The sequence below is a fragment of the Cibotium barometz genome, chromosome 20, assembly GCF_041138505.1.
Source record: "Cibotium barometz isolate CiBa-2024 chromosome 20, ASM4113850v1, whole genome shotgun sequence".
Classification (NCBI taxonomy): Eukaryota; Viridiplantae; Streptophyta; class Polypodiopsida; order Cyatheales; family Cibotiaceae; genus Cibotium; species Cibotium barometz.
In genome coordinates, this window is record NC_141065.1 from 25,117,463 (window position 1) to 25,230,069 (window position 112,607).

The 112,607-nt window shown below is 43.3% G+C and overlaps 1 protein-coding gene across 35 annotated transcripts; it reads left to right on the forward strand.

Annotated features, from left to right (window-relative positions):
* The first annotated feature begins 32,651 nt into the window (after positions 1-32,651).
* Positions 32,652-109,613, forward strand: LOC147627695 (pre-mRNA-processing protein 40A-like). 35 transcript variants are annotated; one of them, XR_015268303.1, is made up of 34 exons: positions 32,653-32,953; positions 33,857-33,939; positions 34,061-34,138; positions 34,233-34,568; positions 34,678-34,881; positions 35,021-35,097; positions 35,285-35,354; positions 41,235-41,287; positions 41,490-41,547; positions 41,651-41,934; positions 42,017-42,110; positions 44,684-44,791; positions 44,937-45,005; positions 45,079-45,156; positions 45,243-45,329; positions 45,428-45,462; positions 49,621-49,726; positions 49,817-49,897; positions 49,972-50,064; positions 50,153-50,206; positions 50,607-50,723; positions 57,969-58,067; positions 59,010-59,057; positions 59,146-59,238; positions 59,344-59,451; positions 59,569-59,633; positions 59,757-59,859; positions 98,319-98,645; positions 98,796-98,910; positions 99,260-99,290; positions 99,676-99,783; positions 107,507-107,549; positions 107,933-108,038; positions 108,192-108,417. XR_015268303.1 is itself a non-coding variant. In XM_086814637.1 (32 exons), the coding sequence occupies exons 1-31, from the start codon at positions 32,872-32,874 to the stop codon at positions 108,214-108,216; spliced, it is 3,261 nt and encodes a 1,086-aa protein (XP_086670763.1). In that variant the 5' UTR covers positions 32,652-32,871; the 3' UTR covers positions 108,217-108,256; positions 109,213-109,613. The 35 variants fall into 35 exon arrangements, 12 of the variants coding, with proteins under 12 accessions (XP_086670763.1, XP_086670757.1, XP_086670758.1 ...); XR_015268293.1 differs by lacking the exons at positions 99,676-99,783; positions 107,507-107,549 and adding an exon at positions 109,213-109,613 and having other exon boundaries at positions 32,652-32,953; positions 107,938-108,038; positions 108,192-108,271; XR_015268295.1 differs by lacking the exons at positions 99,676-99,783; positions 107,507-107,549 and adding an exon at positions 109,213-109,613 and having other exon boundaries at positions 32,652-32,953; positions 107,938-108,038; positions 108,192-108,256.
* Positions 109,614-112,607: the final 2,994 nt, after the last annotated feature.

Consider the following 112,607-nt stretch of genomic DNA (forward strand, 5'->3'; position numbering starts at 1 on the left):
AAGTTGATGTTGGACATTGAATTGGACTTTAAAACTTTACCTGTGTGTAAACATATCTTGTATATTTACACTACAGCACACTTATACACCTCATATTATGTACATATCTAGTATATTTAGATTAGAACACACGTAAGGACACCCCTCATGCACCTTATCTTATGTACATTAGTGTTAATTTCAATGCATACATTGGTGAAACTCCAACTAGATGTTCAGATGTACCGAATGGACGTCCGAGACCATAATAGACTAAAACAAGTCATACCATAGGTGTGTGTGTGTGTGTGTGTGTGTGTGTGTGTGTGTGTGTACACGTGTGTATTTGTTATTTGGTGCATTGTATTTTACTGAATGGCTTCCAATATCGGTCGCCTTTTCCAATAGTAAAAAGTGGAACTAGCCACGACATCCTTAACCGGTCCAGCCCACGAGTTTGTTGTACTAAACAAAAGAGTTGAAATCAAACAAGGCTTATGCCAAACTTCGCCTAGAAAGAATGAATGAGATGAAAAGAAGTAGACTCAAACTTTACTTCCCTTGCTCGTTCAAAGAGCTATTGTATGGGCCTTCCACTGAGTTCCTCTTTCTCCGTAGATGTCACTCTTGGAGAGAGAGTGGTATACTTAGAACTCTTGTATGTTGGTCCTGAAATGGAGAGAGTGGTGCTAGGCAGACAGATACATAGAGAGTGCTGGCTCTTGAAGTCCGACCTTCTTCTAGAGCACTTGTCATCAAAGTTTCTAATATGCTCTATCAACTCCCTTGTGCAGATGTATACACACTGGTTTTTTGATCTATGTAATGATTCCTGCCTAGCTAAGAGCTCAAAACTCTATGATTCCTGCCTAGCGAAGAGCTCAAAACTCTATGATTCCTGCCTAGCGAAGAGCTCAAAACTCTATGATGCATCTCCTTTGTTTTGCCCTACATTACCAATATAGATTTTGATGTTTCATGTCCTTGGACTTTGTATCCAGATTTTTGCTTCTGATCCTTGCAACCTAACCAATGCCCCCAAACATATCTCTTAGTTCCTCCATGAAATCTAATGGAAGCCCTCAAATGAACTGTTACATGTCTCCCACAATTCTCATCACATTGCTTGACTTTGGCTACCTCTGAACCACCACCATATTTATTAGGTTGTAGCTTGTGTGAGAAAGAAGAGATGAGAGAAGAGCCAATGTACTCAAGAACTCATCAATGAACCACTAGCCAACTTCATTAGAAATGAACTACAATGCCTCATATATATAGGAAAGTTCCTCCACCCTTTCCTCCACCCAAAAAGTGTGTAAATAGAAAAAAATGGAAATGAATGCTATAAATCCCAAAAATGCCTAGAGGCTAAAGAGTGTGCCACTAGTGTGACACCATCTGGAGATGACACCTATCCAACACCTCCTCTTCAGGTCCAGATGGGAGGACCAACGCCAACGCGCTGAAGAAGATAATTCAAGGTAGGTCGAGGAAGAGGCTCAGTAAACAAATCAGCAACATTATCTTTGGTAGGACAATACTCAAGCTGAATGCGACCTTTAGAAATCCAATCACGAACAAAATGAAAATGGACATCAATGTGTTTGGATCGTCCTCGAATAACTGGATTTTTGGCTAAAGCAATAGCACTCTATGAATCTGAGTAGATGAGTGTCGGAGTAGATGAACATCCAAGGTGATTCAGAATTTGCTGAAGCCAAAGTGCTTCAGAAGTGGCATCAAAATATGACTTGTACTCTGCTTCGGTCGATGAAGAAGAAGTAATTCCGCTGCTTTTGAGATTTCCAAGAAACAAGTCCTTTACCAAGCATAAAACAATAGCCTGACATGGAACGCCTAGTATCAATACACCCTGCCCAATAAGAATCTAAATAACCAATAAGTGTATCTCCACCTGCATAAGAAATGCCATACTCAAGAGTTCCATCATGAAGATATCGAAGAACCCTCAAAGCTGCTTGCCAATGAGATCGACGAGGCTGTGAAGAGAATTGGCTGAGAATACTCATAGCATAGGAGAGATCTGGCCAAGTGTTAACCAAATAAAGTAGAGAACCAATAAGTTGGCGATACTCTGTAGAATCAACCTCAGGGGAATCATCATCTTTGGATAATTTTGAATTAGGATCCATGGGACAAGTGAGTGATGCACAATCACGCATGCCATATTTCTCAAGCAACCTTAAAGTATACTTCTTTTGACAAAGAAAGATGCCAGAAGCAAATTGCCACACTTCTAAACCAAGAAAATAGTGGAGTAGTCTAAGATCAGTCATGGCAAATGATGTGAGTTGAGTTTGAACCCATTTGAGTAGGTCCAAATTTGAGCCAGTGAGTGTCAAATCATCCACATAAAGCACAAGAATGCATATATCATCATCCACAATAAGCACATAAAGATTAGGATCTGCATGAGTCCTCTCAAAATGTAGAGAAAGGAGAAAACTGTCAATCTTCTGATACCAAGCTCGAGGAGCTTGCTTAAGACCATAAAGAGCTTTCTGTAATAAATACACATCATGTTCATGACCCTGTGCAATAAAACCTTCAGATTGTTCCACATAAACTTCCTCCTCTAGATCTCCATTCAAGAAGGCAGATTTAACATCCATTTGATATATAAGCCAGGCATAGTGAGAAGCAAGAGCAAAAACAACACGAATAGTAGAGTATCTGCTGGCAGTAGGAGCAAAAGTTTCATCAAAGTCTTCACCTTCTTTTTGAGCATAACCTTTAGCAACAACAAGGCATGCCTTGTACTTATCAAGAGTACCATCAGAATGAAACTTGACTTTGAAAATCCACTTAACACCAATGACCTTTTTATGTGAAGATCGTGGAACTAACTGCCATGTGTTATTAGATTCAATAGAAGAAATTTGTGCTTGCATTGCTTCACACCAATGTGGTAAGGAAAGAGCTTCCTTAACCGTTTCAGGCTCAAACACATCACCAATATGAGACATCAAGGCAATATTTACTGAAGGGCGTGTACGTAAGACACGTGTAGTAGATTTTTGAGCATTTGAAAGTGATATACATGAATCCTGAAGTAGAGAGCGAACCCATTTTGGAGGACCAGAAGTCCGTGTAGAATCCAATGAAGTAGTAGGTGTCGCAATCGAAATGGATGAAGTAGGAACTGATGGTGTAGATGAGGATGAGACTGTAGGGAATGAGAGAGGCTCAAGCTCAAGAGATGAAAATGGATCTGAGAGAGATGTAGAAGGTGGTAGCTCATCAAGACCAAAAACATGCTCATCAAAGATGGCATCACGGGAAAGAACAATATCCTCACGAGGCGACGACGAGAAGGATCCCAAAAACGGAACCCTTTGGAGCGAGAAGCATATCCTGTGAATATCATAGGTTTGGACTTAGCATCAAGAGTCCTCCTCTTAGAAGAAGGCATATGCACATGAGCAACACAACCAAAGACATGAAAATGAGAAACAGGAGGCTTGTGGCCTGTGAAAGCCTCCTCTGGAGTCATGTCGTCCACTGCTTTCGTAAGAGAGCGATTGAGAAGATAAACTAAAGTAGCTATAGCCTCACCCCAAAAGGAGGAAGGTAGCTTCGCATGATGTAAGAGGGAGCGGGCCATTTCCTTCAACGTTCTATTCTTTCTTTCAACCACACCATTCTGCTGAGGAGTGTAGGGTATGGTGGTTTGTCGTTGTATGCCTTTTGAAGCTAGAAAATCCTCAAATGCTATAAACTCACCTCCATTGTCAGTCCTAAGAAAAGATACCTTTTGACTTGCTTGATTCTCCATTTGGGTAAGCCAAACCTTAAAATGAGAAAGAGCATTAGACTTCTTAGGTAAGAAATAAACCCATGATTTGCGAGAGGTCATCCACAAGAAGCATATAATACTTGGATCCACCAAGCGATTGTACTTCCATAGGTCCTGCAAGATCAGCATGAATAAGCTCAAGTATGCGTGTGGCCCTATGAGTAGCCTCCTCTGGAAAAGAAGCCCGATGTTGCTTTTCTTGAGCACAAGAAGAACAAATATGATGGCGAGGTTTCTGAAGCTTTGGTAGACCTGTAACCATGTCATGTGTGAGACAAGATGTTGCAAAGTAGCAAGAGGAACATGGCCAAAGTAGAAATGCCATAGATCACTATCTTCATTAGAAACAAGTGCTTTAGGAGAAGCAAGTAATTGATGAAGATGAGACTCATGTGGTGACAACTGTGCTGTAAAAGAGCTTATATGATAAAGCCCAGCATTTTGAGAACCATGTGCCACACAAGAAAGTGACTGTCTATCAATAATTTCAATCACTTCATCATCAAAGTAAACCCCAGGACCTTTAGAAGTAGCCTTAGAGATAGAAAATAAGTTGGCAGACATCTTAGGCACATGCAAAACATCATGTAAGATAGCATCTCCAAAAGAAACATCACCAATACCAATCACAGGGAGAGACGAAGCATCACCAATGTGTACTGATGAAGAGATAGACTTAGAGTTTTCCAATAAGGAAGAACTATTCGTCATGTGAGGCGTAGCACCACTATCGGCAATCCACTCATCCGTAGTATGCGTATCAAGATCTTTGATTACCACAAGTGATGTGTCACATGAAGAAGTAGAAGACATAGCAACATATGCAATCTTGGCGTTACCGTCTTCCTTCTTGTCTTTGTTTTTGTCGTGAGAAGATGTTGATGTAGAAGAACCCTTAGATTTGGATTCAAGTTCAGCTTTTACCTTCTTGGATGCCGCCTTCTTAGCAAAACAACGATCCTCCGTATGGCCACTACGACCACAGAAAGTGCACTTCTTGGAGGAATCCTTTGATTTGTCCTTGTCGCCTTTGGTTAAAGAATCTTTAGCATTAGAATTAGAGACTTTGCGTTGATCATTCCCCTTGCCTTTGCCTTTGCCCTTGCCTTGGCTTACAAAAACCGAGTCCTTTTTGTTTTGCTTGCGAGTAAGGCACTTATCATGAAGAAGACCCATAGTCTCTTCAAAGGAAGGGAAAGGAACTCGAAGAAAGATGTTATCTTTGAACGATTCAAAAGAAGAAGGCAATTTACCAAGTAGCTTGTGGACCGGATTGCTTTTACCAATGTACCAAACTCTTCAAGTTGCCGCTTGATTCGATTGAATTCTCCAAGCTTCTCCACTATGTTGTCGGATTCGGAGATAGAAAGCTTATCCAAATCTTCTTCCAACTTAGCCATCTTAACCGTTGAAAGTCTTCCATATTGCATTTGTATAGCGTGCCATAATTGTTGAGCCGTACTCCTTGTAGAGAGAAATTGAGACACAACCGATGTAGACATGCCATGCACAAGTAAAGCTTTGGCCCATGCATCCATATAGGTTTGATATTGAGAAGGCACTATATGAGAAGAAGTGATTATAGACCACACCTCGGCGCTTTCCAAAAGAAGTTGCATAAACAAGGAACAAGTGTGGTAGTTGTTTGGGGTAAGCTTTTGTGAATCGGAAAGACTTGGAAGGCTCAAAGATTGAGTGAATGGGTTAAAGGGCTGATATGATTGAGTGGGGAGAGGAGTAGTAGAAGTGAAAGTAGTAGAAGGAGGAATCATAGTAGATGAAGTAGCCATAAAAGGCATAGATGATGTAGGGGGATATACCATAGAGGGCATAGAGTGGTAGTTGTTTGGGGTAAGCTTTTGTGAATCGGAAAGACTTGGAAGGCTCAAAGATTGAGTGAATGGGTTAAAGGGCTGATATGATTGAGTGGGGAGAGGAGTAGTAGAAGTGAAAGTAGTAGAAGGAGGAATCATAGTAGATGAAGTAGCCATAAAAGGCATAGATGATGTAGGGGGATATACCATAGAGGGCATAGAAGTATGTGGATAGGAAGGCATAAAGGACAAAGAAGAAAGAGTGTATGGATCCGTAGAAGGTAATGGATACGACGGAAAAGAGAAAGTAGAAGCACCTACCGAAGAAGGAATTGCACCAACTTTCGTTGTAGTAGTTGCCGGTCCACCAACCGTCGTAGGAGATGTAGGATCCATAGTATCTTCAAGTTTGCCTTTGTCTTTTGGAGTAGAGGACTTCCGAGATCCCATAGGGAGTGGAGGGTGGGAAAACACAAGGGAAGAAGTGTCATACCTCCAAAAAACGCAGCCAATAGATGGGCTGTCCACCAAGGAAGTATCTCCAAAATATGCACAAAGTTAGTGCAAAAACGCAGCCACAAAATGCAGCCGATATATGAACCAATAGACTCCGTAGAAACCACCAAAAGAGGGCTGAGAATATAGCCTTAGGTAGAAGGAGTATGGAGGAGTTGATTGTCCACAAAAACGCAAACACAAAGTGTGTAGCAAAGTGGAATTTTCAGCCGGTAGAAAGGTGTAGAAAAGAGGATGAATATGTACCTCAAAACACCATGAAGAGGGCTGAAGTTGATGATGAAAATGCACCAAGAAATCTCTCCACAAGAAGCCCCCCCCCCAAAAAAACGCTACCGCATGTAGGGAAAACTAGTTGGCAATGTTTTCACCGCAAGTAGAGTTGTAGGAGTCAGATTGAAGTGCTTTAAAAACACACTTGTAGAGGATGGTAAGGGGCTGGTTTGAAGCCTCTTGCATCATTGAATGAGTGCAAGGATGATGAGTAAGGGCTTCTACAAAAAACGCAAGCAGAAATTCTGCATGCAGGCAGTCTGCGAAGAATAACTCAAAAATGGTGAGGAATTTACGAAAACTTTCTTCTGCAAAGTTGTAGACCATGATGATTCCAGTAGGTTACACGGGCACAATCCTAAAAAACGCATCCGTTTAGCAGATAATCAAGCATGTAAGGGCTTCTGCAAAAACGCAAGCAGAAATTCTGCATGCAGGCACTCTGCGAAGAGTAACTCAAAAACAGTGAGGAATTTGTGAAAACTTTCTTCTGCAAAGTTGTAGACCACGATGATTCCAGTAGGTTAGAAAGGCACAATCCTCAAAAACGCATCCGTTTAGCAAATAATCAAGAATAAAAAAAACGCAATTGAAAGCGAGGTTGTTGAAGAGGACTAGAGGTAGAGAGGAAGAAGGATAAGGAGGCTCTATGTGCGCCACCACCTTGCTCTGATACCATGTGAGAAAGAAGAGATGAGAGAAGAGACAATGTACTCAAGAACTCATCAATGAACCACTAGCCAACTTCATTAGAAATGAACTACAATGCCTCATATATATAGGAAAGTTCCTCCACCCTTTCCTCCACCCAAAAAGTGTGTAAATAGAAAAAAATGGAAATGAATGCTATAAATCCCAAAAATGCCTAGAGGCTAAAGAGTGTGCCACTAGTGTGACACCATCTAGAGATGACACCTATCCAACAGCTTGAACTACTGAGATGCTTTAGGTAATCCTTGATAGGCTTAGAACTAATCCCTTGAGATATGGTACTAAGCATTGCAATTCCTCACAATCACTACCTTGGTGGAGTAATAAAGGGATGCATTGATACACTCAATTTGATAATGCCCATCCCTACACAAGACACATTCTGAGATAAATGTAATATGAATTGAAGGCTTATAAATGGCAGGACTACCTTGCAATTGGGTATTAGTTATAATTTTCCCTTTTAATCCTTGGACATAGTGACATCAGCTTTTTGAATGAAATTTTAGTTCAAATTCAAAGGCTGAATTAAAAAGCACCGAAGCTAAGATTAATGAAGATTAAGCACTTCTCATAGTGATTAGCATTCATCTTTATTGTAATCACTTTTTGGTTAATAAACTATTTTTCATGTTGTTTTATGCTTTGCCTTTTTCTCTCTAAACTGTTACTGACTCTTGTATGATGCAAGTATGGAACCTTGAGACTAGGGTTGTGCACTAGTGCTTATACCACCAGAAAGGTTGGGTTCAACTCCTAACAAGGTTATCAATAGTTTTTGCACTAAAATCTGTCAATACTACACACTTGTATCAGAATGTCTTTGAAATACATTTTGCATAGCATTATTTACACAAATCTATCGAAACTGACTAAGGATACTAAAAAGCTAGGACCGGGCCACGATAATCCAAACAAAATATGCATGGGTGGGTCCAAAGCAAGACACCTTCTCTCAAATTACGAGGGGTACAATAGTCACACAAAATATGAATTATGGAAGGCCATTTGTGAATGCACCACTTATCGTGGGAATAATGCAGAGCTTGGTCTCAAGCGGGCAAGGCTGTGGGAGTCACTTGACAAAATGATTCAATTGCTAGAAAAGGCTCCACTTGTTGCTGAGGAGATTGCAAACTTAAAGACTGCAATACATACATTTACTCAGCAAATGGTTGATGCATGGGGAGAAACACATATCACCCACTATATGGTATTTACCTTTCTATCTATTTACTGATATTAATCGCCAAATAGTAAAATTCTGATATGATCTTTGTTGCAGCACATTATATTTGCCCACGCACAGTTTTTTCTCGACGAATATGGTCCAATGGCAATTTGGAGCACCCAAGGAATGGAGCGCTCTCATTATCAACCTAAGGCAGCATACTTTAAGAACACGCGACATGGTGGAGGTGGTAAGGAAAAAAGTAATGCCTTGCATGAGATGTTTAATTGGTTTTATCGCAGTTTGGGAGGTCGACGCCGACAGAAACCAAAAGGGCAGGTGTCATTACTACGAAGGGTTGTAAAAAATGTCAATCTGCAACAAGCAATTGCATGGCGAGCATCAAGTGCCGTGCATGGGATGCGTGAGTGGTTCGCTGCGCGGAGGCGTATGGGTCAAAAATGGGTTCCATATTAAAAAATTGTAGCCTTTTTTAAGTTAAAGCTTTTTTATTAATGTTTAGAGATTTTTTTTATTAATAAGTTTTTTTCAAAAACTATATAAACCTGTAAAAGTGAGTTTTAAAATTACATTTTCATTCACTCGTGTAAGTCAATGGATGGCTAGAACTAAGCACACTGCACGCAAAACTGAGAACCCAAATGTACCGTCGTCTAGTGCACACAACTTGATACACGCAGTCACCGCGGCACAGGCATTTCAACAAGTGCAAAAACGTATCAAAAAGAAGCATACAAGCATGGACACAGAGGTAGAGACCCGACAGGAAGATGTACAGCTGGATGTGTTTTCAGGATTGGACAATATTGAGGATGTCTCCAAGCAGCCTGGAGACACCGGCTCATTTAGAGCCACGCGTACACCATTCCCCTGACCTCTCTCAGAGGCTGAGCAGCAGGAGCGTGTGCTAGAAGAGCAACAACGCCAGATTGATGAGGAGGAGCATAGAAGAAGAGAGCAACAGCAAGCCCTATTCCCTCAGCAGCTAGAAGAGGAGCTAAGGGTCGCATTTGAGGAAGACCAGGAAGCACTTCTGTGTATTGAGTAAGAGCAGTATCAACAGGCTGCTGACTTCTATGAAGCAGAGGAAATAAGCCATCATGAAGAGCAAGATAGGCTCTTAGCACAAACACTACATGAGGAACTTGAGAGGCGTCAGCCCCCATCTCCACCTAAAAAACAAAGAATAAAGATTCGTGTCAAGAGAAAGAAGGAACGTGCAAACAGGCAGCAAGAGGTGGAGATGGAAGAGGAGGATCGACGACAAGTAGAGGAGCAAAGGGAGAGGGAAAGACTGGAGCAGGAGGAGCAAAGGGAGAGGGAAAGACTGGAGCAGGAGGTGCAAAGGGAGAGGGAAAGACGGGAACAAAGAATTCAAGAAGCACGCAGATTAAAACAAGAACAAGAAAAGAAGAAGGCAGAAGCAAGTAAAAGAAGACTAAATATAGATCCAGTCGAGCAAGAAAGGCGAAAAAATTTAGAAATGATAGACAACCATGGGAAGAGAGGTCGCCTCCACCACCACCCCCTGTAGCCAACAAGAAGAGAAGATGGAAACCAGGGACCGTGGCTCTGCGAGAAATCAGAAAGTACCAAAAGAGCACAGACCCCATCATGGCGAAGGCCCCTTTTGCAAGAGTTGTAAAAGAAGTCATCAACAAGTACAGTGACAGGGTCACTCGGGTACAGAGTACGGCACTGGAGGCCCTCCAAGAGGCATCAGAAACAATTTTGGTCTCTCTGTTTCAAGATTCGGTGCTGTGCCATGCTCACGCCAAAAGGGTGACCCTAAAGCCTGTTGACATGGCACTTGCACTATGTTTACGTCAGGATAAAGCGCTCCATAAGGAAGGCTTTATAGGATAGGATTAAGCTTTTAGGCGGTGGCCTTTGTGTCTTTTGTAATCTCGACATTGTAATACATTTTTTTGAATCTATAAGATATTGTCAATGACTCGTTAACCAACGTATTCATTTGTTTCAACTGTGTTATAAAAGCAGACATTTCATTTCTTGTAGTGTTGTTTGAATGGGTAAAACTGTTGATCATGTATTAAGAGCCTTAGTTAAACAGGAACAAAATTTATATTATTGATAAGGTGATTGTGAAACATTATCTTGTTATAAGTGGTATTGTTGTTGGCATTGAAGATCCTTACATAGTGCAGAAACAAAATTAAATTGAATTTATTTTAGGTCCAAAAAAAGTCTTGAAGCTCAATAAGGCCTTAGAAAAGCTCAGGGACAAAAAAAAAGTTATTTGGGGCTCAAAATCACCTAGTGAAGTCTGGCATTAGATAGAACATTTTTAAAAAAAAGCAACAGTTTTTTTTTTGATGTTTCTAGGCAGAGTAATCATCAAAAAAAGTGCACACAATGCATTAATGTGTGAAAAAATGATCAAAACAAAGCTGTGCGCTACGGCGCGAATTCAAGCCTGGCCTGCACTTTGAAAGGCATAAATTCGCGCCGTAGCGCACATAGCTTTTTTTTTTAAAAATTTGGACTCTTTCCAGCACTATGTGCACTTTTTTGATGAAAAATATGCTTACAAACATCAAAAAACATTAAAAAAATTTGTTTTTTTTTAATTGTTCAGATTTTGTACTACCAAATTTCAGCTGGATGTTAAGTGACATTTAAAGAACAAATATTTGATCATTATCAATGAAATTTCCTACACATTCACATGCCTGCCAAAAGTCTATAGGGCACAGTGCTGACACAACAAATAAACAAGAGAAATGGTTCAGACTTCTTAGAAACATTACAATTAAAAAAGTACACATTTTGTATTGATTTCGTAGAAAGAAAATTACAAGTTCCTGAGAAGATTTCTAAGAGCTTCTTTAGCTTCGTCACTCTGCGTGGCTTTCTCACCTAGGCTATTAGCTATAATAATAGGATTGGTTACACCTTTGGAGATTGATGTAGCACAATGGCTTAGCACATGGCCGGTGTAGTTGCCTGCAAATGTATACATAGCTGCCTCCCTGCTAATAAGTATACATTTGTTTGCATTATTTGCTAGCCCATCTTCGGTGAGAACCCCACTTAGAGCTTTACACTTGATGAGCTCTGCTTGTGCCTCCTCAGAGTACTCTAAATGGATTACTCGAATAAATGATGGAGAGAGGCTAGGAAGGTAATGAATCAGGGAGGTGTCTCGTCCATCGGATTGCACACGAACTCCACCTCCACGTGCAACAAACTTGTCAAAAATATAAGCTTTCTACAAGAGAAAAAAATCAGGTGTTAGTAAACTCACTTATAAATATGAAGGCACAACTTTGATTTAACCCCACCTCAATGTCATCATCACATTGGCTAATGCGTGGGTTGCATATGTCTATACTGCTTCCACGCTGCTCAACTGATGTATCTACATGCAAGCGCTTATGTGGTTGAAATGCTTCTTGAGGGACACTTTCATACTCTGCTGCTACATTTTCTATAGCAACAAGAGCATTGGAAACAGTTTCCTCAATTGTACGTTCTGTATCATAACCTTGGAATGCTAGGGCTTTGGTAAGATCATGGTCATCAAAATCAATCTGTACACCTGCAGTCTGTTGCTCAAGTGTGTCTTCTTTGCAGAAACCAGACCCAATTGCTAATATGGTTAGGGCCTCATCCTCCCTTAACCCCAAGGATTTACAAATGTCATCAAGGAAAAGAAATTCCTTGTTATCCATGATGATGGGATTCAAAGTGGTTACATCCAACTTAGGGATCTCTTCCACAATTTCATCCCCTTCGAGGTCATGATGAGGCTCTTCATCCTCAGTTGACCCTTGTTGGAGAAGCACCAAGGCCATGGACGCTTCAGCTTCTTCTGAGAAAACCTCTTCCACCTTGCCTTTGGATTCCTTCACAAGAGCTACTTCTTTACTCACTGCCTTTCCCTTCTTTTTTTCTGTATCCCTGGCTTCTTGCAGAAACAGTGCTAACGTCATATCCCATGAAAGGAAGGTGGTGCCTACATTACCAACCTGCAATTCATAAACGGTGTCATCATCTTCGACCCTATAATTGCTAGATGTAAGCCCTTTCAAAAATCGGTTGAGCCTGAATCGGAACGACTTGTCACCATGGTACAGATGCCTGATTAAGTCCACTGGAACCCATTTAGTGGTGGATTCAGGCAATTGCACGACATATTGTGCCACTACATCATTCATGTACTGGACCTGCTCTTGAAAAGCCCCTGCATGAAGGTCTATAGTTTTCTGCATATCAATCACCCCCTCAAAAATGGCGATGTTCTCACCTGCACCTGCTGAGAGCCCAATTTTCTCAAGCTTTGCGCGTAGCGAGTTAGAGCTTGAAGCCATGGCGGGATATTGAAGGGAAATAGAAACTGCAAGATCTTAAGAATGAAATGAGCTTTATAGAGCAAAACCTATTCTTATAAAGCATTCCACTATAACATTTAATAAATTTATTTAAAAATTTTAAAATTAACAAAATTAAAATCCAAATTGCAGTGAAATACAGAGGACATTGGGACTATGGTGCAATCAATAATTTTATATTCAAAAGTACACCACTACAAATTATCGCCCAAAATCACTCAAAATGTTACCTAAGTCTGCAACTTAACAGTCTTTCAAGCTAAGGACCCTAGGGGGCTCCAATGACACACAGAGTGTATGTTTCTCTGACCTGTGACGCATGGGTCGATTAGAAACAACAAACTTGAATTGGTTCCTTACATTAAAGGACATGACAATACGATCTCTCAACTGAGCAAAATTTCAATCATCATTAACTACCACTGTATGCTCCTCTCCTGGGTGAACTTCAATATGAAGTTCTACCTCCTCCCTAGCATAGAGATCAGAGTCCAAAGCCTCCCATTCACCATGCGAGCATTTCCACCTTCTAATAGGGTACACCATAGTTAGATTTTGCTTACCTATCTGATACCTGCATCTTACCATTGACATTACCGCTGAGCACTTTATTACATCGCCCTGATGTTCTGCCACCTTGGTGGTCCAATCGCCTTTTAGAAATGTATCTAGAGCTTCAAAGGCCCCATCTTTGCTTATCCACATTGTTGGGGTGCAATGGAACTTGCCTGCTTTGAAAATAGCAATAAACACATGTAAAGGCATGAAAAGAGATACACTTAACCTGTGGGATCCATATGCAGCCTTTAGGCTTGACTGAATGTCATGGAAAATCCTGTGCTAAAAGCTCTCCATTGTGGTGGGGTCTGGAATGGGCCATTCCAGGCTATTTAGTGCAGGAGGAGAAATTGGCTCAAGTGCTCCAAACCTTCCCCTCTGTGGCACAACATATGTTGCAGCAATGAAAAATACTCCTCTATTTGCAAGTTTGGAACTTGTTTCCCCAGCATACATAAGCCTACCTAGATCAATATGACATGCTTCGAAGGTCCCTGTAAAACATTCTAGAGGCTGCCATTCCACACATGTTGAAGGGAAAACATCTGCATACAATAGAATACATTGGAGTTCTTGATATTCACATAGTCTTCATGCAAGCATTTCTCTAAAGCAAAGAAACATTAAACAAGTTCTGAAACTTACAGTTAGTTGGGAACCATGGTGAGTTCTCATCTTCAAGATGTATTTGGCTTGAGGTGTAAACATGTTGCACCTTTGCAAGCCGCTTTCCATCCTTGTTGCAAACTTTGAATTCTACGATCCTTCCTTTCCAGTGATGGCTTGTGGAAGCCATGTGCCTTCGAGGAACCTTGTGTGCACCCCTCAAACTGGGCTGCATTGTTATCCACATGAACCGCTTAAAAATGGTAGGAATCCAATAACCTTCATCATCTTGTACTTTGGAAATAGCCATGGACTCGATAGTGGATGATGGCCTGCGTACACACTGAAGAGCCATAGATGGCCCAAATGAAAAGAAAGTGAATGTTAAGAATATGGCAAAAAAGCAAATACCTACTCAGAGAGAGAGAGAGAGAGAGCTAGCTAAAGCTTCAAAGAAGTTTGCTGCAAATCCATACACACACACACACACACACACACACACACATGCACACACACACAGAAAGCTAAACCTTCAAAAGAAAGCAAATGAGAGATTGCATTAGGTGCCTGCATGCAGAGAGAGAGAGAGAGAGAGAGAGAGAGAGAGAGAGAGAGTCTGATAACAGAGCTTCCTCTAGAGAGAGAGAGAAGGGCTGATAATAGAGCTTCCTCTGAGTAGCTGGTAGCAAAGAGCTTTCCTCAAAAGAAAGCTAATGAGAGATTGCATTAGGTGCCTGCTTGCACACACACACAGAGAGAGAGAGAGAGAGAGAGAGAGAGAGAGAGAGAGACAGTCTGATAACAGAGCTTCCTCTAGAGAGAGAAAGAGGCTGATAACAGAGCTTTCTCTGAGTAGGTGGTAGCAAAGAGCTTTCCTCAAGTTGGAGATGAAGATAGGGCTGTAAGTGAGGGTGTAGTGAGTGGTAGATGGGAAAAGTGGGTTAGTCTAAAAGGGAGGAGAGAGAAACACGCCCCTACTTTTGGAGGGAAGAGGGAAGTGAGGGGGGGTAACTTTTTGAAACTTTTCCTTTAAAAAAATATTTTAAAAAAAGATATTGAAGATTTTCTTTGCTGTCTGGCAGATTTGAAAAAGGTAAGATTCTACCTTTGACCACAAGATTTAGGGTCTTAATCAACCCAACGTTTTTGTACACATGTATTTTTCCTATTGGCCTTCACACTAATCATCTCCTTAATCTCATGGCAGCTTAAAGGGCCCCCATAGACCTCAACCTTCCCCTAATGCAACTTTATAACTTAGGTCTCCACGACTTCATTCACAAGATAGTTAAAATGCTTCCCCAGCATTCTTGACATAAAACAGTCATTTAAAAACAGGTTTCATAAATACAGTTTCTAACGAACTCTCATCTTTCCACATTGTTCCACACCATTTCTCGTTATTCCACATTCTTCTACATTAATTCACATTGCTTATTCCACATCCAGTCATATGTATTCCCATCGTCTTCATCCATTCTCATCCAATCACATCATATTACATCCAATCACATCTATCCTCATCACATCTCATCCATTCACATCTACCCATATCCACATCACATCACATCCATTCACATCTACCCATACCCATATCACATCACATCACATCTCATCCATTCACATCTACCCCAATTCACATCACATCTCATCACATCCGTTCACATCACATCCGTTCACATCACATCTCATTCATTCACATCTCATCGCATCATATTCACATCCATTTACATCTCATCATATCATATTCACATCACATCACATCCATTCAGATATCATCCTATCACATTCACGTCCATTCACATCTCATTACATCCATTCACATCTCATCACATCCATTCAGATATCATCACATCACATTCACATCCATTCACATCTCATCGCATCCACTCACATCTCATCACATCCACTCACATCTAACCACATCCATTCATATCTCATCACATCCATTCACATCTCATCACACCCATTCACATTCATTGCATTCACATCACATCACATACATTGCATTCACATCCATCACATTCATTGCATTCACATCACATCACATACATTCCATCCACATCTATCCTTATCACATCACATCATTCCATCCATATCACATTATATTCATTCCATCCACATTACATCACGTCCACATCTATCCACATCACATCTCACTCATTCCATCCATATTACATCACATCCACATCTATCCATATCTCATCACATCCATTCACATCTCATCACATTCATCCACATCCTTCCATTCATTCACATTCACATCTATCCACATTCACATCTATCACTTCACATCTCATTCTCATCCATTTACATCACATCACACCCATTCACATCTCATCACATTCACATCCACATCCATTTACATCGCATCACATCTCATCACATCTCATTACATTCACATCTCATCACATTCACATCCACATCCATTTACATCGCATCAAATCTCATTACATCCACTCACATCATATCTCATCACATCCACTCACATCTCCTCACATCACATTCACATCTTATCACATTCACATCCACATCCATTTACATCGCATCACATCTCATCCACATCTCATCACATTCACATCCACTCACATCTCCTCGCATCACACTCACATCACATTCACATCTCATCACATTCACATCCACATCCATTTACATCGCATCACATCTCATCACATCTCATTACATTCACATCTCATCACATTCACATCCACATCCATTTACATCGCATCACATCTCATTACATCCACTCACATCATATCTCATCACATCCACTCACATCTCCTCACATCACATTCACATCTTATCACATTCACATCCACATCCATTTACATCGCATCACATCTCATCCACATCTCATCACATCCACATCTCCTCGCATCACACTCACATCACATTCACATCTTATCACATCAATTTCACATCGCATCACATCTCATATGAATTCCTCTTTTTGTATAAAAATAAATTTACCAAAATTTACTCTTTTCTCATAATCAATTAATTATGCATAATTATAAAAAAATTATTTCTCATGAATATGATGAAAATCATTCTTTTTGCATAGGATGTCCAATCCTAGAATATGGTAGGAAGTCCTCTTTTAGCATTATGCATAAAAATAAGATACGTATTATTTTCTGAAAATTTTACCATAGCTTCGCTGTACTGATAATTCTCAAAATTTTTTAAAAGAGTAAAAGCTTGTAATGAAAATATGATAGTAGTTCCTCTTTTATGCATAAAATCAGACTATGAATTTAAATCATAATTTTAACCATAATCAAAAACTTAATTATGATTATCCTACTAGATTAAGCTAATTCCATTACTTATCTTTTTCCAAATTGATAGGATAATCTATTTCTCATTTAGAAGCAATCAAAGTAGTTTTTAACTACTTATAAATAATCTAAAAGAAATAACCATTATTTTGTTAACACAAAATCATAAAAATACTATTTTCTTAATCTCTAGCTTATCAAGCCTAGAGTTTAACTTTGAATTAAGAGACTATCATTGAGAAGCATCCTTTTTCATCAAGGGATTTAGCCATAAAGATGGCTATTCTTTTAGAGAGAGAGATTTACTTAAAGAAAGCATTACAAATAAGCATAAAGAATAACTTTATCTTAATTAAGAATTAAGAATTTAAGGAAAAGCTTGATTTGAATTAAAACAATCATTTAGAAATCTTCTCAAGCTTGAGAGGGGTTGAGAAGAAGAAAGTCATTGAGATAAATTAGAAAAAATCATAAGAATTGATTTTACCTCCAAGTTTGGCTTGATTCTCTATTAGCAGAGTGAAGCCCCCGACCAATCAATTGGTCCACCAAGAGGAGAAGAGCAACTCCAAGGGTTGTTTGTAGAGAGATGGAGCTCCAAGCTCCCAAGAGAGAAAATTTTAAGGGATAATAGAAAATATATTTATTTTAATATAATATTGACATAAGATAGCTCTAATAATTTTTTACAAAAGATTGAGGGTCTATTTATAGGTGAGGGAGGCCACTAACCAAGTCCAACTGGGTTCTAGAATTTTCTAGGTTCAGTTTGACTCAATTTGGACAAGATTTGGACCAATTTGGCTCCCTTTTTTATTTGGTTTGATCCAGGAGAGAGGAGAGATAAAAATATCACAAATTTTTTGAATTAAAAACCCTTCCACACATGTGAAAAAGGTGCCTACCTCAAGATTCCCCCTCTCCTTACCAAGGTGTCAAAAATGTATCATTACTCCAAAATATCTCATAATTTTTAACTAATAAACCTTGTACTCAGTCAACTCTTCATCTTATGTGAGCATTTACTCATTTTTGGGTATTTTCTTTTATTCTTTTGGATTTATCTCATCTCAACACTTAGATTAATCCAATTGGCCCATTGGAACCTTAATTAGACTATAATCTATATTTTTTTGAAAATGTAGACCCTTAGGCTAAGGTCCCTTATACACGTTTTCAATTAATTCCTAATGCACATTGGAAAGTTCATTTTGAACTTCTGTTTCAGGGGAATCCGTTTTAGACACTAGGAGGATTTTTATATCCAAATATATCTCAATTTTGGATTATCTCTCTCTAAGCCAAAACAAGGTAAAACAAGATCTTTCTTCTATTTCAGAGAGGGGAATAATTTCAAGAATAAAAGGGGAGGTTCTTACACCTTTACACCTCAAAAGCTGGAGGGAGGAATCTTACAGTGTTGAACTCACTTGCTAGGTTGGTTTTGTGAGCTCTTTGTGGGTGTGAAAAACTCGTGTGGCTTATAAATATCATCTCCCGAGCAATGAGGGTATTCTTGTTGTGGGCCATGAAGGTAGGGCTATTATCTCATAGGGGAAGATTTTGAGCTTGGGTTTGTCAGAGTTTATGTGCCTGACCAAGGCACTAGAGGTGGTAGCTATCTACCTATTGCATGACATAGAACTTTTGTCATCATATGAGCACAATTTGCCTTGCTGACAATAATAAGGTTCTTGCATGGGCCCTACAGCTCCATGGTGCCCTACAGCTCCATGGTGCCTTAGGCCTATGGGTGCCTTCATATAGCTTGGCTAGAATTGTGATGAGTGGTGATTGGTTGTGTTAGTATCTAGCCTTTTGGTGGGTGAGGAATGTAAGTACCTTGGCCAGGGATATGAGACGTTAAACTATGATTTCGGCAAACCTTGCACCATTAGTATTAAAGCTTGGAACTTCTAGAGTTCTTGCAGGATGGATGGGAGATGGAGAGCTCTTTGGACAAGTTCTTCTTCAAGGGGCACAAATTTACCACTAGCATCTCTACCTCTCTCATGTTATCATTGTTGTTGGTAGGTATTTATAAAGTTAAGGGAAACATGGAGATATGAGCTCCATGGTGGTTGCTTTTAGAACTCTTGGAGGCCAACTTTGTCAAGGTAGGGGGCCACATTTGTCACCTAAAGAACTTTGAGGCACTCCACTATGATGGATAAATTACTTTGTATTACTTCTTTTGGACTTGTGCATTCCTTAGCTTTATAGCAAATTTCCATGTCTAGAAGGCAAATTGTCTTCTTTGGGGGTGATTACACCAATTTTGGCAAATGGATCAAGGAGAGCCATAAGCCACATCTTTGGTACCCTTTTGTTTAGGGACAAGGTGGAGATGGCACCCTCCTCTAAAATCTTCAGGAATCTGAATGTTCCTTGTGTAGGGATTAAGTCTTGGTAATGTAGAAAAGAGGGCTAGATAAACAATGACAATGAAGCAAGGGAAGCTCAAGAGTTTGAGGTAGGAACGGAGAGGTGATTCATCAAGACCAAGCCCTCCTTAGAAGGGATTAAGTCCTTAGTCTTGGTAAGTGAATGAAATCTTGAGTTGCAAGATATGCCTTCTGAGCCTTTTTCTTAAAGAAACAATTCTCCTTAATGTGATTATCTTTGCCACATTTTCCATAAGTTTTCTTTGCTTTTGAGTCGGTGAATTTCTTCTTGTTGATAAAGTTCCTATTGGATAGAGAACTTGATTTTGGTGTAGTATGCTCCTTCATGAGCCCTAGTGGAGGCACTAGTCTTCTCTTGCTTCTTCTTGTACTCCTCAAGGAGTGTAGCATCAATGTCCCCTAGAGAAGGTTCTGGAAGTTTAGTTAGAGTAGAGATTAAGTGTCCATACTTTTTAATAAGCTAAGTACTACATCTTCATCATTTATTGGTGCTCCAACAATTTCTATTGGACATTAGACTCTTCATGTGATTTAGATGAGTTGGAAATGGGTCAGATGGTTTCATTTCAAGTTTGAAAATTTGAAATTTAAGGCTAATTTTTTAATGTTTTCCCTTTGTCCCAAACAATTTTTCCATAGTCTCCCATGCCTAAAATGAGGACTTTACATTTGGGATGTGATGAATGTTATTATCACTAAGTCCTAAAGCTACGATGGAAAAATCCTTTTCAACCTTAGCTTCCCATGTGCTCTCTACTTCCCTTGTCCTTTTTATTTCTTCTTTTCCATTTGCAATTGCCCATCCCTTTTTCATGAGACTGAACTTTACCGTGACTTGCCATGTATAAAAACCTACCCCATTAAACCTTTCAATGTGCATTGAAGTAGCTATATTGATAGAAACATATTCTTTAGGAGACTCTCCAAACTAATGTCTTATTCTTGATACAAAAATATATGCAAGGACCTTAGTTTCTTTCACTATACAAGTGCATTTAGAGAGAGGTTTAGGATTTTATTTGTGGATCTTCTTCTTGGGCCTAATCCTTTCCTTCTTTGGTTGATTATCACAATCATTAGTAGTAGTCATTATGAATAGGTGATGAGACACGATTCATTCTTGGAGGTGAGCAATTAGGGTTCCAAAACCAAGGATACACACAATGTGACTTAATGGGGGCTTGTAACCACTTCCTAATGGTAGGATGAAATGATTGACGGAAGTAAAGCACTGAGATTAGGGTTGATTAGACCTTTATTGGTGAGATTAACTCATTGTTCATAGTGCACAGAAGAGTCCCCTCTTGGAGGATGAAAATGAGCACTTTACACTTGTCCAATGCCTGAATGCTTCAAGACTAGTGGTGAGCTGTGTTTTTTATTGTGATTGAGCCCATAAAGAAAGCTATTAAGCTTAATGATCATGAATTAAAAACCATGTTACCAAAGGAGCTCTATGTGAGGCACATAGTCGTGAACTAACAGACCCTTATTTGCAAAATGAATGCTATAACCTAGATTCACAGGGTTGAAAAACCCCCAGGTCTAGAAGGAATGGTGTTGATTTGTTGTATAATTACTGGGATCTTGATTTCCCCCCAAAAAAACAAGCATTTTCTACTGTAGTTACTCTCGCTGATGAGAAATTTCGCGTTTTTCTTCAAATTCACCAAGCCACATGTGTGCCTTTGAGTTTGGAAGCATCTCCACTAGTAAGCTTCGCTAATGATAGCTTGTGGAGTGAGAAATTACACCTCCACTGAAGGTAGGCTTGAAAGAATGAGAGAAATGAGAAAAAATTCATTAGTGCTTAATCATACGTAATGTAGGGCATTAATCATGTAATAATGGAGCTTGGAAAGGTAACAAGGCTTTGATACCGAATGAAGCAAAATCATGGAGGCTCATAGATCACAAGAAAACTCATGGTGAAGCATACTAAAATGGGACTAAGAGAAAAATTAGAGCATTGGATTAAACACACATGATTAGCATACTGATTAGAATGATCATGATATCAACATAGGAGTAATGACTCATGTATCATTCATGAGAAGGTGCCTCTGAGTACAAGATGTAGAATGAATCATGGATGATGTCATGCCACTCCTAAATCATCTCCTATATTCTCCTGATGCTTTTTCTAGAATCTCTCACTATAATCAACTTTTGTGGCCTCCTAGATGCATGGGAAATAGGCGCTTCCTTCTAGGTAGGAATTGGATACTTTTACAAGAGTAAAAGGATTTTCTATGCCCCAATAGGCACTTCCTTCTAAGTAGGAATTGGATCCTTTGGTTTTACAAGAGTAAAACCAAAAGATTTTATATGACCCACTTGACCTTAGACTATAGGCATGATAATTGGGTGGATATCCCAACAAAAGATAAGGGAAATAAAGTTACCACCATAACCACACTTTGATGCTAGCATGGAATGAAGAGTGAGTTGAGAACTCGCCTTTGCTTGGTTCATTATTACATGAAAACAATTCATGGAAAGTAAGAAAAATATAAGGGAAATGAAGTTACCATACCATGCTTTAGTGATGGCATGGAATGAATTAGATATCGCACGAGCTGAGAACTCCCCTTTGCTTGGATCACCAATAGAAAGAGAAATTGCATCGTGTTTACATTTTGAGAGCATGCGTGTGGCTGGTTGGGTGTTTGAGGTAGATCGCCCATCGCTAATGCCGTGTCGAGATGACCTCTTCTCCCTTCTTCCTTTCTTTCGTCCCCTTCTTTCTTTCCTTCTTCCTTTCTTTCTTCCCCTTCTTTCTTTCCTTCTTCTTCCTATCCTTATTCCTTTCCTCCTCCCTTTTCTCCTCTTCTTCCTTCCTTTCTTTCTTTCCTTCTTCCTTTTCTCCTCTTCTTCATTCCTTTCTTTCCTTCTCCTTTATTCATTTTCTTCTTCCTTTGCTTCTCTTCTTTCCTTCTTCCTTTTGTCCTCTTCTTCCTTCCTTTCTTTCTTCCCTTTCTTTCTCCTCTTCTTTTTTTTCTCTTCTTCCTTCCTTTCTTTCTTGTGTCCTCTCCCCTTTCTTTCTTTCTTTCTTTCTTTTCTCCCCCTCCTTCCTTCCTTCGTTTCTTTTTCTCCTCTCCCCTTTCCTTTTTCCTTTTCTCCTCTTCTTCCTTTCTTTCTGTCTTTTCCTTATTCCTTTATTTCTTTCTTTTCCTTCTTCCTTTTTCCTCTTCTTCCTTTATTTCTTCCTGTTCTCCTCTCTCCTCTCTCCTTTCCTTCTTCCTTTTCTCCTCTTCCTATTTTCCTTTTCCCATTTCCCCTTAAGGCCCTTCTTGGATTGGGTTTTTTTTCTTTTGGCACAGATCTACATAGGTAAGACTGGGTGGCGAGATCTGTGGTGTGCCAAGGTTGTAATGGGGGGGCAAATCTGTGTTATGCTAGGTAAGGGGGGATAGACTCATCGTGTGACAAAGGTAATGATTTTTTTGGGGGGATCTATGATGTGCTTGGTAATGGAGAGAGATGTGGTGCATGATGTGAGGTATAAGGGCAGTAGTGGTGGTGAGATGTGAGAGGTACAAGGGCAATGGTGAGTGAGGGATTAGGGCAGGTGTGAATAGATAATGGGGGTGGTGTTGCATGGGTAGTGGTGAGGGGTGAAGCACAAAGTGAGCAAGGGAGATGGTGCACAAGGGAGCCTAGTGGTAGTTGCATCTAATATTGTAACACGACCTTGAAAACTGTAATGAAAGGGATGTTCTCTTGTGTAGAGTATTATGTCTACTCTCTTGTCATTTCAAGCTAGAGCTAAGTGCTGCTGCAGTGAAGTCATATCTCTTGGTGGTATGGGACACTAAGGTAAGATATGTGATACTTCATTGTATTTATATGTGCACCCTTGGGCTCGAGGGTGGTTGGGTGGATGAGTATATGGCTGGTTCATGTATATTTATTCATGGTTATTAGCTAGAGAGATCTTTAGGGTTTTAACAGTGGTATCAGAGCAGTCTCTAGTTAATTTTTGATGTTTTTCTCCTCTTATTTTTCTCTCATTATTCCAAGCATTTTAAAGTAAATTTTAACATTTACTAAGCAAAAAATGTTATTTTTTGGTTTGTTTTGGTGGTCTATCCATTGTTGGGAACGTCAATATGGCAGTCAGGAACGTGGTGCTTCTTGACTTGGATGGACGTATCAACGTTGTGGGAAAATTTTGTGAGTGGAAATGCTATTTTTTCTATTTTTATAGTTAATATAAGCATTTTATGGATTTTTTATACCAAAATAACGCACGTGCTACTGTAGGTATTTTTTGGTAGAAAGGATTTCCTAAATTTCTACAATTTTTAGGGATTTTTCCTAATTATTTAAGAATTTTTAAAAGCATTTTATGGTTAAAAAAGGTATTTTTAATGCATTTTTTGCGGGTTTCCCACGGGCATGCTATCAATTTTCTACCAAAATTTAGTAGAAGGCAACATGTTGATGCATCGGGTTCTCTTCAAATCTGAATTTCCTTTCATTTTTTCTCTCTCGCGTCGTCGTGTGAACACCTCTTAGGTGGGAATATTTTTTATTAATACTAATCATAATTAAGAAATGATTAATGTTTAATCAAAATTAGGCATTGATCTCTCTGTTTTAACATAGAAGAGTAGTGAGAGATGGTGGAGAAGGGAATTAAGATGGAGAAATGGGAAGTGAGGAGGGGAAGCTTAGCCCCCCCATTCACTCTGGAAATGAAAGGTCAAGAGTCACTTGAGTGCTCTCCTATATAATAGGGGCATGGGGCACTCTCAAGGGATGTTCTCTTGTGTAGAGCATTGTATCTACTCTCTTGCCATTTCACACTACAGCTACATGCTGTTGGATTGAAGGCATACCTCTTGGTGGTATGGGACACCAAGGTTAGGTATGTGGTTCTTCATTATTTCACACTACAGCTACATGACTACAGCTACATGCTGTTGGATTGAAGGCATACCTCTTGGTGGTATGGGATACCAAGGTTAGGTATGTGGTTCTTCATTATTTTCATGTGTGCACCCTTGGGCTCGGGGGTGGATGGGTGGATGAGTATATGCCATGATTATGCATGTTATGCATAGTGATTAGCTACCCGTCCACCCCCGAGCCCAAGGGTGCACACATGAAAATAATGAATAACCTAGCTAATCACTATGCATAAACATGCATAATCCTGGCATATACTCATCCACCCATCCACCCCCGAGCCCAAGGGTGCACACATGAAAATAATGAAGAACCTACCTAACCTTGGTGTCCCCCATACCACCACTGTTAAAATCCCATAGATCTCTCTAGCTAATCACTATGCATAAACATGCATAATCTAGGCATATACTCATCCCACCCGTCCACCCCCAAGCCCAAGGGTGCACACATGAAAATAATGAAGAACCACATACCTAACCTTGGTGTCCCATAACACTAAGAGGTATGCCTTCAATCCAGTAGCACCAACATAGCTATAGTGCGAAATGGCAAGAGAGTAGATACCATGCTTTACACAAGAGAACATCCCTTAAGGAGTGATAAGGTTTCCATTGTGATGGAAAGACATCAAATGTTTGACCCAACCAACAAAAAAGGCTTTTTTTAATGAAACCATTCCATCCCTAAAATGATGTCTACATGACCCAAGCTCATGACATGAAAATCAAGTCTATTTGAGTACAACTGGATGTCTAATGGTAGTTTTAACACCTTCTTCTCCCAGAATTGGACTTGTCCTCCAGCCATCTTGACCTTGTACATGTGATCATTCTGTGTGGTTTTCATCATTTGTACCACAATGTTGTCAATAAAATTATGAGTGCTACCATGATCAAACAAAATATGAACCTAATGTCCATTTATTGATCCATAAACACGAAATAATTTGCTCGGACCAAAAATGTCTTTACTGAAAGTATAATATGAACATTGGCTTCCTTCAAGATATGTAATATTGACTTCAGAAAATTTACCTTGAAGTTCTATAATGTGTGCAGATTTCTTTGGTATGAACTTCTTCGGTGCCGCCTTTTGTCCAGGCAGGTGCTGTAGCTCCATTCAAAGGACATAATTCCTTCGTGTGTCCCTTTTCCTTGCATTTGAAACATGTGATATTATCCTTGCTCACAAATTTCTACTTCTTGCTGGCGTTGTCTGAATTTATGGGTTTTGGTAGTACGGACTTTTTATTGGAATTTTTGGATTTTGGTAGTATGAAGGACTTTTTATTGGCCAAAAATGAAGGATTTCGTTTAGAATTATGTGGTCAAATGTTATCAATGTTAGATTAATAAGGCAAAACACCTTAAATCTGCTGGGTTATTACATCCTTTGCATATTCTGTCTCGAAAGTGGGAAAGTATTTCCATGGATTTCATTACGTGACTTTCACGTACCAGTAGGGGTCACGATGCCATTTGGGTAGTCGTGGATAGATTGACAAATATGGTTAGGTTTTTACCCACAAAGACAATAGTTGAATGCAAGGTAAGTGTGGTCAACTCCTACAAGTGGGGGGAGATGATGAAATCTGGAATATGTGTTATGAGAGATAGAGACCCCATGAGTTAATCATAGTTTTAAAACCCCCAGTATGTGGGAAGCACGTAAGGTTTCCCAACGTAGTGCCAACATAACATCTCATTATATGTAATTAACTCATGCATGGCTCCCATCTCTAGGAAGTGTCTCCCATATGGTGTGATATGTGTTGTATCCTAAGAGGCCCATTGTAAAGCCATCTATAGGAAGTGTCTCCCATATGGGGTGATATGTGTTATATCTAAGAGGCCCATCTCATTGAGAATGACAACATGATGGCATCATCCTAGAAATCATATATCAAGATATGTTCCATTGTTGTTCGTGCATTAAAATCACCCAATAAGAGAACATCTCAGAACTCTCGCAAACAATGGTGTATACGGGGACTTGCCTTCTAGTGTCAAGGCACATATATAAGGTGATTTCTCAGGTTGGGAAGTAGCATATAGCAATGTACATCAACCTCAAGCCATGCCCAACTAATCCATACGTATTGAAAATTTTATGTAGAAAGATCAAAAATTAAAGAGAGAGACAGAAGTGCGTGTTTTTTTATACTGGTGACAATTGGGAAGGAGACTAGTAGAGGGGGAGAGAGAGAAGCATGTGCTCATCCCCATTGGTCAAAATTGTCATAAAAGGATGATTCATGATAAAAGTTAAAAACCCGAACAACCTTCTACTTAATGTTTCAAGCATATATAAAAAACTAAGGTAAAAAATAGAAGAATCATGTTAATAAAATCGAACAAAAAGGTTATGGTGCCTTATTCTCACTCAAACTTCTTAAGGTATAATCATTGTTTACATTCTTATTAAAGTGTGTGTGTGTGTGTGTGTGTGAGAGAGAGAGAGAGAGAGAGAGAGAGAGAGAGAGAGAGAGAGAGAGAGAGAGAGAGAGAGAGAGAGAGTTATTAACATGTGTAGAAGGCTATGATGGACTATGAGACCAAAGTGGTACTCGAATGTTTAAAGTCTATAAAAAAGGAGGAGTATTGATAAACCTTGTTAGAGCATGTGTAATGTGGGGTTATAAAATATAGGAGAATGAATGTATACATACATTGCACCCTCTAATTGAAAGGGGGTTTTGTAGATTAGGAGGGCTCCTAAAATGTCTTTAAAATGTATAAAAGGGGGTTTTTATATAGGGGCTTGTGTAGCCTTTGGCCTCCAAGAAGTCCTGGAGTGGATAGTCTTATACACGAACACTTTATACCCTATGCTAGTGGCAAGGGTTTTTTCCCCATCTGAACACACTCTAGTATGTCGGGTATATCAACCCTAGGACAAGTATCTTGTACTCCACTCATTTCTTATCATTGTATCGAGTACTTCCAACTATCACATCTCCTTTGTTGCTCTCGGAGCTCGATAATACGACTGTGTGTGACTATGAGTCTGTGTGTGTGCAAAGCATCTACTCCCTCATCCACCAACATTGGTATCAAAGCAGTGTATCAGAGCCTAGTTTCAGAGCCAATAGCTCCACGCCTTTATTCTCTAAAGTGGCAAAGAGTGGTATAATGGTATCATTACTTTATGCTACCATAGCTCTAGCTCTTGCACTTCTCATAGATCGAGGGTTTCACTTCCTTCCATACATTGCTAGTGTCATTAGTTGTCGTTGCCGTACATCCTGGGTATACTCTTGCGTCTCACATTTTACACAGTTTTAGGGTATCTTCCTCCTTCTATACATTGGTTTCATTCATTTATGCTACCATACATTCGGCATTCCCCCACACTACACTTAGCTCAACTAAGAAGCTTTCGACATCGGACTTCTGTGTCCACCGATTTTTGCTGGTTTTGCTATTGCACTTGTGCTCTTTAAGTACCAGCTTTTAACTTTCAATATTGGACTTTTGTGTCCGTCGATTTTGCCCGGTTAGCCACTCAACATTTGGCTTTTCAGCTTTCGGCATCGAACTTGTGCATCCATTGGTTTTTCTCGGTCAACCATTCAACTACATCCATTGATCTTGCATGATCAGCCACTCAACGTTCATCTTTTAGCTTTCGACATTAAACTTCTACGTCTGTCAATCTTGCCCCATCAGCCATGCATCCATCGGCTTTGCTTGGTCAACCATTCAACAGTTGGCTTTCTGCATAAAGCATTCGACTTCAGCCCTCAACCAGAGAAGAAGAAAAGGAAGCCAAGAAGACGCTATAAAACTTTAGATTTGCATATTGGTCAAGGTCAGGAGGAATATACCTTGATGGGAGATTTAAAGGGAAGGGCAGCCAATATAACTTTTGCCCAGCTTGGATTGTGTCCAAAGCTCAAGAGAGAGTGTCACTACATCTTCATTGCAGGATGTTACTTTGCCAGTCATAGATTCTGGTCATGATCCTTACTCTAATGATTATGCTTTATAACAACTGTCAACTGAGTTGTCTCTATGGCTGTTGTACGGGGGGCACATGTTATGTATTGCTATTGGTGATGTCCTTGTTCACTTATTCATTTGACCTCTCAATTGTGCTATGTCTTGGAGACATACCTATATACAGTGACACTTATATGTTGAGATGTATTACTCTCGTTCCTAGCTTCTTGTTTGAGTTGCCTCCCCTTTTTAGCTCATTTACATGGATGCTAATGGTGTCACAATGTTACATTGTCTCTTCAGCTTAGTTGCCTTGTCACTATGCATAATTCAAGGGTTTCTCTACATCAATCTATGTGGGATTATACATCTCTTTTATTTTTGCATACACACCACAATGCCTGGTCTTACTGAGAGGTTGCCTTATACTCTCATAGTAATGGCTAGATGTATGCCTTGTAGCCCCCACTTGTTGAGAGATTTGTTTCCATTGTTGATTATCACCTTGTCGGCTTGACCATTGACTAAGGTTCCTTTATTGATGTATTGGCATTCAGTGGACCTTGACATCTTATGCATTGCTGTTGGAAATTGTGCCAGAACACATTGTCCATAGTGCAATTATTTGGTACTGGTGCTGAATCCATTGAGCCTTCTTTGGCTCCAAATTAGCCTTCCACTGCAGTTGATAATCAGCCACTTCAATAGCCCAACTTTCCCATATTGCACCAGATCAACCACACTTTGATTAGGATGCCATGGGCGATGCATTAATTGAAGAGGATGATGTCAGGTCGGACACACGCTACCTCTCAACATGCATGTCATTTTGCTGATACGACCCTTGTTGCTTACACATTAAATGACGAGCCACTTTCTCCTTTTAATGCATTGGAGGATAATAATTAGGATGATTTGCTAGTGATTAGCCCTGATGAGGGGTAAATTTCAACTTTCATTCGCTGAATTACACCATGCATTTGATGTTACAGACATGGGGCTTTTGCATTAATGTTTGGGTATCCAATTTATACCAATTGAGGGGGGCATCATGCTATCTCAAAGAAGCTTTTGATGTACCACTTCTCAGCGAGCTATCGGATGCCTTATATATCTATGCACTACCTGTCTTGAGATTCGACAGTGTCATAGTTGAGCAGATTTATGCATTGTCCTAGTTGAGCAGATTCAACAGTGTTATAGTTGAGCAGATTTATGCATTGTCCTAGCACTTGGCAATGGCAAGCAGTGAAGCGTGTCTTTCTTTACCTTTAAGGCACTCTGGACTTTGCATTGTTTTATAGTAGCAATGTGTCTTATTTATGCTTGATTGCCTACATTGACAGTGACTAGGATGCACTAGGGTGTCCACCAATGGTAACTATTTTCTTCTTGGAAGTTCATGCATTTCATGGCTCAAGAAGAAGCAGTCGACAGTGGCCACTTGTAATTGTGAGGTTGAGTACATGGCAGCATTCGCACCTATAGTGGAGCGTGTATGGCTCCACTGTCTATTAGCAGATCTTGGTATTAGACAGTCGTCTTCTACTGCCATTTTCACTATGGAGTGTGTAGGGCTCCGCTGTCTATTGGCAGATCTTGGTATTAGACAAGCATCTTCTACCACCATTTTCATTGATAGTCAGAGTGCACTAGTAGTAGCGTGAAATTTGATTCTTCATGCATGGACATAGCACATTGAGGTATGTTATTATTATGTTAGGGTAAGGCTCTATGCAGGAGAGATAGCCTTGACTTACGTGCCTACACAAGACAATGTGACAGATGGGTTTACCAAGCTTTCCACAAAGCTTTAAACTTATTACCTCTACCAGGGTAGTTTGCTACACCATGTACACATTCACACCATTCACTTTAGGGGGCTTTATTAACCGTTGGCCTCCAGGAAGTCCTAATGTGAACAGTCTTATACACGAGCACTTTTTACCTTGTGCTGGCAGGGGTTTTTTCCCCATGTGAACACACTCTAGTGTGTTGGGTGTTGGGTACGTCAGGCCTAGGACTACAAGTATCTCATACTCCACTCATTTATTAGCATTGTATCAAGTGCTTCCAGTTATCACATCTCGTCTCTCTCGCTCTTTGAGCTCGATATGACTCTGTGTGTGTGTGGTGTGTGTGTGTGTGTGTGTGTGTGTGTGTGTGTGTGTGTGTGTGTAGAGCATCTACTCCCTCATCCAATAGCTTGAATACATGTGATAGAAGCATTGCTTAAAGAGTGACATACTCGAGGGAGGATGCCTATCACATCTAATCTATAAAAGGAGGTGTGTGTAGAGCATCCACTCCCTCATCCAACAGCTTGAATAGATGTGATAGAAGCATTGCTTAAAAAGTGACATACTCGAGGGAGGAAAGTTGTTAATTCATCAGAAACCTGAGATTAGTCTAGAACAACAATTTCTAATAACATTGGAGGAACGTTTGATGGATGCCTATCACATCTAATCTATAAAAGGGTTTTTTTATTAGGGGCTTGAACATAGGTGATAAATGAATTCCTTAAAGAGTGACAACCTCAGGGGATGATGATGCCTATCATATCCAATCATAATAAAAATAAAATGAAATGGAAATGTGATCATGTTATGTGCCTTATGGCTTATTGATTTTTATGCATATTCTACATACTCTACTTCTTGGAGGCCTCACACTATGTTAAGGTAATGGGTTACAAAGATGCATGAGAATCTCATCCCTTGAGGGGCTATGAGTTGATCCCTTTATATGAACACATCTTTAATTTCTCTTTGGGTCCCTTGTGATCTTTATGAATGATTGCCATTCTAAAGGTCCTTGGTTTTTTTATTTCAATCCTAGAGTGTTTAGAGGCAACTAGCTATTTGGAAAGGATGTGACAAGGATGTGACAAGGACTCCCTATGGTGGCAGGGATCTTTTGAGTCATACTCTTGTTAAGTAACCCGTGAATGTGCCTAACTAGGGTGGTAGTGTGTATATGGAGAGACCAGTGTTCTAATCCATCTCGATGCTTTAACATACCAACAATTGTCCACTTTCTTTGAAGCCAATTGCATGGACGAAGAAAAAGCCAATTATGAGAGTCATTTCATGCCCTTTGTCATGTTTCCAAAGCTACACCCTTTGTATGTGAATTGACTAGTTGAAACAAGGCATTTTGTGTGGAGTGGGGGACCTGTAAACTCTGTTAGAAAAATAAAACAACGTACTATGGGATAAAAGGTTTCTTGTGCAAATAAGATGTAAGAAACATCATAACTTTCAATCTTTTTATCAAGCTCTATTCTTGTGATGTGAGGTTTACCACAAAAAAAGGTGCTTCATACATAGATTCATGTTGGACCAAGTAGTCAAATATGAGATAGCTTGTTTAATACTAAAACGCACATGAAAACATTGCCTCTTTAGGCATGTAAAAGACACCTGGTGAGTTTTTCTCATTCATATGAAAATTTGGGCTTGTGTATACCACACTTAAGTTTGTGTGTTCTTTAACCATACCTATAGCATGAAAAATCCACCAAGTAGATGGTCTCGCCAAGCATGCATGGCCCTTGGCTCAAACTTCGGGCACTCCACCCACTCACTCAAATACGTCTCCACTATGAGAGGTGGGGACAATAGCTGAGTGGATAAGGTGGTACCCTTTCTCCTCCTAGACGCGAGTTCAATTATGGCCACATCTCCTCCTCACATCACAAAATGGTGAAAAAAATTACACTTGCAAAAAAAGTATGTCCCCACTCTTGATGCAAAAACCTTGGCTGGCTAACCATATAAGCTCACGAATTTTGAGGGTTCATTAGGTCCCTTGTCTAGATGTGTATGATGATGCTCTCTGATCGATTTTAAAAATGCCCTAGCAAATAGACTTATTAAAAGAGTTGAGCGAGAGGCTCTTATGCCTTACCATGGTTGAGTCCTTAGATGGTCTTGGTATCCGACTCGATTGTGAAGAGGGTGGCTAGTGGGTGTGGTGATGTTTGTGTGCGAGAGAGGAGAGAGGCTTTACGTCGACTTAATGATCTAGAGAGACCAATCGATGGGGAAGACTCGAACCTAGACGGGTCCATGGAGAGAGAGAGAGAGAGAGAGAGAGAGAGAGAGAGGGAGAGTGTGTGTGTTAATAACACTTAGTGAACACAAAATCATCAAACCAAAACTAGTCATTGGAAGTAGGCTAGTGATCACCAAAATCAACTTGTTAAAAGTACTCGTTGATCCAAAAAAAACAAGAAGGTACTCGTTGAAGTACACGAAATAAGGAGTACCCTCAAAATTTAGAGTGATTCAGTCTATTATGAATGTGAACTTATAATTTCTTAAAAGCATCTCACGACGCAAATGTTCTTGTCAAAAACCCTTCCCTCTGTCTCTGTGTGCCTGCAATCGGCTCTCTGTAGTGAGGAGGACTCTCTTTGGTTTGAAGAGGGCAGATTAGAAGAAAGAGGAAGAAGCAGAAGGGAAAAACACAGGAAGCTACAAAACTAGGGTTTTGGCTATGACGGGCATGCCCCCCCCTCCTTCTGCTGATCTTGGTGCTGGTCGTGGCCGCGGACTTGCTCCTCCGCCATGGATGCAAGGTAGGCTTCTTGCCTTTGCATTGTTTTCTTTCTATGTTTATGCCTATTTCTCGGTTGAGAGGGCTGGTTTTGGACCTCAGAGCATGCAATTTGACCTCTCTTTTTTCAAGCACAGCCCTGATCACCTCCTCCACATTTTTTGGATAGCATTGCCTTCTTGGCTGAGAGGGCTGGTTACGGACTTTCCATTGAGTTTTGCCCTTGCATTTTTGCCCCTTTACACGAGTAGTCGTGCCAAGTCTCTCTATGTTGGCTCTACTGCATTGTCATCAGACGGCTGGATATGCAAGAAGTTAGTAGGTTATGCAAATCCTTACTACTTCAGCTTATTGTGACAAACCCTATTGGCCGTATGGTATGCGATAGAAACTCAGCATGGTGATTTATCTATGCCATATGTAGAGCTGAACAGTTATGTGGACACATTCTCATAAGAAAACATGTCAAGGTCTCTCAAGGTTGCACCGTGGTGATGGCGGCAAATCCCCATAAAGTATTCACAGTGTCTGCCTCGCCTTATTATCAAGTTGTGTCCAAGACACACATGCATTTTGGGGCCGTTTTTAGCTATTTCTAGATGCAGAGGAGCCAGAAATGACAAGACTCAAGAATGCCAAAGTACAAGAGGGGTTGTTTGTCCAGAAATATTTTGACTTTTGACTCGTGAGTGGATGTAGGATTGCGAGGATTTGTTAGTGTATACAAGTTTAGAGTCTGCGCTTCGATTAGAAGAAGTTGTTGATACGTGTTTTCGCACTCAGATTCACACAGACCACATGATGATGTATTATAGTATGTAATCTATGCTTCCTGGAGCTTCTTGAGCCAGGCCTTTATATTAGAACAGAGTATCTCCTAGGGCTTCATGTTTAACTTGATTCAAAGCTCGTATCTGATTTGCAGGACCTATTGTATCAAATGTGTCTGGCCCTCCTCCCGCACCACAGGCTCCTCTTTCAGGCAATTCGATATCCACAGGACCGATGGTACACTTGTCTTCCAAAACCTCATGGTTTGGATGTAATGTAGAGTTACTTGTTTGCTCAGTTGGATGTTCTCGATATATATGAGTAAGTCTCTAAGTTGCTGATTGTATATGGTGTTCAGCCTCCACATCCGCCTGCTTTAGGTGCTTCAAGTGCCCTAGGGCCAGCTCCAGGATATGCTGCTGCTCTGCAGATGCAGGTATTTGCATGTCATTGACCATGTTTAGATTTCTGTAATCTTAGTGCGTGGATGTTGATCTTGATAATTAGTGTTTTATTTTGTGCTAATACAGTTTAGACCAGCAGCCCCACTGCAGCCGCAGCCTGGTCAAGTTTTCCTTCCGTCTAGCAGTCCACAAATTCGATCAGCAGTGGTCCCTCCTCCAAGCATAGGGCCTAACATGACTATGCACCGATCAAATATGCCTGGAGTGGGTCCTCCAAATGCTTCTGCACTTCAACCACAAGCCACACAATATCCACAAGTTTTACCACCATCCCAAGGGATTTCTTTTAATCAGCAGCAGAGACCATCGTCAGGCAGGCCTATACAAGTGCCACAACAGTCTCAGCCGCTGAGCTTCCCACCTCTAGGGGCAGTGAGAATCACACCGCCTCCTAGTTTCACTGTAAGACCATGATTTTAAGATGGTATTTTAATTTGATGCAGTCATATTGTGCCAATGTTTTAGGAACCTGTGAAGCTTACAAGGTGGTGTGTGCGTGTGTGAGTTGCAGTTTGCTGCATCTACAGCATATTCTCATCAAAATTTTGGGGTTACTCCTGCACCGATTCAAGCGTCAGCAACACAGCAGCAAGTCCAAGCCCCACGGTCCATGACACAGCCATGGTCTGTGGCTTCAAGCCAAACAACTGCTACGGGTCCTCCACAAATAGGACAAACGGGTCAGCAAAATTCTCTTACAGTGAACTCAGTCTTGGTAAGAATTTTTCCACTGGGGATGCAGGATGTATGGGATATGCTTGCTTGTATTTTTATAATTTCAGCTTGTTTCAGTCTGTTCTAATAGTTTGTTTTGGGGTCTGAACTACCTGTATTGCAACTTGGTTCTTAACCAGGGACAGACAGGTCCTGTGGTTCCTTCATTTCCTTCTCAATCAGATTGGCAGGAGCACATTGCTCCGGATGGCAGACGGTAAGTTAACTAATGCCGGTGGTGTTCAAATTGTTTTGGAGTCTTGACAGACAGACAGATATGCACGCACGTGCATGTAAAGGGTCTCCCTTCCTGCTCTCTGCCCCAGGGCTTTGCTCTCATGACCTATCGGTTACTAGATTTTTTTTAAAAAAATAATCTTTTGCTACACTGGGGGAGTTCGCAGGTATTATTACAACAGAAGGACAAGGCATTCGAGCTGGGAAAAACCTTTTGAGCTGATGACTCCTGTTGAGGTGAGTTCTTATACAAATAGTACTCTTTGTTTGGAGCATAGAAGTGACTTTGTATAGAATAAGTTTTAGGTCCCTTTCACACGAGTAGAGTTAAACTTTGTATATTTTGTGTGAGCTACCTGAGGTGTGGTCTACATGCACGTGTGGTAGCCTATTTAGTCTCATGTATGGTTATTTGTATATGAAGCTATGTGGCAACCCATCTGCTGCACGATGGGATGCGGGGAGAGGGACACGCCCCCCCCCCCGTGGTGCCCCCTGCGCCCATCGAGTGGGTGTCCCCCTGTGTCGTCGGTGCACGGGGCCGCTTGATAAACCTTCCGCCCCCCTTGGGGAGCGTGAGGCACCCTAGCAAACGAGAGCTGGATTGAGACCCCTTCCCCTGGGAGGATCGACTTACGTAGCAACGACTGCAGAGTCCTATCGCGTTATTCCATGCTTATGTATTCAGAGCATAGGCTTGCTTTGAGCACTCTGATTAGCTTGATCCCTTACTTGATGAGTTACTTGATACAAGCTCTAGAAGATGGGAGATTGTCCTCGACCACTTGTTTGTCATTCATACCCTTCCTGCTTGATTAATGGGAAATGATTGTGCATGTGAAACTGTTTTACGGTGTGGACATTGTGTGGATTTATTGCCTATAAATGTCCATGGGGCTTGGGGATGCCTTGTGTCACATGCACCCGTGCACTGCAGTGCAATATGACACACTGGCTTATTATCAGTGCCATACTTGTAGAGAAGTAGTACCCTTTTTTAGGAATGTTTGTCGTATGTGGTGACCCATTGTGAGCCCTAGTCCAGGGACATGTCAGGCACGAGCTACGTGGGTCATTTCAAGCTGCCACTTGGAAAACAGTTAGTGCATATAAGTCAGCCTAGCATAGCTTGCATATAGAAAGCAGTTAGGTTTAACAAAGGTCTAGGCCTGTTCTCGTGGGCCACCATTGGCCATACCTAAGCGAAGGCATACCTAAGAGAAGGCATACAAAAGCCTTAAGATCCAGTTTTCAGCCTTCTAGAGGCTTGGGATATCTAGTTGGCAGGTGTAGATGTAGTTGGCCAGCAGCCAGGAACGCATACACCACGTTTGAAAGCAATGTTCTGATTTACAGCATTTAATGCTAAATTTCTGCGGTTGTTAGCCGACATCAGCCTATTTGGACCGATTAGCAGCCGAACCCATATTTAAGCAGCCCCTTATCCATGGCATAAATCATCTCATTCTCTCTAGAATACAGTCATAGAATAGTGTAGAAATATGCGTGCTTGAGACTCCTATCTTGTGCATACATTATTCCCAGCCAAGCTCTCTAGTAGTGCTTTAGTCGCAAGGCAGCCCGAAGTTTGGTCAATCTTCGTAAAATAGGCAGCACCCTACAACCTATCTATCAAGTCATCTGCACTGGGAAGAGAATACCTATTCTTTATCGTAACTTTATTCAACGGCTTTCCATTTGACCCCTCAAAAGTTTCTTTGTAGATTGAGTTCTATGGTTTACTGATGCAGTCACATGAGAGCTTTGACGCTCATATGAATAAAATGAAGTCCCCGATGAACCAGCTAGGAGCCCATAAAGCTAATGTGGAGGAAGATGTAGCAGTGGCAGTCTTGATCAAGGCCATGCTAGAAGATCCCATTGGCAACCTCATCACGACACGGAAGAATCTCCCAAGTCTCACCTTGGAAGGAGTCATCACCTCCTTCGAGGAGGAAGAAAAGAAGTACAAATCAAGGCCAACAAGAGGAGACAACTCCTCCTACAAAAAAAAGAACTTCAAAGGTAAGCTCAATCTGTGGTAGAAATAATCACACAGATAAAGATTGTTATGCTAAAAAGCCTCGTAAGCACTGTTGAAAAGCCACGAGAAAGATTTCTATCACAAAGCACAAGCCAACATCACAAAAAAGGAAGAAGAAGAAACCTCCAAAGAAGATGCAAACTTTGCAGAGTATGAAGACTCTTGGGCCTTTGGTCTACAACAAAATGACTGTAATATCGGTAACCATACCCCAAGGACTGAACAAGACACAACTTCTAGAGAAACTTTATCATAGTAGGTATAAATTTATCCAAATGAAGTGTGTATGAGGATAACGCTTGAGGGGGGTGTTGAAATACAAGTCTTATCAAAGTACAATAAATTTGTGTGTCAACAATCTCTTACAAAGGGTTCTTGAATTTGTGCATGTGAACACACTCCTACAAAAGGGAGCAGATAAAATCCATAAAGTAACCACAAGGCAAAAGTCAATAGGGCATCAACCTCTGCCAGGGGTTGTTGAAATACAAGCCTTATCAAAGTACAATAGATTTGTGTGTGAACAACCTCTTACTAAGGGCTCTTGTATTTGTGCATGTGAACACACTCTTGTAAAAGGGAACATATAAAATACATAAAGTAACCACAAGGAAGAAGTCAACATGGCATCAACCTCTGCCAGATTCAGGGAGTTGATTTAGGGATGCCTACAATCAAGGAAGAGGTGGAGAGAATCATGGGCACCTAATCAAGCATTATTAACATTAATCAAGTTGTATTAGCAACATGTATGGAGCCTATTTAAAGGCACTCACTTCAATGAAAAATTAGGCAAGCATTTCAATCATTTTTTTTCTACTGTTTTGATTCGTATTTTATCTCTCTTCATTGTGTTAATGCCATCGCTTAGCCATGTTTCCTTTTAAGCCACTATTGCTCTCCTGCTTCCCTGGGTAAGGCCTAATAGCCAACGAATGGCCAACTTTCCCCCTTACAACCCACCCTTGAAGTAACCGAATTCCCTTGTTTGTGAACACCAAGGTCAAACCTTAGGCCAACTTGAGGGTCAATCTATTCCATGCAAAGTCAAGGATGAAAGATACCACCATGTTCACACCTGAATCCTTCTCCCCGGTTTCACTCTATTGGTGATCTGAAAACCTCGGCCTTGGCATTTTGGATTATGACCATCACCACAAGACTGCCTAACTCCGCACCTTGTCTTGGGCTATGCCAATTTCTAGCAAGACTTCCTTCCCTGCCACCTAGTTGCTATTTGGATAACATGAGGTGTTCATGGTAAAACTTAGTATGATCTCTTCACCGTTTTAAAAAGAACTATCCACCCATGTGGAAAAGTAAGAGCATGCAACAAATTAGATTCCATCACAGTTCGACAAAGACCTCGAAAAATCAAAGATTTCTAATTAGGGATTGTACAAAAAAAGTACTTGAAAATAAACATCACAACTTAGGGTTTGTGCCGCGAAGACTATTTAGCGATTTTTGAAGTAACCAATGTGTGGGAATTCAGACTTGAATCCCACTTAGCAAAAGCCTCCTGACACCACTTGACAACCCCATTGTCATCGGTTGGCAAAGGCATGAGCACCCATCAAGTTTGGGCTCGACGCTATCCTCCCCCAGGGGGTCCTGGATTACGCGCTCCTCAACCTCAATGGTCGAAACACCATTTTACCCAAATTTGACTTCTTGGTTAATTTCACATCCGTTTGTTGAAATTTCTTACAAGTGTTCCACTAGCTCTTCAGTTCATTACTTTTTTCCAATTTATAAATTTTAATTTTATACTTCATCCTTCATCCCAACTCTTGCAATTTCCTACTTTTTCATTTTTCCCCAATTTATGAATCCCGGGTTCTTACTTTCTACCTCAATCGCATCAGATTTCACACCCAATTGTTGAAATTTTTCTATGTTTTCCTTAAATTCCCACTTTTCTCCAACTTGATTTGATAAGTGTCACTTCGAAACCTCTCCGTTTCGTCCATAAAATAGAAGAAACGCTTTTTGTGACTATGCATGAGCGTTGGAGCTGATGCATGTGATGGACACCTTTTGTAGAATAGGTGCCAATATAGTAGTGCGCATATGATTTTTGATGAGTATCAGCTGATTCAGCTTGATCTCTTCCATTCAATGGTTTGTGAATTAGATGCTACATGGCTCACACATCTATCACAATCCCTATTCACATTTTTTGGGCATATTGTGCTCTAATTTTATGCTTCCCCTTGCAAAGTAGCCTGCACTTTCAAGAGCAGTTGTCATGTATGCCATGGCTAATCTTCAGCATGAACTGGCTTAATCCTTGATTAGTGCAGCAATTAGGTCAACATCATCATCAGTAGCAAAGCATCAGAACCATCATCTTCTTCATCATCATCAGAACCATCATCTTCATCAGCAATAGAACCATCAGCAACATCACATTGTTAATATAGCATCAGCATATAAGGCACAGGAGGCCTGTCGGCTGGCAACATTCCTGTGTGCAGCAGTTGGGGAGCTGTCCAGCTGAAGGCCAGCAGGTGTTGGGCATCATACAGATCAAAATGCAGCATTAAAACATTTAAATCGTCCAGACAAACAGGCTGACAGCTTCATAGCTGGCCGACTGCTGTTCCACCCACATATATAAGCATAAATCAGTATTCATCAGAATCATTCACTGCTCAGTCATTCAGTCATTCCTCATTCATAGCAGTAGTAGAGCATATATAGAAGGGGCCTAGGTCACCCCTATGGGGCTGACCATAGCCCTACATCATGTACAAGCATCTAGTTACCTTTTTGTACCATGAAAACTTGACACCTTATCTCTCTCTTCTTCTCTCTCCTCTGTCTTCCCTCTTGAATCAAAGGTCTTGAGTTCAAATCTTGTCGGATAGATCAATTTGGTCTCTTGGGATAGTTTCCTACGACGTTAAAAAAAGTTCTCTCTCACTCTCTCTCCTCTGTCTTAATCTTGTGTTAATTAGCATCAATGTTATTAATCATGCTTAGGGCTGTGGATCAGTACAACAAGGCTTCCGTGCATGCAACATTGGTCCTCCTTCCATGCCCAATTTATGGGTTTTGAAAAGGAGTTTAATAGTCACTCACAATTGTGTTTTCCCCCATAGTTGCAATGAAACTCGTTTCATACCTTGGGAAAACTACGAAATGTTTCGAAAACGTCATACCTTTGTCTTCATCTCCTTGTCTATTAAAAAGCATCAAGTTTCCTTTTTGTACCATGAAAACTTGACACCTAATCTCTCTCTTCTTCTCTCTCCTCTATCTTAATCTTGTGTTAATTAGCATCAATGTTCTTAATCATGCTTAGGGCTGTGGATCAGTACAACAAGGCTTCCGTGTGCATGCAACAATGGTCCTCCTTCCATGTCCAATTTATGGGTTTTGAAAAGGAGTTTAATAGTCACTTACAATTGTGCTTTCCCCCATAGTTGCAATGAAACTCGTTTCATACCTTGGGAAAACTACGAATTCTTTTGAAAACGTCATACCTTTGTCTTCATCTCCTTGTCTATTAAAAAAAGGGGTTGTTATTAAATAGGAATGTGCCTCATATAAGAAAACAAAGAAAACACACCTTAGAGACAATGTAAAGTGAAGTTTGGGATCTAGATTCTCTATTTGTAGCTCTATTAAAATCTTAAATGAGAATCAGGAATCAGGTTTGTGAATGCAAAATGTTTGATTTTCATGATGGAAATTTACAAAGACAAGCAAATTTTGCAAGTTCTATATATTAACAGAGATTTTAGCATGTTTCTAGACAATTTATGGGAGTTTTTTTGGGCACTTTAACCCCGCCTTGAAAATGTGTTGTAAAGGTACATAACAGTTTTGAAACATTTTGCAACGTGTTTCATGAAACACCTGGCAACTATGCACTAGATGCATTTAGCTTAACTGGGAGTGCCATGGGCTTAGAGGAAGTTTTCCACTGTGATGTCCAGCTAGGAATAGTGTGCTTGTTAAGCACATTGATTGATATGTGCTCTTTGAAATGGTCTTGAGTTTGTCTCTTCCATGTTATTCTTTGTTGTTAGATTCCATGAATAACTTGTTGTGCTGACTTGCAGCGGGCAGATGCTTCGACAGTTTGGAAAGAATATACGGTAGCGGATGGAAGAAAGTAAGCTATATTTAACAATTCCCTCTTCTTGGGGTCTTTCCAGACAGATCCCTGTCTAGAGGGACTGGAGGGGGGATCTTGGGTCGGGGATCTGTCTATAAAGTCCCTTACCCTCTGGTCTTTTACAATAGCTAAGGATTGGGGATTGGTGACTCGTCTGGCATTGAATCAGTAAAGTAAAAAGCTTGCTGCATGTCTCCAGGTACTACTACAACAAGCTCACAAAACAGTCAAAATGGACTATGCCTGAAGAAATGAAGGTTCCGTAAAGAAGTGTTTTTCTTATAAATTTTTGGATGTTAGCACCTTGGTTCTCTGTATAGGTCTTCAGATGTCCCACTTTGGATCCGTATGTGTCAACAGACAGCTCGGGAGCAAGCGGAGAAGGCTGCTAACCCTCCATTGACACCGATCACACCGATCACAGAAGTGGTTCCTGTCCTGGCTGCTGTGTCTCCTTCACCAGCATTAACGATGTCACCTAGCCCTGCTTCAGTCATTTTGTCCACATCGGCTCCAGCATTATCAAAGTCTTCTTCTCCAATCGCTGTAACTACTGTAACAGTAGACGCTGCTCCCACTGTAGCAGTAGAGGCTGCTCCTTTGAGTGTCGAGACTCCTCCATCAGCGGACATTGATGTGACAATGTAAATGCTCTTCAGGTGTATTTTGTTTGAAGAAGTTTTGTGTACCGACCTGCCTCAGTGATAAATGAATGGGTTGTTTCAGAGCAAATGCAGAGACTGGTATCAAATCTGACGCCGACCAGAATTCAGGAAACAAGGTCATGTTGGTGGATGAAGCATCAGTTCAAGATATGGAGGTATTCTCAATGTACAATTATCTGCTTTCCATGTTTTGAGTCTGAGCCAAGTATACCTCTGTCTTTGAATATTCTTGCACATAAATGTGACATGAAGAAGTTAGCCCTAATCGCTAGGGCTGGATATGCTTAATTGAACTGGCTTTCCTTGAGATAAACTTTAAATCAGGTTGGCGTGCATGATCAGGGGAAGAAAAACAGAAATCAAAGGCCTTGACTATTGAAGTCTCTTAATTATTAAACATCTCTAAGGGAATTGCCGATCTTGTTTGTAGGTTTAGCATGGCTCTTGCTGTAATGGTACCTAGGTAGTGTTGTGCTCATTTCAGCAGTTCTATGTCTCTCATCTCCAAGCTATGTGCAAATTCAAACACTGGGAATCAAAATTCGTTAATTTGTACATAAAAGCCTTGACTAATGTAGTCTTTTAGCCATTAAAGTGCTCGTTTAAGTTGCACTGTGGGTTTGAAGTGTTATATGATGTGTCACCTGTATTTACTTGTATCCCCTAAAATTGGTTATTCAATAGGGTGTCTAGAGGGTTAGACTAGTTGATGAGGTGGCCAGTTGGAGGAGAATGCCTATGACCTCTCGGGGCTCCCTTTTGTACTCTCCTCCAGTTGTCCACCTCATTCATTGGTCTAGGGCTCCAGACTCTTATCATGTACCCTTCCTCTGAGGAAACCCCTGAATTCAGGCAATGTATCATGAAGGCTAAGGAACTTCTTTTCTTATTCGTAGAATCAGCAAAGCTTACTATCTTGCCTGTTACAATGATACTTGAGGCAGTGTTGTGTTTATCTGATATGGGAGTGCTGCCTTGTTTTTAATAAATTTAAGGTACACTATCAAATTGCAGAATAATTGCATTGAAAAGTAAAGGCAGCTTAAATTTCAGGTTTTCAGGGTGTTGTTTTTATCCATGGGCGTGCCTGTGTACAACTTTCTCGCTAACTAGCAGGTGCAAAGATGAGAGAGTGATCAGAGACATCTGAATAATTTATGAAGTAAGAGACCATTTGATCAATTCCCATGGAGCTGTAGGAGCAGGGTTCTGCTGGTTTGGCAGTTGGCTTTGACAGAGAAGCTGGAGTTTTCGGAGTAACGTGTTTCCCCCCTTAGCACCTCAGTAAAATACTGAAGCATATGCATGTTTTTGCATTCTTTTGTATAATATAGCAGCTTTGCAACTACTTGCTTTGATGGCCAAGATGACACTTCAAGTCCTTACTGTGATTATTCAATTGGTTATGCTGTGTTTTGTCTCACAAGTAGTTTAAACTGAAGGCTTAGGTGTGTCATGACAACAAAGAACTTGCACACTGTGTTTTTGAATCAAATTCAGCTGGGCAGGAGGCCATTGACTGTTTTTCATGTCATGTATGTGATTCTGGTTTCCTTAAAATGGCTACTGCCATGTTTTCTAGCATTGTCTTGGTGCGTAGAGGCCCAAATGAAATAATGTGTCTATAAGACCTCTATGCATATGCTCAATAAATCCATTTGGGCTTCTGTGCATATCCATGCGGGTCATGAAATTCATGTGGGCATCAGCATTTGGATCTTGTAAGCTGCTTTGAAAATGTCTAACAGGTTTTTTGAGATCTTGACATTCAGACTTTGAGATATAACTATAAGACATTTAGTTCACGATTCACAAAAGTCTAGAAAACCTATTTACTCCATTATATTGCAATCATGGGAAGGCTCTCCACTCCTGGCTAAAATTGTGAGGCTAGAGTTTAGACAAGAGTACACTTTGTCAATATCCATTTGTATATGCTCTTAATGTTGAGACTTGAAAATACAAAAGCAATAAGCTTTTCAACCTTTCTAGATGACAGATAGAGGGGAATAGGGTAGTGGCAGGGTGAGTAGCACCACAGCCTGCGAATATTAGCAGATCACTGTGAACTGCTTGGGCTTGTGGAGTCGGGTAGTGGCAGGGTGAGTAGCACCACAGCCTGCAAATATTGCAGATCACTGTGAACCGCTTGGGCTTGTGGAGTCATTCTCTTGCACACCTGTGAGTGCATGGTTATCATTTTGCAGTTTCAAGCTTGATCCCTTTTGTTGCTTGCTTAGTCCTCCTTTTACAACTGTGGCTGGTAAAACTGGGGCATAATTTGTTGATTATTTGATTATCTGTGCATGTTGGTTACCACACCCTGCTCCCACACCAGAGAGTGTGGGAGTTCTATATCTGTTCATGGACAGAACTTGATTGAGACCCACACGCTGTAGTTGTGACTACTTAGGTGCTCATGAATTACACCTTCACATGGGTTCTGATGATGGGAGTAATATTTGTAGCACTTTGTCATGCTAACATGAAGAAGCTGATGGCATGAAGATCTGGAGTAGGCTCTTTTTAAATCACACTCCTTTTACATATAAACACTTACAAGTGCTTCATTTTACAATTGACTGCTTTACCCCATTGCAATATTGTTACGGTCTGCTTTGGTCATGTAGTTTGAGGTGGCCAAGGTGGTTATGATTGTTTTCTTCCATATCAAATATGATCCAAAGAGCTGTTCTCTAACTTTTATCATTTTTTGGATCATTGTAAGGAGGCAAAAAAAGCAATGCCCTCGGCAGGAAAGGTTAATGTGACTCCTTTCATTGAGGATAAACCTGTCCCAGCTGCTGATGAGGCAACAGTTTATGCAAACAAAGCGGTAAGGACTCTGGAAAAAATCTACACGTCAAAATTTGATGCTTGTGACTTTATATGCCTGCTGCTACTGAAAGAATGCATAAGCCTCCTCCATGGTTTTGGGAATCTATTTAAGGCATAAGCTTCCTCCATGGTTTTGCCTTCAGGAGGCTAAGAATGCATTCAAAGAGCTTTTGGAAGCTTTACATGTTGAATCAGACTGGACATGGGAGCAGGTAGGTGAATTTTCTCCAAAAGATGATCAGGTGTTAATTTTATTTTGTAGTGTGTTAAAAGACTCTGTTTCAGGCAATGCGAGTTATTATCAATGACAAACGTTATGGTGCTCTTAAAACATTGGGAGAGCGAAAGCAGGCTTTCAATGAGGTGATGACTCCATAACCACATCTTATTTTAACTCAAACTGCACAGTTTAAGTGATTGATTAACAGCTTTTGAGACTGTCTTTGCAGTTCCTAGCTCATAGAAAGAAGCAGGAAGCAGAAGAGAGACGTGTTAGACAAAAAAAAGCGAGAGAAGAATTCATAATCATGATGCAGGTAGGAAATTGTAATGAACTGGTGTGCTACTTGTCTTTGAAGCTTAAGTCAAGATGTCTAGTGCCTCTCACTCACTTTTTGGGACTGTTTATTTGCAGGAATCTAAGGAGCTAAGTTCAAAAATGAGATGGAGGTTCTGCTTCTTTCCCAGTTTTCTGTTAATTTGGTCTGTGCACTCTTGTTTGTATGGGTTTCACAACCTGCTTAATATACTTCCTCTCTTTCTGTACAATCCTGGTGGATAGGCCACATGTCTGAAAGAAGTCAGACATATAAATCCAATGGGGCTGAGGCTGCACAGTTACGAAGCTAAGAGGGTTTCTGTAATAGGAGTGGTGTTAGTGATGATGAAATGTCAGAAATGCGAGGGCAGTTGAGGCTGGAGGGGGGATATAGGAAGGGAACTTGTCACATCCGGACATGCCTAGGGTTAGGGCTAGGGTCGTGTACTAACCCAATGTTAGGGTTAGGGTTAACCCAAGATTAGGGTTAGGGTTAACCTAAGATAGGGTTATTGGCTTAGCTGGGGGTGGGGAACTTGAGGGCGCTCTGAAGATGAGGTCTAGATCGGCTAAGAGCTTATAATTAATAGCCTAGGGCTAATAATGGCTGAAAGAAAGTAGGAAAGCTTATAAATAAACGCACTGAGCAGCAGAGGAAGGAGCTCAGGCAGGTTGCACAGGTCAAGCTGATAGCCTGGGCAGCCAGATTGATGCGCAAGGAAAGCAGAGCTTTGAGCGCAAGAAAGTGGCTGCCAAGTATGGCTTGTAGCGCTAATGATAGTAGGCTAAACATAAGAATAAAGCATGCTTAAAAACAATGAGGATGGGCTGGATGCGCACTTAGGGATGTAGTCGGCTATGTGGGAGAAGGAAGGCCAAAAGGAGGCGTGAATGATAAAGCAGGGAAACGCATGAGAAAAACAGAGCATAAGTGAGTTTTTTTTGGTGCTAAAGCGGGAAGGGGCTTAATTTTAAGCCCTCGCTTTTCGAAAAGCACAAATGTCAAAACTAAAGCAAGGGTGCTTTTCTCTCTCTCTCTCTCTCTCTCTCTCTCTCTCTCTCTCTCACCAGGTTGGACACTAAGAACACCGACACAAGAGTTAGGGATGAAGATGGCTTTCTATAGAGATCATCTTCTCCATACCACTGAGGACGGGTTCATCATACGCCCGAGATACATGGGCACACACCTCTCACATGGCATTAGATGTGTTATTGGACAACTCTGCACTTCTTCCATGATCAGAGGACCAGTACAGAGACATTTGACCGACTACGTCAGTATTACTTTGCAAGTCACTGCTCAACCCCTGACTCCCTTAGCATCTACACTGAGAGCCGCCTCTCGAGGAGTGACACGTGATCGGGCGCTACAGCTTAGAAGAGCCAGACGTCCGAGGTCCAGAGGACCGAGTAGGAGATCTCGTATGCACTGGAGGATACAGATGATCATAGCCAGGCACCAGCAGAGGCCTGCCAGGCACTTTACCTCGGATGAGATTGGCCTCATGCTACAACGTCCCATGCGAGAGTTTCTCCGCCCGCCTCCCCCGCGGGATGCTATCACTGATGTGATTGTACCCCTCTTTAGTTTAGGTGCTCTTCCCCTATCTATTCTTTGAGGATTTACTTCAGTTATTTCAGCTTTATATTATCTTTCTTGTTCCACAAACAGCTTGTATCGGACCTTTGATTGTAACTTTTGTCTCATAGGTCATTCTGGCCTTTTGAAGACGCTAATATGACATTTCATTTCATTTTATTTCTGTCTCTCTCACTCTCCACACACACACCAACACCACGGCCTTAACCTATCACCCACCATAGCTGCATACTTGTGCTGATCCTAGCTTTGTACAGCCTTTATTTGGTATTAGAGCTGCTCCTGCTTGCCTCACGTACCGTCCCCCTTGGATCCACCTTGTCATCACTGCCTGCTTCACACATTGTCCACCCTGGATCCACCTTGCCCCCGCCATCTCCACCTTCACGCCACCGTCTCGGCCGACTTCAGCCCATTTGCGCCACCAGCTCGACGGCTGGTTGGGCGGACCCGGAGGGGGGGGGGGAGCCTGGCTGAGCCGCCTGCCCTTTTGGTGGCACTAGCTGTGGGAGGTCCTTACCCGGGCATGGCCATTTTTTGCACTTCCGCCCTGTCCTCCCCCCCCCCCCCTCCCCCCGGCCTCGCCTCTCCTCCATGTCGACTTCTCTGCGCCAGTGCCTCTACTCCCGTTCGCGCATCATCTTTCCCATCTCCACTCTTTCTTCGTGGCCAGTGCTTCGACCAGCAGCGCCCCTCTGTCTGTGCCACTTGTCCTCCACGTGAGCATATGCAGCTTCACCAACCTCGCTGTGGTCACCTCTGATGGTGCTGTGACGCAACTTTTCCTGCTGCCATTTCCGCTGCCTGCACAGAGCCTCTCGTTAATAGTGTTCCGCCCCACTTGCTCCAATAGTCAGTCGTCTCAGGCATGTACGTGGCAGCCCTGCTGTGGCCCGCCGCCCTCTCGGCATCATCTGCAGCCCATACTTGTAGTGTGCCACATTAGCATCAAATTTGGGACTTTTTGAAAAATTTAGCTATTAGCATCACATTAAACCTACACAACAGCCCGAAAATTTTGGGGCTTTTGCAAAATTGCCAGTTTGCATTAAAAATTGAAGCTGCAATAAGCCCAAAATTTGGGGGTTTTGCCAAAATTGATCTCCAGAGCCAAAATTAAAGTGTGGTGTAGTGAGTTCAAAGTTGGCACTTCCCAGCCAAACTGACATAAATTGAAGGGTCATATGCTCTTATTTTTTGGGGCTTTTTAAAAAATTGACACAAAATGGCAAAACTGATGCCTTCCGCATCAACCGTCACTTCCGTGGATATTAAAGGTGGCAACACCACCTTGAGGCGTTCCGGCAGCACCGGAACTCAACATCAAAGACGCTTGGCTTCACCGACTATCTTCTGGCCATCGCTCTAGGTGACGGTCTCTTGGCAACGATGCTGCAAAAAGGGCGACATCATTGCACTCTCTCTTGTGATGGCCAAATGATATTGATGCATGAGGCAGCCTCGGAATTGTACATGAAAGAGGTGAGAAGTTTGAAACTTCTCGCTCTTAAGATTGAATGTCTAGACTAGTTGACGGTTTGACCATTTGAAACATTGACTTTGTATGTGTGGTTGGATCTCACAATGGTCAAAGATACCCTAGGGTGGACGTAGTTCCACATGTTCGATGGGGTGTAACCCATGGACATGTTAAGGGTGAAAATTGGAATATGTTATAACCATTGTCCTTTAGGATCTCTATTAAGGGGATTGGGTGGAGCTTTGGTAACCTTAAGTTCATTCCAATTTGGAATTTGGTGGGGTGAAAGTACTTGGAAGCCATAAGTTGTCTTTATGCTGTTCGAGGTCATTGATTATATACAGAAACTAATGGGGAGTTGTATGGTAGCCGTAAAGAGACGCGAACATCTACCGGTTATGTGTAAAAACACAATCTCTGTCCAATCTGAGATGAGGATTGGACAAGCGATATCTTGTGGCTAGAATATTGCTGTGGAAGTACATAGCACTAGGACTTGTTTGTGCATTTAGTGGAGTAAGTGTTTGCCGACAACTAATGTAGGACGCCATTTGGTATGATAGGTGAGTTATGCTCTTGTTATGGTAGAGCTTGCTGCAGTTTAAGATTGGATGTTCTATTAGAATTTAGCTCTTGGATGAGAATTGGATTAATAGTAAGCAATTGGAACCACAGGAGTCTTACACTGGTCTAGGTAAGAGGCAGTAGACTTGAGTAGATGCTACGGACAGATGTCTAGACCCGAGGATTCGCTTACATAGGCTTGTCTCTTTGTTAGCAAGGTCTACCAGAGGAGTCTTACACTAGTCTAGGTAAGAGGCAGTAGACTTGAGTAGATGTTATGGACAAATGTCTGGACCCGAGGATTCGCTTACATAGGCTTGTCTCTTTGTTAGCAAGGTCTACTAGAGGAGTCTTACACTAGTCTAGGTAAGAGGCAGTAGACTTGAGTAGACGCTATGGACAAACGTCCGGACTCGAGGATTCGCTTACATAGGCTTGTCTCCTTATGCATTCACAAGGACGTGAATTGAAGAGGAGGGGGGAAGTACGTTAAATTGTTGTTTTACGGTTATGCTCCGAGCAGATACTATCCCCTCATGCACAAGAGGAACTTTGTAATTGCTGTGATTATCGTGGGCTACCTTTTACATGTTTTTTATTAAAAGTTTTTCTTTATTACTGCATCTTCTTATTTTTATGCAGCAAGGCTGCAGCTCTCCTTGCTGAGGATCCGAGGTTTCGTGCTGTTGAGAAGGATCGTGAGCGGGAGGAACTTTTTGAAGATTACCTGGTTGAATTAGAGGCTAAAGTATGCTGTACCAACCTCCTTTTTCCGAAATTAGTCTCTTGGCACTTGTCATTAGATGCTTAACTCAAATTGAACTTCACCTGCCACCAGGAAAAAGAGAGGACACGGGAGGACAGGAAGAAAAATCTAGCTGAATATCGGAAGTTCTTGGAATCCTGTGATTTCATTAAGGTATCCAAAGCTTCCACCTTTAATGTGCTGGTTTCCTTTAAGATTTTGTCTCATTCAACAATGGCTTGTCTCAGGCTGGTACCCAGTGGAGGAAAGTTTTCGATAGGCTTGAGGATGATGAAAGATGTGCTCGCCTGAATAAAACTGACCGCATGGATGTTTTCCAGGTTTTACTTAAATAAATTCATTTGCAAGTTGCTTCCAGATGTTTTAGCGTTTTTGAAAATAAATGTCTCTTATAGAGTTGTTTTTCAGGAGTATGTTCGTGATTTGGAGAAAGCAGAAGACGAAGAAATGAAAACCCAGAAGGTAAAAACAATATTTTGTAGGGATGTTACGGCCCATGGTTCAATTAGTTGCTTTTTTCTGCGACTCTTGTATCCTGTCTCCTTCTCCAAGCACATGGATTAGCATGAAATTATGATTCATCATCCCCTACTCTCCCTCGTGAGAGCAGGCAGTTCCTGTCAGGGCAGAGTCTCACTGGCGTGTTTTCAGTATTTTGCGTTCGTAATGCTTGCATTTGAAAACATTAATTGGCTCTCCAAGTATTATGATTATGAGAGTGAAAGCAGCTTTTGAACTGCATGTAATACTTTTTGCGACTTGTTTCTGCCTCAAAGATGATACTTCTTTGTCTCTATCAATCGTCTTGTAAAGTCTCTGCAGTAGGGTGTATCTTTGTCTAATGGTCATTGAATAAATATAGGAGCAACAACGAAGAAAGGAACGGAAGAACAGGGATGATTTCAGGAAGTTGATGGAGGATCATAGGGCATCTGGTTTACTGACTGCTCGCGTGCCTTGGCGGGACTACATTGTGATGGTGAGCAATAATTTATTGTAGACTTTACTTAGGGATTCCGATTTTTTCAAATTAGGTTTTTAGAAAATAGCATCTCCAGTTTTTTTCTTTCTGTCTCTCCTCTACTCTCCCTTTCTCTCTCTATTTTGCGCTGTATTTTGGAGGAGGATGATGTCATTGTATGACCACATATTGTCATCATATAGCAATAATTTATTGTAGCCCTTACTTAGGGATCCGGTTTTTTCAAAATAGGCTCTTAGAAAATTTCCAAAATAGCATCTCCAATTTTCTTCTTGTCCTCACTCTATGCTCCCTTTCTCTCTATTTTGCACTCTATTTTGGAGGAGGATTGTCTCATTGTATGACCACATACTGTCATAATGTATCATCACATGGTTACTCTAGCTTATGTAGCTAGTTTTGTACAGTTTTTCTTTTCCATGATTTAGTATTCATGATGGATACAATGTACTACCTTTTTGGTCTCATAGATTCGTTGGGTCTTTTGAAGGCGTTATAGTTCTCTCTCTCTCTCTCTCTCTCTCTCTCTCTCTCTCTCTTCGCTTCCGCCGCCCTCTCCTTGTTCGCTGTTTCGCCCCCGCTTCGCCGCTTCTGTTCCCTGCTCCCTGTTCGCTTCGCGCCTCTGTGCGTAGCCACCCCCCGCCGCCCGCTTCGCCGCTTCTGTTCCCTGTTCGCTACTGCCGCCAAGTAGCCCTTCCGCCTTGCTGGCGCTATGCTGGCCCACCTACCTGTCCGGTAGGCCCTGTGCCGCCCTTTCCCCACCCACCCTTGCTCAGGCCCCCAAGGCAACAACATAACTCTCTCTCTCTCTCTCTCTCTCTCTCTCTCTCCTCCCTGCCTGCCTGTGGGAAGGGCTGCAGAGTAATCTCGAGGAATGGCCCCGAGTCTCCAAGAGAAACTCGAGGCCCTCGAGACGGCAATGAAGGCACTAATCAAGGAGAACAAGAAGACATCCGATTCCAACCTCAATGAGGTGGAGAACAAACTACATCGGCACATCATGGCCCTCGAAGCACGGGTCACAGGCCTTGAACAAGAGAACACAGCACTCAAGGAGGAGGTGAGTGCATTGAAAGTGGAACTGGTAGCCGTCAAGAACACCGAGAAGGAAGAAGGGGAGATCAATGAGAACACTCTCACGGCCATCAAAGAAGAGATCTCCAAGGAGATCACAAAGGACATGGAGGGAAAACTCGAAGCCAAGCAGTCAGGATGGGTTGAGGTGGTGAAGAAGAACATCCGCAAAGAAGTGAGGGAGGAGACTCAAAGGGAAGAACATCAAATCATTCCACCACCATTGAGGAGGAGAAGATGAGGCATGCCCGCCGCCTCAACATTCGAGTCACAGGTATAGCCGAGACACACAACTCCACTCCCGAGAAAGATGGACAGCTTCTATGCATGAAGCTAGGCTACAGGGAAGAGGACCCTCTCCCCTTCACCAAAGCATGGAGAGTTGGGAAAGACTCAACACGCAAGCGAGCCCTCATCCTACAGTTTGCAAGAGAGACGGAGAGGGTCACCTTCATGAGGAAGAGGGTCATACTACGAGGCTTAGAGGGAGCTCCTATTTTCTTGGATGATGATCTCACGAGGATGCAGATAGAGCATAGGAGAGCTTGCATGCCATGACTCTTACACGCGAGCAGAGAAGGCAAGGAGGCCTTCTATCGAGATGGTTGGTCATCATTAATGGCCGGCCCATGGATTAGCGGTTTGGGGCCTATGGGACACAGACCAGGCCACTGGCAGAGATACACATGGCAGTATGGAACTGTAATGGTTCACTATGGGTGCAGCCTGGACGACTGGAGCATGTTATGGTGGGGAGAGACATCATACTTCTGACAGAGACACATCAGAGCCCAGAGAGAGGGCTACCTCGAGTAGAGGGATTCCATTGGGAGTCAGCATACAGGAGGACCACACGCCCAGGGTACCTCGAGAGGGTCGGGGGGGGTAGCAGTTCTATTCTGACGGGAGCTACAGGGGAGACTGAGAGTGGTAGCACAGGATCCAGAGGCCAGATACATGTGGATCAGCTTACAGCTCTCACAGGACAGGGTTATATACATAGCTCTATGTTACTTTCCTCCATCAGGATCCTCATATAACATTACAGAGGACATGCCACAGGAGGAGGAGATAGGAGCCTCGCCATACACTTGTCTGTCAGAGGAGATTATGCATTATTCTACCCTCGGGGAAGTATTTCTTACGGGTGACTTCAATGCCCACACACACAGCAGACACTGTGAGGTGTATGACTATGATGACATGGAGATCCTCCACCCTGTGGATCCAGAGGAGATAGGGGCTAGTCGGGCATCAGAGGACACTGGACAAGACAGAGGACATTATGGGGACCACTTACTAGAGTTGGGAGCCAGGCATCGTCTCGTTATTTATAACGGGATGCTACAGTGGCCGGGATCAGGAGGGCTGACATGCTTCCCACATGGGAGTCATACACGGACCGGAGGCACAGTGGTAGACTACATTATGGGGTCTTTGGAGGCATCACAGCTTGTCACCTCATTCTCCATCCCACCTCGTCCTATTGGGGCAGATCATACATACTTGGCATTTTCACTAGCCGGATCACCGGTATCACCAGCCCCCCACATACCGACGCCACACACTACCATCTACTTCACACATGACATGGCAGACATATACACTGGCAGAGTAGAGGATAGGCTCCTACTCATGGATCCCTTGGCACCTATGGATACCATTACAGCCCAGCTGGCATCACTCCTACACACGGCTGCATTATAGAGCTTCCCACATCGTGTCCACTCAGGAGAGCCTGCGAGATCTGGGACTATGCCCCAGAACAGATGGTATGATGACGAGTGCAGAGCCCTATACTCACGACTCCGCATACAGAGAGCCTTGGGAGCCATCACAGAGCAGGAGTCGAGGAGAGAGAGGAGGAGACTTACTCGCCGCAAAAGGCGGGCCTTTGCAGAGATACAGGAGCTAGAGATCTTCCATTTCTTCATGAGTAGAGATAGCCCTATCTCATGGCGGCACTTCAGAGAGCCCCGGACATCGGCACCCATTGCAGACCCATAGACATGGCACACATATGCAGAGAGCCTATACCACGCCCCACAGCAGTCACCTATACCTCAGCCACAGGAGCCTCGACCTACCACAGCTAGCTTCTTTACCCACTCGATGGTAAAGGAAGCTATCCGCCGCCTACAGCATGGAGGGGCCGCCGACCATATGGGCCTATAGGGTGAGCATCTCATATATGCAGTAGATTCTTTGGCTCCTTTTCTTGCACACCTATTTAACAGGGCACTAGCAGAGGGTTTGCCTGCGGAGTGGACGATGCACACCATTGTGCCGATCCACAAAACAGGGGATATGCTCGATCCGAGCAACTACAGGACGGTTATGGTTGGCCACGTGTTGGCCAAACTCTATGGTTCAGTGTTGGAGCAAGAGCTTAGCTTATATACTGAGCGAGCAGGTTTACGCTCATCAGGGCAGACAGCTTCAGGAGAGCTTTCTCTACCAATGACCATGTATTCACTTTGAGATGTATGATTGATCAGGCCAAAGTGAGGAAGAGAAAGCTCTATTGCTGCTTTGTGGATTTTCGCAAGGCATTTGACACAGTACCACGAGAGAGGCTCTTTCAGTGCTTGCAGTCTCTTGGCATACTAGCAGATATGACATGGGGCATCTATGCATTATATGAGCAGGTTTTTGGGCGAGTCAGATGCCCAGGAGGTATGTCCGAGACTATTGCTAGCACCATTGGTGTGAAGCAAGGATGCCCACTTTCCCCCACGCTATTTGGGTTATACATTGATGAGGTGGCTGACTTCATTACACGAGGAGGCGGAGATGGAGTTGATCTAGCAGGTACCTCAGTACATATTATGCTTTATGTTGATAATATTGTATTAGTGTCTGAGTCTCCAGGAGGTCTACAGTAGCATCTACATGCACTCGATGATTTCTGCACACAGAGGGGTCTTACTGTGAACCTTGGGAAAACCAAGGTTATGGTCTTTCATACATCGAGACAAGGCAGGAGTCAGCTGACATTCACTCTCGCAGGACGCCAGGTGGAGGTGGTGACATCATACGTGTACCTAGGGGTTACCTTCTCTGCAGCAGCCACGCGCTTCACCATGGGTTCAGCAGCCAGAGCTAGATTGACACGGGGATATGCAGCATTGGCTATGCTAGAGAGACAGTTCCACCAGGCGCATTTTCAGGAGCCTCGGACGAAGGGGTGGCTATTTGCCACATTAGTCACACCGGCACTGATGTATGGAGCAGCGGTATGGGCACCAGGCCTTGCTACCCATTGGTGGACACAGATAGAGAGACCACAGGCCCTCATGATGGCACGCATGATACGCAGCAAACCGTCAGTACCTCATGACATTATCTGAGCAGAGTTTGCTGCACCTCCTATGATGGTAGAGGCCATATTCCAGACTATATGCCTGCTAGACAGATTCAGAGAGATGCCACAGGACAGATTGTCATACAGAGCTTTTGAGGCATCTAGATAGCTGGCTGAGGCAGGAGACAGAGGATCATGGTATGCACAGGTCACACATTGGTTCTCACAGCATGGCCTAGACATGGATCATCTACCACCATTCCAGTATGACAAGGATGCACCACATATCCGTCTCTCTCATAGTGAGAGGAACAAAGTATTGAGACAAGACCTATGGCAGCTCTATACACGAGAGACATGGATATCGCCAACACAGCCTCTTCCACCAAAAATGCTATACTACAGAGATCACTTCATGAGTATCACTGATGATGGATTTATAGAGAGGCCTAGATACATGGAGGGCTTTTCACCACACGGCTCCCGAGTGGCTATTGGTCAGCTTAGAGTTTCATCACATCGATTGGAGATTGAGACTGGCAGAGCAGCACGGATCTCCCTAGAGGAGAGTGTATGCAAATTGTGCAGAGAGGAGGTGGAGAGTGAGGACCATTATGTATGCAGATGCAGAGCATATACAGCCATCAGAGAGAGATATCCCATTTTATTCAGAGAGCCACATTCCCTACGCCAGATCTTTGAGGCAGCAGACCAGCGCATATTGGGGAGATTCATTCTAGACATACAACGTCACAGAGAGACATCATTACAGGCTCAGACAGCTCCAGAGGGGGGACGACAGACACAGATTACTACATTTTTTCAAAGATCCATCCCACTCCACCCCTACACAACAGGGAATTACTCTCCAGAGAGCAGAGACACTCAGAGCCCATAGGAGACAGAGGACACGTGGCTTTCGGACACCACGCCTATACCAGAGAGAGATGACATAGATCAGAGCTCAGTTTCACAGAGAGGGTGCATAGCGACTGTCTCGCTTCAGAGCGGACCCAGGCATGTTCTTCAGGGAGCTGTGGACACCCCTTCATTGGTGTATACCATTTTATACCACCAGTATGGTATAGGATGGAGCTAGCTAGGTTGCATATCATGATTGTATACTCCATGCATATAGCTTTGCATTCTCCTAGTAGTAGAGCTCCATCCCCTCCCCATTGTACTTATTGCACACCCAGATTCAGCACTTTTTCATTTTGTTGGGATGACAAAGGATACCCCACACAGGTACACTGATTTGTCTCATAGGCCGAGTTCGGTCTTTTGGAAGACGTTAATAAATCTTTCTTTCTTCTTTCTCTCTCTCTCTCTCTCTCTAGGCTCAAAGATTCTTCATTGGCTTTGTAACCCTATGGAATCAGCTTGTAGCCTTGTCAGAGGAGCATTTGTCCAGAACCCAATAGGAGATTTTTGGCACTTGGTAGTTTAGAAGCGAGTACATATACTATTTCTTTGTTGCATTGGCATATAGGGGATGCTTTAAACATCTTCTATTACAGATTGTATACACAATGTACCTCTTTGGTCTGATAGGCCATTTTGGCCTTCCATAGATGTTAATAAATCTCTCTCTCTCTCTCTCTCTCTCTCTCTCCCCCATGCCTTGGCGGATCTGCAGAGCCTTCTACAGGCTAACCCCATGCTTGATATCCTCCCCCTACCGGGGGCTTAGCTCCATAGGTTTTATGATGATGGTCCCACTTTGTATCATATGGCTCGGATTTGACATTCTCAGCTCATAGCTCTAGTCTTTGTTTTCTTTTGTACCATGATAAGATTACACGGACACTATTGTATCACTTTTGGTCTCATAGACCCACTGGGTCTTTTGAAGACGTTTAATCTCTCTCTCTCTCTCTCATTTTGTCGGGATGACAGAGGATACCCCATACAGGTACTCCGATTTGTCTCATAGGCCGACTTGGACATCCATTATGGGCACCGTCAGGTTATTATGACGGACACCCAGCCCAGGCAGAGAGATCATGGATGGGAGACCTGAGCTCATCATGAGAGGGCCCGTGGGACCTGGGACCTACTAGCCTATTGCACACATGGAGTTATCATGGTGCAGGCACAGTCCTTAGAAGAGCCAAATGCCTTGGCCCTCTGAGATCCAGCCCATCCGCTGCCAGCTCTAGATCCAGGATATTCTCCAGTGCCATAAAAGTGACACTGCCGATGGTGGTGGACAGTGACTCAATGTATACTATATTACAGGAGGATGATACATGATCAGTCCCATTGGTTTCAGTTGCCTCACCTTTCATTGTACATGTAATGCCCGCATACTATGGGGGCCCCTTTTCTTTCGGCACTTCTTTTCAATGTTTTGTATTTGGCTAAATTTAGAAAACAAGGCTCAAAAAAAAGTAGAAGGAATATTTTTTTTTTTGGAATTTTGACAACAAATGGTGATTGCCTAGAAAGTGATCATTAGGAGGTCTTTGGGATTGGATGGTCACCAAAAATATGGCTTTTCAAAGGGAATACATATATAAGTGGCAACATGAGGAGTCCCTCCAAAAAAAAAACACTACTTCTTTTATTTCCAAGTTTTTGATTTCGAGCTTACACATGGAACATTTGTAACTCTCTTTGCTCTCATAGACCCATTGGGTCTTTAGAAGATGTTAATAAAGTCTTTCTTTCTTTCTTTCTCCCCCCTTCTGGTTCTCTCTTTTCGCTTTCTCCTCCCCCCCCCCCCTTCCCCGCAGAGCTCAGGTCATTTTTTTAAATCTGGGCGTTTATTCCAACAAGGAAGCATAACTTCAGTTCTCCCCCTTGCTCTTTTCATGATGATTCGTTGTAAGTGAAATTATGTGTGCTTTTCTGGCATTCAGGTGAAAGATCACCCTGCCTATGTGGCAGTATGTTCAAACAGTTCGGGCACAACTCCAAAGGAGCTCTTTGAAGATGTGGCGGAGGATATGGAAAAACAGGTGAATAACTAATGCTTTTATTTGCCCCTTTGCTAAATGACAGATCTTTGACTGGGCTGCAGCTACATTCTTCAAGGGTTGTATGGCTTCAATGTACATGCATAAGCTGCTTATTTCATCTTAATAAAATCTTGGAAGCTATGCCAATCCCATGACATGCAAGCCTGATATGTAATGGGCACAAAATGTCAAGTTGAAGAAGCTGTGTCACCTGTCTCGTGACACATGCTTACAAAGAGAGATTGCAAACATTCAAGACATAAAGGTGCTGACATATGGAGTTTGGATGAACCCACAAAACGTGTGGGGGAAGATGGAGGTAGTGTAGGGACCATTTGGGTGCAAGGCAAGCCATAGTAAATTGACCAGGATATAAATACGGGCTAACTTTCTGGGAAGAGCTTCTACATGAGTGTAGCAAGCTGCAATACTCTATGATGATAGTGTTAATTGCAATGGAAGCAAACATTATCAGCCAAAATCTCATTTGATACTGAATCAAAACTGTAGTCACAAGAATTGGTCTTTGAATCAATCATGCCATGAATGTGTATGATTAGATCAACAATATCTGGAGATGAAACACTGAGTAAGGATGTGCTGGTGCAAAGTCGTGCTGCTCATTATTGTGTATCGGTATCAAGCTTTCAAAGTCAGCATTTGTGTCCATGCAGATCATATAAGTTTGCGATGCAAGTATAGGGTGATAGATCTGGAGGAAAGGCAAGACCAAGCACCCTCAATGCATGTGTCATGCTCAGAGTACTAGTTAGGGTTAGGGTTTCAGACCAGGTTGTGAGTCCTAATCTTTAAAGGGACAAAAGAGGCTTTTAATATGAGGAAAGTCTCAAGTACAGGTAGCATGGGGCTAGCTTTTTGGCTTGGCTTTCAAAAGGTCATCGGTGCTGAATGATGATGCTGACAGGTGCTCTGCTTTTGCAGTATCTAGAAAATAAAACGAGAATAAAAGACACTATGAAAGCTGGAAAGGTAAAGAATGATTTTTATCTGCAAGTTTGATTTGTAATTAGAGTTTAGAATTCAAGTACGTAATTGTCAGCTGGACTGTTGTAACCAGATAAACGTGACATCTGAGTGGACTTTTGACAAGTTCAAGGCTGCCACGACTGAAGCAGGTGACTTAGCGGATGTTGCTGAACCAATCTTCAAAGTTAGTAGTCCTCACTATGATAACTTCTAGTCACTCTGCCAATAAGACACATGCGTCATTGTTTTCGGGAGCTGAATGAAGGGAGATCTTGGGCCTTTGTTGCAGTTTGTATTTGATGATTTATTGGAGAGGGCCAAGGAAAGGGAGGAGAAGGAAGCAAAGAAGAGGAAACGTGCTGCTGATGATTTCAATGAGCTTCTTCGTGCAGAGAAGGTAAGTTTTATAGACAAGGAACGTTGCTCTGTGCTTTGTTTTCTCCCTCTTAAGCATAGAGGTGGCCAAGAAAACTCTTTCAGATGATAGTTATTACATTTTTTTCTGATGTTCCAGTCCATTTCGGCATTGTCCACATGGGAAGATTGCAAGGGGCTAGTTGAAAACACCCTTCAGTTTAGGTGAGTTAGTGTGGTCTTTATTGCAGACATGATTCAGAAAGAAATGGTGAGTTGGTGTGGCTTTATTGCAGACTATGACATGGTGCAGTTGTAATGATTATAATCTGGTGTTATTCAACCCAGGGCTGTGGATGATGAATCTGTTTGCAAGAACATGTTTGATGAGTTTGTGGCTCACTTACAGCAAAAAGCCAAGGAAAAGGAGAAAAAACGAGAAGAAGAAAAGGTATTTGTTTTGTGTTCGTCAATATAAATGAGGGAGAACTATAAACAAACATGCAGATTTTGTTTGTCAAATTTTCGTGCAAGTTACAGGCAGCTGGTTTACTATTAACCACAGAATCATTTCAAATACATCAGTGGAAATCTCAAATATGTAATTCTTCTTACTTCCTTAGTGTGAGTTTGTCAAAACATGAGTCCTGCTAAGGCTCCTTCTCAAACAGTAGTTTTATTGTGTGTAAAGCCATGAAAGGGCAATGAAAAATATAGATTCCAGCCAAGTTTTGTAGTATAGCCGATATAGTTGGACGGGCAGACCAAATAAAGGCATGGTGTTCAGGTGTAGATTGGCCACTAGTCGGGCATCCACGTGTGATTTTTTAAGGTTTTTGGGGATTTAGCTGGCCTTCAATGTGAGGGGAAGGATGATGATAAATAGGCCCCTCCGCTCCCCACTTAGTCATCAATGAATCTGCCTTCTCAGCAGTCGAGTAGAAACCCTAACCGTACTAAACCTTCCTACATGCAAAAACACGGAGAAAAAAAATGGGAGCTCCCCAAAGATGGATGAAAGCCTTAGCATGACATATTTTGTCGAACCACCCAACCATATATATACACAAGTGATCTCGGGCATTGAGTGCATACCTTTGTTAGTATTATTCATCTCCTGGTAGTGTGCCCAAGTTGTGTATCAGGGGTGCCCAGATTTATCCTGGGCAGCACCATATTTTTCTCTCTGTCCATGTCCAGGGCCCTTGGTTGTAGGGTTGGCCACCCATTTTCACATGTTTATGATTTGCTAGTCGTGAGTCCTTTTCTAGAGCAAGTCGGCCAGCTCCTGTAGGGGCTATAAAAGCCAGGCTCTTATTTCTTTTGTACTCACCTTGACAAGGGCTTCTAGGCCCGGGTCCTCCCTCAGGGGAGTAGCTCATCATGTTCTCACTTACGGGGACCACCCCTTGCACAGGGCTGTTTGTATCATTGCTTCTTCATCATTATGCAGATTCGTTTTCTTTCTCTATGTGCCTATGTCTCACGCTTTCCGCTACGCACTTTTGACATGGTATCAGAGCACCAAGTTGAAGCTCTTCTACAGAAGGTGTTCTGGCGTTTTTTGAGAGAGAAGGATTTCTGCGTTTTTTTGATACTGCTGTGGAGGAGGTGCTGGGCAGCATGGCTGCGTTTTTCTCTGAAGGAGGGCAGCATTGCTGCATGTTTTCTGGAGAAGGTGCTGTGGGCAGCCCCTATAGCTCAGGCTGGGACCTTGTGAAGACGTGAAGGGGCAGCCAGTAGAGGTGATGATCAGCCCCCTACAGGCTGCGTTTTTTTCTGCCCCCAAGTCAGAGGTGGAGGGCAGCCCCCTATGGCTGTGTTTTCTGCAGATATGGGGCAGCGAGTAGGGGAGATACACGTGCTGCGTTTTCTGCAGATCCGGGGCAGCCAAAGGAGGTGCTGAAGGTGCTGTATCTTCCTCTTCCCTCTCTTCTTCTTGGTACATGTGCTGCCGGCTGGTTACAGCAGCGTTTTTTGCATTATCTCATCTGCATTTTTGGAGGCAGTGGAGGCAGGTGTTCTTTTCCAGGAATGGTGCCTTCCCACATGGCCTTGAGCCCTTGCTCGGCCAATCTTTGCTTTGTCAGAGTTTTCAGACTCATGGGTGCACACTTGGATTCACATCCTCGAGGTGTGTGTGGAAGACAGTTAGTCCTTTCTCGATAGCAGAGGGGGTCTATGAGTTTGTGCCAGTTCAACATAGTTTTGGTGGTGTATAGGTGTTTCCTTTAGGTTCTCAGGGTGTTCACCTTGAGAGGGGGATGTGGTTACTTGGCAAGGTGAGCCACTCCTATTTCCCTGGCAGATGGCCTTCTGGATTACAAGGTACAAGCATAGGAGTCTTCATCCCTAGGATGAGCATTGATTTGGGAGCTTGGTGTATAGGTTGATATCGGCATTCATGGAGAGGCAAGCTAGGTCATTTGGTGACGAGAGCTTTTGTCGAGGTTCACAGGTACTTGCTCAGTTGCAGGATGGGAACAGGATGCATGGCAGGTGTCCAGGTTCATTGGGTACATGTAGGTACCAGTGGAGCAACAGTTTGGAGCAGATGATTGACATCAGATTGTGCTTTGGGATGATGAGTTGTTGATGGTTGGTTCCACATGGACACGTGATTGGTTGGTTGGGAGCTTGCCAGCTGGGGGTGTTGGGTTTTGGCAGGAGAGCTTTCTTGAGCTCAGTGCCATAGTTAACACCAAAGAGCTCAGGGGGTGTTGCCATGTGACTGGGTGACTCATAGGGGTGTGTGAGTAGTAGTCCCATCACGCGACTGTGAGTTATGGATACGGGTTTTAAAGGTCAGGTGCCAACAGGATAGAGATTGGTGCTCAACAAGCTCAGAGTTGGAGGCTTGAGTACCAGGCCTGTTGTAGCCATTGTGGGCCTCTAGGGTGTCTAGAGGGGGTGCCAACAGGGAGACAGTTTGGCGGTGTTCTCTAAGGAGCAGATTTTTTCTTGGAGGTAGAGAGTCAGACGACATCCTTTCTTGGGCTGAAGAGGAAGCACATTGTGTGGACTGGTGTGATACAGATTGGGTTGGAGGTATGGACATCTTGTGGTTCATTTTTGGATTTTGTTGGACTTCTGGATCGGGAGTAGTTTCTTGGAGTAAGTGGCAGAGGCGGGAGCAGATCGACTTCTCGGCTTGCTTTGGAGGTTTCCATTCCCAGCTCCTTGGACCGGTTTCTCTCCCAGGATCTGAGAGGGGGTGTTAGCATTATTCATCTCTTGGTAGCGTGCCCAAGTTGTGTATTAGGGGTGCCTAGATTTATCCCGGGCAGCACCATTTTTTTCCCTCTGTTCAGGGCCCTTGGTTGTAGGGTTGGCCACCCATTTTCACATGTTTATGATTTGCTAGTCGTGAGTCCTTTTCTAGAGCAAGTCGGCCAGCTCCTGTAGGGCTATTGTAACACACCAAAATCTGTCCTACTCTAAGGACCCATTCCCTAGTGGAATGAATGAATAATACAATGAGCATCCTTTCCTATTTATAGGCTCTTGAACAAATAGAAGAGCTGGCCGACTGCTGGTCGACCAGCCAACTGGCAATATTTCCCATAAAAGTGATGCGCCTGCAGCAACCTCAAATCTGGTCTAGCCGACAACCTTCTCTTGTAGCCGACAGTACCCCTCTTGCAACTGCCTGGTCATCTTGGTCCCCTCTAGCCAAATCAGCACTTGATGCTCCAACTTCTGGTTCTTATCATTCTTTTTCTGGCTGCCCCTTCTGGACTAGCTTAGGAACATGTCCATGGGCATACTTGCACATGACATCCCCCTCTACTAAACTTGATGACGGGATTCCAACTTTTTCCTTGGATGACTGTCATCATCCCATTTTGTTCCGGGAGTCCCTCTATCATCCATCCATCTCTGGCAACCCTTTTCACTGAAAACCCGGCCCGGTCTCCAAAACCACTCTGACTCTGAATAAGATCTATGCATCTGTTCCACTAGGTCTTAATGCCTATAGCCATCACCCAAGAACCTCATTGATTACGTACACGCGCTCACACTTATTACCTAAGTGGTGATGTGTTGTTGTATGCCGCCAATGAACCCACATGTCCCATGCTTTGCAGCATGTACTTGTAGGGATCGTTCATCGTCCTCAATGATGAACATTGGACAAGCAGCCAGCTCTCAGGAAAAGCTTTCCAAGTTGCATTTTATAAGGACAAATGTGACAAAACAAATGGAACATTGAAGAATATGGTATCACGATCGTCTTGCTCTTTGTTTCAAAATGTGACACATATCTGATGATCTGTTGGATCTCTTCCAAAACAAATCAATTTCATGTTTCAATCATTACCAGTTACTCCCAACCATTTCCATGTCTTCAAGGTTTTCTTCGAGTCTCGAAATCATTTGTTTCCTTTCAATTCTTAGAACAAGCGACATACTATGCATGTCTAGACCTTCCTAATGATTTTGTCCTAAATACCTTACTTGACATCTTCAAGATAATCCACACAACTATCATGAGGTGGTTGAAATCTATGCTCACCATGTAGAAGTGCTGATTAGGCTTTTCGAAGTCTAGGTCATTGCCACTTGTAGTCTTTTACACTGTGTCATTACCACTTGTACATTATCAATAGACCACTTTTCGGACACGCTTTTCCACATCAGGAATCAAGTTGTCAAACGCATGCCAAGAAGCGTTCCAGATTCCTTTTTACTTTAGACACACGACTGTTCATGAGTACCACTCGGTAACAGCACATACCATAATTCTACTTCATTGTTGTTAGGAATGAAGCATGCAACAAAAATAAACTTTCACCTCTTCCTCGTGAAAGGAATGAAGAGTGCACTATCGTTCTATCAAGCTATAACCAAGATCAAACACTTGACCATACTAGGTCCTTTCTATTACACTTTGTAGGTGTTTTCACAAATCACCCCGAATGATTTCATAGGTCTACTTGATCCCAAAAGTCTTCCCAACTTACAGAATGACATCTTGGTCCAACACATGGATTGTATATGGACTATTGTAACAATCACCCGTCACTAATTTCCTCATATTGTCTGATTTCAAAACACAAATTTTGCCGTTCCTCTTGAGAGTATTATTCTCAATGGTAAATCGAAGTTTACTAGATGATAAAGCAAATGTAGTGACCCCTTATCAACTTAGCTAGCCTTATTTCACACCAACTATTTCCTTAGTTTCTTTGGCTCGCTTGCCATTGGAGGTCCTGTTGAGTCTCATCCAAGACCGCTCATCCAAGACCGACCAAGGATCATCTAACGTAGAACACACCTAAAAGTAAGGCTTTAGGCTCACCTCCCAGTTGTAGAGTCCATCCGGACTCACCCCCGAGCTGGAGGCCAAAGCTACACCCTAGGCAGTGCTCCCCCGTGGTAAGACTTGGCGTCATAGTTGCATGAAACAGAAATGACAACGGTTGGTCTTTGGGAAATGGCAATGGCTCAAAACAAGAAAATGGAAACGGCTTGGAAACGGTGGATGTATGATACATAATATAAAAATAATGAGAAAATTAGTAACTAGGGAAAAGTTTGAGGAGTACATTATCATAATTTGAAATAAATAGTGAGCAAAATTTGTCGAAAATCACTAAGCAAGCACTAGATGAGACAAATCAATGGGTGATTTTTATTGGAGATTAGGAAACAGAGAAATGGAAACGGAAATAGCGTTTCTTGGCTAGGAAACGACTGTTTCTTGTTACTATGCTTGGCGTTTGATACACCCATGCAGGTATCCTTGCGGTGTTGAGCAATCTTGTTGGGCCTTAGGCTACAAGTTAGACTAGACGATTGTGTCCTAGAACCATGCATTCACTTATGTAGGAGCCTAGGCCCTAAACTTAGCCGTATAAGTGCTTTCCCATAGTTCTTTTAATAACTATGCCTCCTATTTAAAGTTCCTTCACTTAGGGTGAAGCCGTCCACCCCTCTAACCCGGGATTAACCCACCCTAGGTTAGTGCCTAGTGTGGCCGTAACATACTGTCACCAGCCTGGACATTTCCCAGTATGAAAGGGGTCTGGTGGACTCCAGGATGCCTAAATATTTGGAAAGTACAAGCTTTGGGAATGGGGGATTATCCTAGAATACAAAGGACCACACTCCTAAAATTTAGGAGAGTTGCTATTTTTGGCCGAACTCCGATGGAAATTCTGTTCGCGTCATTACATCTGGAATTGAGCAGATACCAAGAGTTGGCAAAGTGCCTATGACAGAATGTCTACCAGTTGGGATATTTTTAGAGAGAGAGTTTATGGAAGAACCCATCTATTAGATTGGGACATGTGGCAAGGAGGTGGACCAAAGTGAGACAAGTGGCCTGACACTTGTTAGAAAGTGGATCAAAGTGAGACAAGTGGCCTCACACTTGTCACTTCAGCTATTGTGTGGCTCTCCACTTGTCATCGTAGCCTTCTCTTGCCATTTTAGCTCATGGGAGGCCCAAATCTATAAATTGGAGCCCTCTCTCTTCATTAATGGAGACTCTCTTGCTGCACACTAGCCTCTACCACCGTTGAAGGCTGCCCTAATGATGGCTACTCTCTTTCTCTCTCACTTGAAGGCTGCCCATGAAGAATACCGGCTGTTGGGGACTGTTTTGGAGGCTTCCATCGCGAAGAAATACTGAAGGCAAGGGTATTCAATCATTAATTATGATTTCTAGCCATTGTATGTGTTGTACCAGCATTTGTACTTGCTGTACCTGTTGTACCAGCCACCATACCGGCTGTACCAGCCATTGTACTTGCTGTACCAGCCATTGTACTTGCTGTACCAGCTTCTGTACTTGCTGTACCTGCTGTACCAGCCACCGTACCGGCTGTACCAGCCATTGTACCTGCTGTACCGGCTGAATGGAGAGTTGTACTTGCTGTACCCTTTCTATTGCATGAAGACCCGTGGTTTTTGGGGAAGAATCAGTACCCACACGGAGGTATATGGATTATATTGTTGGCTCGGCATTTCTACAGCCTATGTTCCGGCTCAGTTGCCTTGTGTTGGGCTGTGTTATGGCATTTGTATATGGATAATCCGGCATCTCCCGTGGGGAGAGTAAGGCCCTCAAAGCTTGTACATGATATTATTCTCCTTGGGTAATAAAATACTCCAAGGGGGGGGGTCGGCCCATTCCGGCCTCTATGCGGTGTCACGTGTGCAAGCTCCATTTTCAGCATTTGTGGATGTTTTGTCCAGCTTTTATGCAAAGTGATGATGGATATGTGTTAAGGCTGTGGCCATGTTTAAATGTTTTAATATGCATTGATGGTATCAACAAGTGTGTCAAAGGACCTAGTCTCCCGGGCGAGTTACATTGGTATCAGAGCATAGGCTTTCTTGGAAGCGGAGGCTTCCTTCTATCAATAAGGAAGAGAAAAGATCTCGAGTGGGGACCACACTTACCATCATTGCTATTAAGCATGGCCAGCCACTTCAGAGCCTATGAAGCAAGAGCATGAGCAATAGACAGCTTGGTCTAAGGATTTATGAATTCACAAAATTTATCTTGGAAGTATGGAGTTGGCTTTATGTGCACACGTTTAGCACTCTTTCCATATGGATATTGTGGATTATATTATCAAGCTTACAGGCAAGCTATATGGAGATATATCTTAGGATATCTTAAGGATATGGTGACGAGATATTTCTTCTGGCTTCATGACCAACCTGGCAAAGAAAAGCTAAGTATACTTTGAGTTTGCAAAGTTAGTGCTTTTGCTATGAAGTGTTTTTGATGTTCACTAACCCTTGTATAGCTATGCAAGGAGAAAGGTGTTGTTGTTTGCCTTGAGATGGTTTCAGGGAAACATTGTTTATGGCTCCCTTTAATGGGATGAATTCTTTTCATGGCTCTCTTTATTGGGATGGATTATATCTATGGAGATTCAGCTTTGGATGTGAAATGGATGGATGAGGCCTACTTCGAGGATTACCCAGATCTTTTGAAGGCCTATCTGGAGGCTTTTCAGTTGTGGTCAACTGATTAGAAGCCGGGGGGAATGTCACAAACCCCTATATTCTAGGGACATGCGGATGCGTGTCAGGCCTAGAAACATGCGGATGCATGTATGTATTATACCTGGGCATGTGTATGGATCACATGAGTGGATGCATATGAGTCCAAGGACATGGCAGGACATTTGTGGACATATATTCTAGGGACATGCGGATGCGTGTCAGGCCTAGAAACATGCGGATGCATGTATGTATTATACCTGGGCATGTGTATGGATCATATGAGTGGATGCATATGAGTCCAAGGACATGGCAGGACATTTGTGGACTTTCGGGCGGTGCCCGTGTGGATTCCGGCCATGCACACATGGTGTGTTATGATGGCAGGCGGAATATTTTCAAGTAGCAAAAATGCTTATGGAACTCCAGGTTACCTATGCCTGCGAGTGATTGTTTTATCTTGTTACTTGAGCCCACCTCTCATCCAAGGTGTGTGGTCTGAGTACCAACACGGAGTGCAAGTGGTAAAGTGGACATGACGGGACTTATGTCTATGCCAAGGGTCATGTGGACCGATGTCTTGTTGGCAGGAGACTTATTTTGTCTCGCCCATTTACTTGGGACATTGATTATGATATCTGGACTTATGGGACTGTTTTTGTCTCGCCCATTTCTTTGGGACATGGATTCTTCAGTTATATTGGATTTTTGAGACTGTCTCGTCTCGCCCAATCGATGGGACATGATTATATCTTGAATATATGGCTTGAAGCTTAAAGTTGCGGACAACTTTTAAGAAGTTGGGGAGGATGTCACCAGCCTGGACATTTCCCAGTATGAAAGGGGTCTGGTGGACTCCAGGATGCCTAAATATTTGGAAAGTACAAGCTTTGGGAATGGGGGATTATCCTAGAATACAAAGGACCACACTCCTAAAATTTAGGAGAGTTGCTATTTTTGGCCGAACTCCGATGGAAATTCTGTTCGCGTCATTACATCTGGAATTGAGCAGATACCAAGAGTTGGCAAAGTGCCTATGACAGAATGTCTACCAGTTGGGATATTTTTAGAGAGAGAGAGTTTATGGAAGAACCCATCTATTAGATTGGGACATGTGGCAAGGAGGTGGACCAAAGTGAGACAAGTGGCCTGACACTTGTTAGAAAGTGGATCAAAGTGAGACAAGTGGCCTCACACTTGTCACTTCAGCTATTGTGTGGCTCTCCACTTGTCATCGTAGCCTTCTCTTGCCATTTTAGCTCATGGGAGGCCCAAATCTATAAATTGGAGCCCTCTCTCTTCATTAATGGAGACTCTCTTGCTGCACACTAGCCTCTACCACCGTTGAAGGCTGCCCTAATGATGGCTACTCTCTTTCTCTCTCACTTGAAGGCTGCCCATGAAGAATACCGGCTGTTGGGGACTGTTTTGGAGGCTTCCATCGCGAAGAAATACTGAAGGCAAGGGTATTCAATCATTTATTATGATTTCTAGCCATTGTATGTGTTGTACCAGCATTTGTACTTGCTGTACCTGTTGTACCAGCCACAATACCGGCTGTACCAGCCATTGTACTTGCTGTACCAGCCACCGTACCGGCTGTACCAGCCACTGTACCGGCTGTACCAGCCATTGTACCTGCTGTACCGGCTGAATGGAGAGTTGTACTTGCTGTACCCTTTCTATTGCATGAAGACCCGTGGTTTTTGGGGAAGAATCAGTACCCACACGGAGGTATATGGATTATATTGTTGGCTCGGCATTTCTACAGCCTATGTTCCGGCTCAGTTGCCTTGTGTTGGGCTGTGTTATGGCATTTGTATATGGATAATCCGGCATCTCCCGTGGGGAGAGTAAGGCCCTCAAAGCTTGTACATGATATTATTCTCCTTGGGTAATAAAATACTCCAAGGGGGGGGTCGGCCCATTCCGGCCTCTATGCGGTGTCACGTGTGCAAGCTCCATTTTCAGCATTTGTGGATGTTTTGTCCAGCTTTTATGCAAAGTGATGATGGATATGTGTTAAGGCTGTGGCCATGTTTAAATGTTTTAATATGCATTGATGGTATCAACAAGTGTGTCAAAGGACCTAGTCTCCCGGGCGAGTTACACATACTTCCCCCCTTAAGGACCATTGATGTCCTCGGCAATGAACTCGGGAAAGTAGGCCTTCAAATTAGGAATGGAGGCTAAGTCTCACCATGGAGGAGCACTGCCTAGGGTGTAGCTATGGCCTCTGGCTTGGGGGTGAGTTCGGATGGACTCTACGGCTGGGAGGTTCTCGGTTTATAGGTCTCCTTCACCTTGCCGGTGAAGCGAATTCTAGTACCACAATCTAGTGATGTGCACATTTCCAATATCATGAACATTCAATTTGGCTAACAACTGGATCCAAAGTTGCATTCTATCGACATAGATGCTTTCTCATGTCCTTGTTGCTAGGTCTCTACGCATGTGCAACATGTTCTTCCAAGAATATGAAGTTTCCACATCGTCTCAATTGATTCTTAGAGGTTTTGACCGTGTAAACTTTAACCAGGTCATGCTTGGATTTTCTTTTTCCATTGGTTTGATCCATATTCCCATGATGAATGAGCGTGGCAATACATGAATCCATTGGTCTTAATGGCCGATTGACAATCGCGAGGAATCTTGTTGACGTTTGTGGGTTTGCATGACAAAGGTTCTATCTTGAAACACTTTGTTTTGGAATGAGTATTTTTCTCACAATTTAAGATAGAGATTGTGATGTATAGTGTGGTGTTTATCAAACACCAAGGCATCGTAAGTGTTAGTATGGTTAGAAGGTAGTTACACATTGTTATATACCTAGACACGTAGGGACCTAATCCAACGGGGTAAGGGGGCCTTGGGATTAGGGATTAGCAACCAGATTTGGCTAGGATTTTTGGATTGATGAAATAGGCTTAATGGTTGTTTATAGCAGGCTAGCTTTTTATATGTAGTTATCACTATATAAGTGAGGGCTTGGGTTATTATGGGACACAGTTGTGCAGATGTGCTCCACTAAAGGTCTAGCTTGGACCAGGAGAGCAGACATGCACATGCCGTGCACATGGCAAGTACATAGGTTGGCGTGTTGAAGGCTTTCGGGCAGGCTTCGGTGGTATGGAACGTTGGAGTTAGACATGGGCCTGTGGGATTGTGCTCGAGCCCTAGCCTTGGCTTGGGGGAGACTGGTGGATTCTGGTCATTGTTGGGAGGTGAGCTAGCCTGCTACCCCATGATTTGGTTTTATACTAACCACGATTTCAGCAGTGGTTAGGGGGCAGATCTTGTGGAGGACTTACAGTTGGTATTAGAGCAACCTAACACAGAGGCTGAAGAGGTTTGCGTGTTTAGGCATAGATGTTGGGATTCCAGGTATTTCTCTCATCGTTTCTCTTTCCTATAGAAGTACTCTGTTGAAGTTCATGTTTATGAGGATTTTCTGGTGGCGTTAAGGTATGCGTGATGTTAAAAGATAGGAAGTGCTGGTTGTCTATGTGTTGATTGCTTAGGGCGAGTACCCGTAGAAGGGACTGAGGTGAAAACCGTTGTTGAAAAGGGGGTGCCCGGTGTGTGATGGCGCCAAGGTTGGCCTGGCTCAAGGCCACATCGGCCAGCATAGCCTCCTTAAGGGCAGCCAATCATAGCTACCCTAGGCAACCCTGCTGTGGGCTGTGGCCAGCACACAGGCCGGTAGCCAACGCACAGGCCGGTAGCCAACGCACAGGCCGGCATCCAGCACACAGGCTGCCGCCTGTAGCAGCCTACACCAGCCAGGACTGGCGTGCAACCCCATGGCAGAGGATGAAAGCATGCTGTTTGTGTAGGAAGCAACAGAATCTGTGCGCAAGAAAAAATCAGCAGGCTGCTTTCAGGAAAAAGCTTTGATGGTTTTTTTTGGAGAGAAAAAAGTAGATGTTTTTTCCGCTAAACATATTCGATGGGTTTTTCTAAGAAAAACTCAAAAAACGAGGAAAAAAGAGCCTTACTCTTTAGTTTCTCCATGCAAGAAGGGAAAATCTCCTTGGTAAAGAGGGCTGAAAAGGAAAAGCCAGCTTCCAAGAGCGGGATAATCAGCTTGGGATTTATCATGGCTGATGAAGCACATAACGATCGAGCCATGTACGAGAATGTTCATTTCGACTTTGACCATCAAGGGACAGTGAATGACTTGGTCACTAAAGTGGACTACGTTGCAAGGATGGCCTTGCTTGAGCAGCAGATTTTGACTTGAAGCAACATTGGCGGACTTGGTGGCTACAAGGGGAGTTGGGACAACACTAATGGCACCTTCTTTTACTTTAGAGCGGTATACGGGGGAGAAAAAACAGAGGACCCAGAAGACGGTTCACTCCTACCTCCACAAGTGGAGTAAACATTATGAGTTCCATCCTTTCCCCAAGGATTAAAAAATACAGACGGTATAGGGGTTCCTGATAGGAAAAGCCCTTACGTGGAAAGAGCTATGGGTGAAGCGAACGACATGGGTAGATTTTGAGAGAGTTTTTTGAGAATAGTTCTTGGGGGAGTTTTTTTTCTCAGGAAAAAGATCCTTCAATTAGTTAAAGAAAAATCTGGATCCTACGGCCAAGCCGCGCTATACATGCAGAGGGGGGAATCCAGAGTGTCCTCCCGATCTACGGGATCATGCCAAGTCCACTCTCCAGGGTCCCACTGCAGCCGCGTGAGAGGTCAGCACTCCCAAATCCTTAGCTGCCATAGTCTCTCCCTGGCCACCTTGGTCGGTGCTGGATCTATGTGCCATTCCCATGCCTGAAAACCAATCACCCTCACCCTCTGCAAGGTGCAGCCTCTGAGATCCTCCAAGGGGTGTTCTGATCTCTCCAGTCTGCCATGGGATCCGATAGAGAAAGTGAGCAGACCACTGTCCTCATCTGCTCCATGGACCGCCACAAGAATATCGTGTCTAGTAAACACTCCTAACCACACCGCGGGGGGGTCGGGTCGGGTCGGGTCGGGTCGGGTCTGGAATAGGAGTCAGCCACTCCTAAGGAATAGCTGAGTCTATGTTGATGCTGAGCCTGTCTCTACCCCGGATCCTTGTCAGGCCTCTCTCCTGCTCCTGTTGAGGTAACTGCATGTGTGCAATCCAATCCCCGAGAGACCTGGTTGGTCCCATGCTCAAGGCACCTCAGGATATATGCGGTCCGGCCCCTAGCATGTGGCCATTGGGTAAACGGATCAGGGGTTCCAAACGAAAGGCTGCCAAAGCTACTCCTGTGAGGCAATTGGAACACACTGTTTGAGGGCTGGCCTGAGATGATCCCAAGCACAAAGTAGGAATACAACAAACATCATGCCTCTGTCAGAGGGTCCTTGATTCATGTCAAACTGCAGCTGCTCAGCATCATACCCATCATAGCGTTCCTTGGGTTGATCGATCACGACCATGAGCAACTTTAAGAATCGAATGCTGGCAACTGTTGCCGGGTCCGGGATATGACTGGCTACGAATTTGTCCTCAAAGGTTGGGCTAAAACCATGGGCTTGCATCTCTGTGAAAATCCATCTAGTACTTTGCGGCCGAGCCCCCAAGGCTCGGAGTGCGGGTTGAAATCCGGGCCAAGAGGAAGTCCTACAAGGGCTCACCACCGGGTAGGAGTCCTTTGACAATCAACTTGCCCAACAGGGCATGACTCTGTATAGTGGGATTGATGAGGCCAAGCCCCCCTCTGCCACGTGGCTGAATGATCACTACCTTGGCCCGGACTGGCCGCTCATCACTTCCGGCCCACAAGAAGTTCCGGATCAAACGATGTACTTGGCCAATACCCGAGAAAAGGCCCAACACGAAGTGATGTACCACATGGTGGCAAGCAGTACCTGGTTCACCACCACCACTCTGCCTGCTCTCGGTGAGCTCCAATATAAAAGCTTCTTTCGAATATTGAGAAGAAGTGGAGCGAGTTGCTGCTCGGGAGAGATGTCAATGCCAACATGGCAACCGAGGTAACGAACTGGAGTGCCCCTCGGGATCCACTGGAAAGCCTTAACTAGTCGCCAAGTCGGGTTGGGTGCTAACCCTACTAAAAAACCACATGACTTGTGCCAGTTGATCTGCGCTCCTGATGCACGACATAAAGTCTCAATCGCCTCCGTGAATCTTTGGAGATTCCCAACATCTCTTGCAAGGTAGGCTGATGTGTCGTGTGCAAGCTCTGAGTCCAGCAGCTGCTCCTGCATGCGGAGGGGAAGGCGCAATCCCTGAAGTCCGGTCTCCTGGGCGGAGAGAAAACTACTCATGGCCTCGGCGACAAATAGAAAGAGATACGGTGCCAGAGGACAGCCTTGTCAAACCGAACAGGAAAGGGGGAATCTGTCGCCTCGGGCTCCGTGAATGAGAACCTGGGTGTGTGATGCTGATTAAAGTCCTGAGACTCCACGAATCCACTCCATAAGGAATCCCATCTGGCTCATAGTGCCCTCCAGAAAGCTCCAATCCACCGTGTCATAAGCTTTCTCAAAGTCTAGGAGTAGCACAATGAGGTCTTGCTGCCGCATCCTAGTCGAAGCTATCGCCTCCCAAAAGGTAAAGATGTCCAGAATGCTTCGGTCTAAGTGTCGTGGATCAAGTTTGGGAGAGAAGGTTGAAGTCGCCTCTACTAATGGCCTTGGCCGAAATCTTATAGGCCGTCCCTAGAAGGGTGATGGGTCTCCACTGTCGGATCTCCATTCTGTCACCACCCTCCTTGGGAATCAAATGTATCAAGCCCTCTGTGAGCCGCTCTGGCATGGCACCTGTGAGCATAATCTCATTGAAGGCAGCGCGAAGGCCACCTTCCATGACGTCCCAATGGCGAAGAAAGAAAGAGACACGAAGTCCATCCGCCCCCGGGCATTTGCCCCTGGGTAATGGTGTCAACTCCTCCGCCAGCTCCTTTGAAGTGAGATGGGTCAATAAGAAAGACCGAAGGGAGGGAGGAACCACCTCTCTCGTGTGCCTCTGGACTCTCTCGCGCGCGTCCATCACCTGCGGGGATAAAGGGGCACCAATGAGAAGAGATCGGAAGAAATCCGTGGCGATGGCTCACACATGTGGGGGGTCAGAAACAATAGCTCCACCTCGGCCGTGCAACCTACGAATACCGTCTCTCCTCCTGTGGGGGCCAACTATCTCAAAGAAATCTCCAGTAACTCTGTCACTGGCCCGAGTCGAGAATGAAGCCCTGGCATGATATCTGTACTCCACCCTCCTCTCCTCAATGGACCGAATCTCTGTGCGGGCAGCAGCAATCTGACACTCAATCCACGGGCTGTGTGGGGAACTCCCCTGAAGATGCTGTAAAGAGGCTAGGCCCCTCCTCAGGCTCCTCTCCTGCTCCCGAAATCCCTCCAGTCTACTCCGGGTTGTAGCTTGTAAGAAAACACTGATCACCCCTAGGCCATCATCCAAAGTGCACGTTGCAGAGCCCGAGGAAAAGTCCAATCTTGCCCATATCTGCTCGATCCGGGCTGTAGATCTCGAGGTCCTGAATGAGGCCGTTTGGAATCCTGGAGCTCGCATGCTTGTCATGCCTCCATGGGTTCTCTAGGGACAAAATAACTGGGGCATGATCTGAGAAAGTAGTGCCTGCCAGAATACCAACCATGCCTCCGCGGCTGCAAGCCCACTCATCGATGTAAAACCTGTCCAGCCGAGAGAGGTTGGGGCCAATGCTCCACCTATCAGATCGAGAGAAACTAAGACTCCCAGGGCTACGCCCAAACTCTGGGAGATGCCAAGGGTCATGTTCCCTAAGAATCAGTATCATCTCCTCCCAGCCATAGTACTCCGCTCTTGAGACTGTGGCCATGCCATCTCCTAGTCTATCCTCTGCTCCCTCTATCATATTGAAGTCATCGGCCATGCACCAAAAATCAGCCTGGGGAAGGGCATGTCGGACAATGCTCCAAAAGATAGCTCTACCTGATGTTGAGGAAGCCAACGCTATCCTCACCCATGAGAATGGTAACCCATTGAGCACATCCTGAAACTACGACTCCCGATCTTGTCACAGATGGCAGAAGCTGCTCACTGACAGAGAGACACTCCCCCCTTCGTCCTTGAAGGGTTTAAGGATGGGGACCAAAAAGTATGACTCGAGATTGGTAAAATCTTCCCGCAACGGCAGGTGTGTTCCTCAGTAAGGTGATGCTCTTGGAGGAAAAGAATGTTGATAGGTCCCCCCACCATAGCTTGTTGAAGCTCTGCTCTAAGCTCTGCTCTAAGCTCTGCTCTAAGCTTTCCTCTAAGGATGCCGTCTATGAAACCAATGAGGCTTTCCTAAACTCTAAATGTTCCATGAGATAATCCTCATATCAAACTTTGTGTGGGATGGAACTATCGGAACTGCCCTCCACTCGAAGAGTCTTGGGCGCGGGTTTAGACTGGGAATAGTCACAATCTGTCCTGGTGCGAAGTTGCGCCAAGTGGGCGTGGATCCTACCCTCCATGTACTGTCACTGTGTCTGAGCGCGAGAGTATGCATACTCCGTGCTCCCACAGTGAAGGTACCTGTAAGAAGGGGGGAGAGGTATTGTGATAGAGGTATGCATGAACACAAAGAGCAGCAGCACCTCCAGGCTGGAGGTCACCATCTCCCCTCTGGTCTTTGTGGGTTGATCCACCAAGGTCCATCCTGGCAAGAGGCCATAGATGAGTAAGAACGTCAGTGACGCGGAGATCCTGAAGATGATGTGATAGCTCAACTGCCTGGCCTTGAATGGTAGCGGCCACTGACTCTGGATCCCACTCTGTCCCCGAGTCTGCGCTCAAGAGGAAAGGGAAAATCATTGCGCCATTCTTTGGTGTAGAGGGTCTCGAGTGGTTGAAGACCACGCATATCCGAATAGGGGCTACGGTCTTCTCAAAATTGTCTGTCCCTTCCGTCGGAAGACACCAAAAGAAACTATAATCCATAGGTTGCCTCAAGATCCTAGGGGGACCTACCTGGAGACTCGGGTGGGAGAGCCCTCACCGGTGAGGCCGCAATTGTCATCTCCACTAGCTCATAGAAGCGATGAATCAGGTGATGAACGAAGCTTGTTGGCTGTCTCCTCTCTGCATCAGGGGCTGCAGGGGGGCCTACGGGATTGCTCTGGAGAGGCAAAGGGGGGGCACGAAAGAAGAGGAAGGGGCAGATGGAGTGACTGTGGGTAGAGTCGGAGGCGAGGGTGGGGGAGGAGGCGAGGGGGAGCGGGGGAGGCAGAGAGGCTAGAGAGGGACGCTGCTGAGAGGCATCCATCAAAGAGGAAGGGTGCTGGGGAAGGCTCGACGGAGAGAGGGTGGGGTCAACCAGCCCCAATGGGCATTGAGGGCCGGAAGAGGAGTCGCGACGAGGAATTGGCCACCAAATCCCGCCCGGGGGGGTTCTCTGACTAGAGGGGGCCCATCGTCTGTGGGCGGATGTTGTGATAAGTGCTCATAACGGTTCTCTGACAGAATCGAATCCTCCTGCATGTTGCCAGCTCGGCGCGCACGGCGGCGACGCTTAGCTCTGGTGCTCAGCCGAGCGATCCGAGCGGAGGCCAACCGTCCGCCACTCTCCGGCTGATGGGTCATCCATGGTCAGGACTTGGTGCTCTATGGCCTGGGAACCTGCTCCTCCCTCGGTCCTTGGTGCGGATTTGAGTGGGAAGTAGGAGGGGGAACCACCGGGGGCGGTCTCCTAGATTGACGCCGGGCAAGCTTTGGCCAGATGACCCATTTGCTTGCAAATGAAACATTGGCCTGGAAGGCTGAAATACTCCACTCTTTGTATAATGGGGTTGCCTCGAAGACTGGGAGTAGATATCATGTAAGGCACGGAATCCGGTGAGGCAACACAGATGCGGAGAGATGGGATCCCGACTGCTCGTGTGAGGGCCGAGGCAACGGTTGGGGGGGATTCCATCACTCTCCCACCACCAATCACCGACAGAAGAGGAAGGTACTCCTTCCTAAGGCTTGGGAAGCAAATTGTCTATGGGAAGCCCGAAACACCAGCCAATGGGTCAGATGTAGGATCAAAGCCGTGCTGCCACCGTGCAAAGAAGGTCTGCACCGTATGTAGTGCAAGGGGACTTAGCTGCTGCATGACTCGGTCTGACGCCGATGGCGAGTCGAACTACACATGGTAGTATTCGCGCCCCATAGGGTGAATATCAGTGATCTTTGCAGGCTCGCCACCAATGAGGCTGGCTTGAAAGGGATCCCTGAGCTGTCCGCGCGCAAGGCGGCTACCAACAATTTTGCAGACCAGGGTGGAGGCCTCTAGTGAGGCAACAGTCGTGGCAAGAACTTGTAGATCCGCGTCGGAGAAGGAAATGCAAGCGACGGTGGCTTCAGTCGGGGATGACGGAGCGGTTGCCATGGAGTCCTCCTGAGGGTGAAGGCCAGAATAAATTGAAGCTTGCTGAGTAAAATCGAAAACCCCAGAAGCCAAGAAGCAGCAACCTGCACAAGAGGGGGGAGAGGAGAGGGGCGGGGAGATGAAAAGAAAAAGGAAAAAAGAAAAAGAAAAAGAAAAAGAAAAGGAAAAAGGAAAAAAGGGAAAAGGGAAAGGGGAACAGGAAGGGGGAATGGGAACGGGAACGGGAACGGGAACGGAAAAGCAAAAGAAAAGCAAAAGGAAAAGGAAAGCAAAGGAAAAGAGGAAAAGGAAAAGGGAGAGGGAAAGGGAGAAACGGGGGGAGGCAAAGGGCAGCGAAGGGGGAGGGGGGGAGGCGAGTAGCAGAGAGGGGAAGGCAGGCAGAGGGGGCGGGGCGAGGGGCGAACTTTTGGGGGGGGATTGAAAGAGGTGAAGAAGGCATAGAGAGGGGGGGAAGGCGACCCGGGGGGGGGGGGGGGGGGGGGGGGATCAGCGAGAACGAGCTCACGAGCTGTTTGTAAACGTTCTTGGGGGAGTTTGTGGAGCCTAAGGATGAATACGACAAAGTGCCCAGGTTAAAAAATTTGGAAATGAAGAATATGCCTTTTGACACCTATATGCAAAAGTTTAGAGAGTTGCAAGCTCGCATAATCCACATGGATCCTATGACCATTCTTGGATTCTTTGTTGATGGAGTGCTTGATGGATATCAGCTCCGGATGACGAATAATCAAGGAAAGACATTGGATGGTGCCATTCAATATGCTAAGATGTATGATGAGGCCATGGCAAAGAAACAACCAAAGAGATCCCAACCCTCTTTGACAGATTAGGTAGGATCCTAGCCTAAACAAAAGTTTTAAGCATGGGAAGAGTTCACAGACTCTCACAGAGACCCAGAGTCAATCACAGTCTATGAGAGACCCCAATTTGAAGAAACCAAAGAAAGTGGAGCAGACGCTTCAGTAATTTAAGGAGGGTTGGTACTTGACTTGTGGTTAGCAAGGGCAGATGAGAACGAACTGCTTGCAGTCAAAGGGCAAATCAAAGTCAAAGGGAGTCCATGCGATTGAGGCTAAAGGTAAAATTACTTCTATACACACTATTGTCTTAGATCATAGTGGTTGCAAAAGTTGTAGCTTTAACATGAAAGTTTTTTAGTCCCACGGACCCAATATGGATGTATGGGTCAGTCGTGGGAAATACTGTACACATTCTTTTTGATCGTGGAAGTACTCGGAACTCCGCGACGAATGCCAAGCTTGTGTAGAAGTTGGAAGTGGAGACGTAGTCAAGTGATCACTTGTAATGTCGTAGTATCTAGTCCATACTATGCATAATGGAGTTGATAGTTATATAGTCTTGTGGGTTGACTACCATGAGTATATAACATGCACGTTTCTAAAGGGTGAATTTGGGTATGTTCCTGGATTCATCTAGGTATATATTCAGCCGTATAAGCAGACATGCAGATTTCACATTGTGAAGTTTTCGTCCGAGTTGTGGCCAGTTGATATTGTGTTAATTCTTTCTATCTTTAGCGATGCATTTTCCCTATCAACTACTTATTTGCTTTACTAATTCTTTCCATTTGCTACTTCCCTTAGTGCTAGGCTTCATTATGGCTGAGTCTGCCCTGCATCTCCGGAGGTTTGACTGAAACTCAGTACGAAGGCCTTTGTGTGAATATATGCTCTTATGTGTGTGTGTGTGTCTGTGGAGTGTGTGTGTGAGAGCATATCTTGATACAAAGTTCTACACCCACTATTGGGCACTGATGACATTAGTGGGGATGTCGTAGTATCTAGTCCATACTATGCATAATGGAGTTGATAGTTGACTACCATGAGTATAAAACATGCACGTTCCTAAAAGGTGAATTTGGGCATGTTCCTGGATTCATCTAGGTATATATATATATATGTAATGTGTTGACATCTATTGATGAGCACACGATTTCGGTATCGACGGGTGTCTGAGATGCTTGTAACTATATAGTGCTACTCACAGCCATTAGATTTCGTGATAAAGAATCTAGATAGAGTAGATGTTATTATTCCTAAGGAGTGGTTTCATAACCATAATGTATAGATAGATTGGACAGGTTATAAGCTATCTTTCGTCATGGATGGTGTCAAATTGTCTACATGGTGATTTTGATGTCCTATCCACTAGTCTTCTAAACTAAGTTAAGCTTCGTAATATAGTAAATAATTATGAAGTGTTTCAATGTGTTCTAGATATCATGTCATCTAATGCCAATTGAGAGTTTAATTTAGTTGGTCTTGATGTATGGGAGACAAGGGCTTTAGAGAACATCAGGGCATAGTTTGCTAATGTTTTTCTACCTAAGTTGCCACATGGTCTTTCGTGGAGTTGGTCGGTTGATCATAGGATTGATTTAGTATTAGGGTCTCAGCCTGTGAGCATTGAATTTTTTAAGACCCTTATAATCCACACACATGTTGGAAAAACCTCACTAGTGAAAGAGAAGACTTTTTAGTGTGGTGAAAACATAGAACACGCACACACCGAGGATCTTGATGCGAAAATAAGTAGCTTATGCAAAAGTACTAGACAAGGTAAAGAGAATGATGTATTATTATTGCACCAAGCAAGAATACAAAGATGGTAGCATTCCACACCGTGCGCTTGTGTGAGACAAGCTTAGATGGCTACTAGAAAATGCTAGGAGATAAGAGTGGCTAACAAGGTAGAGGCATTGCTAAGTGATGAGCACTCAACTTCCTCCATGCTCTTGCAACTTGGGGGGAGGAAGCCTAGGGTGTCCTTTTATAAGGCCCCTCCTTAGGTTCAGGGAGAAGAAGCTCACATAGGAGAGAGAGAAAGAAAGAAAGAAAGATTTTATTAACGTCTTCCAAAAGACCGAACTCGGCCTATGAGACAAATCGGAGTACCTGTATGGGGTATCCTCTGTCATCCCAACAAAATGAAAAAGTACTGAACAAAAAAAGCTGAATCTGGGTGTGCACGGGGATGGAGCTCTACTACTAGGAGAATGCAAAGCTATATGCATGGTGTATACAATCATGATATGCTGTATTAACGTCTACTAGAGGCCGAACTCGACCTATGAGACAAATCAATGTACAACTGTCAATGTCTTCTGGATGCCCAGAATTAAAAAGGACAAAATGAACATGAAATAAACTATGAAAGTACTGAGCTAGTGGGGGGGTGTGATGGATGGAGCACTACTACTAGAGGCTCAATATGCAACCTATATGCGCAAGGTATACAAGAATGCACCAAAACACCAAATGTGTGGTGACCACAAAATGCAAGTCAACCCTTGCTTGTGTGTCACATCCATATAATATAAAAGTACAAAAGTTATATGGATAGAGTGTCCTTTCACACTTGATATCAGCAGATCACTCTGTATGAGAGTAAGCCCAAAGCTTTGCGGAAAGCTTCAAACTTCTCTCGAGGTAAAGCCTTTGTGAATAGATTTGCAACATTATCCTGTGTAGGGCAGTAAGATAAACTGATCTCCCCTGCATGTAACCTCTCTCTGACATAGTGATAATGAATCTCGATGTGCTTGGTACGTGCATGAAATACGGGATTTCGTGCCACGGCCATAGCACTCTGGCTATCAGTGAGAATGGTGGTGGTTGTCTACTGACATGTGGCAACAGTGGATTGCTTTTTGTTCAACCAAGATATGCATGAACTGCCAAGAAAAAAACAATTCCCACTGGTGGATTGCCTGGTATCATAATCACTAGCCCAATCTCAATCACTGTATGCATAAAGCTGCAAGCTGCCCCCCCTGGGATAGAACAAACCAAGATCTAGGGTACCTTGAAGATAACAAAAAATGCGTTTGACTGCTTGCCAATTTTGTGCCTGGGCTGTGCATGAATTTGCTCAACAAAGACGCCCCAAAAGATATGTCAGGCCTCGTGTTACACAAGTAAATGAGGCATCCCACTGCCTGGCTGTAAATGCCGGCCTCAAAAGGCTCTCCAATATCATGCATAGTAAGCCGTTCACCTGGTTCTACTGGAGTAGAAATGGGCTTACATTCATCCATGTGAACCCTTTTCAGCAAACTTTTTATGTACTTAGTTTGCTGCATAACAATGCCATCATCTCTATGCATAAACTGTATGCTGAGATAGTAGTGTAAAGGCCCCAAATCTGACATATCAAATTCAGCTTTCAAATCAGCTTTGAAATCTCAAATTTGTGCTTTGCTAGTTCCTGTTATGAGCATGTCATCTACATACAAGATGACTATGAGAATAGCGGCACCGGTTTTCTTTACATACAATGTGCTTTCAGCTGGACTATTCACATAACCTTGGCTGGTTAGATGAGCATGTCTTGGAGCTTGCTTTAACCCATACAATGCTTTGTGTAACCTGCATACTTTATGTTCCTCACCAGGAACTACAAAACCAATGGGCTGATTTACATATACTTCCTCTTGTAAATCCCCATTTAAGAATGCAGTTTTGATGTCCAATTGATGCACTTTCCATCCTTTATGTGCAGCCAATGCAATCACTGATCTTATTGTAGTCATTCTCGAAGTAGGAGCAAAAGTCTCCTCATAATCTATTCCCTTTTTCTGAGAGTAGCCTTTAGCCACAAGTCTTGCTTTGTACCTGTCAATAGTACCATCAGACTTCCTTTTGACTTTGTACACCCTTTTTGTTCCAATGACATGCTTGCCTTCGGCAAGTCCACAAGATCCCAAGTATTGTTCTTCATAATAGAGGAGATTTCATCTTGCATGGCTTGCACCCAGTGCTCATTCTCATGTGCTTCTTCATAAGAATAAGCCTCTTGTGAATCAAAGAGACCACCCATGGCTAATCAGACTCCCCATGATGCATATTCAATGCATGGTTGGAACTAGCCCTTGTTCTACCTGTGAGTGGAGCTGCAAGTTTGCTTTCTTGCAAAGCTTTCAGCAACCATCCTCGCACCGACTTGGCTGTGTCTATGGCTGTTTGCTCTTCCCTGACAAGATCTTCTAATTCTTCCATAGAAGGGGGCTGATGCTGGCTGTTCCTCATGTTGAGGATTTTCTTGTGTAGGGGCTGGCTGATCTGAATCCCCCCTAATTGCAATGGGTAATAGTCCATCAAACATGTCCTGTATGCCTGTATCATGACTATTATACAAGCTGTACATGGGCTGTATGGAATTTTCAGCAAATACCACATCTCTACTGACAAAAATCCTGCGTGTAGTTGGATTATAAAGGCGATATCCTTTGCTCTCATTGCTGTAGCCCACAAAAATGCATTTCATTGCTTTATCATCTAGCTTTGTTCAGAGTTGTTTTGGCACATGTGCATATGCCAAACATCCAAATGTACGCATATAATCCACTTTTGGCTTTCGGCTATACCAAGCCTCAAATGGTGTTATGGTTTTCAAAGCTTTTGTTGGACACCTATTCAACACGTGAGTGGCACACATTCCATCCAAAAATTGTGAGGCAACTTTTGTGCTTTCACCATGCATCTTGCCATCTCCATGAGAGATCTGTTTTTCCTCTTAGCTACACCATCCTGCTGCGGTGTATAAGGCACAGTACATTGGTGTTTGATGCCCTTTTGAAGCATATAATCCTTGAATGCATTTGACATGTATTCTCCACCTCTATCTGAGCGGAGTGTTTGGACTTTACATCCACACATATTTTCAGCCATTGCTACAAAGTGTCGAAAGCATGTAAACACCTCTGCTTTCGCTTTCAAGGGGTAAACCCAAGCAAACCTGGTGTAGTCATCAATGAATGTGACGAAATAAAGATGTCCCCCTATGGATGGTGTCCGCATTGGACCACATACATCACTGTGTATGAGCTGTAATTTACTTTCAGCTCTAACAGCTCCATTCTTGGGGAATGGTTTTCGATGCATCTTTCCCAAAATACACCCCTCACATACATGTCTTGTTGGACACTCAAGAGGCGGCATATTATCAACCATATGATGCTTCTCCAAAACGAGCATGCCATAGCTCTACATCATGCATAGCAGGAGTGTGGGTAGCCACTGTATTTGCATCATAAGTACGCTTGTCATAGCTGTCCAGCTTATACAAGCCTTTGTATCGTGTTCTGGAAGTGACTATTTCATAACCCTTTGATGGGTCTTTTACCAAACACTTTCCATCTTCAAATTCAACCTTTAAACCTTGGTCGTTTATGGCTGAGAGGGAGAGCAGATTTTTCTTTATCCCTAGAACATACAACACATTTGTCATACATATATTGGCACCATTGGCTGCAACAAGTATGACATTGCCAATTCCCTTTACTGGATATGTGGTATGATCTGCACATGATACAGTGTGGCCATTTGAAGCATAAACCAAGTTTGAAATATATCTTTGCATGAGCTCGAAGCACCATATCAAAATACCATTATATATCCTGTCTGTCAGATGCAATGCAAGACATATCATTGTTTGAAGCACTTGGTGTGTCACTAGTGCATGTGACCAAAAAAGTGCACTCTTCCTAAATTACATTAGCCGATTGCTGTGCTTTGTTATCAGAAGAGTCTGCCTACTGCATTGCTTGCATCTTTCTTTTTCTCTTTTGCAATCCGCTTTCTACATTCATTGTTGTAGTAGCCAGGCTTATGGCAGCAGTGACATTTGCCCTTCTTTTTAGGCTTGTTTGCATCCCTTTTGTCAGACTTTTCACCACCAAAAGAGGGCTGTCCATGACCAGCCTTACTAGATTGTTGTCCCCCATGCTTAAAGCTCTTTGCTTTACCCTTATCCTTGGTTGTAAATGCCTTGTCTCCACCATGATTGCAAGATAGGTTTGCTCTTGTTTGCGCTTCCTGCAAGAGTAAACCCACCAGCTCTTCAAAAGTGACGGGATCAGCACCTCCTCTCATAGAGAGGTTGAGAGAGGTGTGAAAGCCCAAGTAGGAAGGTGGTAAAGAATGAAGAGTGTTGGTGACCACTTGTCTATCTGGGATAACCTCATCAATGTTGAGCAATTGTTCTTGCAAATCTTTCACTTTGGTGAGATGATCTGACATGGAGTCACCCTCATTCATAGAAAGAAGATCCAATTGCCTCTTCAAGTAGGCAACTCTTGCCTCGTTGCGTGCCTGATACATTGCTTCCAATGTGTCCCATGCAAGCTTTGATGTCTTGCAAGACCGAACGTGTCGAATAATAGTCCTTTTCACTGAAAGGGCTATCAAGGACATGGCCTGTGCATCCCTAGAGTCCCATCTCTTCTGCTCTTGTATGGGAGAAGATTCTACCTCAGGAGCTCTTTGAGCACCTCTCCTTTGAGGCGTTGCTGGGTAAGTGGGCGTGTGTCATCACCACACACGATGCCTCAAAGCCCTTTGGCTACTAGCAAATTACGGATTATGAAACTCCAGAGGGAGTAGTTTGATCCATCCAACTTGTCCTCCTGGGTGAGCACACCAAATACATCTATGGCATTTTGAGCCATGTCGACAAAATACACTTGTAGGCAAACCAAGCACCAATGTGCATTGCCAGGCAACCAAATGTCCTGTGCAAATTTTTGCATGCAACTTGAAGCAAGTATAAACCTGCACCAAATTGTCCAGTTACACACAATGTGTATACATATGTGACAAATCACTGCTATAATCCCCAATTACATGCTCCAATTTGAAAAGCCCCAGTTTTATGCATTGCAATTGCTTCAATGTGCAGTCAATTGCCCAATTTTCACAAACGCCCCAAATTTTTGCAACTAGAAGAGGCTTAGTTTACTGATTTTGAACTTAATTTGAAAAACCCCCAAATTCCAACCAAAGCAACATGTTCAATTTTTGGCAATTTTGCATCAAATCCTTATGGTGCCTGCTGCAATTTTCCATGCAAAGGAGAATTTTGCCAAACCCCCAAAATTCAATGAACCTGCAAAATGTTTGCAACAATTTTATTGTTTTTTTTTGAATAAAAATACCTACAAATGAGATGACTTGACCCGCTTGAGATGACTAGGTACAGAAAGCGGGACTGTAGATGTGGAGATGGCGTGACATTGAAGCAGTGTAGGTGGCCGGGGACAGTGGGTGAGAGTTGGGCAGGGATAGGTGCAGTCGGCTGCCTAGTTGGTGACGTGACATCGCGAGGAGCAGGCGGCTGGTGCGAGAGCGGCGGGAATGGACGGAACGGCAGGTTGCCGACGTGGACCGGGCAGAGCTGTGCTCACGCCGCCTCACCTGCTACGAGCACCGCAGCGGCGGCGGCGCTCTCCCACTAACTCCGCCGCTGTGGGAGTCCGGATCGGGCGGCAGGCGCATGGGAGCTGGGCGGCGGCGGCGCTCTCCCCTTTACCTCCGCCAATGTGAGGCAGGATCGGACGGTAGTGCCGTCGAGGTGGGCGGAGGCGGCTGAGTTGGGCGGCCGCGGACAGAGATCGACGGATGGGCCAGAGCGACGGACAGACTGCAGCGATGGCAACCTGGAAGTCAACAGAATCTGGTCGCCGAAGATTGAACCTCCAGAGGGTTGCGGCCGAGCTCTGATACCAATGGTTGGTGGACTCACACACTCACACACAACAAATGCATCTTGCAGATTAGGGTTAGGTGCAAGGAGAAGAAGCTCACATATGAGAGAGAGAGAGAGAGAGAGGGAGGGAGGGAGGGATGGAGTCGAAACACCAAATGTGGTGACCACAAAATGCAAGTCAACCCTTGCATGTGTGTCACATCCATATAATATAGAAGTACAAAAGTTATATGGATAGAGTGTCCTTTCACACAAGTCAACCCTTGCATGTGTGCACATCCATATAATATAGAAGTACAAAAGTTATATGGATAGAGTGTCCTTTCACACTTGATATCCAAGGGGAAAAACCACATGGGAAGCCCTGTTCACACATAGCACTACCATAAGTGAGCATATGCCTACAACCAAGCATCCTATAACCTGCATACATTGCTTTCTAAAATAGGTATAGCGAAAACTTCGGGCTGGTTTATCTCCTCCTTGATGTCCCTATGTAAGAAGGTGGATCCATCATCCAACATCCATGTTGCACACAAGCCCCTTTATCGTTGCCAAAGCATAAACCATTGAATAGTGATTATACTTGTTTTGGGGGTAAGGGTCCTGACAAAATCAAACCCATTTGTGTGCATAGACACCTGTGCCACAAGCTTGGCTTTGTACTCCTGCTGAGTGCCATTAGAGTTGTACATAGCCCTGTAAACCCACCTAGTATCTTTTACCTTGCACTGTTGAAGTGTGCCAATAAAATACCATGTGCGGTTGTATACGATAGAGTTATGCTCTGACTACATGGCTGCCATCCAATGAGAGTTTCTCCTCACCTCATCAACATAAGTTGACTCTGTTGTGGTAGGAACCTGCAACATCAATGCATAATTAACGAAATACAAAAGAGTCCTCAATTGTCCCTCGAACCTCCTGGACCTGCGTATGTCAGAAACCAGCCTATGTAAAGCTGATAGTGCTGCCCTATCTGTTGGGTCGGGGAGGATACCTGCAGCACAACCCTAATGCACACACACCGAGATAGAAACACATGAGAGGGAGTGTGACCGCTCCCTACAGGAGGCCTAAAGATCGGAAGACTATATACACACATATTTAGAGTGTGAGGTGCTGGAAAGTGTGTACTTGATAATAATAAGGTGTGCAAGTACAAGTACAATATAACCTAGGGCTAAGTGCCCAACACACATAAGTGTGTTCACACAGGGAAAAACCCTAGGTCCAGTCATAGGGAAAAAATGCCCGTGAGTAGGTCTGTTCACACTAGAACTTCTCAGAGGACCAGATGGTCAACAACCTCCCTGAAGTGAACAGTGTGAACGGAAACAGGGTTTAGCAGACTACCCTAGTAGCGGCTATAAGCTCAAAGCTTTGTGGAAAGCTTCAAACTTTTCCCTTGAAAGAGGCTTCGTAAACCCATCTGCTACATTGGCATGTGTAGGCGCATAAGCCAAGTCAATCTCTCCTTGGAGCCTTTCCTTGACATAATGATAGTGAACCTCAATATGCTTTGTGCAAGCATGAAAAACTGGGTTTCGTGCAACTACCAAAGCACTGTGACTGTCAGTATAAATGGTGGTAGGAGATTGCTGTCCAACACCAAGATCGACTAATAGGCGTCGTAGCAAAAAACATTCCACGATAGCTGTAAATGCTTCCCTGTATTTAGCTTCATAGCTAGAAGTGGCCACCGTAGGCTGCTTCTTACTGAGCCATGAAATGCATGAGTCACCAAGAAGAAAACAGTTACCACTGGTTGACACCCTTGTGTCATAGCATCCTGCCCAATCACTGTCTGTGTATGCCTGCAAACATAATGTAGAAGATGTGCCATAGAATAAGGCAAAGTTTGATGTGTCTTTAAGATATCTGAAAACACATTTACATGCTTGCCAATGCATAGTGCTTGGACAATGCATGAACCTGGCACCTGCGCAATTGGCAAACGACATATTGAATATCCAAACGAGTAGAGCATAAGTAAATGAGGCATCCCACAGCCTGTTGATAGGTGGCAACATCAAATGGCTCTCCAGCATGCTCAAGTGATAGCTTTAAACTTGGTTCCATAGGAGTGGAAATAGACTTACAATCTGACATTTGAAACTGCTCAAGGAGCTGCTCAACATATCTCTTTTGAGATAGCATAATATCCCCCTCAACTGAGACAAACTGAATGCCCAAGTAGTAATGCAAATGCCCCATATGTGTGACATCAAATGCATGCTGTAAATCAGCTTTGAAAGCTGAAATATCACCCTCTTTAGGGCCAGTAATGAGCATGTCATCAACATAAAGAATGAGGATGAGTACATTGTCCCCAATGTGGCGGACATAAAGTGTACTCTTAGTTGAACTGTTCTGAAACCCTTTGGCAGTCAAGTATGCGTGAATCTTTTGGTACCAAGCACGAGGAGCCTGCTTCAAGCCATATAGTGCTTTATGTAAGCGGCATACCTTGTGTTGTACACCCTTTTGAACAAAGCCAGGAGGCTGAGATACATACACTTCCTCCTATAAATCACCATTCAAGACGACAGTTTTGAACATCCAATTGATGTACATGCCATCCTCTTTGTGCAGCCAATGCTAACTGTATGTATGGTGGTCATATGTGAAGTGGGAGGAAAAATCCATAGTCAATGCCCTCATGCTGGGCATACCCTTTGACAACCAATCTAGCCTTATGGCGATCAACAGAACCATCAGGCTTACGCTTCAGCTTGAAGACCCATTTTGTGCCAATGGCACGCTTGCTAGGAGGCAAGTCACATAACTCCCATGTACCATTCCTGTCAATGGAGTCTTATGTCTGACTACATGGTTGCAACCCAATTGTCATCCTCCAATGCATCAAGAGGCTCCTCATTACATGCGGTGACAACAAGAACTGTATGTACTAAATGTGCATGGCGAGAGGCAGCACGTCTACGACCTAGCATAAAAGAAGACTGTTTACTATCCGGCAAAGTCTCAACCAACCATCTAGGAACAGTCTTTGACTTCCTAGTATCTGCAGGTTCCTCTGCCAATACATCTCCCAACATATCCTGATCAATTTGAGGCATTTCAGGATCAATTTGGGGCGAATTTGGCTGCTAATTTTCAGCAGGCATAGGTGGCTGTAAATGAGCATGTATGAGCTTCACATTATCCACATGTGATTTGAATAAAGGCAACAATGTATCAAACACATCCTCCGGCCCAATTGATGGCTGTTTTGTGCATGAAAGAAGGGGCTGAGATGCATACTCATCAAAGATAACATCCCTGGATACAATGATCTTGCTCGTAGTAGGCACACATAGTCGGTATCTCTTGCTCTCATTGTTATAGCCAACAAAAATGCATTTGATTGCCTTTGCATCAAGTTTATGTCTTTGTTGTGTGGGCACATGCACATATGCCAAACACCCAAAGACTCTCATATGAGCCACCATTGGAATCGTGCTATTTCATGCCTCATAAGCAGTCATAGATTTCAAGGCTTTGATGGGGCAACAGTTAAGCACATAATTTGCACACAACCGTTTCAAGCGAAAACTTACTAGGCAGATCCTTGCTCTTGAGCATGCAACGTGCCCTGTCCATAAGTGTACGATCACGTCTCTTTGCAACTCCATTCTGTTGGGGAGTATAGGGGGTAGTACACTGATGGGAAGTACCATGTAACTGCATGTAAGATGTGAACTCATTTGACAAATATTCCGCCCCTCGATGTGTACGCAATGTGACAAGCTTGTGTCCACAAGCATTTTCAGCCATGGGACGGAAATCTTTGAAAGCTGGAAATGCACCTAACTTCACCTTCAAACCATACACCCAACAGAAACGAGTGTAGTCGTCAATGAAAGTAATGAAATACAGATGTCCTCCAAAAGATGGAGTCCTCATAGGGCCTCAAAGATCACTATGAATGAGCTGTAATGGGCGGACAGCCCTCATAGTACTATTTGTAGAAAAGGAATTTTTGTGCATCTTTCCAAGAATGCATCCCTCACATACATGCTTGACTGGAACTTGCATAGGAGGAAGCTCATACACCATATTTTACTTCTGCAGCGTACAAGAGATGGGGAAATTCAAGTGACCAAACCGAGCATGCCATAACTCAGTGTCACTCAACACACGTGAAGTGGAAGCAACCATAGCATCATGAGAGTGTGTACTCCTATCATACATATCAAGCTTATACCCCACTGCTCAATGTCCCAGAAAGTGCAAGAGAATCTGTCTCTTCTGTCATACAGTGAGCAACAATGGTCCGAGAATTGAACTTTAAACCCAGATAATGCAAGAGCTGAAACAGAGATAAGATTCTTCTTAATGCCTGGCACATATAAAGTGTCACAGAGAGTAAATCTGTCTCCATTACAAGCTGTTAGCTCCACATTGCCAATGCCTTTAATGGCATAAGAGGCATCATTGGCACACATGACTATGCCACCTGGAGGAGAATCCTGCAATGTAGCAAATAGTGACCTGCATGAAGTGATGTGCTTAGAAGCACCACTGTCAAAGTACCAATCACTAGCTGAAATAGACATACAAGAAGAAAGCAAACTGCATGTGACAACCAATGCATATCCCTCATGGGCAAAGTTGGCCTCTTCCTTAGTGTCCACTGTAGTAGCCAAGCCCTGCTGCTGCTTCTCCTTCTCCTTCTCACTCTCAATCCTCTTTCTACACTCGTCAATAAGATGACCAGGCTTCCTGCAATAGTTGCATCTCTTCTTCTTCTTGATGTCACTCTCCTTGGAGGAGGTAGCATATGAATGGATTGGTGGTTTGCCCTTAGGCTTACCACTAGATGAAGTTCCAGTTTTACCTTTATGGCGATCAAAGGCACCGAATGCCATATCTGCAGAAAGCATAGTAGATCTGTTTGACCGAGACTGCTCTTCCTACAATAAGAGAGCCACTAACTCATCGAAGGTGTACAAATTCAGATTACCCTTCATGAGTAGACGAAGAGTGGTGGCAAATCCCTGGTAGGACTCCGGCAATCCTTGAAGTACAGTAGATACAAGTGAACTATCTGGAATGTTCTCATCAATGTTGATGAGCTGCTCCCTGAGATCCTTGATGCGTGTGAGATATTTGTCCATAGAATCACCCTCATCCATATGCTCAATATCAATCTTCTTTCGAAGATAGGCCACACGAGCCTCATTGCGAACCTGATACAACAAAGCAAGTACATCCCATGCACCTTTTGCAGAAGTGCATGAACGGATATGTGGTATAACTTGCCTCTTGCAAGAGAGGGCAATCAATGCATGAGCTTGAGCATCCTTTGTATCCCACCTGAGTTGTTCCTGTGTAGGTGGCAAGGATGCTGAAGTGACACCACCACCTGAAGATGCAGCATCAACTGCATCCACAACATGTGCTGCTGTAGCAGGAGCAATGGGTCTGGGTTCTGTTCCAGATACATACACCCACAAATTCTTGGCAACCAATACATGTTTCATCATGTATGCCCACATAGGATAGTTGGTGCCATCCAACATATCCTCAGCTGTAAGCATGCCAAATACATCATTGCCTGCCATTTCAACCTGCAAAAGATACTGTGTCCCACACCAAATGCAAATATCCACTACAAATAACAAGTGTAGGGATAGATGATTTAGAGATGAGTATATTGCCGAATCCGATGCAAAAAAGCCAAAAAATGTCAAATCGGGAAGGTACAAGCTACCAATGGTCCAATTCCGAGCCCAATGTGAGCAAGCCTCCAATGCGAAAAGCCCAAAATTCATTGTTCGATTTGGTGCTCCAGAAGACCGATTTTTTGAAAAGCCCCAAATCTAGAAAAATCTTGAAATTTCTAGACAATTTCCAATGAAATCCTTGTCAATGTCGATCCAATGGTTGCAAATGGTGCTCAATGTCACAAAAATGTGAAAAGCCCCAAATTGTAATGGTTGGAATTTCTAGAAAATTTCTAGACAATTTCCAATGAAATCCTTGTCAATGTCGATCCAATGGTTGCAAATGGTGCTCAATGTCACAAAAATGTGAAAAGCCCCAAATTTTATAGGTGAAATCGGAGTAGATCTGAGATTTCGGGAAGAGGTAAATTTGTAAAAATGCTATGAAGGGTTTGGTCAGATTCATAGAAAAAACCCTAAAATGGGCTGAAAAACCCTAAACTGCTGAAACCCTAAAATGAGCAGATTCAGAGGTGCAGCTGTAGGGACAGAGGTGAAAACCCTAATTGCAAAGATGCAGGTCCCAATGGAGGGGGTGACACTGCTCTGATACCAATGTTGGGTCGGGGAGGATACTTGCAGCACAACCCTAATGCACACACTCTGTGAGAGAGAGAGAGAGAGAGAGAGAGAGAGAGAGAGAGAGAGGTGCTAGAAAGTGTGTACTTGATATGATAAGATGTGCAAGTACAAGTACAATATAACCTAGGGCTAAGTGCCCAACACACATAAGTGTGTTCACACGGGGAAAAAACCTATGTCATAGGGAAAAAATGCCCGTGAGTAGGTCTGTTCACACTAGAACTTCCCAACATTGTCCCGAAGATGCATGTGCCACTTAGGGTATGGGCAATCCCTACAAGGTGACACTGCATGCTCAACATCATGATCTGAATCCACATCATGTGGGACTGCCGGCTGCCCTTCTCCCAGTGAAGGGGGAGCCAGCCCCATAGCTGTTGGGGGTGTGAGTGCTTGAATTTGTTGATCCTCGCTGTGAGATGAAGAAGGAGATGAGGCTTCCAACATCTCTTGAGACTCCTCCTTAATCAAGAAATCCCAAATCACTAGCACTTTCTTGGCCTTTTGGCTATATAGTGTATATGGTGAATACTCCATGGCATACCTGAGAAAGATGCATTTCTTGCTCTTAAAGCCAACCGGTCTCCTCTTTGCATTACTCAGCATTGCCATGCCTATTTCTAATTTCACAAGAGTGTGGGCCAATCTTGCTTAAGAGCATGTGATCTATCCATGAGGAAACAAACCCAAAACTTTCTATTGTAGTCTTTGATTAGAGATAGGAAATAGAAAGAACCGCCCAATGCTGTAAATTTCAACATAAGCTAAAGAGCAACTGCAGACTTAATGTTCTCTTGAGGTGTGATGCTTGCCCATCATGCAAGCATGCATATCTTCATGCTGCAAGCCAATGGCATCAATCCACCGCTATCCCAAACTTTGGTTTGAAGAATGAGATAACCAAAGTGCTCATGCCATAGCTTTGGTGGACTCCAGGACATCTAAATATTTTGAAAGTACAAGCTTTGGGAATGGGGGATTATCCTCGAATACAAAGGATCGCACTCCTAAAATTTAGGAGAGTTGCTATTTTTGGCCCGACTCCAATGGAAATTTTGTTCGCGTCATTATGTCTGGAATTGAGCAAATACCAAGAGTTGCCAAAGTACCTATGACAAATGGGCTACCAGTTGTGATATTTTTAGAGATAAATGGAAGGACCCATCTCTTAGATTGGGACATGTGGCAAGAAAGTGGACCATAGTGAGACAAGTGGCCTGGCACTTGTTAGAAAGTGGATCAAGTGAGACAAGTGGCCTCACACTTGTCACTTCAGCTATTGTGTGGCTCTCCACTTGTCATCAAAGCCTTCTCTTTCCATTTTCACTCATGGGAGTCTCAAATCCATAAATTGGAGCCCTCTCTCTTCATTTGGAGAGGCTCTCTTTCTGCACACTAGCCTCTACCACGGTTACAGGCTACCCTAATGATGGCTACTCTCTTTCTCTCTCTTGAAGGCTGCCCATGAAGTGTATCGGCTGTTGGGGACTATTTTGGAGGCTTCCATCGTGAAGAAATACTGAAGGCAAGGCTATTTAAACATTTTACTATGATTTCCATCCACGGTACTTGTTGTACCAGCCATTGTACCTATTGTACGAGCCATTGTACTTGTACCGACTGAATGTAGAGCTGAACCTGTTGTACCAGCTCTGTTGCATGAAGACCCGTGGTTTTTGGGGAAGAACCAGTACCCACATGGAGGTATATGGATCAGCTTTCTGCAGGTTGTTGGTGGCGCACAGCAGCAAGTTGGAGGGCAGCGCTGGGTGGCACAGGGCAGCAGCTGCAGGTCGTTGGTAGCGCACATCAGCAAGTTGGAGGGCGGCGTAGGGCAGCAGCTGAAGAGGGTGAGTGTTCTTGCGTACGATAGGTTGAAGTAGGAGCAGAGGGCAGCCAGAGGAAACCCTAACCAGAGGGCAACCAGGGGAAACGCTAACCCGCTTTGATACCAATGTTGGGTAGGAGGGCAGCTAGCTTGCGCGTGCGCGCGCACACACACACACTCAAGCTCAAGCACAGAGAAACGTGAGAGTGCTGGAAAAGATGTACTCGATGATAATAATGAAAGTACAATATGAGAGTACTAAAAAGCCTAGAGCTAAGTGCCAACACACGAGAGTGTATTGGCATGGGGAAAAAACTTGTGTCCAGCCACAAGGAAAGAGTGCCCGTGAGTAAGTTGGGTTTATGCCTAAACTGGCCGGGTGGACATAACCAACAGTTTTGCAAGTTTTGGGGGAGAAAATAGGATTTCCCTGCACTAAACCCAGCAAGAAAGAGATCAAAGCATAGCTCTGATACATTTGCAAGAGAGGGGCTACCCATGGCATGGAGCAAGCATGGGTGTAGGTCACCATCCTAAAGCCACTAGCCTACCATCTTGCTGTAAAACAGCTCCAATGGCAAGCTTACTGGCATCGGTAATCACCTCGAAAGGATCATCCCATGATGCCAACTTGAAAACTAGGAGAAAGAAGCCAAGAAGGCCATGGAAGCTTGTAAATGTGATTCGTATTCATTAATTGTGATTAATAGAATTACAGATGTCCTATATACCAAGGCCTATGTTCACATTCTTTTAAGCCCTTGGCCCCTACCAATATTCATGGCCGTTTTCACATTATTTGACCCATAGTCCATGGCCCATTAATTATCCTTCATATGTACATACTATATGTATCCGGGCTTCCCATATCATTACACAAAGTTTGCAGCTTTTGGAAATAAAGAGGTTCGAGACGATGCACATAGACCTTGCACCACGTGTATGTATGAGCAAGCATGAAGGGAGAGATTGAATTTATAGTGATATTGAGTGTTAAAAGCACCCTTACTTTAGTTTTGTGCTGTCTAAAAGTTGAAGCTTAAAATTAAGCCCCCTCCTCCTCTAGCACAAAAACAAAGCTCACTGATTCTTTTCTTATCAATCTTGCCTCTATTAGCTTTCCTTCTCCAAATGGCCCCTTACATCCCTATGTGCATATCCAGCCCGTGCTTGCGCATTAAATTGGCTGCTGAGGCCATCTGCTCGACTTGCCTGAACCCTTGCCGGAACACCCACCCGTGCTGCCCAGACTTCTGCAGCGCTGCCCGAGTTGTTCCGCCCATGCACTGCTCTGCTGCCTGGTCTGAGCCTGCTGCGTGCTTGCTGCCTGGCCTGCACATGCTGTCTGAGTACTCCTGTGGCTGCCTTCAAGACCATCATGGACCTGCGCCCATGCACACAGCAGAAGCAGCTCTTTGGCCGCTCTATGGGCCTAGCCACAAGGGCTGGCTGGGGCTGGCTTAGCTGACTTGGGTCGGCAACCCATGGCTGGTCCTAGGGTTGGCTATGAGCTGGTCCTAGGCTGCCCGAACCCTAGCTTTAACCTGCCATCCTGGGCGCTGCACCACGGCTGCCACAGTGCTCGCCTTCTTGTGTGCATGTCAGCCCCGCTTCTCCCTCTGTTGTTCCCCCCCTTGTGGCTGCCCCCCTTCTCACCTAAACCCGTCTACACCTGGTCCTATGCAGAGAGGTTCTCAGGCATAGATATGTTGCTCATGGTGAATTCCTGGATTACAAACCATTGCCTGCTTATCTTGCAGGCCCATGGGAACATCACAAGAAAAAAAGCATAGCTTTTGTGTGCTCTAGAGCTGCCGTCCAGCATGCACCAAGGTGCCTTTTCACCTTCTCTCAGATCCTTGCGCATCTACGCGAGGGATTTCTTGCTTTCCTGCACATCCATGCAGAGAAATTATGGCTTTCTTGCCAAATAACCTGCAGGAGGGTACTATCTTGTACATCCTCCATGCCTCGGGTTCTAGCACTTGTCCAAGCTTTGATACCAATGTAAGGTCTGCATAGACAATGCCCAAGGATTATCTGACCTAGAACTGAAACCATGACGAGGTTTCATAGACCCGACATTGCCGTACACATCGCATGACCACGTTGTGGCTAGCGACTCACCACCCAACCGTAGGTTGAGTGCCTCAAACCACCTTAGATCCTGAGGTCTTATTACTGTGAGCTTGCTTGGTGCCGATGGCCCCAACCTAGCGTCCCATACCACTAGGCAGAACCATCTACCTTGTAGCGCCATGGCCACGAGATTCCGCACTTTCTTGGTAGCCCCATGCCACCACATGATTTCTTGACCTTTTGTGTCTAATAAGTGACCCAAAGGTCACTTATATAGTAATAGCTTGGCTTTTAGCCATTATTAGATCTAGGCTATTAATTATAAGCTCTTAGCCAATCTAGACCTCTTTTTGCTAGCGCCCTTAGTCCATGTGTGAACCCTCCAAGTCCCCATGCCCTAGCTAAGCTCTTAACCCTAATCTTGAGTTAGTACACGTCCCTAGCCCTAACCCTAGGCATGTTGAGACGTAACAAACAGGGGCTGATAGGACTTGCCCAAGGGCTTAGTGCTGCTAGCAAGGATGAGGTTGGGATTGGCGAAAAGTCAATAGAAAGCTAACGAGAGGCTTACAATGGCTAATAACTTATAATAGAAGGAGTCGGCTAAATATAGCCTTGTTATTACTATATAAGTGAGTTTGGGCTCACTTAGATTTATAAGAGGGATCCAGGCAAAAAGGGAGGTTTCCAAGGCGTGTAGGATCTCAAGGCTAAGTCGTTGTAGGTAGGTGGTCTGGTGGTATGGGATGCCATGTGCACTGTCGGGGCTTGGTTGACTCACGGCAATTTGACCTCAGGCTCGGAGGTGGTTCCAAAAGGGAGCCTGTAGTGGGAGGAGAGTCGCTTGCCACAATCTGTCGTGGTTATCGATCCAGACTCGATGCAGATTCTAACCCTAATAGTATATCTAGGTATGTGGTCCTAAAATTAAGTCTAACAAGATTATGCTCAACCTTGCCGTGGGGAATTTCATCAAAATCATGTCACGACATACAGAAAGATAGTAATCATGGCTTGGTCTAGTAGAGAATCACTTCCACATGAAGCCTCAATGGAATCGGCCTGTTTCACCTAGTCAATGACAAGTTAATAGAATGTATAGCAACCATACATTTAACCTGTCAAACAAATTACTCCTTGGTATTCTATTTAAGGCCTTACAGAAGTCTACAAAATAGCAATACACCTTTTCAGATCTAGCATACTAATGCTATAGCAACCCATGTATTATGAAGCAAAAAATACATTTATGAAACGCCTTATGGAAGTCGACAAAACAGCAATATAGCTTTTTAAAGCTAGCACGTGTTCCTCAAAAATATAATTGAGGTGCGAGACAGGATTGTGAGCTTTCCTCTTTACCACCCATTTCAGCTCGTTTAGGTGAAATGATATACATTTTTTAGAATCTCTCTTCACACACCTTATTTATTCTCCTCCTGCTTCTCTTGTCTTCTCCCCAGCTTGTACTTCCTTCGCTTACTTGCCTTTTCCCTCAAAAATGCTCTTTCCATTCTCATTTACGGTTTGTGATTTTGTTTGGCATCAAAGTGGCTATCACACAACCTGCAAACCACTGTGGTGGCATATTACCTATAATCTCACCACCCATGCTAGTGGCATGGGTGGTGAGATTATCCTGGCGTGTCACCAATATCCGTACTAGTTGAGCTCGTTGATATCTCAACATACCCTGCACTACCCCCTCGCCCTCGCCTCCCCCTTTTTCTCCCTCTTTCAAAAAAAATTCATGTTTTCTTTTTCTTTCCATTTCTTTTTCTACAAAACAATGATTAAAAGAAATGCTTCTCTCATTATTGTATTTCATGTGTGTGTGTGTGTGTGTGTGTGTGTTTTGATTCAGGCCAAGAAAGAAAAAGAGAGAGGAAAAGATAAGGAGAAAGAGAGAGAAAAAAGAAAAGAAAAGAAAGAAAAAGAAAGGGACAAAGAGAAGTCTAGCAGGAAGGGTAAAGAAGTACATGTTGAGGCAAGTGAAGTTGAAAATAATCATGTTGAGAAAGAAGAGCGCAAGAAGGACAAGGACAAGGATCGAGAAAAGGAGAAGGACAAGAAACACAAGAAGCACCATCGAAGCAAGAGTAGTGATGAAATGAGTGCAGATAGAGTTAACAAAGATGAAGCAAAAAGATCTCGAAGGCATAGTGGCGAGAAAAAGAAATCATCTCGAAAGGTGAGTTCGGAAAAAATCTTAAGAGTTGTGTGCGCGTTCGTGTGTTTTTGTGTTTGTATTTTGTGTGTGTGTGTGTGTGTGTGTGGTAACTTAGTTCTTGTGCTGAAGCTGATGAAGCAATTGGTTTCTATACGATTTGGTGTGAAGCAGCATGGGCATGAGCAAGGTTCTGATGCCGAGCATAGGCATAAGAGACACCGAAGGGATCGGGATCGAAGAAACGGTAGAGCTAATGACTTGGAAGATGGAGAACTTGGGGAAGATGGTGAACATTCATAGGCCTTTTTCATCTGCACATCTGAAGTATTGTAGCCATTAGGTCTCTTCGTGGGTGGGATGCTCTGCACTTGCAACTTTGAGTACAACATTGGGCAGACTTGTGCTATTTCTGGATCTTCAAGAACCAGTTTGCCCTTGCCGCAATTTTAAGTAGCAGGCTATAAGTGGTGTTTGAATTCGATTAAGCTTCACATGATTAGCCTCATCGATGTATTACTATTTTGGTGGTGTTGAGCCCAATGTGACTGTTTCGTTACTTTTGAGTGTGTGCAAGTAGTTGTGTGTCAGTATCAAAGTTGTAAGGTTTGAATGTTTCCCTGTTCTGTGACTGGCAGTTAACAGGTATGAGAAGTTGGCTTTTGGAAGGTAAGTGTTACATCTCTTTTTATCAAGATATATTTGTTGGATTTTTTGACATGTTTGGTAAAATAATTATAGCATCTATTGTAATATTTTTTTTAAACACTTAAAGCAATTTTGTTTTTGTTTGTTGGATGTGTACTTCCTACCTTAAATTTCCGCAATTTTGAAGATGATTTATCTTTATCTTTATCTTTTTTTTTTTTGGGGGGGGGGGGGGGGGGGGGGGGCTGTTTGTGTGTTAAATTGTGGATTTTTCTCTTGGAAAAATGCAACTCAAAAATTTAAGTTAGTGGTGATATGAGGTAAGAGCTCAACTGGGTTTTAGTTGCCACTTCTGAAAGCGGTGGGTTCCCTTCACAATTAACAGTGCTTTTATTTTGTTTTAAAGTTTGTTGAGAGAGCTGTGACAGCCTCTAAGCCTCAGCCAGGCATGCATCCATCAGATGGTGGTAGGGGCATCTGGTTTTATTCCTGCTGTTGATGAGCCTGTAAGCAGGTACATTGTTTTATTTATCTTCATTGACAAGTGCAATTATTTGTTTGAATTTAGAGCTCTCTTATTTGTAAGGGTTTTTTTGATGTATCAGTTTTCACTTTTGAAATGGGAAGGCTACACAGATTGCACTGATTCTAATTAGTTTTTATGTCCAAAAGGAAAAATAAGAATCTGTAGCAAGTGGTGAGTCATAAAATCCAGGGGCTTTGAAGAGTACATTCGGAAATGTGTCAAACGCCTTCCCTCCCCCCTCTCCGCACTCTCCTTCACCTCACCCCACCATAGTCACACGAAATGGGGGAAATGGCCCCCTGAAATGGGGAAACACCGTTTCCATCCCCTGAGAACTCGGAAATGGGCTGAAATGGCAGTCCACTGCCACCTAGCTCGTCATAGGAAACGGCCGTTCCACAGATGAGAAACACCGTTTCTTGGTGAGGCCCTAGAGCAGGAAATGCCACGTGGCAAAACAATTATTTTTAAATGTTGCCCGGCCAACGTGCGTGCAATCTGATTTTGGGAATGTTAAAAAAATGTAATGTTGGCCATGCTAACGACTAGAAGAAACGTACCTGATTACCATATAAGTGTGCAGTACTTGCTTCTTCTGTACTTGCACACAAGTTCCAAGAGCAGGGTATCAAATCCCAAAGCTCAAGAACTTAACCCTCTCTCTCTCTCTCTCTCTCTCTCTCTCTCCCCCCCCCTTCTCTCGTGCCCAACCCCCACCGGACCAGAGTGGTGTGACTCTAGACCGGGCCATGGCACTACAGCGAGCCCCTGGACCTCGCCAGCAACACAGGCACTAGCCCAGCTTGAGGAGATCTTGCAGAGGCACAGAGCCACCTTCCCATGCCTGGTGGATCTGCAGAGCCTTGTACAGGCTAACCCCATGCTCGATATCCTTGATGGCCCCCTCCCCCTAACGGGGGGTTAGCTCCATAGGTTGTATGATGATGATGGTCCCACTTTGTATCGTATGGCTTGGATTTGCCATTCCAACTCATAGCTCTCGTCTTTGTTTTCTTTTGTACCATGATGAGATTACATGGATGCTATTGTATCACTTTTGGTTTCATAGACCCAGTGGGTCTTTTGAAGACGTTTAATATAACTCTCTCTCTCTCTCTCTCTCTCTCTCTCTCTCTCTCTCTCTCTCTCGTGCGGAGCAAGGTCGAAGTTGGACCAAGGCAATCGCATTCACTTCCCAACTCCATCCTCCACACTCAATAAAGTTTAAACAGTGAGTGTATTTGTATATTTATAAGTGGACCTTGTTTTTTTTTAAATGATCATTGAAGTTAATAAATAACCATTGAAGCAAGTCCATATAAAATAGATGGGAAGCATCTTAAATTGCATGGATTTTTTCCTTATATAATGCTACTTGCAAGCCTTTTTAGAATAAGTGGACCTTGTTTTTCAATCAATCCCTCTCTTTTTCTTATTGTGCTGCATTGAATAGTTACACCCATGGCATTCTATGAGTGGCGGTGTGGTTGTCGTTCATGCATGGTTGAGCGAAAATACATCGAGACAGCTCATTGTCGACACCCTTTGCCTCTTCCAGACAGCCTGACATTGTAGGAGGCAATCTCTAAGAGGGCTCAACGATGTCATTGCCCTTGCATGTGATTTTGGGATGAAGATTGCTTGCTATTGCAAGGATTCCCAAGACACACTTGAAGACGAGCACCTATATGGTGAAACCTCCAGCCTCTAGAAGCACCTACTGGGGCCCTAGCTGATCCTGAGGCACTTGCCACATGTGAGGATCAGGACAATAATCACATGTAGAAAGTTGCTTGTTGTAACTTGTATTGCCAAAAACTATTGCTAATGTTAAATGAATAAACAATTTATTTTTCTCCCAACTCTGTCCGGTCTATTGTGTACTTTCTTTTTTTTGGAATCTCGTGGCACCTTGTTGACCATTGCAATGACCTACGTTCCTCGTTCCTTCTTTGTACCATGGCCTCCATGGACCAGTCTCAGTCCACCTCAAAGAGGCCGAGTGGTCTTAGTGGGATGAGGTACTTGCGGAGGGTGCCTGCAAAACAAGAGGCGCGAAAAAGTGGACATGCAAATATCGTCTCCTAGCGAAGACAAGTAGTGCAACTCGTATTCAAGCGCACCTGCCTCATCAGCATGGACAAGTCATGGCATTCTGTACTAACATCACTAGTCAAAGACAAGAGGAGCTTCATCAGAAAGACAAAGCAACACAACCATCTTCATTAGCTCGGAGAGAAAGGGTGGGAGTATAATTTTCCACATATGTGGGCACTTGAGGACAAACCTCTGGAACCACTAGGGCTTCATTTGGTGGAATGCCATAATTTTTTGGACCCATCGCAATTCCATTTGGAACACCACTACCAGCAGTGGGGGCGAGCGGTAGTGTTCGCTCGAGACAGAGTACACTTAAGAGTAGATGGGACCCAAAGAAGGAGGAGGAGGTGGATGCTAGTGTTGGCCATTGCCTTTTAGGCTACTCGTAGCTTCTACTTCAAGGACATGGTGCGCAAGATTGCAGAGTTTGGATCCACCTACACTCTAACCATCATCAGAGCATTGAGAACCACCTTACTGGCGAAGGAGAAGGACACGGTTGCTACAGCTACAGAGATTGTTAGGTCGTCGTGGGACATGAATGACATCAAACTTATTGCAGATGGGTGGAGCGACAGTCTGTCGTCCAGATCCATTCATGGTGTCATTGCCTATTCTAGCGGGCAATCTTATTTTATCTCATCACATGATGCATCCGAGATAGAGAAGAGTGCAGAAGCACTTTCCTAAGCATTGTCAGCTGCCATATAGACAGTGGGTGAAGAGAAGGTGATCCAATTTGTAGCTAATGGAGAGAATGTGAACAAGGCGGCCGGCAGATTCTTGATTGGTAGGTTTCCACGTATCACATTTTCGGTATGCATGGCGCACTGCTTCAACAATCTTCTCAAGGACATTGGGAAGCTGGAGTGGATTGTTCCCATCATAGAGCAAGCCACCCAGATCGTATCCTTCATTTACATGCACACTTTCTTGCTAATTGAGTTTAGGAAGAAGTCATCTAGAGAATTGTGCAAGTATTCAAACACTCGCTTCCTCATGTTGGGTTCCTTAACAAGTGTTCTAGTGTCCTAAAGCAGTTGATGGTGAGTGATGAGTATGAGAGGTATGCTTTGTCTGGAACTACTATAGGGAAGACATGTGCGTTGCATATCAAAGACCCTCTTTGGTGGGAGAAGGTGAGACGCATCATAGCTTTGGGAATGCCAATCATCCACTTGTTGAGAATGACAGATTCACTTCAGCCATGCATTGGAAAGATTTACGAGGGGATGGACAAGATGTTGGAAAAGTTGAAGCACATCAAGCCATATGAATAGAAATACCAAGTTTCAAGGAAGCTATGGCAAGATAGATGGGATATGTACCATTCACCAATGCACGGAGCAGGTTTAATGGTCGACCCCCAGTTTCAATCAGGCAATGAGTACACAGAGTACATAGATTCGGAGGTGGCAGATGGATGTGACATAGTTTTGGAGAGACTTGAGTCTGACATTGCAAAGCAGAGAACTATCAAGGATCAGCTGGCAGATTACAGGGCTTGCAGGAGGAGGTTTGGAAGAGCCAATGCTTTTACAGATCGTTTCACCACTGATCCATGTGTTTGGTGGGAGGACTATGGGGCAAACACTCCAGAGTCGCAACAGCTGGCCATCAAGATTCTGAGCCAGGCGGTCAAATCCTCTTGTTTGGAGAAACTATGGAGCTTATTTAGCCATATCGCTTCAAAGACACGAAACCCGCTTGGCACTCAAAAGACCAATGATCTAAATTTTGTGAGCGCCAATTTGCGTCTTCTTGAGCGTTGTGAGAATCCCCAATCTTGGAAGCATTGGTCAGAGGAGGATGAGAAAGGTTCCAAGGCAGAGAAGCAATCCACTTTACCACCTTACCCGATAGCAAGTTCTAACGAAGCAAGGGATTGTGACTCCAACGGCTTCCTAGATTATGATGATCTGGGCTCAAATGATGTGCATCTATTGCAAGTTTGAGTCTACTCAATATTTGCATTGTACTTTGTATTCTAAAATTTTCAAGAAATTGACTTGATCTTGAGGTGTCTTTTCTTTTCTTGCTCTAAATGTGTGCTCTTTTATGAAATTTGAGAAAGTCTGGCTATTGAGTTTGTAATTATTAGTTTTGGTTCATTAATTTAATTAATCAAGTATATGTGCCATTTCCTACTCGTTTCTGTTTCCCACCGATTTCCATGTCCGTTTTTGGGGGGTGCTGTTCCTGTTCGCGTTTCCCATTTTTGGTGACTATGCACCCCACCAATGTTCACCTTGTTCTCCTCCACCCTCTCCGAGTGGAGGATGGCGGCGTAGTTCAATGTGTGCTCCATGTCCTTAATTTTATGCTTGCCATGCTGCAATTCTTTTTGTAGAAGTTGCACGTCTAGCTGCAAGAGGGGCTTTCTCCTATATGGGCTTCAACCAATCGCTTTTCCTAACTGGTTTTTTTTAGCTCCAATCCATTAGTCCTTTGGCTTGGTTTGCAAAGACCTTACATTGGTATAAGTGCCAAGTTTGGATGCTGGGATTTGTGGGTTATGGGCCCACACAATCATGTGTGCAACCAACTTGTATGCAGCCCTTCTCTACTTGTTGTACACATTGCTATTGGCTATGCACCGTGTTGGCCTGTATTTGGCCGTTTAGCAAGTCATGCCATCAGGATGGCTAGGATTTTACCCACCATGAGCACCGAGGCTGGAGGATAAACATGAGCGCGTAATTTAGGATCTCTCGAGGGAGGATAATGTTGGACCCAAGGTTGACGGGTGCTCCATGCCTTCAGCAACTGATGACCATTGGGTTGTCAAGTGGTGTCACGAGGCCTTTGCTAGGAATGACTCAATAGTCTTGACTTCACAGACTTTAAGTCCGTTGCTTCGAGGCTGGGTTGTAGGGAGGAAACTTGGCCATTCCACCCATGATCATGCTTAACAAGGGTTTTATGTGAGGTGTGCTCTGGTGGTATGGAACACCAGAGTGTATTCCCATGTTGGATCTCCTAAGGCTTCGCAGGTGTCTTGTTTGGGGGACACTATGTTTTGGCATAGTTAACCTTTGGTAATTGGGTGGAGCAATGCTAGTTTGTGAGTGACAACAAGATAAGGGAATTTCTTGGTTGTGTGAGAATTGGCATGTCACTCGTAGGGTGATATGTTTTTTGTTTTATCACCCACCTCTTATGATGTTCAAATAATATTGGTGCATGAGGCAGCCTCGAAATTGTACATGAGACATTAGAAGTTTGGAACTTCTCGGTCTTAGACTGAATGTCTAGACCAGTTTACAATTGGACCGTTTGATATACTGACTTTGTGAAGTATATGTGGTTGGATCCCACAATGGTCAGAGACCTTAAGTGGATGGAGTTCCATGGGATTTTGTTCAATGGGGTGTAACCCATGGACACGCTAGGGGTGGAATATGTTATAACCATTGTCCTTGAAGGGGACTTTTATGCTTCCCCTAAAATATATGTGAGTATCTACCGGTTATGCGTTTAAACACTATCTCCGTTCAGTCTTAGATGAGGATTGAACAAGGGAGATCTTGTGGACTGTACTTTCGTTCAGTGTGAGATGAGGATTGGACAGGGGAAATCTTGTGGTTGGAATATTGTACTGGAAGTGCATGGCACCAGGACGACTCGTTTGTGCATTAAGTGGACTTGTGTTATCCGACAACTAATGCGGGATGCCATTTGGTATGACAGTTGAGTTGTGCTAGGGTTGTATGGTAGTGTTTGTTGCACTTTTGGATGTCCTATTGGGATTTAGCTCTTTGATGAGAGTTGGATTGACCGTAAGCAATTTGATATTTGTAGTAGGGTCTACCAAAGGAGTCTTACATTGGCCTAGGTAAGAGGCACTAGACTTGAGCTGAGGCTAGGGATGGATGTTTTCAACCGGGAGTTAGCTTTCATAGGCTTGTTTTCTTATACATTCATGAGGACTTGATGAACAAGAGGAGCCGACATGCCTAGGTTTAGGGCTAGGGAGGTGGACTAACCCAAGTTAGGATTATGGCTTAGCTGGGGCATGGGGACCTGGAGGGTTCACTCTTGGGTCAACGGCACTAGCAAGACGTGGTCTAGATTGGGTATGAGCTTATAATTAATAGCCTAGGGCTAATAATGGCTAAAAGCGTATAAATATATCAAGGGCCAATAATAGTCAATTTATTGCTTTATAAGTGACCTTGGGGGCACTTATGAGTTTCAGGGTAGACAAGAGAATTAACCCAAGTTAGGGTTAGGTCTTGGCTGGGGCATGGGGACCTGGAGGGTTCACACGTGGGTTAACAGCACTAGCAAGATGAGGTCTAGATTGGGTTTTTGCTTATAATTAATAGCCTAGTGCTAATAATGGCTAAAAGCTTATAAATAAATCAAGGGCCAATAATAGCCAAGTGATAGCTATATAAGTGACCTTGGGGGCACTTATGAGTTGCATGGTAGACAAGAGGGCTATCAGGGATGTGCAAGCCCTCATGGCCATGGAGATGCAAGTGGGTGGTTCAACCTACTGGTATGGATGTAGGTTGGGGCCATGGATACCGAGCAGACTCGGGGCAATAAGATCCAGGCAGCTCAAGGGTGAGTCCAGAGGACTCTATGGTGGGGATGGGAGGAAATGAAACCTAAAATTGGGACGAAATTGCCGTACTAGAGAGGTTTCTAGGTTTTTTAAACACGTTTCGAAGTTTCGAGATTTTGAGGTTTCAAAAGCTAGAAACAGATTTTTTTGTTACTATGTTATGAAACCTTGTTAGGGTTTCAGTTCAAGGTCAAACGATCCTTGGGCGTGGTCGGTAGAGACCTTAACAGACCCTAACACTGGTATCAAAGCCAGACTTGATTTCTAAATGCTTTGGAGGAGTGGTGAGGTAGTTGGCTGATTTTCAGTCTCGTTTAGGAATTTCCACGGTTTCCTCTAAGAGGGATGTGAGCTTGTGCCTTTAGATGTGTTGGGAAAGTTCAAGTGGAAGGGAGGTTGACTTTGCAAAAAGGAAGGTTGGTAAATCAGTTCTTCTGAGCGCAACCTAGATCACAGATTGTCAGGAAAGTAAGGATGCTCTAGAGAGTGTCCTCTTGACATTTTCTATCCGCGAACCCCAGTGTGCCTTGCTTGATGAAGCCTCCATCAGCCAGGTGATTGTAGGCTGGCAGTTTTGGGGCTGATTTTGAGTTGACTCTTACTTCCTGTTTGAGGTCTCGGAGTCAGTTAAGGCCTCAGGTAAAAATGCAACCCTGAATTCAGCAGGCGCAGCTCCAGATATAGCAGATTATGTGTTAGAAGCAAGGGGGTGATGTTATGTACCTGGAGAGCTAATCCTCGGATTAGTGCGCCTGATCCAGCAGGGTTAGGGGACCTTGGGATTAGACAGGTGTCAGGGGCTAAGGCTCCACTCCACAGATACATGCCAGTGGGCACTGGTGTCCCATGCCACCAGTGCTCGCCGACAAGGGGGCCTCAGCAAGACTATCCATGTTCTGCCATATCCTCGGCAGGAGTAGAAACTTTGGTCCAAACACAGACCCATCAGAAGTGCACAGCACGACTGACCACACAATAACAATGAATGTTAAGTAAAAATGCCAGTTATCTCTGATTGTTGAGATATATGTAATGCAGGATGACTAAGGCCTTGGGTTTTCAAAAGTTTCACGTTATCATGGTACATTGCTTGTCTTGCTTATTGTTTAAATAATTCAGCAGGAAATTAACGCACTTTTGTTGCTTATTGTTTAAGTAATTCAGCAGAAAATTAACGCAGTTTTGTTAAGAACAGAAAGGTTTTTAAGCATTTGTTAAGTCGTGTTATGACCAAACTATTGAAGCTTAAGTTGTAGTCTTTGAAATGACTATGCAGCTAGGGCTCCTACACTCCAACAAGCTTGTATCTGTTTAGTAAGGGAACTAGCATTTTGAAGTGAACATTTTCTGGGGTAGGATTCTAGTGGTTTGGTGTTGGTGGGTTGAAGGCAGGTGAAGCATGTGAAAACATATGATACAAGGGATCTTTGTCTGACAACTGGAAAAACTGCATTGATCTTTCAGCACAGGTTGTCTGATTTTAGTGAGAAGTACATGATTATTTGAGCAGACAAGTAGTGCACAAACACCTCGTCATGGCTTTGATGTTGCTTCTCTTGAGTATTATAATGTATGCCAGTGCTTTTAACTAGTTTTTTTTTTCTGCTTGTTAAGGAAGTGTTTGATGACAAATTAGAAAGGACTTCCATAATTTTTAAAACTCCGACTATTAGTGTTAAACTTTGTCAAGAGTTACAGCTGTGTGCTCTCTTGGTTTCTGTAGGCTTGACAACGTACAGACCTCTTAACGGACCCAGTAAAGAGAGCTAGATGGGAGACCTAGAAAAGGTGCGACGAAAACAGGCAAGTTTTGTTTGTATTTAAGTGTAAAAATCACAATAGAAACCCTGAAAGGAGGTACAAAGTTGCAAGTAAAAACCATGGCATGCACAAATCCACAACCCAATATTGAACCCGATAATATCGAAATGTTTGGGCTTGAGTATTGATTCTTTGACACACTTTTTTTTTTTTTTTTTGTAGACTTGAGGCTAAGGGTTAATGTTGTCTGATTATTATGTCGTTGAGATTTCCTTTTCAAGCTTGGGTCGATGATGGAAAAGTTTGTTTATTGTGTAAAACATGAGTATTTGATTTTTACAACATCAGACCTAAAATATTTACATAGGAAATGCATGAGATCTCCAGATTCCAATAAGAAAATTTTGAAAATTGTTAATATCTTATAAGGTACTTAAAGGGTCTATTGGATGGTGGCAATACATGAATAAAGCACTACTTCTACATAACAACTAATGGACGAGTTTGATATTGTTTTAATGGGTCCCCTGCTCCATTGTGCCTTCAGCCATGGGGACCCCAAGTGCATCCATTGTGCCAAACTACCCAGTTGAATCCTGTTTGTTCCCACTTGGATCCACTTGATTCTCAATTTTATCTGTTTGATTTCCAATTAGATCCAGTTGATTTCCCATTGGGCCCATATATTGATTTACAATTTGACCAGATCATGAGCTTCCTATCACAAGTAAAGATTGAGTTGCTACTATATCATAAATACCCATGTGTTCCCTTCACGTCAATCCATTGCATAGTCGTTGGAAACTCATCAACTGGATACATATTTGCGGATTTCCCTCCGTACATGTTCTAAAGATCCGCAGCTATCAAATGTAATGGGTTGCTTACTTATTGATCATCTAGCTCAATCTTTGTTTAAAGGTTCATTGCAGGGAAGCCCATTTGCAAAGAAGTAGGGTAACTTTTTGTTTGATCCATTCCAGAAACACGCGACGAGCGATCCGCAAGCACATGAATTTCATAAGATGAGCAACCTTTAATGCAATGTGGTTGGTTACATAAGGTGTGTTCGTAAGGCATCTGGAAACTAGGAAAACTAACTAGAAAGACCACTTTGTGCTTCCCATGAATTGTGCCCACTCATTCTATTGTATAATAAAAGCATTCAAACGATGATGCTTAGATTACGAGCTTTATGAATGCACACTAACTAATCCCTTGTTTAGTATGTCTTCCGTTCCTTGAAACCGCTTGTATAGACGATAAAGAACCATCAACTATATTGAACATCTCCCGTGAACTGCCACGTCGCAGTAATTTATTGGGGATAATAATTTCAAAATTATTTAACTCATTATTGTCAGTGGAAATGGGATTTTCTGAAGCACTAAGAATTGGCACTTCAGGGGATGCAGAGATCTGACACGTTTGCCATCATTCGTACACTTCTCTTAAACGTGCGAAGTGGGCTTTCTAACTTGGGTAAAACACGTCGATTGTCAATGAAGATTTCGAAGGTCGTTTTTTTAATGTGGTGTCTATAAGCCGTTGTAATATGGTAAGAGATGATGCCAGTCAACGCAAAGGGCAATGGCTTGACAGGTGATGATGGCATATCTCTAATACATTGTGACTTGAAGATGATAAGAAACTTTGTAAACCTTTTTCTTTTTGCACAGGGCAATGGCTTGACAGGTGATGATGGCATATCTCTAATACATTGTGACTTGAAGATGATAAGAAACTTTGTAAACCTTTTTCTTTTTGCACACTTCTTTTAAATATGTTTTGGTGTAGGTAGCAATATAGTGAAATTGCACATTCTTATAAGGTAAATTTGGGCATGTTTGTGGATTCGTCTAGGTATATATGTGTTTCGTTCTTTTCGTATCAATTCTCTTTTATTTCTTTGTTTCGCTCTACACATGCACTTTCCATGATAGTTGGTATGAGCTATGTTCTTTGGTCATATGTGTTGGAGACGCTATCTAATTCTATGATTATCATGGATAGTTGGTATTGTGGGTGATTTCATAGAAGTACTGACGATGCTAGTGTGTTGTTGGTACTTGATTTTATATTATGTTAGATGGTTCTATATTATGATGTGATGGTTGTTTTTTGTATTGTGTTGAGTTGCATCAAGCATAATCATGTTGGGATTGATTGATGTGCTAATTTGTTATTAACTAATTTGATTGATGCCTTGAGTTTAAGTTGATGGAAGAGTGGGAGGGTACCGTTTGAGATATCGCACTGAAAAGGCAAGGGATAGTGGGAGAATATGGATCAAGTTGTCACAATGTTTTGGTAAAGTGTTGGCCTTTTGTACGGATAAATTCAAAGAAAAGAAATCTTTATTAGTGATTCTAGTTTAGTTAAGCATAGAGATAATAATCAATGGTAATCACAAATATTACAAATCCTCTATGCTTTTGCATGTGAATGATGATAAGAGAATTCATGCTAGTTCATTATTAGCTACCAAGGTATCAAATAACTCATTTGAAAGACTAGAGAAACCACCACCTTAAGTGTGTTTAGATAATGATGTACATCTCATGGGTTGTCGTAGATGAATAATTGTTCACATTGGAGAAAGTTTTGAACAATGAAGCTTTGTTATTATTTCTTTTTCCATCATACTAGTATAAGATGAAGTTAATGTCAAGAAACAATGCTCTTTTCCCCAAGTCAAATTATACACCATTGTCTTAGAGTAAGTTCTCCATAGACTATTACCATTGGACGAAATTGATGTCAAGAAACAATGCTTGTTTGTACCATTGTCTTAGAATAATTTCTCCACAGACTATATTCACAATAGAACCATCTAACATAATATAAACTACAAATGGTAGGAAGAAGTTTGACACTCCCAGGTTCGAAACAAGAGTTGTAAATCAACAATTAAGAAAGAGGGTAGAACAATTTATTATGCTTCTTGCTTGGCGTCGCATAAACAACATGACTAAAGTGTTGGGGGAGAGCTAAGTTGCAAGAAGGATTCGAAGGCCCCATGTCCAAACTTTGGTGTGGTTGGTGAGAAAAATATGTTGATTATGTATAGAAAGGAGATTTTATGTTATAGACAAGTGATGAATAAAGAAAGAGTGTAGTACACAAGTTAATTTATCTAGAGGTAAACACAAGTACAATTTATCGTGCTTCTTTTGAAAAGATTTATATATATATATAAAAGGGATTGTGGAGTACTTGATGGTGCCACTAGTTCTTAGTCTTTTTTTCAGAAAAAGCTTCTAAAGTATTTTGCCATTATTTTTAATTCCATTTCAAGGATCTTTACCAGTATATCATTCATGCATTCAATTCATGAAGAAGACCTGAGCTTGAACATGCTTATGCCAATAGTTGAAAATCAATAGAGATGCTGCTTGGTGGATGAGTAAACAATTCTTTAAAGTTTATGCAAACCTCATCAAATCCTATTGTAGCCTAAGGAAGAGGGCAGCTATCTGCCTTGGGGATACCCTTTATTTGGTTCTTAGTCAAAGATGCATGATTTTTAAGGGCCACGCTGGATGATTGGTATTATGGGTGTTTCCATATCAACATTGATGATAAGATGATGGCGTTATTAATACTTGATTTTATACCATGCTAGGTGGTAGGTATTAAGAATCTCGCTAGTATTAATGATATTGTGTTTGTTCATTCAATCAAGCATAATCATGTTGGGATCGATTAATGCATTGGTTCTCAAGCGATTGTTAATAACTAGAGGTGTCATTCAGATGTGTGGACGCATCCATTCCATTTATGAAAAGTTTCTTTTGTATATGAATCTCAGCCTAATTGAAGAAAAAATATAGATGCCCATGATGGGAGCTTTAAGTTCTCTTTGCATCCATTAAATAATCTCCATCATCTTTCCAACAATGAGCCTCTTAAATCTTTGGCACTTAAACGGCCCCATATTTTTTCTTATTTAGCTTGCATGGAGCCAAACAAATTGTCTTAGGTTTGCTGTTAATTGATTCAAACTTGTTTATGACCTTAGTTATAATCAAGGTGGAGATCTTTCTTAGCTCTTCTCATTCATTCTAAGAGCTTTATGAGCCTCTATGGCCTCCAAGTAGCAAAGCCAATCTAAATCAAAACCCATTAGTATTACATGTTCTTCCTTCTAGACTCTGTTTTGATTCACAACTTAGGTGCCATGTGGGTTTGATTAAACAAATTTTCATTAGGAATTGTTTTTCTTTTTTGGAAATCACAGGGTTGGTTTTTGCAGAAAGATAGTCACTTCCTTTGTTGCCAAATTGTGGGGCTCAACGAGAGCTACTTCACTTAACATACATACAGGGAAACTATTGACTTCTTTCTTTGGTACATGCAAGTTCTTTTTTGGCTTTGG

Excerpts from the sequence above, each read along its gene's own strand:
- LOC147627695 (XM_086814631.1), top strand. The coding sequence starts at position 32,872 with ATGACGGGCATGCCCCCCCCTCCTTCTGCTGATCTTGGTGCTGGTCGT. Across the intron at positions 41,548-41,650 it reads CTATGCCTGAAGAAATGAAG|ACAGCTCGGGAGCAAGCGGA; the intron begins GTTCCGTAAAGA and ends ATGTGTCAACAG. Across the intron at positions 45,463-49,620 it reads AGTTCAAAAATGAGATGGAG|CAAGGCTGCAGCTCTCCTTG; the intron begins GTTCTGCTTCTT and ends ATTTTTATGCAG.